Source organism: Microtus oregoni, unplaced genomic scaffold (assembly GCF_018167655.1).
Source record: "Microtus oregoni isolate MIOR12 unplaced genomic scaffold, Mior012 000022F_ref0000154, whole genome shotgun sequence".
Classification (NCBI taxonomy): Eukaryota; Metazoa; Chordata; class Mammalia; order Rodentia; family Cricetidae; genus Microtus; species Microtus oregoni.
The window spans coordinates 35,139,240-35,283,418 of record NW_024543081.1 but is presented as its reverse complement, the minus strand read 5'-3'; the positions used below and the strand labels follow the sequence as shown (position 1 = coordinate 35,283,418).

The following is a 144,179-nucleotide window of genomic DNA, read 5'->3' as shown; positions in this document are numbered from 1 at the left end:
CAATTTAGTGTCCTGGATCCCCCACCATGCGACCCAGTCCTGTTATTCCAAAGGCAGGCAATGCTAATCTCCCTTCCTCACCAAAATGAAAGATACAAAGACAGGTGTGGTGACTTTCTATATCTTCTTTTCGACACATTAACTGGACCTCATCAATCCTTCTGACAGAATCTCTGCAGTCTGTGCTCCCTCACTTTGTCTCCAGCTGAGCTTTTCAATGACCCACCTCTTGGTTGGGGCCAACATCTCTCCTTGATTACATACTACCATTCCTCCTCCAATGTGCCCACCCCTGCCATCATCATAATCACTGTCATCTCCTTCATCATCTTCCTTTTATTTCCTTCAGCCTATTGTCCATTCTGTAGACTTCCCAAGACATAAAGCAGATTAGGGCACTGCTTTGCTTACAACCTTCACTGACTCCCATTTTCCTAACCATCAATTGCATCCCACTCTGCCCCCCTAGCCCAGTGTCCTCATCCTCTACCTCCTTGAATCCTTTCTTTTTGTTTCTTAACTGCTCCCTGGTTCTCAGCCTGTTGAGGGTACATTGGCTTGAAACTGGCTTTCCTCTGTCACCTTCGCCTTGCTTGTCCCTACTCAGCCTTTCAGTTTCAATGTAGACAGATATCAGTTCTATAGTTTACCCTGTCCCATTAAGTCTGGCTTAAATCTTCTTCTTATGTAGTTCCATGGGAACTTCAGTTTCCTCTGTCAAAGTATAACATCAAATTAAAGTCACTTGTTCCTTGCCTAGAACGTCTTTACTTTACAAACTCCATGTGATCTGGTCTGCTTTTACAACACAGCGAATGATACGCGGTGGGTGTTCAAACAGTAATCGCTAATAACTTAATGGGTAGCATTCAAATCGAGGTGCAATGTTCTAAAGATGGAAGGATACAGAGAACAATGACTCTCATCTTCTATGTTTGATACTCTGGCCTTCTTTTCATACAACCTAACTTTAATTTTCAAAGCAACACCTTGCTATTGATTTCGCGGCCAGATTAAATCTCTAAACATTAACTACACGAAGGCACCACTTCTCTCCTGAACTGTTCTTGTCTGTTCCTTTCTCCATCTTGTCACTTGTACATACGTGCCCCTTTATCTTCTCCCCTCCTTAATCCTCCTCTTCTTCCAACCACCCTGTCTTAGTTTTAAGTACAGCACAGTCCACATGGTTTCAAATGCTTCATTTTAGCTAAAATTCTAGCTATCCTTTTCAATGAAATAACCATTCAGAGAGAAAGTTACACAACTAGTGATTGCCAGAGTAGAGACGTGAGCCCAGGTCCTGTGACTCCAAATTCATGGTCATTAGCACACATTACACAGGATTCTCTCTAAACAGAAAACATGCATAATTTGATTATGCTGGCTCCTAACCACCACCTCCTCCCTTCTCCCAAATATCCAGTGAATTAATTAGCCCTTTGATTAAATATATTCTAGTCAGAAGTCCTTAACAACTCAAGGGTATTGAAGGACAGACTTGGATGAACCCCCTAAAAGTTTATGAAAATGCTGTGTGTAGTCTTTTGTGCATTTTTTTTCTAAGAAGACTAATGTGCATCCAAACCTCAAAAGAACCATGGCCTCAGAGAGCTTAAGAACAGCTTAAAGTCTAAATAACTCCCTATAGAATGCAATCACCGCTCACCTCTCAGAGTTTCCAAATGCATAGTTCTCTCTCTGGAAAATCAGAACCATATTTCCTCTCTTGCAGCCTCCCAAAGTCTCCATCATTCTCTAGAGCGCTCTTGGAGTTCTTCCTCCCTGGCCATTCTGAGCCCCAAGGATCATCTCTTTCAATGTCCTTGTCTCCGGCTGATTACAGCCCAAGGAGGAGGATGTCTTTGCTTTCATGGTCAACAGAGGCAAAACTACCGAAGTCTTTCATGCCTACAGATGGATAGGATAGAATCTGGGTAGGAAAAGCCTCCCAATTCAGATGTGGATCACACAGTAGAGACCTCGGATGCCCAGAAATTCTAAACCCTTCTTGTTAAAATAATGGGCTGTGAATCTCTATTCTTTACCCTGTGGTATCTTAGAAAAGCTTCGTATAAGCTGTTGTATCCCTGTCCTCTAATCCAGTGCCTGACCAGAATACCATTCCTAAGCACCGCATAAGCATTCCCAAAATAGTTGCTGGCAAGATGGATCCATGAATAATGGTACTTACAATACAAGCCTGATGCTGGGAGTTCAAGCTCCAGGACCCATGTGAAGATGGAAGGAGAGAACGGACTCCACCAAGTTGTTCTCCTACGTACACAGAAGACAGACAGACAGACAGACAGACAGACAGACACCATGGCATGTGTGGCACAGACACTTCTTTTACTTTTTTCTTTTCTACAAGGAAATCACAAGAATTCTGGGGCTAGTGAATACAGTTGAGCTGACAAAGTCCTTGCCTAGCAAGCATGAAGCCCTGGGTTCCATCTCCAGTGTGGTGATGCACATATGTGACCCCAGCAGTCAGAACATAGTGACTGGAGGACAGAAGTCCATTGTCTTTACTGCAAGTTTGAAGCCAGTCTGGGATACATGAGACCCAGAGAGGGGTAAAGGGAGAGGGGAAGGGAGGGGAGGGGAGAAAAAGAGAGGGTAGAAAAAGGGGGAAGAAGAGAGGATAGGGGAGGGGAGGAGAGGGGAGAAGAAGAAAAGGAGAGGAGGGGGAGGGGAGGGGAAAAGGGAGGAGAGGAGAGGAAAGGAGAGGGGGAGGAAGGAAGAAGAGGAGAGGGGAGGGGAGGGGAAAAGGAAGGACATGCAGGGAAGAAAAATCAATCACAAGAATTCATGAAGCATCCCATTTGAGACACTGGGCACCAGGCTCTAAAGATCCTAGGTCAAAAGTAATACTGAGACAGAAGCAGATGTTCTGTATCCTGTAGGTGTTTATTGCCTACCGAGGGGCAGATGGCTAGAACTCGGCAATAAAGAATGGTAAGGGTTGATCATGGGAGAAGAGGAAGTGTCGGGAGAACATGGCAAGGTTCCTTAACCCATTCTGGAAGAGGAGCAGTTAGACGGTCTGGGAAATTTCCAAGAAAAGGTGGCTATCAGCTGAATCAGTTTTTAAAAATTGAATTAGCTACTGACCTGGGAGGGGATGGTCTAATAAGCCCATTTTGTGTACAGTGTGTGTGAAATGGCTCGTGAAATATGGATAGGGTGTGGGCAATAAGGAAGGAGAGCAGGGAGGAAGGTGAAAGGCAGGTTGTGGAGAACCAGCACATTCTAACATTGTTCTTAGAAAGCAAATACAAAACTTCACTATGGACATCTCAAAAAGCATGCCTATGACCGTATTGCATTTTAGAAACACTTCCTGACACAATATGGTGATAAGGCGGTACGATTAAGTTGATTGAGCTTAGGATCATTGAAAAGACACAGCTATAGATGTCTATGAGTGTGTCTCCAGAGAGGAAGGAAAACCCACACACCCACCCTGAATATGAGTGGCACTAGCCCACAGGCCGTGGTCCCAGACTGAAGAGGGGAAAAGAAAAATCTAGCTGAGTGCTAGTATTTAGCTTTAGCATGACCCCCACCCTCACCAGGCTTCCTAACTACAATATGCAATGCGACCACCCACCCATCACCAGCCTTCCCATTATAATGGACATTATCCCCTCAACAGTGAGCTGAAATAAATCCTCCATCCTTAAGCTGCCAGGTATTTTGTGACAGCAACGAGGAAAGGAACCAGTGCAGGGAATGACACAGATTGGGTGACGCTGTTCCTAAATAAGACTAATGTAAAACCGTGACCAGAATGCTTGAGCTAAAACAATGGAAGGAGAGATGACAGCGCATAGATGAACAGAGAGGTGCGTGTAGGATCTTCATCCAATGGGAAGAAAGGAAGGGAAGGCAGGGAAGACAGTGAATCCCCTAAGGTGATTCTTCTGTGTGGAGCACGAGGGGGACGTCATTAGCATAAGCTGGGAAAAAGAACCGAGAAGACAGATTCAGTTTTCAACGTGTTGTTTTCAAGATGCTTTGTGGACCATCTAACTGAAGATCTTTTAGGAGAAAGGCCTTGCTACTGCCTCATCTGTGTCTGCAGTGGTTGATGCTGTTGCAGTGGGTAAGATGACGTAGGCTACAGGATGGCACGGGAAGACAGTCAAGAAGAGACCACAGGAGCACACACTAACCGGTCTAAAGTGAGACCGGCCCTTTAAGGCACGAAGTAGTGACTTTCAAAAGGGCAGAAGAGAACAAGGACGGTTAGGTATTACAGAATCTAAGAGTCCAAACATAAGAGAGCGAATGGCCGACTACTCAAAATAGTCCCAAGAGCCTGGAGAAGGGACTTTAAAATTCTCTACAGTGTTTGGTGCAAATAGGCCCTTGGGGACCTCAACAAAAGGCAGTCTTCAGAGCGGAGGACCAAAGTCCCTTAGTAGGTATGAAGGGACAGGTAAGAATTAAGGACAGTGAGGTCTTGTCGCCCACTCTTTCAAGAAGAAAATTGGGTAGCGCTGGAGGTGGCCTGAGAAAGGACCATAAATTCAGAAAATACCTAAAGAAGAGCAAAAAACCTCCTAAATCGGTGGACTAGGGTGTGTGCTAAATACGTAAACAAATCCCAGAAGAGGGCTCTTTCTGAGTCCCGCTGATCATTTCGTTTTCATCCCCTTTGTCATTGAGAAAAGGCTCCCTCCCTAACCAGGTGAGATGAAACCAGAGCGAAACCAGCCATCTCTAAACCCTTTAACCACCGCTCCTTGCGGCCCACCTGCTCTGCCCTTGGATACTTCCAAGTCCAGACCCAAAGCACCCGTGATCAGTTGAGAACCCGGCCCTCTATTCTTAACCCAAAGCAGCCAGATCCATCCGAAGGGCTTGTTCAAATAAAAAAGTACAAAAGGGCAGTATGGATGCTGGGATCTGGCTTCAGGGAAGGGGCTTTCCCACTCGGAAAATGGTCTGTCTCCTTGCGGCAATTGTAGGAAGGCGCACAGAGAACGCTACTGAAATAGACGGCTTTAATGTTCCCCAACCTTGCCAAACGCTTGTCCAACAAGTCATAAACAAGAAGGCCAGGAGGCTGGCTGTCTCAGAAGGGCAGAGCTCACAGCCCCCTGCGGCTGGCTCCGGCCAAAGGGGGCTCGCTTCCTTGCCACAGTCGCGAGCCGTGGTGAGCTGAGACTCGTTCCCTAGCCCCTCTTTGCAACTTCCACTGGCTTGTTTTCCAGAAACGAGATACGCATATGCAAAGCCAGACTCTGGCAACGACAACTCAAAATTAGCTCCGCGTTTGTGAGCCTGGAACTCGGTCCAGCTGAGGGCACGGGAAGGCAGCCCAACCCGGGACATTTTTCCGGCTGCTGCGGAGGCCCCTTTGCAAGGTTTGCCCTCACTGCACGGTACAGCCACCGTGCTGCCGCGGTGACCCGGGAGGCCCAGCCATGGAGCACGCGCAGACAGGGGCGCCTACCCTACCCGATCGGTGGTGTGGCGGCTCATGCTGCGGCGTCCGGGTGCCTCGCTCCAGCCAGGGCTCTGCGGACACGGCCTCGGCTGCGGTCCGGGAACCTGGGAGCTGAGCCCGGGACCGCGGCTCCTGACTGCGCTTGTTTGCGCTGGGCCGTTTGCTTTTGGGATGTCTCCAAGGCAGATGGAGTCAGGGGGCCGCTATCCCGGGGGACAGTGATTCCATTGGAAGCTGGCCTTTGACAGGACACACACATGACCTTTGACTAAAATGGCTTTAGGGAAGGAAAAGTGTCCGGACGTTGAAGACCCGGCGTCCAGCACCGCCATTCACTCTTCCACCCCCAACGGCGCCGGGTTAATTTTTCATCTTTCGAGCATAGTCTGTGAAGTTTGGTGTGCATTTCCCCTTCATTCTCTAGGATTCGTTCCTGTTTCCTGAAGATCTTGCGGCAGGACTTTCCTGCTGGGATGTTGGTAGATCCCTAAACCAATCTTTCCGGGTGAACCCAGCGGGGTATGCATTCTAGAAAGTTCCTGCAGCACTCTGGGGAGTATGAGCACCATATTTCTACCCCTTCAACATTTCATAATTTTAAAGGGATTTTCACAATCGTGCTGTCACTTGGCCTCCCGGAGTGTATGGGCGCCTGTCTCTTGCTGCTATTTTACAAACAAAGAAACAGAAGAAGTGCATGCAGTCTTCTAACGAGAGGGGTGAAATCTTGGCCTCTGTTCTGAATGATTCACCTTAGCTTAATGATAAAACTAATATAAAGCACCTGTGTAATTGCTTCAATTTGGTAGTTATAATGCATTAGAATTCGTTTTAATAGAATGGCAGTTGCATCACGGCTAGCCACAGATATGTTGAATTTATTGACCACATTTAAAACTTTGTGGATATTTTGCCCTTTACCAGAGACTGGAAAGATGCTCTGAGAACAAGATCTGGCTTCAGAGGTATAAGCCAGGGTAAAACCAATTTCCATCATCAACACTATCAAAACTCAAAACCATTTTTTTTCTTTTTTTTCTAGATCCCTCGAGATGGTAAGGGCTGGAGATGTAGCTCAATGAAGGCTCACTTGCATCACACTGAGAAGGTTCAATTCCCAGTAATGGGGAAAAAAAAAGCCCAATTTTTCATTTAGCTAGGCATGGAAGATTGCCACAAGTTTGAGGCCAGTCTGGGTTACAGAGTGAGACCTTGTTTCAAAAACAAACAAGAAACCAAGTGGCGAAACACTGAACCAAAGGGACAGGATCTATGGGCTTGGAGAAGGAACCCTGGTCAAGCAGTCCCCAGCTCCCTGGCATTCAGTGCAATAGAACACCATAGAGGTCTGCAAAGATGAGAGCTTGCACTTTCTTATTTTCTTCGGCTTAGAGAAGGACTCAGGTGATAGTGACCCTCCGCTTTGAAGGACTTGAAGGAGTCAGGTTAAAGTGCATGCCACCCCCAGACGGCCTGGTGCACAAAAGCTGGCCAGCTGCATTCAGAGAACGAAAACAGTGGAGGCCAGCAGGAACACATGGTGTGGGAGCCTGTGTCCACAGAGGCGAGTGTGGCTTTGGACTCTGACCCGCCTCGTGAGTCACCGTAGGAAACTTGGACTTCATCCTGCAATGCCCAATGAGTTGACAGAACTAGCCCCGGGTTATCAGCCCACAAGAAAAGGATGCAGGAGTCAAATGTTGTTGTACAACCAGAATAATATTTATATCAGTGTGGGGTTTAAGCTTTATTGGCCAGATGCAGTTTCTTTTTCCTAATTAGAAAGAAATGTAAGCAGTGTGTTTAACCTCAGTCAGTCTCAAGTTTCTCATCAATAAGACAGAGATGCTATGAGCATTAGTTGAAACAGAGTAAATAAAACCCTTAGCGTCGCTTCAAGGAGTGTCTACAATATAAAAGGTAGCTACCGTTAAATTGTAAAGCACTCTGGTTTGCACAAGTGCATAACTACAGGGGAACTAGGAAATCCTCCCTCCCCCACTTGCCATTCTCTCCCCTGCTTCCCAGTCTTCTGGCTCCAGGCTCTTTGGAGATTCATGGCCTTGTTCCCTTGTCTTCTTGTCTGAGCTCCTTCTTGACTTCCATATCAGTTTGCTTCTTGGGCTCCCCATTCCATATCACCTATGAACTACCCACGTGGGATGATAACCCACTAGCCGTGGCTATTGGCACTGCCACGGTTACATGGTGTGCAATCTTGCCTGGGTGTTCAAACATCAGGCAGTCCTTGCAAACTTGAGCCACGTGCACCTGACCTTCTTTCATCAAACGGCCTCCTCTTCCCCAGCCAAGTCCCCAGCTATGAGGAGGGGGCTCTACTTCATCCCTGTTCAGGAAGACTTCTTCCAACTACTCTCTGTACCTCAGCGGTGCCTCTCCTCCTGTGTGCTGTGGATTCCCTTGCTATTCATTGTCTTGGAAACATTCAGCTACCCCTTCCTTCCACTCTCTCTTCTATTGATTCATTCATACCACAAGTGATAAATGCCAATTGGCATCCCTGATCCTGAACATACAAGGATAAATAAAATTATCACTGCACAAAAACTCCTTCAAGTACTTCCTATATAGGGGCTGGAGAGATGGATGGCTCAGAGGTTAAGAGCATCGACTGCTCCTCCAGAGGTCCTGAGTTCAATTCCCAGCAACCACATGGTGGCTCACAGCCATCTGTAATGAGATCTGGTGCCCCCTTCTGGCCTGCAAGCATACAGACAAACAGAAACTCTTAAAAAAAAAAAGTACTTCCTATATAATGAACTCATTTTCTTAATGTGTCATTTCCTATTATTGATTCCTTGTCTTACTAAGGGACTTCTTATTTCTCTTCTATTGTTTACACTATCTCTTCCTTGAAACAACAACAATGCATGTGTATATGCATATATGTGTACATACACACATGCGTGTGCTAATAACATTCTTCTCATAAACTTCCCAAGGCCAGTTCTTATTCAAGTTTCAGGGCTTGTCACCTCCTCAAAGAGACTTTGAGTACACAGCCAGTCTAAGGAACTTCATGACTGGAGGGATATCGGTTCACTTTTTTTAAATTTATTTATTTATTAAAGATTTCTGTCTCTTCCCCGCCACTGCCTCCCATTTCTTTCCCCCTCCCTCATCAGCCCAAAGAGCAATCAGGGTTCCCTGCCCTGTGGGAAGTCCAAGGACCCCCCTCTCCATCCAGGTCTAGTAAGGTGAGCATCCAAACTGCCTAGGCTCCCACAAAGCCAGTACATGCAGTAGGATCAAAAACCCATTGCCATTGTTCTTGAGTTCTCAGTAGTCCTCATTGTCCACTATGTTCAGCAAGTCCGGTTTTATCCCAGGCTTTTTCAGATCCAGGCCAGCTGGCCTTGGTGAGTTCCAGATAGAACATCTCCATTGTCTCAGTGTGTGGGTGCACCCCTCGTGGTCCTGAGTTCATTGCTCGTGCTCTCTCTCCTGCTCCTGATTTGGACCTTGAGATTTCAGTCCGGTGCTCCAATGTGGGTCTCTGTCTCTGTCTCCTTTCATCGCCTGATGAAGGTTAATATTCAGGAGGATGCCTATATGTTTTTCTTTGGGTTCTCCTTATTTAGCTTCTCTAGGATCACTAATTATAGGCTCAATGTCCTTTGTTTATGGCTAGAAACCAAATATGAGTGAGTACATCCCATGTTCCTCTTTTTGGGTCTGGCTTACCTCACTCAGGATAGTGTTTTCTATTTCCATCCATTTGCAGGCAAAATTCAAGAAGTCCTTGTTTTTTACTGCTGAGTAGTACTCTAATATGTATATATTCCATACTTTCTTCATCCATTCTTCCATTGAAGGGCATCTAGGTTGTTTCCAGGTTTTGGCTATTACAAACAATGCTGCTATGAACATAGTTGAGCATATACTTTTGTTATATGATAAGGCCTCTCTTTGCTATATTTCTTTCAGATCATCTGGTTCATGCTGTAATGAGAATCTCACTCTTCTTAGTCCTTGCCCATTTTCTGTGTTTTCTCTAGTCTGAACCTAATGAACCCTGAAACTCTCATCCTACTCAGTACTATACCATATCTTCAGTTCCCAGGATAGTCCCAGTAGGCTTTTTGAAGTCAGGGTCACATGTAAACCTGGCTAACCTCAAATGTAGCCTGTTGTCAAGGATGTTCTTGAACTGCTAGGTCATTACAGCTTGATTCCTCTTGACTACTCTCTCGGCAAGAGAGGCTCCCGTAATGACCCACTGGAATTCCTCTTGACTGTTCTCCCAGCAAGAGAGGCTCCCGTAATGACCCACTGGAATTTGACTGCCTCTCCTCAGATTTCTTCCCTCTCTCTCCCCATTGCTTCTCATGGCTAGCGGACCGCCTAGCCAAAAATGGAATTCATACATTAATAAATCAAAATGCTACCTGAATTCTCAGAGGGATGGTGTGCTTTATTTTCTGAGTTTTTAATTTGCTTGTTTTAACAGCTGTACTGTTAACAGGTGTTAGTCATGAGGTGTAAGTCACTGATCTAAACTGTGCAACCCAGTGACTTGGGAGTGTTCAAAGAGGTGCACAACCAACATCATGATCGATGATGGCACCATTTCACCACACCAAAAAGGAACCCCACACACCTTAGCTGTCATGCCCCATGTCACCCCGCTTCCTAGTCCTGGGTGACCACTGACAGAGACTGCTCTCTCTCTCTGAATTTCCCTACTTTCGCCTTATCCTATGAATGCAGTCATCCAATAGCTCATCTTCTGGGACATATGCATTTGATCATAGGCTTCCATTTTATATGGGATGTGTATGAGAGCATATGGACCCCGGTAGAGATACTGGAAGGCAAATGCAGGCAGTATCCCTTAGACATAATGTACGGCAGGCAGGGAAATTGTCCAAATTCCCAAGCCCCGGGAAGACAGAGAGAATGGGGCAGGAGAGAGAGTCATCCATATCTGTCACCGCAGAAGACGAGGAGGAAGGGGTGGAACCCAGTTCAGGTGCACTGCCTCACTCTGGGGTAGGTAGGCTCTTGAGCAGGATCTCTTAGGTCACCAGGACGCACTCTGAAAACAAAGTTTCTGAGTCACACTTGAACTTCGCCAGGCAGTAGCTGATGCGCATCCTGTGTCGCCTCTCCATCTCTACAAGGAGAATAAAAATAATTCCTACGTTCTAGGCAGTTCACCCGAGAACAGTCATTATATGAAATGAGAGGTTGCAAAGAGAAGTGTACAGTCCAGACCTGGAACACTGCAAACACTTGGTATGGGGACTTGTGTTTCTTGTTGATTGGTCACAGCTCTTTACATATTGCCCTATGTATAATCCATTATGAAAAGGGGATAGTGATGCATTTAAAAACAGCATTGCCAATGATTATTATTGAGAAGGTTTCACTACATTTTAATAGATGCTATAAATCTTGAGTTGATTTATCTAAAGCCTAAAATTGCCTTGCGAGCTGGGTGAGGTGATGTATACCTTTAATTCTAGCCCTCGGGAGAAAGAGCCATTTGAGACCAGCTCCAGGCCAGGCAGGGCTACACAGAGAGACCTTGTCTCAACACCAAACCAAAGCAAACCAAACAAGCAAACTAAATGGAAAGTGGGAGTCAAGATGTGTGCGCTCCGTTTCCAGTACTGAATGCGACGGAGGGAGCCGAATCTCCCCGTGTTTCTCCATCCCATGAGCAGAAAGAGCACATTGGCTTCCTGGACTTTTACCTAATCACCCATATCCCTCTCCCACCAGTTCTTTATTTTCCTGCTTTGCGTCCTAGGCAGCAGACCTGAATACAGTATCCTCTACTTAGCCTTCCTGGAACATCTGCTAAATATGTCAGAAAGCAATGTTTGTATGGCTAGCCCTCTCCAGGCAACCCAAAATTAGAATAAAGCCATCTCTCCTCATCAAGTACAACGGCAAGAGGCCAAAGATGTATGGATTTTATCACCAGTAAACCAGCCAATTACCCAGAACTCTGGGGCGGGGGTAGCTGGTGTCTACTGTTGCATGTAAGCCTCGGTGTCTGCTTCAAGTTACAGAAGGTAATTTAAGTTAGTGGACCTTCACCTAGCTTCTGCTGGATCATCTTTTCTATGCATGGCAAGCAACTGTTCAGGTTCAGCTACCTTCCCCTCTTGCCTTCCCCTCAACAGCAGCCCCCAGAGAGGAACACAAAGCAGGGGCTCTGGTTAGCAGCCCCATGTATGGCCATCACTGATCCTGCACCACAAACAACTCCAGAAAGTGAACCTATCTCCTTTTTCTCTTCTTGCCCTGCATTCAGGATTGAACTGCCCATTAGTCTGTGTGACAGGTATTTATCAAGACGCTAGTGTACACCAACACTTTAAAATTCAAACATTTCACCGAGACTTAGGATTTGAACTCTGAAAGGCATTTTGAGAGGATAAAATGGGTCTCAGAGAAGGAAAAGGTGTACCAAGAGTCCCAGCGCCTGGCCTAGGAACACTCTAGTAACAGATCTTGTTTTACTATGACAAGGATATTTCTTCCAGCTAAAAATAACATGGATTTAGCTAGGTATGATGTCACACACCTTTCGGCCCAGCAGTAGGGGAGGCAGACAGGTAGGTGGATCTCTGTGGATTCAAGGAAAGCCTGGTCTTCATGAGATCCTCTTTCAAAAGCAAACAAAAAATACCAAATAAAAATCACCCACAGTAATTTGAATTTGGCTATGAAATCAGAGAAAATCTAAATGATTGTTTTGTTCATTTTGGGTTTTATCAACTCAAAGATGAACCACGAAGCATCCACGAGTTAGTGGTTGAAGATGCTCAAACCATTCACATTCGCAAAGTGACTAATGCCATGTGTCTCCCTCCCGACACTGCTCCCCCGACCCGACCTGCTCATGTCTCACCCACGGCAGGCTGACCAATGGCTTGTAAAAAATTAACTCAATAGGATTGCACAACTTCGAAAGCTTGAATCGCTCTTTGGTGTCATGAATGAGAGCCTTCAATATCCTCATGAAGATGTTTCCAGTGGGAGGGAGGGAGGTGGGACAAGCTGTCACAAACAGGAATGTCCTCATCAGGTTCAGGTGAGGTTTGCACAAGTCAAAGAAGTAGGGGACACTCACCCCTGGCAGCTTCAGGACAGACATCTCCTTATGTATCTGGTGTCCTTTGTGAAATTTATGTTCTTCAAAGCCTTGCTTCCCTTTTGGAGGTGATGGGACATTTGACTTCTTGACTGAAGCGGCAGCTTCACAGGTGTTTGCGTATCTCCAGAGACATCAAACTGTACATGAAATATGTGTGATTCTGTCTGATGGTTTTTACCTCAGTGAAACCAGTAGGATAAGAAAGAATCTATTTTCTCACTGAGTCAACCCCAACCGGCTAAACACACTGCTGCATGCCTCTCAGGAAGCAGGCTTTTAGCTAGACTGTAACTCTTCCTCTGCAATTCAATGGTTGTTGGTGAGTTTCCCTCAATTATCCATCAGGGCATCCACTTCGCAGGCCACATTCTCTCTCACCTGAACCACTGAGTAGGTCTCCTAATCACTCTCCTCTGAGCCTTGGACAAGCCTTCCTTGCTGGAGTCAGAGAGATCTTCCCAAAAACCCTAACCCATCACCCAGTTTACTGCTTCCTGCCTTGCAGGGTGTCTCATTGTCCTGAAGATAAGGGCTCAGTTTCTCAGAAGAGATTAGCAGTACCCTGCTCAAGGTGACTGCACAGACAAGGGCCTGTAGTTGAAGGGCCTAACCGGAAGCTCAGGGCATCACTCACTTTTGTCTAAGACCCTGTGAGGGCTAGAGTCATTCAACACAAGCGTCCATTATCTCTTGCTGAATTTCCTATCTAGTGACCTTATCCACGGCCTGTATTAAAGTCAGCCTCAGAATACTCCAGGTTAGCCTCACAGAATTCCCTTCTCCATTCCGATGCGCTGCCCACACTTCCTTCTGCTTTCCTTTTGCCAAAGTAAGTTAGATGGTCAGGTCTATACTCTTCTCAATTCCGGCCTTCCTTACCTTCTTCCATTGTCCTAGGCCCTCCCAGGACTTATTCAAAAACCAAGGAGTGCCGTTCAGAGCAGAACTCCTCTTCTGGAGTCTTGTTGTAGCCTCTTATCTGTCTGCTCTTTGCGAGCAGGGCTGGTACTGAGTTACTCTATAAACGTTTTGTCGAGATATTTAATAGATAACCTGGTGATCAAAGAACAAAAGAAATAAATGGAGGGACAAATAAATATCTTTTAAAAGAAAGTAAAACCCATGTTTCTGATTGCCTACTGCTGTGTGCTTCTCTTAGGGAGATTTTATCTGCCTTCCTAGGGTATACTGAAAACCAGATTTCGGCAGTAAGACCAGCATCTATCCCTGGTGCATGAGCTAGCCTGGTGGAGCCCATTCCTTATGGTGAAACACCGTGCACTGCCTCAATGCAGTATGGAGGGTCATGGTCCTGCCCCAACTTAATGTACCAGACTTTGTTGACTCCTCATGGGAACCCTTACCCATTGGAAGGAGTAAATGGGGGTAGACTGAGGGAGAGGGGAGGTGAGATGGAGTGGGAGGAGCAGTGAGAGGGAGAACTATGGTTGGGATGTAAAATGAAATTTAAAAGAGGTTTTAAAAAGGGGAAAAAAAGTCAGGTGATAGTGGCGCACACCTTTAATCCCACCACTCAGGAGGCAGAGGCAAGCAGATCTCTGAGTTCAAGGACAACCTGATCTACAAGAGCTAGTTCCAGGACTGCTAGGGCTATAACACAGAGAAACTCTGTCTCAAAAAAGGTGGGAGGGTGGAGAGAAAGATTTCTAGGAATTGACCATTTGTCATGACAAAAAGAAAGAAAGAAACAAACAAATTCCTCTTCCCTGGTAGCTGTTTTGGGTTTATTTTCTTACCAACACAGACTTTAACACGTTTCTATCAGACCACTTCTGAGACCTCTTGAACTTGGCCATAGCCTCTAATTTGTATTTATTTTGTATTTGCATAAATGCCTACATAGAGAGATTTGCTGTGGGATGTGTGGTAGAAGAACCAGTATAAATAACTAAGATTGTAATAAGAAACCTAGATTTTCCTCAGTCACATCACCAAGTAGCCCTGATTATCTGACAAATTACTGTGATAGAAACAACTGAACTTTGTGAATTTATTGCACTTATTGTTATTTTATAAATTCTGATTATGAAAAGATACAAACATGTTTATATGTTTCTGGCATCGTACATTCATGACACCCATATTCCCAGGGCTACAAGTAAGAAGAAAAGTTTATCATATACACAACTGGGAGAAAGTATGTGTTATGTAAATGACCCATAAAGATTCACCAACTCTCATAACCCAACACAGTTGAACTTCTGGCGTTTCCCAGATCTATTCTCAAGAGTACTATTCTGATTCTTTTTTATTTATATTTATATTTTATTGTTAATGATTACTATTAGAGTTTGCAGGGGTGTATGCATTTCTGTGGTCGTGTGAATCTATGTATGTAGAGAATGACACTGGGTTTCTTGCTCACTTATTGTCCACCTTTTAAAAATAGTTTAGTTACAGAGAAGCCCTAGCTTGAAAAAGAAAGAAAGAATGAAAGAAAGAAAGAAAGAAAGAAAGAAGGAAAAATTAGTTTAGCCGGATAGTGGTGGTGCATGCCTTCAATCCTAGCACATGGGAGGTAAAGGCAAGTGGATCTCTGAGTTTGAGGCCAGCCTGGTCTACAGAGTGAGTTCCAGGACAGCCAGGGCTCAAATCAATCAATCAATGGAAATAGCTTGAAGAATTTTATTTACTATCATTTGTGTAAATGTTATGTATACATGTAGGTACACAAGCCATAGTATGCATGCAGAGGTCAAAAGACAACATTCTTTTCTTCCACGTCTACATGGATTCTGGGGATTGAACTCAAGCTGCTAGGGTTATGCAGCAAGCCCCTACACCCACTGAGTCCTCTTCCTGGCCCTTCCTTTTAGCTTTGAGATAAGGTCTTTCACTGAAGCTGGAGCCTATGAATTCAATTAGTCTGTCCAGCTGATGAGTTCCAGGATCTGCCCCTCTCACCACTACACCCCTCCCCCAAGCCCATAACTAGGTTAGAGAGGTGCACTCCTGCACCTGGCTTTCTGCCTGGGTGCTGGGAGCCCAAACTCAGGTTCTCATGTTTATGCGCCAGGGAGAGTAAGGAATTCTCTTCCTGTTGGCCCTCGATGCATACATGTGGCAGGTATGTCACTGGCTGAGCCATTACCCCAGATCCCCTTTCTCTCTCCTAATACATTGTCATTATGTCTATCACTCCCCACGTGTACCTGCACGAGAACCTGGAAATTCCCGTAGGTACCTCCAGACTCTCCCTGGGCCTGTAACGTTAGTGATTTCTCATTTATACAGTCCAAGGCACAGCCACACCCCAATATACGGCTCTAACATAGCATTTATCCATGTGACAAACTAAGAAATCCAACCCCCTGGAAAGTATGACTAAGAGGTTTTACTACAATAATAATTTTCACCGAGCGGGTGAAGGGACTTAGGAAAAGGGATGGCTACTATAGCAACCGCAGAGTGGTCCAAAGCGACATTTGGCTTTCGATTTCACTAATAATTCAGAGAAACCATAAAAGATTCAAGTGAAATCTGGTTGGTTGATTAGAAACATGTGAGGAACGGCTCTCAGGCACGTGTTTCACATTTGACTTCCATGTGTGCCAAAAACTAATCATCATCTGCCCTGTGATATTCCAGAAGACAGAGTCACCCCAGCTGGCCCTTGGAGGGACAGAGATAGGCTCAGGAAATCACTGTGCCAGTCCAGGACTTCTGGAGAGAGAGAGTGAACATGCAAATTCCGTGGCCAATGGGGATGGCCCCCTCATGGCTGTCCTTGGCTTCCTTCCCTGCTTTCAGAATGTCCCCACCTGCAGACCGGTACCCACCAGCTCTGTTATTAGAAGGAAAGAGAACGCTTCATCTGTTGCTTCATCTTGAACCTCCTTCCTTTCCAGAGATGGAACAGATCCAGGCTTTGGAACCAGGAAGTCACAAAGTGGAGACTAAACCACCATTTATTATGAGGAATTCACATAGCCTTCAGTTTTCTTCATTAACACAATGAGGTTTCAAGGCCTCCTTTGAAGAGCGGTTGCTGACTAAGCGAATCAGTTATGCGAAACGTGTATAAGTCAAGGTTGATAAGAAGTGTTTGCAGCTTTTCTGTCTTCCTTGTGAATGGGGATATTCTCACTCTCAGTACATTGGAGGCCAAACTGTCCCTGAACATAGGACCCCATGCCAGGAGTGCCCAGAGGGTAGCAATATACAATGGACCAGGGACCTGAGATTGCTGTATTTCCTACCTGTATTATGAAAAGCAGACACACAACAGAAAAAACACTCAGACAACAAAAGAGGGTGTAGTAAAATTAAAAGCCCCCTTTTTCTGTTTTTTGAAGGCAGTGTTTCTCTGTTTAGTCCTAGCTGTCTTGGAACTCACTCTGTAGCTGAGACTAGTCTCAAACTAAGAGATTTGCCTGCCTTTGTCTCCCAAGTGCTGGGGTGAAAGGTGTGTGCCACTACAGCCCAGCAAAATCCCCCTCTTCATCCCCAGACTATGGTTTTCCTATAAAGGTAGCGAGCATAAATTCTTTCCTCTTCCACAGATTTCTCAAGTATAAATCTTGTCTTTCTATGATGGGAAACATTTATACCCTTTGCTGCATGTCTTTCTCACATTGCAATGCTTAATTAAATATTCCCGTCTCTATATATAATTCCACCCCATTGTTTTAAATAGTTTGAAGATCTCTCACAGATTAGACTGTTCATCTTCTGCTTTGCTAGTCCCTGGCTGGTAGATTTTGGGGGGTTGTTCTCTTTTGTTTATTATTTTGACTTTGAGGTGTCCCTGTAGGAGAAACTACTAAATTCAGACTTGCTGGATCAAAGACTATGTGCTTTTAAAACCCGAGTGTTATTTTCAGTTTTCCCATTAAAAAGGTATCTATTTGGATTCCAACTCCAGCATGACGGCATGCATTTCCACAGACCCTGCACGTCATTTTGTTATCGTGCTTTTAAGAGTTGGCTGATCTGATGAGTAAACACTGTTCATCTCCTTGCTCTGTCTTGTGTTTCTTTAGCTCTGTGAAGAAGGGGCACTCACATGTTTACCAACCATATGCCCTTTCTCCCCCTCTGAGAATAACGTTTTAAATTGCCAATTCTTCTATCCCTTTGGATCCTTTCTTGAGTATGTTAAGGAAACGAATGTATCGATGACTATTTAGTTTAGGGTCTATGGGTCTGAGGTCATAAAAGTTCCTTCCACACCAACATTTTTATTGTGTTTGTCTGTCTGTCTATGTGTATATGTGTGTGGGGGCGCCCACACACTTATACACATATGGAAGTCAGAGAACACTTTGAGAAGTCGGTTCTCTCGTACCACGTGAGTCAAAGGGTTTGAACATCATGCTTGGCAGCAAAAGCCTTTACCCATAAGCCATCTCACTGGTCCCCACTCCAATGTTCTCACATCGCCTTTCACCCTTTTACAAATTGGGCTATTTAATGTCTATATGTTCAACATATCAAAAATTTCCTTTCCTGTATTGTATGCAACGTAGACTTTAATTTATGATTACTTTTTTCTTTTGAAATATTATTTTATTCCCATTTAATTTTGCTAACATGATATAAATGTTTACTTCAATTCTCTTCTACTTTTATCTTCTTTTAAACTTCCTTTATTTTCTAATTTTTGGCTTATCTGGTGTTTGGTTTTTATTTGTTTGTTTATTTTTGAGCCCTGGCATTCCTGGACTTCACTCTACAAACCGGGCTGACCTCGGACTCAGAGATCCACCTTTCTCTGCCTCCCGAGTGCTGGAATTAAAGGCGTGCACCACCGTTGCCTGGTTTATAATTAGTTTTTATCTCCTTCCATATGTCTGCCTGCTCTTTTTCTTTCACTGAGATCTGTGAGGTGAAAGGCAAAGGCCTACCTGAGGCACAGGAGGCTCATGGCTGAGTATTTATGTGCAGTGCCAGCACGCGTTTCTCAGCAGACTCTGATGGGCGCGGATCACCCTGGTGGACAATGACGCTGACAACTCCTAGACAGAGCACACATGTTCAGGGTTACCTTTCTATTGCATTTTCCCATGATGCCCATGGGAAGTGTGGACAAGGACCATGGATGATCACCTTGCCCACTGCTGACTTGCATGAGCACCATTTTCTCAGTGATGCTTTCTCTCCTACTGAAGACCACTAGGAATATACAGATTCGCTCTCAGTATTTTCCTCGAATTAGATCCACATATTACCATGCTAGCAAATATTCTTCAGTGATTGGGGACACTATGAGTTCTAAAGCTTTTAAAGATACATTTTCTTCTTCTTCTTCTTCTTCTTCTTCTTCTTCTTCTTCTTTTTTGGTTTTGGAAAATAAAGTTGAAGTTGAAATGAGCTTCTTCTAGAATTTCTCTGTCTAAGGGAGTTAAACAGGTGAGAATGGACTGATGAACTAGGATTTTAACTAAAGGCCTGAAGAAGAGAAAGATGGAGGCAGAACAGTCCTAGGAGGCCTGTCTGGCACCAAGGGTAAGGCAGACAGGAAGCAACCTCATGACAGTAAGCTTGGAGATGGCAGAAAGCCAGACAGCAATGTGAACTTCGTGGCTGATTTGAAAAGATGATACTGAAAGAAAAAAGAAGGCAGTAACTCGAGAGCCCGCTACTCGTTAACTGAGTGGTTGCTTTTTTGATTTGTTTGTTTGTTTGTTCTATTTTTGTTTTTTCTGTAGCAAAAGAGGAAAAGAGCTAACTTTCTCAGTATTCTGACGTTCCAAAGACATTCAGTAAATGTGCCACTTGGCTAAATTAACAGAGATCACAATGTCAGTGGCAAAGGAATAATCGTGCAGATCATTTTAGAATTCCCTTGCATGTTATTTTTCGGATGCTTTTTTTATTAGCACGCATTCATTATGCATAACAATGGGCTCCATTATGACCCATAATGTATGTTGTTTAGTAGAAAAGTCCCATGCTAAGTTGCCTATTCATCTGCAACTACATTGGTGTGAGATAAATATATACACTTCTTGGGCTGGCCTGGGCTTATGCCTTTCCTTCATCTGGAATGCCGGGATGACATGCGCCAACATACTAGCCTCGGATGACTCTTCTGTCTGTGTTTCCCTCTCCCATAAGCTACCAGTGCGCCCCTGTGCTTGGTGCTTGCCCACCACAGACGTACAGCAAGTATTTGTTTATTCCAGACTGAAGTCGTTGCAGGCTGCTCCTAAGTAATTTGTCTAGCTAATAAATATACTAAAACCACACCAAGACCAGGGCAACTGATTGCAACTCAGTGATGTCGGTTGAAAGGAATATCAGGGCTATCAGCTTGACCAGAAGAAAAGAGTTAAGTCACTGGGCTCCGTAGTGACTGCAGCCTGCAAGCATGCGTCCTGCAGCACAATTCATCTTTCTGCAGATATGATTTTGTGGGCATAAAACTTTCCAACAGGGGCTGGAGAGATGGCTCAGCAGTTGAGGGCAGCGGTTGCTTTTCCAGAGTACCTGGGGTTCAATTCCCAGCACCCACATGGCCGTTCATGGTTGTTTATAACTCCAGTCTTGGGGATCTGAAATCCTCACACCAATGTACAAAAAAAAAAATGTACAAGAAAGAAAGAAGGAAGGGAGAGAGAAAGAAAGAAAGAGAGAAAAGAAAAGAAAAACTTTCCAACAGGGAAGTTAAGAATGAGAAAAGGAGCCAGGTGGTGGTGATGCAAGCCTTTAATCCCAGCACTCAGAAAGCAGAGGCAGGTGGATCTCTGTGAGTTCAAGGCCAGCCTGGTCTATAGAGTGAGTTCCAGGACAGGCTCCAAAGCTACAAAGAGAAATTCTGTCTTGAAAAAAAAAAAGCATGAGAAAGCTTGTTTTGTGTTTGTCCTTGTTCAGCTTGTTCCTTTTCATTCTATCTCTGCGTAAGAGTGACCAGCAATAATCACATGACCAGAGTCAATACTAGGCTCTCTTGAAATCTTCTCGGTCAGTGCCACAGATCCAAAACTCTTCAATTTACCCTCAGGCAGATTTTTAGGGAAGAGGCTAAACGTAGTTACATTCTTTGCCAAAATATCACAAGAACGGTCTCCAGGCCACTTACTAATATTCTGCTGCCTGAAACGTAGTGATTTTTGCCCCGCCCCCACAGTTCATATCGTCCTCATCACACTTCTAAGCTCCTACTACTATGACCTACTATGCCCTGTTTAAAGCATTCAAATGCTTTCCTCATCCAAAGTCCCAAAGTTTACATTCTACCAACAAGCAGCATGGTCACACCTGTCCCAGCAACACCCAACTCATGGTACCAACGTCTGTCTTAGTCACTGTTCTACTGCTGTGAAGAGACAGTATGACTACGACAAACCTTATAAATGAAAGAATTTAATTGGGGGCTTGCTTACAGCTTCGGGGTTTTAGCCCATTATCATCTTGGCAGGGAGCATGGTGACAGGCAGGAGCGGTGGAGAAGTAGCTAAGCGACATCCTGATCCATAGGCTGAAAGAGAGAGGAGTGAGTGAGAAGAGAGATGGGGGGGGGTGCTGGCACAGGCTTCTGAAACCTCAAAGCCTACCCCCAGTGGCACACTTCCTCTAACAAGGTCACAAAGCCACACCTCCACCAATAAGGTCACACCTCCTATCCCTTCTCAAATAGTGCCACTCCCTGTCGACTAAGCATTCAAATATAGGATCCTATAGGGGGTTGTTTTTACTCAAACCACAACAATGTCCAATGAAAAATTATTTTGGGTGGAAAAGATCGAGTTAGTATTATTAGATTTAAAATATGAGTTTTGCCACTTAAAATAACCCCAATCTAGTATTGCACAGGCAAACCAAAGATACGCTATCACCACCACCATCATCATTGCTATTTTGCAGTGCAAGGGATCTTACCCAGGGCTTCATGCACAAGAGGTAAGTACTTTACCACTGAGCTACATCCCTAACCCTTCCAACCAAGGCTATTTAAAAAAAAAGAAAAAAGACCATTCCATGGTAACGCCAAAATTGGCATATACACGGAAGATAGCTTTCTCTTTCATCATTTCACGAGGGTTTATATTTCATTTCAGAAATGAAAATGTCCTCTATGGAAATATTAAGTGTCTTTAAAAGTCTTGTCATTTCCTGTTGATAAACACAGTCAATAACCTTAAGGTCATGTGGTTCCCCCTGACCCCAAATTACACTGGTTCCTTTTATTCAAGTCCAAGCAATTCATCTATGTTCATTACAAGAAAATTGGTCAGCATTATCCATCCCTTTTTTAATACTCTTGAAATCCTCCCTATAATAAATCTCAGCCTAAGGTCAGTAAAATATTGTGTTCTTTTTTCTTCTTTAAGAGCTTGTACAATGTGTGCACATTTCCAAAGCAAGACATCCTACGTCAGCTGCAGGCTGTAACTAAGGGCTTAGTAATCAAAACAGTCAAGACTGGTTAGCATATAAACGTGCCAAAAAAACAAAAAAATAAGTCACCATCTTTATCAAACAACAAAACCCTGAATGAATAAAAAAATGATTAAAAAATGAATGATTGGATTTTTTAGTTGATTTTCAATTTGTCACATTTCTTTACCTATTAGACCTAGATGGAGGAGGAGGGCATAGCTTTAATAAAGTGCCTGTGAGCACCTCCTGTTTGGGAATGAAGACTAGAAACATGAAGGCTTCCATTACGGACTAAATCCACCTTCTCACTTCACAGGATTCAGATACTGAATTTCTTTGGGACTGTGGATGAGATGTAGGCGCATGCGTGTGGAAGCCTCAGGTTGATGCTGAATGTCTTTGTTCTACCACCTTCCCCCTGATTTTTTGAGACAGGCTCTCTCACTAAACCCAGGGCTCTGATTTGCTGGACTAGCTGCAAGCTCTGTGAATCCTCCTGTCTCCGTCCCCCAAGGCTGAGGCTACAGGGTGCCTGACCATGCCTAGTTTTTACATGAGTGCTGGGGATTGGAACTCAGGTCTTGATGCTTGCCAGGCCCTCGTGGTTGACTGTGTCATCTTTTCAGCCCCTCATGTGTTGAGTATCTAATCAGTGGTACCTCAGAATACATTCAACCTTGAAGATAAATATTTTTTAAAAAGTAGTAGGGGATTGAGAGAGTACTCAGTGCTATAAGAGAACTTGCTGCTCTGGCAGAGGACCCAGATTTAGTCCCTACACCCAAATGATGATTTACAAATACCCAGAACTCCAGAGGGATCCAGCGCCCTCTTCTGGCCTCTGCAGGCACCAGACATGTAGTACACTTAAATAAAAGCAGAGAAAACACACACATGAAATAAAAATAAATCTCAAAAAAGGAAAGGCAACTAAGATGAAGTACAGTCATAAGAATGTGGTCTAGTTTAAGTGCAAAAAAAGACCGGGGGCTGTAGATAAGGCTCAGCGGTTGAGAGCACTGACTGCTCTTCTGGAGGACCTGGGTTCAGTTCCTAGCACTCACACGGCAGCTCACAACCCTCTGTAACTCCAGTTCCAGAGGATCTGATACCCTCACACAGGCATACACCAATGTACACGAGAGAGAGAGAGAGAGAGAGAGAGAGAGAGAGAGAAGAGAGAAGAGAGAGATTAGAACAGAGAAAATGTATGCAAAGACAGGGCTGTAGTAGTGGCACACATCTTTAATCCCAGAATCCCCAGAGACAGAGACAGGTAGATCTCCAAGTTCTAGGCCAGCCTCATCTAAAGAGAGAGTTCCGGGACAACCAGGGATATACAGAGAAATCCTGTCTTGAACAACAAAACAAAGCAAAGTCAGAGAAGGTGAAGCAACAAGCCAGAGAGAGAAGTCTCAAAAGCGAACAACTCAGGTGGCGAGAACGGTAGATAATATGCCACTGTTGTTTAAACTGTGCAGTCGGTGGTCCTTAGTTATGGTGGCTCTAGTAAACATGCACACTTTGCATATTCTTGCTTAGATTTACATAAATAATCAGTCTCTGAGGCATCTGAGAGCTCAGCATAGTGCATTAGATATTGGAAGCTCCTCACTGATATTTGTCAACCAGAAAGAAAGAAACAAGGGAAAGAAGAAAGGTAGAGAGAGAAAGAGAGAGAGAGAGAGAGAGAAAATCCACTAGCATAAAGTCAGAACCATCACACCTAAACTTTACCATGCTTAGTCCTCTGTGAAGTAATAAACAGGAATAAAAAGCACTGGCCAGTTTTCTTCCACTTCAACCTCAGCCAGCATTTCAGTGAGAGTTGTTGTCAGATCTGTGATGTGAACTAATGTTCTCCAACCTCACAAACTTAAACAAACTTTTACCCCCGTAAGTCAAGAAATGATTTGGGACAAGTTCAACAGAACCACCATCTCTGGGACATACATGCATGCTTCAGCATTGCCAGGGCATAAATTTTATTTTATTTCATTTCATACAGCCTTATGGGATACTATAACAATGGGGGAAGACTAAGAGACGTCTAAGGCTCAAGGAAATGGATCCACACTAAGAGCCTGGAGACGTGGTGCCAAATAAACATGTAAACAACCCCTCATGACACATGGAGACTATACTTGTCCATTCTATTTTCCTTCCATGGAGTTGAAAGGCTATTTGAACTCTTTTCCAGTCTCTTCCAGCTTGACAGAGCCTCAATTTAAAACTTTTCTCGAAGCATCCTTCTTCCTTTATATTTAAGATATCCATAAATGGACCAAGTCTGCAATGTAAGGGATAGACTGAGCAACATCACTTTAATCTTTGTATGTGGTACCGGATCTACAAAGAACTCAATTAGAGATGCCCTGTATTCTCTCTAATGAACAATCAAGCAGTTTCAAACCATAGCAAGTATATCCAACCAACTGTTTATTAAGTACATCATCAGTGCAGGCATACTGTTAAATATGAAGGTGTAAATCTTGACCAGGAGCCTCACATCAAAGGAAAGACGATAAATGGATGGTGAGGGTGTGACTTTGTACATGATTTTTGTAAAATCCTAAATAGAAACACAGCAACATGAAAAACACCTCTGTTCTGGGGCTGGGATTACTCTGCGAGCCTTTGCTCTCACCGTTTCTCCTAGCTATCCCACACTCTTGTGATCCCTGATTTAAGGACCTTGGCCAGTAACATATCAAGGAACTTGAGAATTTCCTTCCTGTAGGATCTATTGCTCAGAAGAGAACATTCAATGTACTGCTTTTTTTTTCTTTCCTGGTGGGCAATTAAAACTTCATGGTAAAAGTACCAAAAACTACGTCCATTGTAGCTTCCTTCAGCTCTGTCCAAATGACGCGAAACAAAACAAAACAGGAGGTTGCTACAGAACTTGGAGAATCGTAAACCATGCTTACGAAATTGGAAAGAGGGCTGGAGAGATGGCTTAGTTCTTTAAGGCTGAAACAAAAGCTGGAAGGAGGTTTAAGTGAGTGTTTGTGTCAATGCTTGGGCTGGAGGTCCCATTGCCCTCTACTGATGAACTTGGAGAAGCTGCTGAGTGTCCCCTGGCTCCTCCTTGAAGGCCAAAGAAACTGTGTGGAGGCGTGCACGGTGGAGATCTGACGGTGGAGATCTGAACACTGCTGGGACCAAAGGAGGTGCATGTTTCTGTCGGCCCTTGCCTTTGTGAGGGCAGAAAAGGAAGTGGAAAGGGACTAGGAAAGGGCGCCCCAGCTGTGTTCTGCCTCTCCCTCTCAGGTCGCGGGTGCAGGTGCTCCTTACCTGGTGGTGACAAGGGGTATTAGGATGTCTCTGCTGAAATAAGGAAGTAGAAGCGATGCGCTTTGCCTTCAGAGGCAGCCAGTACGCAAACAAATGCATCAAATGCCCAGGGCTTGAACTGCCCACAACTCACCCCTGAGCCCCGACACTAAGAACTCTCAAGATTACTCCCATACGAACAATAGAAGAGCAAATGCCCAGACACCCTTGCATCTTTGAAGAACTGACTACGCAAGGCAGGGGTAATACCCAGGAACTTGAATATCTAGTGACTGTGTTGTAGGTGCCCCGATCTTGCTTCAGAGGCCCTGGGCATGAGATGGAACCCAGGCCCTGTGCATACTAAGCAGGCGCCCTATGATGAACCACTCTCTCAGCTTGGATGACACTTCCCATGAGAAATAGGTCACGGGCCAGCCCTCTCCTCCTTCAGAGTTTACCAGTCCTCTACTCAGAAGTCACCCTCTACGAGGAACCAGAAACCAGAAATGAAATAAAGGAGGCAGTAACCAGAGAACCTGCATCCCCACCAGAAATGCCTTCATCTTAACCAAGGGGAAAGACGTGGCTTAGTTAGAAAAACCCACACACACGGAGAAGGCGGTTGATGAGGCAATTATGACTTTCAGCAGGGAAAGGAGGCCAGCACAAGCCTGAATTCAGGAGTTAGGAAAGAACCTACCCAGCTACCCCCGGCCCTGGCTCATGTCTGCATATCTTAAGCTCCTGTTTCTTAATCCTCAACATAATTTCCCTAGGGGATTTCAGCCGCGCTGCCGCTGTCTCCCAGCTGACTCTCTCTTGCAGCACTGTGGACCAAGGCTGACTTTTCTGGCATCACCGGTTAGCAATTCCTTTCCAGTAGGTTCCCATTCTGCATTCTTTCAGCAGAGAGTCATACTGGTGCCTGGAAACGCCTCAACAGTTAGAAAGGTAACATCCTCTGCTGCCTGCTGGGTTTTATCCCAGCCCTTCCAGTATTATAGAAACATCCACGAAGATTGCCCCTTCCGAACCAAACTCCTGCATTGCTGATCAGTGTTCACAAGTGTGCTTTGCTACTCTTTGTTTATTGTAGCGTTAGAGAGCGGAGAACAGAAGTTGTTGCGAACACTTGCCGAATCCAGACATTGAGGTCTTTGAAGCTGGCGAGCCAGTGATCACAACCATTGAGCAGATTTGGAGAGATTTGAGTGGACTTACTGAAACTGCACGCCTGAAAAACAGAGCGAGAATTCGTCCCTCTAACTTCGGAGCTCACGTTCCTATCATTGATGACAACATAATGCCGCCCTTCATTGAGCATACCAAAAATCATCCAATTAGAAGAATTAATTGTATGAACCCGCCCTGCAATGCTCTGAATAAACTGAGAAACACTCTGCAAAAGCATATCCGTGTACACACCCAAAGCCCAACCTGTATGAATATGTCGAGAATAATGTTTCCCCAAGATTGCGAATATAACTCAATCCAAACCATATTGCAGGGGACTCTCAGTCAGTAGAATGCTGGCTGTGTGAGTACAGGGACCCAAGAACTCACATAAAAAAGCCAGGCATGGTGATGTATATTTGTAACCCTGGTGATGGGGAGGCAGAGACAGAAGCATCCTTGGTAGGCTGGCCAGGCAGCATAGCCTGATAGGTGAGCCCCGGGTCAATGAGAGACACTGTCCAAAGAACAAGATAAATGACTCCTGAGGGGCAATGCCCGAGGTTGTCTTCTGGCTTCCACGTGAATATGCACATGTGTGTGCACGCATGTATGCACGCACACAAAGATTGAGTGAGAGCAGAGAGAGAACATTCTGTGCCCAAACAGAGAAGGGTGTGCTGCGTTCTAAGTCGTATCCAGGCAACATGCTCTAACCTGCAAAGGAAACTTGTGCTTCCTTTCTAAACAGGATGCCTTTGAATTCCAGCCATTCATCCAAATACGTGCTGGGCTTGAATTGACAGGAAAGTTGTTCCCTCCTGCAGCCATTGGACATCCATGCTCATGCTTGGTAAATCGGGGCTCCCAAGAGGCAGCATGTCCATGCACAAACTGATACCACGAGCCTCTGCTCAACCACATGGCAGAGCGAATGGGGGGGTGGACCTGAAGAAAATAATAGCTTCCTTTAAACATACCCCCTAAAGAAATCCCTGACATAAAGCAAAACAGATGTTCTAAGAAACAGTAACAGGCTAAAGGGGAAGCATGTGCCTTGCTAAAAAACCATCCCCTAAATCAAACCATCCCCTTGACCACTGCTCCATTTTGAATCTGCTTCTTCTTCACGCCTTAGAAACACATCCAGGCACATGCATAAGTTTGGGGACCAGAAGTGCTATGGGAACTTCCTTTTCATAAAATCGCAGGATGACAAGAGTCTGCTGGTTTGCAGCCAATTGTCCGTGCATGACACATCCAACTGAATACTAAATGCACAAACATCTTGGCCAAGTGGTTCTCAGAGGTGCACAGCTGTGGAGATGGAGGACCACTGTTCTGGTTTCTGGTTAAAAAATAATATTTTTTGACCAAATATTACTCAGGCGAGGAAAGGGTTTATTTCTTCTTATACTTCCAAGTGACTGTCCATCAATGAGGAGTCAGGGTAGGAGCTCAAGGCAGGAATGTAGATGGAGGAACTAAAGTAGAGACCATGGAGGAACACTACTTACTGACTTGATCCCTTTCAGCTACCTTTCTTAGATAACCCAGGTCCCCATGTCCAAGGACAGAACCACCCACAGTGGGCTGGGCCCTTCTCCATCAATTAGCAATAAAGAAAATGCCCCCAAAGACATACCCACAGGCCAATCTGATTGAGGTGATCCCACAACAGAGACTCCCTCAGATAATTCTAGACTGTGTCGAGTTGACAACTGAGACTAACCAGGGGAACCACTCAAGTTGGTATGTTCAAGACCAGGCAACTGGTCAACTAGTCAACTGAGGCCAACCAGGGGAACCACTCAAGTTGGTATGTTCAAGACCAGGCAATGGTGGTCCTACGACAAAACTAGGCTGTTGGACTCTAAATTCAAAGTTCTAAATGTCAAACTCAACAACCTCTCTAGTATCGTTTGACCAAAATAGCTAAATTTAGTCTAATGACTGAAACTTGGTAAGTTTCAGGTGTTAAAATACTTGGTTCCCTGGGTGGCTCTCTGGGGAGGACTAGTAGGTGTAGCCTTGTTGGAGGAAGTACGTCACTGGGCATGGGTTTTGAGGTTTAAAAGATTTGCACCACTGCACCTCGTTTCTGCTCACAGTTCAAAATGTGAGCGCTCAGCTGTTCCCGCCAACATGCCTTCTCTTTACGATCATGGTCTCCAGTTCACTAGAACAGTGTTCCTACCTTCCTAACGCTGCAACCCTTTAATACAGTCCCTCATATTGTGGTGGCCCCAACCATAAAATTATTCTGTTGCTACTTCATAACTGTAACTTTGCTACTGTTATGAATCACACTGTAAATATTCGACATGCAGAATATTTGATATGTTGGCCCCTAAAGGGGTTGTGACCCACAGGTGAAGAACCGCTGCTCTAGAATCAAAGTCCAATTAAATGCTTCATTTTATATAAGTTGTCTTGGTTATGATGTTTCAGCACAGCAACAGAAAAGCAACTAATACCACACGAATACTATCATGGCTCCTTTAAGATGCACAGCTGTAATGGGAATGGATGACAAGGTGGAGATTTCAGACGGTCAAGGGAGAGACCACAGCATCATAAAATGTTTATGTATATTCTTGAGTTATGATAATTGTGTGCCGGTTTGGCTGTTGTTTGGGCTTACCTGCCTTTGTCCTCACTGCCTTCCCACTTTAAACCTGCTCTCTTCCCACTCTTCTGTCCACGGGATCTCTGGGGGTGTTTTGGCTCCAACCCTTGAATGCATTGAAAACATTTCTTTCATTGACCTATCATCTCTGCAGTTATGAAAGCAAGGCAGGAATAAAGTAGGAAAATCAAAGGGAGAAATGTGGAAGTTGATTGACAGCTGTGTGAAACCCTACCAGGGGGATTGACATGAAGAATGGCTGTTTATGAGAAGTACCAATTCAGAGCCTTGTTTAGTAGAAGAATGGAGTGGTGTATGGAGAAGGATTCTGAGGCAACATCTTGACCCAGTAGAGGGAAGAAATGAGAATGATTCATGAGCTCAGTGGAAGACCTCGCCTAGCCTGCACAGGGCCCTTGGTTTGCTGCCCAGCAACACAAAATAAAAATGATTGTATAATAATTTCTGATAATTTATAATAATGTTTTAGCCTCTGAACACTTTCTGTGAATCACAATTTATAAAGAGCCCCTGGGCAGGAAGGCGATCGGCAAAGCTGGGTTCCGACAGCATTATAAAGCAAGGGACAGTCATAAGCAGATGGGTAAAGAAGAGAACACAGACAAGCACACTTGTAATATAAACCAGGAAGAAAAAGAAGCAGTTGATAATTTGAGGGTAAAGTTGCTTCTCGCTAGAAATAAACTAGGATTTCCTTTTTTTTCTCTTTTAGTGTGAAATAGTGCAATGTTCATAGCAATAAAATATGATGAATTTTTAAGAACAAGACAAACGTTTTGGAGTTAGTTGCTGTGGTTGAGACAGAGATGATGAAATGCAAACATCACCTGCCACATTGTTCTTTAATCTGCTGTAAACCCTGGCATTCCTCCAGAGAAATCTCTGGCTCCCGAGGAAATAATTTTAAATGATTGTCAAGTCCTTTGATACTTTGATTCTTTGAGAGGACAAAAACCTTTCAGGACAACTAAACCCATCTCAAGGAAAATGAAATCCTTTGCTGAATGTTGTAGAGGGAGGGATGCTTGTTCATCCTGGCTGCCCAGATAGCTTAGCCTTAAAATAACCACACAGAAATTGTATTCATTAAAACACTGCTTGGCCCATTAGCTCTAGTTTCTTATTGGCTAATTCTTACATCTTAATTGAACCCATTTCTATTAATCTGTATATCACCACATAGCAGTGGCTTACCAGAAAGGATTCAGCATGTCTGTCTCTGATGGCTCCATGGTGTCTCTCTTACTTGGCCTTTCTTTCTCCCAGCATTCAGTTCTGTCCTCTCCGCCTACCTAAGTTCTGCCCTATCAACTAGGCCAAGGCAGTTTCTTTATTAACCAATGAAAGCAACACAAAAGACAGAAGGACCTCCTACACCAGCTGAAGTTTATTTAACCATCCTCACACACACTTAACCCACCATAGGTCAAAACAGGCTTCCAGTACCATCATTTCTCTAGGAGCCTGTCCATCAAAACAGAGAGATTTCTCTGCATCCTCTGTGGTCCAAGGTGCCTTCTCATCTCAGCTGATCCCTGCTCCTTCATCCTTTCTTATCCACTCCAAACAGAATGTAGCCCTAATAATGCTAGGTTAACTCCCTTCCCTGGTGCAAATGCAGCTTCCCTTGGAAGGTATTCCATCCTCATCACAGCCTGTAAGTTCTCTTACTTCTATGATGCTCCAAGACAATAATTCTCAAACTACAATTTCTGGTACACCTTCTGAGGTCTGGAAAGCCAAAATTGCTTAATTTCCTATTCATTTTCTCATGGCATGATTGGCTTATTGGCAGGACTTCAGATTCCACATTGTATCTCCCCTCTAAAAGGACACCAGTGGTTGAGATCTGATGGAGGTTTAAAGGGTGACTATAAATATCTGAGAAGTAAATAAATAAATATTTGAAAAGTCTTTTAGAAGGCTGGTCCATTTTTGCAGCCACAGACCTGTATGTGAACAGCTTCTCCTCATATTGATGAGCCTGAGATGGGCAGGCAAGGACATGCACATCTGAGATCGGTACACAGACAATGCAAGAGAAGATCCAAGTCCAGAAGTTTCTAAGCTAGGAATCATGTCTACCAATCTGATTCTACTGATAAATGAAGTAAAATCTTTCTGTAATAAGTGGGAACAAGGCTGGCAAAGGCAAGCAGGTCTATTATAATGTGGGAGACAGCATTTGAGTTCTCTGGATAGAATGGGACTTGTTTACAGCTACCCCACTGTGAACCCTCCTTATCTCATCTTACTGAACCATATTTGAAGTTCAGAGATCCTGTACCATCTCCAGTTTTTTGTTTGTTTTGTTTCCATTTCTGTTGGTGGTGGGGTTGCCCATCCATTTGCTTTTTTGAACCTCAACATTGCCATTTCAACTTCCTGGCCAAAGTGTTTATTATTGGTGCGTTTTCTTCAGAATGTGTTTAGGAGCATATATCATTAGGCAAAAATTAGATTCTGATATGAAAGGAAAGAATACATATACTTCTTTGACTGGAAAAAGCACCTTTGAAGTCTGGGTTACCCTCTTAAAAAGCCCTTTCGCTAATCAATCTCCCCTGTTGCAGAAAATTCCTTTACACTGTGAAGATGTGTCACTGTGACTGGTTTAATAAAAGGCTGAAAGACCAATAGCTAGGCAAGAAGAGGTTGGGCAGGACATTGAGGACAGAGAGATCACGGGGAAGAAGAAAGATGAAGTCGCCAGTCAGACTGGGGGTGGGGAGCATGACCAGCACAGAGAGATGAGGTAACAAGCCACGTGACAAAAATATAAATTAAAATAAATGGGCTAATTTAAATTATAAGAGCTTGTGGGACAAGCTTAAGATATAGGCCAAGCTTTCATAATTAATAATAAGTCTCCTTGTCATTATTTGGGAGTTGGTGTTACAGAGGAGGACTCGTTATATCTCCACTCTTTCTGCCCACTCTGCCTGGTGGACTCCTCCCCTTCCGGAGCACAGAGACTTCCTTCTAGCACACTGCTTGGCATATTGATTTTCAAACATCCTGTTTCTACGACCACCTGTCCTTGTAGATTCCAGTCGTCTTGAGGACTAGGTCGGCACCACCCTTTCGTCTTCGCTGGACCTCTACTGCTCTCACTGGTGCTCAGTGTGTACAATAGTCATGTGAAACTCAGTGAGGCAAATACACCCCCCAAAGGTCTAAGAGGTCCTTCCGTTTCCTTTGGAGCACAACAATCAAATACCAGGTCCCCTCATAGGAACTATAAAACCAAAGGGACAAATCACAGCATGATCACTGTTCAACTGACTAAATTGCATCGAATTCTCAAAAGCAGAATTGCTGAAAGTCTTTTTTTAAGTCAAACCCTACATTAAAATAGCAACCCAATACTGTTAATTTTAAATAAATCTCAGACATGGTCATATTATGTAATATAGTTAGTAGATAAAATTTGATTTATAGCTATAAAATTTCATTATTCTGCATTAAAAGAAGAGCTTTTTTGTAAATATCAGATTCATTTTGCATAAAAATGGTTTTAGGCCAGTAAATTTCCAGTAGTTTCTCTCCTTGAGGTGAAAAGCAAGGCCTGGTGTAATCACCGAGTCCAACAACGAAGGCCTCCAACTGGCTGTGTTTCAGTGTCAAAAAATAAGCTTGCCTTCGGGGACACAAGCAGACAGACAATAAATCAAGGAGGAAATTTTCCACTTAGTGCAGAGGGAAACATGCAATTAAAATCACTGAGACTAGGTGAGAACACTGTGAGCCCTTCATTTTGTGTTCTCAGATCCCCAGCATTTAGAATTCCTCAAGTTATTCTAATCGAGAGCCCTGGATGTTGGGGAATTTCCAATCCCATTCCTTCTCCAGTGACATCCTATACATTACCAACCTTCTTCTAGGTGATAATCTCAGCTGGTGACGATACTCTCTCTGTTTTGAGGCAGGGGTCCAAATTCATTATTTTGCAACAGTTATCCAGTTGTCCCAGTTCCATTTGTTAAATGCCGGGTGATGTTGGTGCATGCCTTTAATCCCAGCACTTGGGAGGCAGAGGCAGGTGGATTTCTGAGTTCAAGGTCAGCCTGTGCTACAAGAGTTACTTCTAGGGGCTGGAGAGATGGCTCAGAGGTTAAGAGCACTGGCTGCTCTTCCAGAGGTCCTGAGTTCAATTCCCAGCAACCACATGGTGGTTCACAACCATCTGTACTGAGATCTGGCACCCTCCTCTGGCGTGTGGGCATACATCGAGGCAGATTGTTGTATACATAATAAATAAATCTTTAAAAAATAAAAAGAGTTACTTCTAAGACAGGCTCCAAAGCTACAGAGAAACTCTGTCTTGAAAAACAAAAAGCAAACAAACAAACAACAAAAAAAGATGACTCTGCTGTCAAATACCAAGTAGTCAGCTCTGAGCTCATATACATACAAGTAACTTCACACAGACCAATTGTTTGTATTTGTATATTTAAGAGTATATACATATGTAACAATAATTAAATAGGGCCATAAATTTGAGAGAGAATAAGGGGGGTGAATGAGGACAGCTGGAGGGAAAGAAGATAGAAAATGATACAATTATATTTCAATTTCAAAAACTAAAAAACTTTCTTAAATGAATATTCTTTTGTTGTAGGATAATCTTTTTGTACACTGTGTAAAGATGTGTCTGTCCTTCCTCACTAAGACACCTTCTGATTGGTTTAATAAAGAGCGGAATGGCCAATAGCTAGGCAGGAGAGGACAGGTGGGACTTCTGGGGAGAGAAAGGAACTCAGGGGTGGTGGGAGGGCAGAGAAGAATCTGAGAGATGGGGATTCACCAAGCTGACACAGAGGAAGTGGGATGCGATGTACTGAAGAGAGATAACAAACCACACGGCAGAGAATAGATTAATATAAACAGTTTAATTTAAGTTACAAGAGCTAGTTGGGAACAAGCCTAAGCTAAGGCCAAGCTTCCATAAATAACAGGAAGTCTCCGTGGCATTATTTGGGAGCTGGCAGTCCAGAGAAAGTCCTGCTACATTCTTTCCCAGTGAATTAATTGTCTTGCCACCCTTGTCAAAACAAACAAACAAACAACAAAAACCAGTTGATTGGAAAGGAAAGGTTTATGTTTGGACTCTTAATTTCATTCCAATGAACAATATGTCTCTGTTTTTGCTTGTATTACAGTGCCTTGGTTTTTTGAGGCTTTGTGGTATGTTTTAAGAAGGGTCCTCTGCTTTGTTTGTTTATGGCATGTCATGTTTGTAAAACCAGTTGGACTCTTGGTGGGGGTTTCTTATACCTGTAGATTAACTTGAAGGATGTGATGGTTTGCGCCAATTGTCAACCTGACAATCTAGAAAAATATGTCTATAGGCACGCCTATGGGGGATTGTCTTGATTACATTAATTGAAGTAGGCAGACACATCAGGATTGTGGGCAGGGCAAGGAATCTTTTGGCTCTGCTTAGTAACTTGTGAATTTCTAAGAACTTGTCCATTTTTACAGGCTCTTTCATTTCCTAGTATGTGGCTATTTGTGGTATCCTCTTACAATCCTTATTATCTGTGGACTGTTGGTAGGGATGTGTCTCTCCACTTTCATGCCTGAGTTTAGAATTTCATTTTTATTGGCTTGGTCAACCTACTGTTGAGTTGAGAATTTTTCTAATTTTCTTGAAGAATTCACTGATTTTTCTCTATTATTTCTCTATTTTTCCATTCCAATAATCTCTACTGTAATCTTCATTTTCTTCTTTATGTTCATTTGGGTTTAGCTTGCTCTTCCTTTTCGGGTGTGGTAAGTTGGAAGAGTAGGCCATTAACCCTTCTTCATCCCTATGTATTTACAGATATAAGTTGTCCTCTAGCCAGTGTCTCACTGTGCCGCACAGGTTTCGGTGAGACTCCCACTGCTTTCAGTCCACAGCATTTCTTCTTTCCCTGGGCCATTGTTCTTTGGTTGTTGGTTATTTTTGGTGTGTGAACCTAAGTGTCACCTATGTGGGAAAGTCCAGACTGCTTTCTGGTGTTGACTTCTGACTTCAGCTCCATTTCCAGAGGACATCTGTGGTACTGTTTAGTCCTTGGAAACTTCCGGTGCCTGTTTTATAGCCTTCCTTGTTGCTTCAAAGGAGTTATGTGTACAGCATCGTTAGATGACACGTTCCAGAGATGTCTGTTAGCTCCAAGCAGTTCATAATTTTTACTGGTCAACTTTTTTTTGGGGGGTGGGGGGACTTTATTGATCTGCCTATTATCAATAAAGACATCAACTGTTTTTGATGTCTCTAAATTGTTTCTCTATTTATTTCCTTCTAAAAAAGATTTATTCTACTCTATGTGTATGAATGTGTTGCCTGCAATTATGCATGCACACCACATCCATGCCTGGTGGCTGAGGAGTTGAGAAAAGGGCACTGGATCCCCTACAACTGGAGTGGTTGTGGGTCGCCATGTGGGTGCTGGGAGTTGAGCCTGGGTCTTCTGCAAGAACAACAAGTACTCGAAATGGCCGAGCCATCTCTCCAGTCCCTCTGTTTTTTTTTTTTTTTTTTTAAATGCTGGGGACTGAACTTAAGACCTCACGAATGCTAGGCCAGCATACCATCACTGAATCACACTCCCAGCCTTCAACCTTGCATGTATTTTGGATTTCTATTGCTGGATATATATGCTTTTATAATTATTGTATCTTTCTTGTAGATTAACTTTTTTACAAAAAATAAGAAGAGTTCTATCACTATAAGAGTAAAATTTGACATTTAGGCCCAATATTGGCCAGATGTGTTACCCATTTTCTATGTACGAGCCACACTGTAGCACCTGTTTGCATATTTACCTCTCTGCTATGTTTTTTCCCCTTTGCCACCCCCTCCCCTTTCTTTTCCTTTTGTAGACAAGATGCTTTAAGTAAATTGGACTGCAAGAGAAATCCTAGACACCAAGCTCTCCTCCCTTTCGCAGCTTTTCCCTCTCCTACCTGTTCACTGACTTGGCTCCGGTCTTAATGTAATCTTATCCTGGCTCTGAGTCCGCTGTGGAAAGCCTTTGGCATGTGCAGCTATCCAGGGACGGCGGTGGCTTCAGCAGAGCTCTCTGCCTCCTCTTCCGACTCTGTGTTATTACATCACAGTCCAGCTGTTGGGCTCCACCAACTGCCTGATGACTGTTCTCTCCTTTCCAACAATTCCCTAGGACATAAATTGCACCACACTTTGACCTAATTCAATTCAAGCAAGGTATTTTTTTGAGGCCAGCCCTGGAGAGGAGATTTTCTTGTCCCACTTCAGGAACGTTCGTTCTTTGTTCATTCTTCGTTGTTATCTTTCCCCAGTTCTGGCTAGTAGCTTAGCTGGCCTGGGGTTTTAACATGTCACTCGCATACAGATGGCCTCTTAATTTCTCACCAAGTCTCCATTGTTTTAGAGAAAGGCGTGAACACAGTGTGTCAAAGAAGTTCATTTTCTAAGAGGAGACCATTGCATCCCCTGTCCCTCCTGACTGCCTTTCCTCACTGACACTGAGGCTGCTGGACGGTGGCCTGTCTCTCTCTTGGAGGGACACCTATGCTTTATGAGTAGAGATCCGAATAGTTCGCTTGCTTATGAGTGGGGACTGGAGCAAGGTGGGAGCCCCGATCTCCTGTCTGTACTAACCAGGGAAATAGTGAGTCTCTGTGAAATGTGATTGGAGGGGATGTGAAATGCCTTCCTTGGGAGATACTGCATCCCTGGACTGGAGCCCAGTGGTCTGGTCACTCTGTGTCTTGGCCATATCTGCCTGTGTGGAGTTTCAACTAAGGACCACTGATGCTTGTTGATCTTCTATACATGGATTTTGTTGAATAAATATTTGTTTGGTTGCTGAATGCTCTCTGAACAATTTTCAGAAAGTTCAAGCGATCTTCCCCTTTCCAGCCGTTGCGGCTGTTTCACTGGGCTTTGGGTCTCCGAGTCTCTAGACTCTAAAAGTTACATCACTACTATTGTCATCGTCATCATCATCATCTCCACCATACAGGGAAAGGTGAGGCATCAGGAGAATAAACCAGCTCCTTAACGTCACACAGTTCAACCAGTGGTGGAGGCTGGGTTTGAACCCAGGCATTTGGGTTTCCACTGAACCTCTGAAACACATAAAATGTCAGCTTTCTCATCCAAAGTGCATAGGGAGCCAGGCGTGACCATACAGGCCTATGATCTCAGTTACATAGGAACCTGAGACAGACATCAAAGACCTATGATGTCACTGAGGGGCAGTGAGATCATCCCTGATGGAAAAAAATTCAAAGGGACTATAATGTAGTTCACTGGTACAGAGCTTGCCTAGCGTGAGTGAGACCCTACCTTCAATCCTCAGGACACACAGAGAAAGACAACAGACAGACAGACAGACACACACACACACATACACACAGAGATTCCTAAGAGTGATACTTATGAAATTTTCCTTTTTTTTAAAAAAAAAAAAGCTAAGGATGGAACCTTGAGTCTTTTAAATTTTCATCTACTTGTTATTATTACTATTAGTGTGTGTGTGTGTGTGTGTGTGTAGTAAGAGTAAATAAATGGCCAACTCTAGCATCCTGCTTAGTCTTCTTGGGCACCACGCATCTACTTATACTGAAGTAAAGACATCGACATTTACAATAGAACTTTGTAGCTGAAGAAAAATAGGCATGCGACTCGATTGTTCAATTAAGTCCAGAAACCAAATACTGACCTTTTAGGATAATAGTTGGCTCCTCTCGGAATGGAAAATAACGGCATGGGAATGAAAACCTGATGTGTGAACTATCCCCTCAAAGGAAGACATTCAAAAGATGCCGGGAGCTTTCGCCGGGCGGGAATAGAGACATCTCTGTTTTCCACTCCCAAGTTGCCATTACTAATGTGAAGCACAACTGTCAGGGAGTGACGCTCTCCTCCATGCCCCCCACTGCACGGAAGGACAGCGTCCATATTTGCAAGGTGGAAGGGGCATGCAAAGTCTGGAAACTCCACACAAAACGACTCTGTGCACAGAAGTATCTGGAGAGCAGGTTTTTAATCAGGGCCAGGACAAGCCTGTGTTGCATTAATAATAATGTAGAACACATGCTTCCACGCCTTTTCGCTCAACCACAAAAATTGAGCAGAGCGTTTGCTTCTGCAAGAGCAGGAAGACATGCTCCAGGAAGAGACAGCTGTTCCTGTAACGCTGTGGCGGCATGGTGGCTAGACCTGGGAAACTCAGATTATCTATCAACTTGCACCTGGCCAAGAAGGAATATTAAAATAACAATTGAAATAACACCAAGCAACCAGCAAACCACCCGTGACCATGATCCCCATTTCACTAGAGGACGCTAATGTAACACGGAACAAGTGGAATGGGCAGATTTATTCTCCAAGTCAGAGACTGTGTTTAGGTGTCAGCAGGACTCCCTTGCCATACATGGATTTCCCTGGGAAGGGGAAATAAATGAGATCTCCTGGGTAAATTGGGGGTGGGTGGGAACATGATGGATTTGGTTGGGTGGGTTGGGGGCAGGATGGAGGGGGGAGAGTAATGAAAGGGATGTGCTGATAGGGGAGGGGGCACTTTGGGGTTAGGGAGAAACCTGGTGCCAGGGAAACGCCCAGGAAACCATAGGATGACCCCAGCTAAGACTCTGAGCAATAGTGGAAAGGGTGCCCGAACTGGCCATCTCCTATAATCAGATTGGTGACTACCCTAATTGTCATCAGAGGGTCTTCAGTCAGTCAGAAACTGATGGAATCAGGTGCAGAGATCCACAGTCAAGCTCTGGAAATCCTACTGAAGAGAGGGAGGAGAGTAGTCGGAGACCGCTTGCTCATTTCCTGGCCGTTCCGACCCGAATAATCAGAGAAACTGTATTAATTACAATGCCAATAACTTAGGCATATTTCTAGCTAACACATCTTAAATTAACCTATTTCCATTCATCTATTTACCTGCATGAGGTTGCGGCTTACTGGTAAGGATCCGGTGTTTCCTTTGGCAGCTGCATGACGTCTCTCTGACTCCGCCTTCTTTTCTCCTCTATCTCTGTTTAGATTTCCTGCCTGGCTATATTCTGCCCTGCCATAGGCCCAAAGCACCTTCTTTTTCATTAACCAATAAAAGCAACACATATACAGAAGGACTCCCTACACCTGAGGAGGGATTGTATGAGCTGGGGGATCCAGGTCATGATTGGTTCAGACACAGGGTCAAGCTCCAGTTATACACACACACACACACACACACACACACACACACAAAGTCATCTACTACTAGGGCAAGGCTTTTTGAAAGCAGGGCCTATGGATGCCCGTTCACCGGCCATGGTTTGATGTCTACCAACTCTGAGTTTTGTTTTTTTGGGTTTTTTTTGGATTTTTTGAGACAGGGTTTCTCCGTAGCTTTTGGTTCCTGTCCTGGAACTAGCTCTTGTAGACCAGGCCGGCCTCGAACTCACAGAGATCCGCCTGCCTCTGCCTCCCGAGTGCTGGGATTAAAGGCATGCGCCACCACCGCCCGGCCCAACTCTGAGTTTTGACAACCGTGAAGACGGAAAAAGATCTAAAACCAACTGACAGTACTGTGAGCTGGTCTTGGCAGCAAGGAGGGGGATAGACATGCTCAAAAAGATAAGAAAACAGTTTACAATAAGTCAAAAACTTACATATCCAACTCAATAATATCTTGTCCAGATGTCCAGAGTGTATGCAGATAGTCTTTCTCTATCTAATGATGTCTTTTTCAAAAATTGAAATAAAATTAATCAAGGCTTTATTTAAAAGCGAAATTAAAGATTTTACAATCCATCTCGACGGAATAGTTCTAGGAGTTTGGCAGCTGCCGAGACACCTTGAAACAATCTTATGATTTTTCCATTTCCCAAAGACTTGGGTCCCACTGAGGTTGGGTGATTTCTTTCAGGCCACAACACAAGACACTCACAGAACTGGGAAATAGAACCCAGGTGCCCCCATTTTACAGGACTCAATCTCTCTACAAGGCTGCTTGCTCTCGCTGGTAAAAAACAAGCTTCTACTTTCATATTCAATTCAATAAATACGGATACCATGCTAAGTGCAGTGACTCGCAGTGGCTAAATGGTTAAGGGAGCTCAAGACTCATAAACAGGGTAGTGGTGTGGTCTGTGCGCTCAGTGACTCATGATCAAATGGGAAGGGCTCTCTACACACCCAAGCAACATGTTTTGGTGTAAAAGTTTATCTTGAGAAATAACAAAAGTTTTTGAAAATGTCTGACTCATCTAACTTGTGGGAAAACATCCCCTTCTCTGCTATGTTCATGTTACTGAACATGTGCAATTACCAGGTTGTCTGGTAAAGAATCACTGGGGGACAAGTGAAACACTAAAAAAAAGCCCTCCATCCAGAGGATGCTTCTCAATGGCTGAAAGTGGAAAAAGGAACCGAAATCTTTTAGGTGGTACTCCTTCATACAAAACCCAGCCCAGGAACGGTACACTGGCATATGAACTTGCAATTATCAAACCAATCATGAAAAACTATCATTTAAGTAAATGCATATCTGTGTTAATTCACCAGTATTTCTCATAATACTACCATAACCAAATGATAGACATATAGAAAAACTAGAGGGGGCATATGCAATTGAAAGAGGAGAATGGAGTTAATGCTGACTAGCACTGCCCTTGAGGATGGGGATCTGTCTTATTGACCACTGGAAAAGAGCAAGTTTTCAAAAATATACAAAGGCTAGAGACATGGCATAGTGGTTAAGAGCACTTACTGCTCTTGCAGAGGACCTGGGTTTCAATCCTAACAGTCACACAGTGGCTCTGAAGGAACAGAAACAATTGAATGAATACATGTATTCAAGGGGGATTTATTGGGCTGACTTACAGGATGTGGTCCAGCTGGTCCAATAAGAGCTTTCTCACACTGCAGAGGCTGAGGATCTAGTAGCTGCTCAGTGAGGCTGGACATGAGGCTGGATGTCCCAGCAGTCCCAGTCCGGCCCCGAAGACCTGGAAGATCCCTGGAGAAAAGCTGGTCTCAGTTTACACCGGAAGCTGGAAGAAGTAACAACAGCAAACAATACTGCAGGAGAGAGGGACTTGCAGTGAGAACGAGGCCAACGAAGCAAAGAGCCAAGTTTCCTTCTTCCATGTCCTCTCATCGGGGCTGCCGCCAGAAGGTGCTATTCACACTGACGGCTGGTCCTCCTGCTTCAAATAATCTGATCAAGAAAATCTCTCCCTCCTAGGAGTGAGTTGAGCTGTAGTTGATTTCATTTCCAAAGATTCCAACATGCTCCTCTGGCCTTTCCGGGGACTGCACACATGCGGTCCACATATCTACATACAGGCGAAGCACTCATACACAAGTAAATAAATGAAAACTCTTTTAAAGACCCTGCATGAATGTGTGGAAGAGAGAAACAGTGGAAGGAGGGAGGAAGAGAGAAGGAAGAAAGGGAAAGGAAGAGGAAGTAATCATGGTTTGTTGAACGCTGGAACGGCCACAGGAAAGCAGGTGTCTGAGGGGAGTCTGCACTTCAGGCCAAGTGCTAGCAAAGAGGAAAGCAGTCCAGCAAGAGCCCGGGTTCCTGCTCCTGTGAGGCCACATAGGCTGTGCACTAGAGCTGATGGTGCCACCGTTAGGGACTAGAGGGCGCTGTGCACATGGGCTCCAGCGGCCCGGAGGAGGAGAAAAACTACACAAGTGATTGCATAGTATGGCTACCTTCAGAACACTCCCACAGTCTGTAAATTAGGATTAATGTAGCTGACTGCATTGTTCTTCCTGATTATAAGCTCTTCAGGAGTAGGAGGCAGTGTGCTCCTCTAGAAATATAGTGTTTGCATTAAAATTATTTAAAATATTTGACTTTTTTTTACTGCCATGCATGTGTAAAGGAAAGAGAGAGACCAAGGACCACAGCTGTGTGTCTGGAAGTCAGAGGACTACTTCTGGGAGTCGGACCCCTCCTTCTCCATCTAGGTGGATTCTAGGGATTAAACTGGTGTCAGCAGGCTTTCACTGAGTCAACAGTCACTGGCTTTTACTTTTTTGACCTTTCTACTTCTTTAGTTATGCAAGCTCAGGTTCCTTGAAGAAAAAAAAAATATTTGTGTCATTCATGAATTTATCTCAGTACCTACACATAGAATGTAACTAATAAATAATGAACGGATTTTAAGTACACATTTTACACTCAATTGCTCATCATCTATAAGATGAAGTCACTCTCCCAGAGTTCACATGATACAACAAGAAAATGCACACATAAAGCATGTAACAGAGAGCCAGGCACACAATGGTTAATGACCAGACGTGATAAGGCTAAGCAGGGCACATGTGGAATCTTAGCCCCTGGAAGGTGGACACAGGAGGATCACCACATGTGAGACCAGTCTGGATTATATAGCTAGCTCAAGGCTAGCCAAGACAACATAACAAGACAATGTCTCAAAAAGAAAAACAAAATAAAACAAAGAATGGAAGGCAGTGAAAGGAGAGGTTGGGAGACTTTTTGTTTGGGGAACAAAAATCTGCTAATTTAAGTTATGAAATATAAGGTCTCATAAAGTGAGAGGCTAATGCCATTCCCATTTAATGTTCATGAGCCCAATGCAGAGACAGATATTTCAGACAGGTTGAGAATTTGCAATTGTTGCAAAGACTTGCATGGCATCCAATGGGCAGAGACCAGAAATAGTCAATGTGCAGTGCAGTGTTGGGCAGTGCTATACCAGATGCACAGCACGTCCCATGCTGCTCTCACTGGGAAGCAGAGCAGTCTTTAAGGGGCAGTCTACGGTGCTAAGATGGCTTGAATAGATATGGCCCCCATAGACTCATGTGTTTGAATGTTTGCCTCATAGGGAGTGGCGCATGGCCCTACTGAATAAGTGCAGCTTGTTAGAGGAAGTGTGTCACTGTGGAGGTGGGTTTTGAGGTCTCATATATGCTCAAGCCACACCCAGTGTGGCAGTTCACTTCCTGTTGCCTGCAGATCAAGATGTAGAACTCTCAGTGGTCTCTCCAGTACCATATCTGCCTGCACACCTTCATGTCCTGCAATGATGATAGTGGAGTAAACCTCTGAACTATAAGCCAGCCCCAATGAAATGTTTTCCTTTATAAGGGATGCCATGGTCAAGGAGTCTCTTCACAGCAACAGAAACCCTAACTAAGACAGATACCTTATCCTTCAAATATGCTTTAAGATACTGCACCCACAGAAGCAAGGCTATTTGAAATTAGTTACAAATGAAATTTCATTTACTTTCTTCTCTTTTTTTCTTTCTTTCTTTCTTTCTTTCTTTCTTTCTTTTTTGGACACAAATACATGGGAAAATAAATACCAGGTTCCCTCACATTACAAAATATGTTCAATTAACATACCAAAACATGGGCTAGTGGGACATCTCAGTGAGTATTTATGACCCACCTCATTAACAGGATGAAAAAGAAACAATATGATCATTGACCATATCGACAGACAGAAAAGAAATTTCATAAAACTGCCACCTTTTCTCTAGGGGCTGAAGAGCTGGAACAGTGGTTAAGAGCACTTCTTGTTCTCCCAGAGGATCCAAATTCAGTTCCCAGAACCCTTGTCGGGTAGCTCAAAATAGACTGTAACTCCAGTTCAAGGAGATCTGCCACCATCCTCTGGCCTTCACAGTGCACATACATGGCACACACACACACAAACACACACACACACACACACACACACACACACACACACACAAATAAAAACACAAAACTCTTAGCAAGAACACTAGACATAGAACGACTATACACTATACTCTAAAGGCCCACAGCTAATGGTGAAATACTAAAAAAATGTTGTTCTAAAGACAAGACAAGAATTCACAGTTTATGCAGGAGGAACCAAGAAAGGGAAAGAAGGCACCAAGTAGGAAAGACAGAAGTGAAATGTCACTGCTGCTCACTAAAGCCTAGGTAGAGAAGGCTCTAATAAATATGTATCCGTGTGCACATGCCTGCACACACACACACATGTATGTACACACATGCATAATTAGAACTAATAAGTGGACATGGTATAAATGGAGGCTACATAACTCAACAATTAGCATTGTTTCTTCACACTAGCCATATGCTACACACATAAGCTATCCGAAAAAAGAAATCAAAAGAAAAGTCTCACTTATAATTATTACAAAAATAAGATCCTCAGCAATAAATTTACCCAAGGAGATAAAAGACCTGGACACAGCAAACTATAAACCATTGATGAAAGAAACCAAAGACACAAATAAATGGTGATATTTCATGTTCACAGATATGAAGAATTAATCACTCAAATATTCACGCTACTAAGATTGCTCTACATATTTAGTACAATGACCATCAAAATTCTAATGCTACTTTTCAAAAAATACTCCCCAATCCTTAAATTTCATATGGAACCAACCACAAAAGAAACCCACCAGTCAAGGCAATCATGAGAAAAAAAAAAACACCACCACAAAGTTGGGCATTTTAAACTATAAAACCTTTAAACTATACTGCAAAGCTATGAAGAATTAGTACATAACTTTGACACATCAACCAACGAGCAGGACAGAGAAACCAGAAATAAACGTGTGCATGTGAGGTCCACAGATTTCCAACAAAGATGCCAAGAACACATAATGACAGTCTCTTCAATACACAGTAGTGAAAACTGGGTATCTACATGCAGAAGAACGAAAGAGGACCTATATACCATCGTATATATCAAATTCAGCTGAAGATTCAGATGGGTCAGAAACTGAAAGACTATCAGAAAGCAGAGTGAGAAAACTCACATGACAAAGGTGTGGGCAATGATTTGTTTTTTAACCAATATTTTATTCAATATAGTACAAGAAACACTAAAACAAAAATAAAGCAAACTCAAATCCAAATAGACAAGAGGTATTAAACTGAAAAGTTTCTTCACAGAAAGAAAATTTAAAGAAAGAACCTATGGACTGGGAGAAAATATTTTTAAGCCAGACATCCGGTTCAGGGGAAATATCCAAGATATATAAAGAATTCAAACAATAATAGCAAGATAACAAACAAAAACAAAACCACCAGGTAACGGACCTCAGTAAATATTTGTCCATGTAAGATATACGAATGGTCAAAAGTTATGTGAAAAGAAATGGTGTCATTAAGCATTAAAAAAAATGCCATTCAAAATCACAGTAAGACATCATCTCACACCTGTTAGGATGTCTTGTTATCAAAAGGACAAAGACAGCCGGGCAGTGGTGGCACACGCCTTTAATCCCTGCACTCGGGAGGCAGAGGCAGGTGGATCTCTGTGAGTTCGAGGCCAACCTGGTCTACAAGAGCTAGTTCCAGGACAGGCTCCAAAGCTACAGAGAAACCCTAGGGAGTAGAGAGGAACCAGGGAAATGACCTAGTGGGAAAAGTGCTCACCATACATACAAATCCCAGGACTCATATAAAAGGGACAGTCAGCATGGCTGTGGGCACCTGCAACACCAGTGTTGATGGGCAGAGACCTGTAGGTCTCGGTTTTCATTGCTCAGGCAGTCTAACTAGGACGGTGAGCACCATGTTCAGTGAGAAACCCTGTTTTAAAAAAGTAAGGTGGAGAGCAATGGTCACCCTCAACCTCTGGTCAAAGTTCCCAAACACACAAGCACACACATACACTGCCCCGCCCCGCCCCTGTGCTGAGCCATCTGCCGGCCCACAACAGTTTTAAGGAGCGGTAACTCTTGTTTTATTTAGGTTTCTGTTGTTACAACAAACATTCTGAGCAGAAGTAATTTGGAGAGGAAAGATTTAGTTCAGCTTACAGTTTACAGTCCACAGAGAAGCCAGGGCAGGAACTCAAGCAGGAACTGAAGTAGAGATCAGGAAAGAACATCATATACCACCTTGTCTTCCACGGCTTGCTCAGCCTGTTTACATAACCCATGACCACCTGCCCAGGAGTAGCACGGCCTAGACGGCCTACAATGGGCCAGGCGCTCCGACACCAGTCATTAATCAAGAAAATGTCTTACAGGCTTGCATATAGGCCGATCTGATGAAGGAATCTTCTCAGCTAATGTTCCCTCTTCCCAGGGGGCATAAGGTTGGGTCAAGTCGACAAAAACTAGCCACAAACTCTTTGACAACTGTATTTCTTCTTTCAAAGTTCTTTTGATTTGCTCCTCACAGTTTCTAGGCTTTAGATCAATATCATTGCTATCTTTGATTTCTCTCCAAATGTTCTTCTGCGAAGAGTAAATATTTCCCATAAAGACCCGATGTGGACAATATAAATTATTGTCACACTTGAAGGACTAGCGAGACGGCTCTGCTGCAGGACATTTGAGCACTCAGTGTGAAGATGTGTCTCTGTCCTTCCTCACCTGCCTAAGGCTTCTAATGGTTTAATAAAGAGCTGAAAGGCCAGCGGCTAGGGAAGAGGTATGTTACGTTACATGGCTCTACGGCTAAAGGTCTGTGCCACTAAGTCTTTGATCCTGAGGACCCACATGGTACGGGAGAAGCTGTAAGGTGGGACTTCTGGACAGAGACAGGAACTCTGGGAAGAATCTGAGGTGGTGGATTTTGCCAGCAAGACTTGAAGGAAATCAGACCTAAGGTACTGAGGAGAGGTAACAAGTCACGAGACAGAACATAGATTAATAGAAATGGGTTAGTTTAAGTTTGGGTTTGTTTTTTTTTGTTTTTTGAAGACAGGGTAACAGTCCTGGCTGTCCTGGAACTCACTCTGTCGACCACACTAGCCTCAAACTCAGAGATCTGCCCACCTGTGCCTCCTGAGTGCTGAGACTAACCACTGCCTGGCTAATTTTAGTTTTAAGAGCTAGTTGTGAATAAGCCTACCTAAGCTGAAGTCAAGCTTTCATACTTAACAAGAAGACTCCGTGTCATTATTTAGGAGCTAGAGGTTCAAAGAAAGACCAGTTATGTTACGTTACATGGCTCTACGGCTAAAGGTCTGTGCCACCAAGTCTTTGATCCTGAGGACCCACATGGTACGGGAGAAGCTGTAAGACATTCTCTAATTTCCACAGTGCATGCCTGTGCACACACACGCACAAACACACTTCTCCCCCCTCGAGACAGGGTTTCTCTGTGTAGTCCTGTCTGTCCTGGAACTCTCTATAGACCAGGCTGTTCCCGAACTCAGAGATACACCCGTCTCTTGTCACGAGAGTGCTGGGATTAAAGACATAAACCATCACACAAGACTTTAAATAACCTTAAACTATTTTCCCCTATTGTTAACATCTTACATTACAACAGTACATTTATCAAACCTAAGGAACAAAATGACTTAGTCTACACAGGTACTACCAGGAGCTGGGTAACTTACAAACAACAACAAAAAAACCCATACTATTTCCCATTGTGGAAACTGGGAGACTCAAGTTCAAGGTGCAGGCAGGATCTTCCTGGCTAATGGCTGGCCCTTCATCCTGCGTCTCCATAATCAAAGACCAGGCTAGCTTTCTGGGGTCTCTTAGGGATAATCTTGCCTGGCCCATACTGCAGCTTGAGATGCCTTGCCTTATTGACAACTGCAGAAGCCTGCCCCTTTCTGAACAGAAGCAGAGTAGTAGATGGGAGAGGAGCAGAGGGGAAGAAGAGGGTGCCTGGGAATGGGAGGAGAAGGGGAAACTTGGGGTCAGGATGTAACATAAATAATAAATGAAATAAATTAAAAGATTCTAAAAGGCTGGGAAAAAAAAGGGTTAACCCCATGGAAATTCAATTCTCATGCCTTAATCACATCTCAAAGTTCCTCCTTTGAAAAACATCATTTGGGAGAAGGCAGCCTATAGTATGCAAATTTTTAAGGGACCCCAGCCCTGGGACCACAGCAGGCACACTGGGACATCAAAGGAACTCCTGAATATACTTGAATTTCAACTATTTTCCCACCAAAGTCTTCTTCCTCTTGCAGGACCACCAGAGACATACCGCATTGCTCTTCTGACCTGAATTTCCTCCTTTCCCCCATGCTCCCTACAACTGTCTCAGCTTTGAGGATTAACCGTTATCTACTTCGGTTTCTGTTTTCCTCATGACGACAGACTCCAGAGAGTGAGAACATGAGTTTTCATCTCAGAGTGTCTCTCACCGACACATTCTGGAAGCCACATTTTTTTTCCCTAAAGATTTAGATATTTTTATATGTACAGGTATTTTGCTTCACACGTGTGCAGTGCCTGAGGAGGCCGGAACTGGAGTTACAGATAGGTGTGAGCCGCCATGTGGGGACACATGTGTAGTATTAGGAGCGGCAGGGCTGCGTCCCCAGCACCCGGCCGCCTGGCTAGCTTATGCCCGAAATAACAACACACAAACTGTATTCATTTAAACACTGCTTGGCCCATTTCTATCTAGCCTCTTCTAGGCTAATTCTCGCACCTGGACTAGCCCATTTCTAATTATCTGTGTAGCCCACGAGGTGGCTTACCAGGGAGATTCTAGCTTACGTCCATCCTGGGTCGGAGCTTCATCGCGTGTGCCTCAGAGAGCAGAGCTATCCCAGTGTCTGCCCAGGAGAGGGGAGCATGGCATCTCTCTGAGGTGTCTGCTCCTGAGAGGAGAGCTGTCGAGTCTGAGCTCACTTCTTCCTCCCAGCATTCCGTTCTGTTTACTCCTCCCACCTATGTTTTAACCTGTGAGGGCCAAGCAGTTTCTTTATTGCTTAACCAATGAAATCAACAGATTGATATATGACACTCCCACATCACACATGGGTACTGGGGACTGCACCAAGGTCCTCAGAGCCATCCCTCCAGCCCCGTGAAAGGCACATCAGCACAGCTTATCACGGCTGTTTACCACGGACAGGCGAGGCAGGATCTGTCAGCAGGCTGGAGGGTAAACTTACGATTTTTCCTTTTCCATATTTTATTCTTTGGAAGCAAGCCACTAAGGCTACACTAAAAGCCGGTGGTGCCAGCACTGGAAAACAGCTCTGTGCTAGAGTACATTTGAGCTGAGGGGATTTCGCTGACCGACAATAAAAACTGAAGACAGAAGGGATGAGGAGTAGGGAGTGGGGAACGAATTTTCCCCAGCAAGGATTTCAGTGTGGATTAGCATGGCCTTTTTAAGCTGTCCGTGAGACTCTGGTGGCAACAACTTGCTTGTCTGCTCTTTGAAGAGTCATCCCCGTAAGATCAAGAAACAGAGCTGCAAATGCCAGTTTCCCCAAAACAAAGGAGAATGTGAAACTCAAAGCCACAGCACACAAGAAAGGGCTGCCAAGGACAGAGAAGGTAAATGGCGGCCCAAAGCCGCGTGGATGGCCAGCTCGGCTGCTCTCATTCAGCAAGAGAAAGAAGTCACACAAAAAAGGAGAAAAGAGAAAATTACAAATATAAAAAGCTGTAAGATTGCCATTATTTATAGAATAGTGGCTTTGAATGCTGTAAATGAGCAATCAGCACAGAAGCCAAGCACAAAATCAGTATAAAGGAAAGAATATTCAAATATTCATACAATAAGAAAGATGATTTATACAGTATAAATGAGTTCCATTAGAATCTTTCTGTTCTGTGGTCTAAAATGTCAGCAAACTTGCTCAGTAACTGAGAGTATCCTTAGGCTTCCTGCCCTACTTCCTAAGTGTGAGCTCACAGGCAAGTACAACCACTGCAGAACTGTAAATGATAAATTACCCTATCGTGACTCCTAAAATAACTGTATTAATAGCAATAGCAACATCCCTAATAAGAATAACCACATTAAGGTATTATAGATTACTGCTGAACATCAGCTACAAAAACAATTTGACCTACGTGAGTGCCAGGTCAGACAGGGCTGCAGTACAGTGGTTCTCAACCCTTGGTCATGGATCCTTTGAGGGTAAAAAAAAAAAAAAAACCTTTCTCGGGGGTCACCTAAGACCACTGAAAAACACAGATATTTGCATTACAATTCATAACAGTAACAAAATCACAGTTATGAAGTAGCAATAAAAGTAGTTTTATGGTTGGGGAGTCACCACAACATGAGCAACTGTATAACTGTATTAAAGGGTTGACAGACAGTGCTATAGTGAGAGTATCTTTTAGAAAAATTATTCAATACTTCCCAGAGAACCTAGAGAATAAAGAGGACCCTAAGAGGGACATACATGGATCTAACCTACATGATGAGTAAAAAAAGACAAGAGCTCCTGAGTAAATTGGGAGCATGGGGATCATGGGACAGGGTAGAACCGGAGGGAGGAGGAAGCAGAGAAAAATATATACCTCAATAAAGACAACAACAAAAATCTAATACATTTTAAAAGGTAGAATTATAGGGTTAGAAAATTAATTAGTGGTAATTTATCAAAAAGTAAAATTTTAAGAACAGGAAATTAATCAGTCATAATTTGAGGTGACATAGGTTTTCCCCCCGCTTCCTTTTGGTTTTTCAAGTCAGGATTTCTCTGTGCAGTCCTGGCTGTCTTGGAAATTGCTGTGCAGATCAGGCTGGCCTCAGACTTACAGAGATTCACCAGCCTTCTCCTCCTGAGTGCTGAGTTAAAGGCATGCACCACCATGCCTGACAGAGTGAAGGGTATTTTGAGGGTGGTGGGGCTGTGATGGTGGAAACGCCATCTAAGTATCTGTTAAAGCTAAAGAGTACATGCCAGGAGGTGGTGGCGCACGCCTTTAATTCCAGCACTCGGGAGGCAGAGGCAAGTGGATCTCTGTGAGTTCAAGGCCAGCTTGGTCTACAGAGCAAGTCAAGATAGCCAAGATTACAAAGAGAAACCCTGTCTCAAAGATCAAACAAACAAATAACCCCCCCAAAAAACAAACCAACAAACAAAAAGCTAAGGAGTACAGACTACAATAAATTTATTCTACATACATAAATTACAAGCTAAAAAGAAATAGAAAAAAACCTATGAAGCCATTCTGAAAAGTAATAAAGATCAGCTCTAGCATATAAAACCCATCACAAAAAAATAAATAAATAAATAAAAAATAAAACCCATCACAGTGGACAGATCCACAAAGTCTAAAAGTAGACCAGAATTTATAAAGAAACTTAGTATGTAATAGTAGTGTTGAATATACTGTGTTGAATAGCATTCGGGAAGCAAAGAAAAACTGGATCGCTATGCACCTTTCACTAGTAAGCTCCAGGGGAATTCTCTCTGGATGAAAGAAAAATCAAAAATATGTAAAAAGTATTCTAAACAACAACAAAAGGAGAATTCTTCTAGAATCAGAATTATAAACCTTCTTACTATGACCAAGTTTTGAAACCATAAAATAAATTAAAAAAATTAAGCAATTTCTGCAAATATGGATCATCTGCTATCATGAGTTTAAAAAGCTACTGTGTGTGCAAGCATGCGCTCAAAAGAACAAAACACTGTTAAAAAATGCCTCTGGGGAAGGAGACAGAAACACTGACGTGTATGTTGACCATGTATAATTAGCAATTCTCAAATCCAGAAACCATTTTACTGTCTATTATGAACCAGCAGCGTAAGTAATTTGGAGTCACCACAAAATGTTCTTTTGGAGAAGCATCCGGCCTGACTATCTGGCTTACGATTTCACGGACAAATCCAAGTCCTAGTTCTGTGCCTTATGGAGATAGCAATTGCCTAGTATTACTCTCTGCAGCCAGGACACAAAAAAATTCTTTTGAAATGTCAAAGTTCCAAAATTTATATTATGGTGTATGCCATGTTATTGTACACCATAATATAAAACTTCCATTTTTCAAAACAAATTGGAGGTGGCTAACATGCAATTAATTTGAATTAGTAAGGGTAATTTAGGTCCTTTAACACCTGATCACAGGCCTAAACATGATTAAACGTCTCTAATCCAGCTCTTGGGAGGCACAGACAAGAATTCTATGAGTTCAAGCCTTCCCTGGTCTATGCAGTGAGTTCCAAGAAGCCAGAGGTGCATGGTAAGACCTCAACTCAAACACACCACTTGACCACACTCAGTCCAGGTCACGCTCACTGCTCTCTAAATCCTGTACACACCTGTTGTGGCAATTCCTTCAGCCCATAGCCTTTAAGATACCAGTCCACTTCGGTGTAGTCTCATATACTATAAATGGAGCCCTAAAGCTTGCAGCTTGCATTCTCCTCCCTCTCCCTCTCTTCCGGCTGCTGGATTCGGTTCCTGTTCCCCGTTCAGGCAGAGAACTGTGATCTGTGAGTCTACCCCTAAATAAATACTTTATTATACTCAGTTCTGAGCTACTGTGGGATTTCTTTTTAGCATCCATCTTCACACACCCTTGTTCTGAAGATACTGTTTCTTCTGCTGAGACCTTACCCTCATCTCCGTCTACTGAAATTACACTGCTACTGGGGACAGTTCGAATCCCTCTCAAAGCTCTTTGCAAATGTGCTCTGGCACATTACGTACACACACTTGCCAGGAAGGTAACAAAATGATAAAGTGATACAAAGGCAGAATATTCAACTTAAAAAAAGTTATTTATTATTTAAAAGTCCAGCATTATTGGATCCCTTTTGAAATATTTATTCTGAGCATAGGAATTTAGTCAAACATTTTAGTAATAAGGTAAACGATAAAAACTAGATACGAAAAAAAATTTACCAGAGAACTTGGTAAATTCAGAAAAACAAAAAAAAATAACAAAAACAAAACACACAACCATACAAACTGTTAAAATAAGAAACCAAAACACTGCACATGTATTTTTAAACTGTTGCTGGTATTCTCCAATATGGGTCAAATTATCTATGTCCAAGCCGATAAATAACAAATAAAACACACCCTCTTAAAGCATCATATTTTGTTATATATAGTAATTTTCATTACTTTGCTTTTTTGATACAGACTTTCATGTATCTCAGGCTGGTCTTGAACAATCCTCCTACCTCTACCCTCCAATGCTCGGTTTAAAGGCATGGAGTACCTGCCTGCCTTATATACAGGGTAATTGTAGAAAAAAGTACAAGTTATGTGTGTAAACTGTTCACATTCAGCAACACACATTTTACATATGAACACATTCCTTTATACTTAATAGAAGACAAAACAAAATGTAATTTAAACATCTTGATTTGAGCATAATGGAGAGTCTGACTGTTCTGTTAAATTACAACATCAAAATCACCAAATGTACTATCAAAAGATAGTTACTTTAAATGCTTTTAAAAATAATTTCTTTCCAAACTTTTTGTAATTTAGGATAAAAGGAAATATACAATTCTTAGCTCATAAATGATGGTACTTATTTTCTATGGCTACACAGAAGAGCAGCCAAGAGGGTTGAGTCCTACAGAAAAGCCTGCCTTTCCAGCAATGCCAAGTGGTGTTATTCAGCACTTCATGGAAATGCTGGGTACCACAGATCTGGCAGTTCCTTCTGCTGATGCTCCTTTGCCCATGACATCCATCAGCAGCTTCCACGCATACCTGACCTTACAGTTCACAGGCGACCACATGTGAATGGGTCTGCAGGAGACATGAAGGCTTTTGTAAAAGAAGTCACTCTGTGTTTTCAGGAAGAAACAAAGGGATGGAACAGTTCATCCAGAACCAAAAAAACCAGTTCCTCCTTAGACCCCAGATATACAAAGAGCAGAAACTGAATGCCCAGAACTCCAGTGCACTCCAGCTTCTCTGTATTTCCCCTTCACCATGCTCCACGGAGGACCAGGCTTTAGTAACACCATCTTCTGTGCGGGACTCGGGAGAGGGCTCTGCAGATGCTTCAGTCTGAGAGGGAAGGCGAGCGCACAGACCTGCCGCTGGCAGGGCTGGAGAAGGCAAAGGGCTCCTTGTCCTTGTCCTTGCTGTCGTGCTTGTGTTTATGCTTATGCTTGTGCTTGTGCTTCTTCTTCTTCTTCTTGTGCTCGTGGTGATGGTGATGATGGTGCTCGCTGTGTCTAGAGGACGTAGACTCCTTAGCAAACACTGAGAGTGGGGCTGCTACCATGGAATGCACGCCCAGCTCCAAAGGCTGCTCTTTACCTTCAAGATTAAAACACCAAATGAATTTCTGTTGATAGTAAAAAGGACAGCTATCCAAGGAGGACGCTGAGGACAGTCTCATGCAGTATCCAAATACAATAGCCAATAAGTTCAACAGAATTGCCAACATCTTGGCCAGAAGTCAACTAATTTAGGTCCATCTAGCCTATAAAAAAATTGCTAGTGTATTAGCAAATCAACCTTTGAATGTAAATATTTTCCAAGTATTATGATTAAACAATAATGAATACCTGTGCACTATATACTAAAATCTATACCGGCCAATGAAAATAAAACTCCTTCAAATACTGTTCTGCCCTAAACTACCATGGGGGAAGGCTGTACTTTACTGAGTCATTCAGACTGAGAAAATTCCTAATGCACAAATATACTATCTCAGTTCCTGATAATGGTATCTTAGTGAAATGAAACACCCATTTAGCTGTTCAGACAGTTTCGGGAATATATAGGTAAGGGAACCTCTTCTGAAGACCCAGGAGAGTAGGCAGGCTGTGAAAGGAAATGTTCTTAAAGACAAGAGTTATGTCAGCACAAAAGACAAGAACTGAAAACCAGGATGCCGTGTTCTAGATGAGACTGTCCTGTTAACCTAAGGATGTGCTGAATCTCATTTAAGAAGCAACTTGATGTCCTCAAATACCTCCTTCAGTTCTAATAATCTGCTGACCCTGGAAACTATTAACAGACATGAGACTGTGCTATGACATGATCTTAATTTCAGTCTTAAAGAATTAAGTATAGTCCTCATGCTACAAGTACAGAAAAACAGACTCAGCTCACAAGACAAAGTCAGGGAATGGGACAACGTTCACGGCACACAAACACCTGGGCTCCCTGCTCGTTGTGTGCCATTCTCCATCAACTGAGTCTGGCAACTGTCTAAACTGTCTGCACTTCAGAGCCTCCGGTCCTGAGCTGCACAGGTTTCATCATCACTCCTAAACAGCGGCCAAGCTGCTTGGAATCAGAAAAGCCAACAGTTACCTTCGAAGTTGGGCTTCCCAGCAGAGGCAAAGGCTAAATGGATGTTTGCGCTTTACTCTTTCCTAGGGAACACCTAAAACCACTTCAAAGGTGAACTCATCTTTACCTGCAGGTCTCATAGCTCACATTAGGGTATCTTGACTACAAATCTTGAATTTTTCTTGACACAGAGAACACAGACGTTAACTAGCTTTAAGACTCTGGGTGACAGGATCGACGGCTCCTGTGACAAAGCACTGGCTCCAGTTTGAGCAGAATACTTATAAGATGAGCCTGGAGCATTAGATCCAACAGCAAGGAACTTCAAGTTCTGCCCAACTAACTCAGGTGTCAACCTTAAAAGACGTCTAAAGATATAGCAATTTCAATACTGATTGTGGATACTAAATATGAACTGAAACTGATCACCATTAAAGGATGCTGGCCAATGCATTTATTGTTTTAAAATTATTAACTGTACACAGAGAGAGGCATTTCCTATATGGCTCACACCACTGAGTAATAATGAAGACAAATTTAGATTTATAGAACTAATCCACCCTATAAATAAAAATGGAAAGATTAATTAGAATAGCATTACTTTGTAATCTTCAATGAGTTAATACATTTAGATCCTGAACATCCACAGTAGTTGACCTTGGAAAAGAGTCAATCAGATAGTGGATATTTCCAAATGGAAATATACACCACTGATAAACCTGAATCTAATTACATGTCTAGGTAGGACTGTAATTTTACAGAAATTACAAAGAACTCCATTATGTTAACTCTACCATAAATAAACAGAAAAATTATATACTTTAAAACTAGATAAAAATACAATTTCTTTACTAAATACACTGCAGGGTGGAGAGAGAAAAAGATGTGGACTAGAATATAAATTTTAAGATATAAATGTTAAGAGGACTGCAATGTGTACTTTCAGTGGGCACTGGCTTAAACAAATGCATTCTGAAAATAAAAATCAGAGCCGTGGAGATGGCTCAGCATGGCTCGGTGGCATTCACTCTAAAACTGACAAAACCCCTAGGTGATGTGAAAAATGCCTTTTCTATTTTAGATATAGTAGAGGAAGAGATAACACATAATTCAAAACACCATAATTTCTCCATTTTGTGTTATACAAAAGATATTCTGAATTATTCTATCCAACGTAAAATCTTCCCTAAGATCAAATTTGAACAAACAAGCAAGCTGTAGTCAACTTAACATTTGTAAAACAAATGAAAGTACTTAATAAAAGCCCAACTTGCGAGCTTTGCAGTATATCTGATACGAATGCCTAAGAAACAGTGAACAATCTACTAATTGTATTGACTTCTTTCCCATTAGGGAGGTATATGATCATATTTAAGACAAAGTCTGTAGTAGTTTCTATTAGGGAAGATAGGAATTCGGCTCTTTGATTCTTTAGATCAAATTTTTAAAAAAGCTGTTGAAATACATCATTGTAATTTATAGATTAAAAAGAAAAAAAAATCAGTCTGTTTTTCATGTTGAGTTACAAAAGAAAAATCTCTAGGGAAAGCATCCAAGCTTTTTAAAACAAATTGTTTTAATTTCAAAGTAAGATTTCAAGTACCAGAATTGTGTTTTCTGAATTATGCAAGAAGGCATTACATAATCCAGCAGCCCGGGAGAGACAGCTGCAGGACTCTCTTCTTCCCCACAGAAATCACTAGGGAATTCCTTCTGCTCCACGTTCACGCCCTTCCCCTCTGCTCTTCATCCCTGCCATCACTAAATAAGCTTAGGAGAAAGTCCTGCTGCCCCCTCTTGCAGTGGAGGAGAGGGAGCTCAGCACTGGGAGGGAGAGGCTCTAGGATGCTCTATCTGTCACTCACAGAACCACACAGCCTTTCCTGCCTGTTCTCTTTCCCTCGGGAAAAGAGGAGGGAAAGATAACAAAGGGAACCATGCTTACACCGCTCCTTTGTTACCCCATGGCTTGCTGGACCTATTGCCTCCACAAAATCAACTCTGAAATGTCTTCTTTACCTGCCCACACCCTGGAAGAGAGAGAGAGAGAGAGACAGAGACAGAGACAGAGAGAGAGGATGTGTGTGTGTGTGTGTGTAAAGGAAGAGGAGGTGGTTAAAAGCATTTTATCACTGTCCTCTACTAACAGAATATGCGTGTCTTCTCCATCTTACTTAAAGCACCACTGTGTTTTGTTTCTATCCCTCCTAGACGAGGTCTGTAAGACATTTCCACTCCTGAGAATCATCTTGCTTCTTGGCTCTAAGTCCTTGAGACGTCGCCTCACCTCATGAGATAAAGAAAGCAAGGGATCTACATCAACAGCTCTCAACCTGGGGAGGCAACATAAAGAAGGAACACCGCTAAAGGGGCCTTTCACTTAGATATTTCGAGAAAAGCTGTAACTCGTTGGATTTTTATATGCTGTCTATTCATTCTTAGGCAACCAGAGCAAAATTTTTCTAAGTTTTAGCAACAATGAATAAAAGAGACCTCAGCTAGATATGGCCCCAAACCCCACATGCGCTCCTCAATCTACAGTCCGTAGACTGAAGGGAGACCGTCCCTTCTCTTTCCACTGTGCTCCTCAATCTACAGTCTGTAGACCAAAGGGAGACCGTCCCTTCTCTTTCCACTGTGCTCTTTCAGGAACCTAACTAATCCTGCAACTACACATTCCCAACTCTGAGAGAAGGCAGAGAGGAACTCCACCTCACAACCAACTTATTTGATGTTTCTTGGTTTAGACTAACACTGACTGTCTGACATCCCAGAAGCCGGATCTGAAAATCCTGCTCCTACAGGACACTGTTACACCAGTCAGCAGAATGGCTCAGCACTTAGTGCTTACCAACAAGCCTGACAACCTGAGTCTCATCCCAGATCACAAGTAACAGCAGGAGAGAACTGAAGCCTGCAAACTCGGCTACATGTGCACTGTAACATAAGAGTATGCACGCACACACAAATAAATGTACAAATGAGAAAGGAAGTAGGTCGATACTTCTATTGCTTGTCATCTGTTAATAAAAGAGCTTTTGTTGTGTTTAGAAAAGCTACTTCATCCAATGTAACGATGTGTTAGGAAAAAGCTATATTTGAAATTCAAAATGCACACGTACACACACACACACACACACACACACACACACAAAGACCCCATTAGAATACTACCATTTGTAAAACACACTCTTCTAAATTAATATTGCCAGTGTACTCTTGCTTCCTCACATTGTTAACAGCTAAACCTCAACTTCCAGGCTTCCTTATTTCCCAGCTCTAGTCCTGTATTTAGCTTCCTCTGATCTTCCCAAATGATGAGACTGGACAATACCATAAAGAAACTACAAAATAAAACTGAAAATGTATTTTTCAAAGTAATACTAGAACAATGATATAAAACCTCACACAGTAAATGTTAAATATTTGCTTTTTATACCATTGATATGCCGCATCACTAAAACATTCAAACACATGTATTCAAACTCGTTTTGGAACAGAAACTGACTTGACTCTAGGAACGCAGAGCTGACTTTTACACAGCTAAGGAGAAGGTCAAAGAATCATTTTCAGACTAATGTTAAGAAATCTGAAACTCCTTCAGCTATAACTTAGTTGAATAGACAACTCCCCATTTGTAGTAAACATTTAATAGATATAATGAATCAGTGAAATCATACCAAACCAAAGTCACATGCACACAGAGGTTAAGGATGGAGTTTAGAACAGCATGTAGAAGCCCTGTGTTCAGTCTCCAGAGACACACACACAGTTTAGAACACACACACACACACATACACACGCATGAGAAGGAGAGAAGGAAAAGATCAAAATGAGAGATGAGAGAAGTGAGGAAGGAGGAAGTGAGAGGAGGAGCCAAAAAAACAATCGTCAATCCCTTCATTCCTGAAAATGCAAGCCAAAGTCCCAGCTGGATTCCCTCTGAAACACATTGTGTGAATCTATTACATAAATGTACACACCTCACAAAAGGCTGTAGTCTGTGGTCTTAACACTAAAGCATTTTGAGCTGTTGCTTTTGGCTGAAGCCTACTATTAATCACAGTTGGTCCCCAAGTTCCTTCCTCAGATCAATAAACATTACTCTTCTGTTTATATCATACAAAAACATACATTATACAAGCAAAATCCACCCACTGAAACATAAGCAGAAATTCATAGATGTTTAAGGTTTACTAATGACTTTTGGAAAGTCTTCAGAAGTGACTTGCTTATGTGGCTTTTTTTCTTACTCCTTTTCCTTCAACACTCAAATACTTAATCCTTCCTCCTGGTAGTTCACAGCATCTGACAGCTGCTGTTTATTTAGAGTATACTCTTTGCTTAGGAAGCAACAATGGACACAAGAAGCTGAAGACATGTAAAGGAGTAAACACATAATAAGTACAACTGAGCTGACCTTTCTTAGGAAAGTCCAATTATTAGGGGATAATTTAAACCTGTGTGTGTGTGTGTGTGTGTGTGTGTGTGTGTGGTGTGTGTTTATGTGTGACTCAGAGAACAACTTTACTTCTCTCCTTCTATCATGTGGGTTCTGGGGATCAAGCTCAGGATATCAGGCTTGGCAGCAGCCACCTTTACTACAGAGCCATCTTGCCAGTCCTGTATGGAATAACTTTAAATGTAAGTTGTGTATGTCTGCACTGCGTTTTCATGAATGAAACAGCAATCCTGAGCATTGGGTGAAAAAATAAGGGGCTAATCTGTGGGTTTTATAAAGGCAATAATGACAGCAATTCTAAGGGTTGTGTTGAAATTGACGTCTGACTGTAAGGCAAGAGCAAACAGTCACAGGTATTACAATGTGTGTGGAAAAGCATAATGAATCTATTTTTCTTCTTGCTGTTTCTTACAAATTTTCTATAACAGAAACACAACTTTTGAAACAGATAAACACTATCCTGAAACAGTCTTTAGAGTTACAAAATATAAAACCAATGTATTGCAAGAAAACTAAGTTTCCTATCTTTTCAGTATTTTTTAAATTGATAAATTAACTCTGAATTTAAATTTGCTTGAGACAAAACAACATAAAACAAAAAACAAGTAACTGTACCTATTCCCTTTCGGGACAGTTCCATACTCCACGGGGGTTTTGTGGGTGGTATGATGTCACAGCCTAATGAATGCTGGGGCATTAAGGAAGATCTGGAGCTGGATGGTCGATATTTAGAAAGCCCTAAAAGATCAAGTGAAAGGGAAAATATATTTAGCAGAAAAAAAGCTTGACAGGTTTCACGTGTGAGCTTTAAAACCAGAAATAGTTTAATCCTAGCAAAACTCTAATCATAAATGAATACAATATTAAGGTTATTAAAGATCACAAGTAACACTTTGTTCAATTGCCTCCATCTGAGGAAATTCATAGTCGAGTGGCAATAAACTCGAAAGACTTGCCGAACACATAAACTAGACCCCATACTCTGTTGCAGAAGCCATTTCCTATATTTTATTGCTTTTTGGCATTTGCATATAGTTTGTAAAATTTTCTAAAAACATTTCAATTATCAAACTTACTGAATATATCAAAATAACGTAGGGATTACAAATGCATTTAAAGAATTAGCTTAGCGTTATAACATGAACAGGATTGTAATAGAATTCAGTCCCAAACTTATCAAATAAATCAGAAATATGTTCTACAAGGGACCTTGGGACTGTTATATAAGATGGAGACTAAAGGCTGCCTACCGATGACCTGAGAAAAGGAAAGTCAATAATAACAAAATCTAAATCAGGCCTGGTGGCTCATACCCTTAATCCCAGCACTTGGGAGGCAGAGGCAGGTGGATTTCTATGAGTTCAAGGCCAGCCTGGTCTACAAAGTGAAATCCAGGACAGCCAGCGAACACAGAGAAACTATCTTGAAAAAAACAACAGAAAAAAAAAAGGGAGAGGGTTCTTTCTACAAGGCGTGGGGCAGGAGGGATGGGAAATACAAAGGTGGTAACAATAATACAAAAGTTTCCTATTTTCATTTCCAAGGTCATCAGTGATATCAGCAGGATTTAACAGATTTTACCTGTGCTCCTGTGGTTTTTACAGTTTTTTTCTTTTTTAATTTATTTACTTAATGTGCATTGGTATTTTTGCCTGCAGGTATGTATGAGGGTGTCAGGTCTTGGGAGTTACAGACAGCTGTGAGCTGTCATGTGGGTGCTGGGAATTGAACCCAGGTCCTCTGGATGAGGAGCTCTTAACCACTGACCCGTCTCACCGGTCTGCATCTTTTACAGTTTGATGTTGACAGTTCAGCAGTTTGTCTTCTCTTCTGAGTAGCAATAGAGACTGAACCCTCAAGACTAGGCTGATGAATAATAAAACCAGAAGTGTCCAGACCAAAAGAGGTATAAATTGCAACACAGAAATTCAAGAATAATGAAAAGCAAGACAACACGACTCCTCCAAAAGATCCTAAGTCCTCAACTACTGAATTCAAGACACCGAAATACTTAAAATTTTAACTAACAAAAATGAATGGCTTCAAATATATCATGAAAAGTAGATGAAGAAACTCAACAACACAAAGAAAGAAAACAGGAACTGAGTGATACGGATAAAAAAGTGTCTCTTCTACAGCACTGTAAAAGATTAATTCAGGTAGAAAATTAAGATTTGAGAAAATAATGTTAGAAATGAAAAAAAAAATGAATTAAGTACAAACTACACTGAAGCCACTAACAACAGAAGAGTGAGTGTCAGGATGGAAGACTAGGTTGACGGAGGAAAAGGACCCTACTGCACAGCCTAAAACCCTGACTCTAATTCCTGAGACCCATATGATGGAAGGGAGAGAACTGACTTCTTCAAATTCTCATACAACTTTCACGTGTGTACTGTGGAATGTATACACACACACGCACACATGCATGCACTCACACATATACCAAAAGAAATGCTGAATTCAAATACCAATAAGTAAGAATGGGAAAAAATCCAAACAGTATAACTGCAATCTCAAAGAACTCTGCATATGATCAAGAGATAAAACCTAAGAAAAATATCCACAGACTAAAAGGAAGAACTGAGATAAAATACTAAAGACAGAAACTATTCAATAACATTACAACAGAAAATACCTCAAATCTGGAGAAACAGACATCCAAACACAAGAGGTATTTACAACCCCAACTAGACATGAGTGGAGAAGAAATCTTTCCACGATATGTAACAGTGAAAATTTAAAAAATACTGAGCAAAGAAAGAACACTGAAAGCTGCAAAAACTGACTTCTACAAAGTAGATGTTTGGCAGCATGTTTGCTTAGTATGTATAGAGCCCTGGATTAAGTCCCCACCTAGTACAAAACCAGACATGGAAGCTGGGCATGGCAGTGCAGGCCTTTAATCCCAGCACTCAGGAGGCAGAGCCCAGACAGATCTTTGTGAGTTTGAGGCCGCCCTGGTTTACAAAGTGAGTTCCAGGACAGCCAGAGCTGTTACACAGAGAAACCCTGTCTTGAAGAACAATATAAATAATCAAACATGGGTAGTCAACATCTATAATTCTAGTACTTAAGAGGTAGAGGAAGGAGGATAAGAAATTCATCATTGTCTACACAGCAAGTTCAAGGCCAGTCAGTGATATGAAAGATCTAGCATTTAAAGAAAAAAAGTAATACATATATTAAAAGCGACAAGGGAGATAGTAACACATTTACAAAGAAAAACACATCAGACTCTCATCAGCAACCCGAAGAGCCAGGCAAACACGGAAAGACACACTAAGCCCTGAAATCAGACAGCTGCTAACTATGACTGCTAAAGTCAACAAGGATTTTTTTTAATTGCTAAGAGAAATAGACACTTCAGAGCATGCCAAACTAAGATAATTCATAATGACCAAACAACCACTACACAGATCCTTAAAGGAAGAGCATATACAGAATTTTCATGGAAAGATAATGCTCTCCTAGAAGTCATGGGCAAAGGAGAACCCCAATGCCAGGTGCAGTGCATCCCCCATGAGTTGTTTGTCACAGAGGCTGCAAATACCCCCGAAAGAGTAAAGGCTATGGGAATGGAGGATGGCTCAGCAGTTAAAAGCATTTGCTGTGCTTCTGAAGGATGCGAGTTCAGTTACAAGCACCCGTGTCAAGAGGCTTACAGCTTTTCTAACTCCAACTCAGGGGAATCAAACATGCTCTTCTGGCTTCGGAGGGTACTTGCATAAACACACACATACATAAACCTAAAAAAAAAGAATGCAGGCTTTGTCGCTGTTCTAGGTGGCCAGCCAAACCTTTTTACTGATGACCCCATATGCTTTGGTTGCAGGAGACAAAGAAATGTAGAAGTGAATTGGAAGCTCCCTCTCTGCTTACAGAGTTTGTGGTGCAGGAAGGTACAATGTAGGCTGCTGGGGAGGGAACTCACTCCTAGTCTCACCCAGCTGTAGACCATGTGGGCTACAAAACTGACCTGTCAGGAAAGCATGTCTACTGGAGAAACAAAAGCATGACTATTTGTGGCATAACCAACTGTTCTGCGATAATAATACATACCTGGTACTATAAACCTGGTCATAACCTATGACTGGGAGGACATGGGCTCAAGCAGGGAACACATGGCCACTGTTGAACATGTCAAACTGTCTTCTAAATATTTATGTTTAGTCGAAGACTTCTGTGGCTCTTAGCCGGTGAAGGTAAGTGTAGATTTATAACTGGCCAAAGTGCTAAGAATAAATGGCAGAAAAAGGCTCATCTTAAAATAAAGTGTCTATATCCCTTCCCTCTCCAGAGACTCACAGAACATGACAGAAAAGATGGCAGAAAGAATTTAAGATCAAGAGTAACCATGGCACACAGCAGCAACAAATATCAACACATTCCCATCATAAAGGAAGTAAAGCCCCATCTCTTTCTGTGGTAATTATTGCTAACAGCTGCTTGAGGAGGGGTATCATCAGCTAATGGCACAGCCACCAAAAAACCAGGTAGGAAAAAATAAAAGGTTCAGAGGGAAAGGAAATGGTGTGCGTGTGTGTGTGTGTGTGTGTGTGTGTGTGTGTGAGAGAGAGAGAGAGAGAGAGAGAGAGAGAGAGAGAGAGAGAGAGAATATAAAAAACTTTAAAGAGGAAGGCTAGATAACTGGACTAGAAAAACTTAGAGTCAACAATTGTCTCCAAAAAGATAACTCACTATCGGACAATCCCAGACTGAAAATCCCGGTGCAGAAGTCAGCCTATTAAGCACAAGCTGAGAACAAGCTGCTACAGCTCTTGTGACATCTGATGATGCACACCTCCAACCAAAACACATTAAGACACAGGGGGTCAGTTTAACATAATAATAAAGGAAACATAAAGACCATTACAAAAGTACAGACCAGGACTAGAGTTGACTTTTCTGTTTGTTTTTCTCAAGACAGAGTGTCTCTGTGTAGCCCTAGCTGTCCTGGAACTTGTTCTGTAGACCAGGCTGGTCTCGAACTCAAGAGATCAGCCTACATCTGCCTCCCAAATGTTGGGATTAAAAGCGTGTACAACTACCAGCTGGCTTAGGATTTTAAATAATCAGAAAAAAGAGAAAAAGTATTCAAGGGGGTAAAAAAGAAATCAAAGTCATAATAGAAAAAAAAATGTTAAAAAAAATAAATCTAAGCTGAGGAGATGGCTCAATCAGTAATATACTAGTTTCATAGGCATGAGGACCCGAGTGTGGACCACCAAGACCCACCGTTATAATACAACAAACTAAAAGAAGCAGCACTTGTAAGTTTATTATTGTGTGCATGTATGTACACATGCATTCACATATGTAAGTTTATTATTGTGTGCAGGTATGTACACATGCATTCACATATGTAAGTTTATTATTGTGTGTGAAGGTATGTAAACATGCATTCACATATGCAAGCACAAACGCATGCCATAATCGCAGATGGAAGGCAGAGATTTATGAGTTCAGTTCTCTCCTTCCACCTTCACAGGGTTCCAAGGACTGAACTCAGGGAACCCAGCTTGCATATCAAGTGCCTTTAGCCACTGTGCCATCTGGTCAGACCTCCAAAAAGTACTTTCTACAATTTATTATTTTGTCAGTGTAAATTATACTGATATAATCTGAGAATTTTATATTGCCTTCCCATTTTTATTCTGCTCATTTAAAATAAATGAACAGGTCTTAGAATGGATATATGTCAACAGTCTCCACCTCCCCTGGGACCATGGTACATTATCCTTACCTGGAGTAGATGGCCTTTCAAGCATGTTCAGATGATGGGAAATGAAGGCCTGACTATCATGAACAGTATCCATATCAACCTCCTCCTCATCTTGAGAACCTGAAAACTAGAGCACACACAACAAAAGAACAGAGAGCCATGGCATCACTTTATGTACAGTCGTGATCTTTCAGGACAGCGGAAGAAAGGCCGAAGAACAGACCCATTATAACCTTAAGAAAAATAGTCTCTTTTCTTCAAAAGGCACTGAAACAAATATTGGGGGACCAGCCCCCAAAGTGGCTGGTAAGATATTACTGTGAATAGCAACTAAGGCCCATGCCTGTATTGTGAGAAGAACTGGTAAGCTAGGGTGGAATGCGCTTTCCCAAATGTCAAGAAATATGCAGTAAGTTAAATACCCGGATGGAATCTTTAGGAGACCTGGATTCTTTTATGATTTGGTATTTCTGACATGCTCCTGCTTAGGAAATCCTACAGACAGTCCTACATAGCTAACACAGTACTGCCATCTCTTACTCGGATGGCAAGCTTAACCTCACTGCTAGCCCCCTCTTTTTCTCCAGCATCTCACCAGGCTCAAGTGGGACCCCCCGGGGGCCAGCCTGCTCTTCATTCTTGCTCACAATATTGTTGCACACTTAGTACATCGTGATCCTGTGGCAATACTTAAAATCAAAAATAGGTTTCTGGAAACAAGGAGCTTGTAGTACAGCCAAAAGCTGAACAGCTCTGACAACCACAGAGTAGAGCATGCCCAGTGACCAAAAGTGAACAGGAACCGATGTAAAATGTTTAGCCCTTTACTGTCTTTTATGGGGGCAGAAGTGTTTGTCAACTTTTAAAGATTTTCCCCCCATCTCATGTTTTTTTTAAAGATGTATTTTTATCCTTTTTAATCACAATTACGTGTTTGTACCTGTGTGTTTATGAGGGATATTCATGTGTGTGCAGGAACGGGAGGTCAAAAGAGGGTACTGATTCCGTGGGGCTGCAGTCAGAGGCTGCTGTGAGCCACCCGAGTCATTTGGAAGAGCAGTAAACACTTTTAGTGGCTTAGCCATGGGTCCAGCCCTAAAAGGCTGCATCCTCTGATGTCATTTTCTCCGTGTGCTCATGGATATATCCATGTACGTGGGAAAGGACTCCTACCCGAGAGCTCTTTAGAAGGGGACTTCCTTCCTTTGCCTAGGATTTGTCTTAGTACTCCCCAACCCAAACCTTAAACACACTTTATATTCCAGATAACATGGTGTCAAGTGTCAAGACACCAGGAAGCAGGGAACGGCCAAGAGAATAGTCTGGTCTGAGTACTGCTGAAAACGGAAGGCTGGAGCATGGCAGAAACTGTCATCTGTATGAAAATCATTTCTGGAAAAACCCTTTTATGGAGAAATGATTCACACACTCCTTGTCAATTTACAAGGCAGAGTTACGTTTTCTAAAGGCAAAACCACAATTTTTAAATATTATAAAATGTAATGTACCATCTCCTCCCAAATCATCAGATTATCCATTCATTCAATATTTATTTTCTTTTCAAAACCATTTGCCAGGAACTTGTCCTGTTTAGAACTGCCCCACAGCTCTAACTGCGCAGAAACAACAACTTACAGGCAGGATCTCAAATTCAACAGTTTGCCATTGATACAAACAGACAAGGCTGAAGTATAACAGCTCTATGAGCTGACTATATGCAGTTTATGCTGTACTATGCAGAGGAGAAATCCTACGGTCCACAAGACCTTGACATCACCACACAAGCAGACCAGAGCACATCTCTTACGGTTAGTCACATGATGACAGTGACATTTTAGGAATTGTAAAATGCTAAGCAAACACAAGCTGGGGGTTAAAAAGGCAGTGACCCGAGGCTAGAGAACTGACTGGTTCAAAGAAGACACTGTCCTCCTCAGGTGGCGCTACATAGTGAGGCTCTGTCTTCTGTACTACCGTGACACTCACAGGGTTCTGGAATCCAGCAAGCTGAGCATGACAGCCGGCATTACTCGCAGATTCCTGGGCGCCTGCTCCGGTTTCTGGAATTATGGTAGGATTCAAGACAGCTTTTTTCTCCTTGAGATTAAGAACAAGCCCGAGCTCTGGCAAGGGTAAACAGGAAGGTCTACTGAGGCCAAACAAAGTGAAGTACAAATCCACAGCACCACACCGTAACCTCCAGTCATGGGCAGTACCTAAGAGGAGACAGAGAAAACTTTGTTACCACACCGTTCACCTTACCATCAATTAACTGAGTGAGTGTGTTTTGAGCACATATGCAGGCGCGGTGGTGAAGTGAGTGTGTTTTGAGCACGTGTGTGTGCAGGCGCGGTGGTGAAGTGAGTGTGTTTTGAGCACGTGTGTGTGCAAGCGCGGTGGTGAAGTGAGTGTGTTTTGAGCACATATGTGTGCAGGTGCGGTGGTGAAGTGAGTGTGTTTTGAGCACGTGTGTGTGCAGGCGCGGTGGTGAAGTGAGTGTGTTTTGAGCACGTGTGTGTGCAGGCGCGGTGGTGAAGTGAGTGTGTTTTGAGCACGTGTGTGTGCAGGCGCGGTGGTGAAGTGTGGAAGTCAGAGTCAATTCCTTCTCTCCAGCACGTGGATTCCAGAGGTCTAACTCAAACCATCGGACTTGGTGGCGAGTGCCTTTAACTGCCATGCCATCCGGCCAGCACAAGTGGAAATCTGCTATACAATAAGCTGTTCTGACTTTAAATATTTCTTTCCATCCTTCTTCTTCAACAATTATTCTACATGTATTCATTCTCTGCCCACTTGCTAGAACAACAGTATTCAATTACTAAGATATATATCTACCTGTAAATTCACAAATTTGAGGTTTTAAGTATGATAAGGAAATGGACTGGAAGGTGGTTAATAAGCAGGCAAAAGTGCTTGCCACCAAGCCTGAGCACTGGAGGTTGATCCCTGGGCACTACAGAGCGGAAAAGGAGAAATTGACTCCCACAAGTTGTCCTCTGAATTCTACACATGCACACCACACACTCATATGCAAAATCACAAATTAAATGTAGTATAAAAAATTAAGTATGGCACAAAAAATGTATAACTTCTTGATATAACGTAATTCTAAATGAGGTTTATTATGGAGGAAGAAAACATTTTGTTCAACATTTTCATATTGTTTCTGAAGTCAATTAAGCAAATCTTCCTACACTTAGTTATTTTTTCTCAATGGCTATAATGTTCTCCTCTACATACTTTAAATGAAACCAATTTTAAAAGTCTCCACACTCAAACCATTGCCAGCTGGGTTTTTTGTTGTTGTTGTTTTGGGTTTTCGAGACAAGGTTTCTCTGTATAACAGCCCTAGATAATCTGAAACTCACTTTGTAGACCAGGCTGGCCTCAAACTCACAGAGATCCCGAGTACTGGGATTAGAGACATGTGCCACCACACCTGGCTGCCAGCTGCTATGTTTTTGACAATCTCATGCTGCCCAGGCTAGTCTGAGCTTGCTAAGTACTGAGGGATTATTTTGATTATGATACAGCTTCTGAGTCCTAGGATTAGAGATGTACCAAACTTATATGGTGTCAGAGATAAAAATCAGGGCTGTGTGGCTATGTGCATGCTGGGCAAACTTCTATCAAATGAGTCACATTCCCAGTCCAGCGTATTTGTTCTTGATATGAATTTATATACTGCCCCCCAGATAATCCAGGAGACCCAACAAGGCACACAGGATTCAGCAAGACTTTGTGACATCAATAATGATTAAACTTTTTTGCTTATATCCCCTTTCTTAAAAGAACAACCATTAAGACGATGATAGATAGAGTAGGAAAATCCTTGATGTTGTCCTTGAGGTAATAATTCTTTTTTTTTTAATTTATTTATTTATTATGTATACAGCATTCTGCCTCCATTTTTGCCCACACGCCAGAAAAGGGCGATGGTTGTGAGCCACCATGTGGTTGCTGGGAATTGAACTCAGGACCTCTAGAAGAGCAGCCAGTGCTCTTAACCACTGAGCCATCTCTCCAGCCCCAATAAGAGAATTCTTTATAACTTGCTATGCCTTCCTCAATTTTTTAAGCTATTATAGTTAGTCACATACTCTTACTAATATTTGAGGGGGCACATTTTGTACAAAAGATTTACTGCTGCATAATTCTTTAAAAGTTTCTGAAGTTTGTGCTCATTCCCTAGATCTAAACAAGAGACAATGATAGCTTCACAGTAACAAGTAAAGTAGTAAACTCTGTGCATATATGACAGCCTTTCATGAGGAGGGAACACTAATCAAAACCACCTAACCGTATCCTAGCTCAGACTAGTTTACAAACCATTTTCTGATATTCGTTTTTTTTTTTTGATTTTTCGAGTTTTTAAAAACAAAGTCCCTCCACTTTCATTTTATCATTTCTTCAAGAAAGCTCTACTGGTATACTTCCCATGGCTACTGCCCTATGCAAGAGTGCAGAAGTTATACAGTGCTTAGCATTTCAGAAAGAGTAAGATAGTAAAGAGTAAATTTGGAAAATTGAAATATTGGAATTTAGCATTTGTGAGTCAACAAGTTATCAATGGCTAGCATGGCAAGCTATTTTACATATTCTAGACAGAAAAAAAGCAAACTCAAAAATTTTAAGTATTAGAAAATAAAAAAATTAAATTACAATAAATACCCACTCATCTTGTAAAAACCATTTAAACAAAAATAATTTCAGCCTAGCTTTTGATTTAGCCTTTAATCAAACAGTATTACAATTTCAGCCTATTAAGAGTTATAACAAAAACTGTTTATAGAGTTATTGTTGTCTGAGGTTTCTCTCCTGCCCAGTTCCCGCAGTTTTTAAGTCCCAAAGAAACACAAAGAGGTCTACATTAATTATAAACTGATTGGCCAGTAGCCAGGCAGGAAGTATAGGTGGGGCAACCAGGCAGGAAGTAGAGGTGGGATGGCAAGAACAGGAGAATTCTGGAAAAAGGAAAGCTTATTCTACAGTTGTGACCCAGACACAGAGGAAACAAGATGTGACTGTCTCGCCGAATAAGGTACTGAGCCACATGGCTAACATAGACAAGAATAATGGGCTAAAATAAGTTATAAGAGTTAATAAAAAGCCTGAGCTAATGGGCCAATCAGTTTATAATTAATAGAGACCTCTGTGTGTTTCTTTGGGACTTAACGACTTGGGGAACTGGGCAGGACAGAAATCTCAGACAACAGAATGGCGCCACGTTGGGCACTAAATTGTAGGAGGAGGGCCCGCTTGTTTGTCCCGGTGGTCTGGCTAGCTTAGCCTTGAAATAACCACAAAGAAACTGTATTCATTAAATCACTGTTTGGCCCATTAGCTCTAGCTTATTATTGGCTAACTCTTATATCTCAATTTAACACATTTCTATTAATCTGTGTATCACCACAAGGTCGTGGCCTACCAGCAAAGTTTCAGCACACCTATCTTTGGCGGCGGATCAGGGAGTCTCTCTGGCTCCACCCTTCTTTCTCTCAGCATTCAGTTCTGTCTTCCCTGCCTATCTAAGTTCTGCCCTATCAATGGGCTAAGGCAGTTTCCTTATTCACTAAAGGTAACGACAGCACACAGAGGGGACTTCCACATCAAGTTATGAGATTTATAAATTCATAGATTTAATAACCCAATTAAATAAAAATGACTTACAAACTACCAAGGCTGCTTGCTAAAAGTATAGCCAACTAACCAAGATCCCGAGTTTGATTCCCCAACACACTAGGAGAGAAACACACAAAGCTCAAATATATGAGAAGCACAGCACCCAGTATTTAATGTGAGGTAGACACCATGCTTTACAAAGACCAAGTTGTTTATTTCTCAGTTTTCAGAAACAGGTTTCACTACCTGCATTATGTAAACATCAGAGATTAAACCAGTTATACAGAGTAACAACTGAGCTGAGGTTTAACCTCAGCAAACCGATTCCAGCACTAGCGCTCCTATGCATCATGCCCTTCCATTCCTTGATCTCACTCAAAAGGATGGAAACTCATACTACAATAAGATGGCATGCTCTCTGAGATTGAGAACAGGGAACAGTAGCATGCAGTCTTTAAAACTACACATTTTCTCTTATTCTACATTCACTCACTGTCCTGGAAAAATAAAAATGAAATTAGTTATCTCTGATCAAGGCTTCTAGGGGGCTAAAGAAAAGAGGTGGAAAGACTATGAAGGTTTGTGTTTAATAGCCCTTTAACTACTTAAAAGACATGCAAAGTCTGCAGTTTTCATTTCTGCAACCACAGTATGGAACAAAGTAAACACATTCTAACAGATGTTCTAACTTTAATGTAAAGGTGAGACATCTTATTTTAAAGGGTGGAGAGGGGAGGAGCTGGAGAGTATGTCACAGAGTGAAGTACAGGCAACTGTGCAGGATGCCCTGAGTGTGATCCCAGTACCCACGTAAAAGCCAGGAATGGTGACACGCCCCTGGAATTCCTGCACACTAGGGAGTCAGAAACAGAAGTCATTGGGCTCTCTGGCCAGTCAAAACCGGTTACACACACATACACACACACACACACACACACACACACGAGTCTCTCTCTCTCTCTCTCTCTCTCTCTCTCTCTCATCTTTAAAAATCTGATGTAAAATGAAAACAAGTGACAATTTTGAAAGTCACTGCTCTCTTACCAGAATTCATTAATTTCCAGAGCTGGTCTACTAGGGCTTCATTACATAAGGGAGACTCCATGTTCTTTGTAAATGGTGGATTCTTAGTCAACATGTTTAGAATCTTATGCCTACAAGAATAAAAATTTTAAAAAACAGGATTATTAAATGGCCATCTGTTGACTCGTGCTATGAATAAGAAACACTATAGAAGATATAAAAACTATTTTTCTAGCCGGGTGTTATAGGCGCACACCTTGAATCCCAGCACTCAGGAGGCAGAGGCTGGTGGATCTCTGTGAGTTCAAGGTCAGTCTAGTCTACAGAGCAAGTTCCAGGACAGCCAGGACTACACAGAAAAAACCCTGTCTCTAAACCCCATCCCCCAAAAAACCACAAAAAAATATACAATTTTTCTCCTTTCCTATTAGATCTAATTTTGTATTTAGTTCCATTTCTAAGTGCTTTATGTCAAACTTATATCTATCATGTTTTCTCACCAAAATATCTTGTGGATTTGCTTTCAAAGATTATCAGAACTTTTAAAGACTGCACAAAACAAGACTATTTTATTTTTAAAAGGGCAATATGTAGCTTTAGATATAATTGAAAATAGTTATATGAAAAGGAACATAAACTTTATAAATAATTCATATACCCATTTTCATCTTTGGATAAACACAATCCTTCAAGATCTCTTCCTCTATGAGTAGATCAGGATTATGGGCAAATGGCATAAAGTATGGGTGAGTTTCTAGGCAGTCTTACTGTGATGCCCAGCCTAGTCTTCAACTCCTAAACTTAAGTGATCCTCCTGCCTCAGTCTTTGGAATGTTAGGGAGTTTGTCCTGTAGAGCATATTAACGTATGCTTTTAATTTGCAGTAAGTTAAAAAGTAAAGTTTCTATCCAGCTACTTTAGACATATCCAAAATGAACCATAGAGACCAACCATTAAGGCTTTTGGATACTACAAATGTTTTCTAACCTGTCTAAGATTTGTAAACAGCACTCTGGCACATCTCTGAAATTACCAAACTTTGAACATTTTTTGGTCTTTAAAGTTCACATGCTAGGGACTGGAAACCATGGCTCGGTCGTTAAGAGTGCTTGTTCTTACAGAAAATGGGAGCTTGGTTCCCAGAACCTGTCAGCTGGCTTACAACTGCCTGTGTCTCCAGTTCCAGAGGATCTCTTGTCCTCCTCTGTCCTCCTTAGGTGCCTGAGGACTCACCGTGCACATAACAGATAGCATGCACACAGATATACACTTAAAATACCCAAGGATAAAAACACTAAAACTTACATGTATGTACTCATACACAAGCACACACATCATTAAAAAATAATGACAATAAAGTTTCCTTGCTAGAAAAGTTTTTTAAACAGGAAAATATAAATGGCTAAATATACAAAATGTTGAAAGGAAGGAAGAGACGTAGCCCAGGCTTAATTTATCAGAGATTAAATGTCAAAGTGTTTAGATATCTGACACAGACTTCAAACCAGTCTCAGTCACAGGTTCACAGAGCCACAGCAGCCAAAGCTTCACACTATGTCTGCCTTCACGAGGCAGTCTAATCCCAATGCTGACCACTATAAAAAGGCAATAAATCAAAACCACCACAATCCAAACAAAAACAGCAAACCAGCCAACCAATAAAACAAACAAAAGTTGAAAGTCTGTCAAGAGAAAAAGCAGTGACCATAAATGACCTCAAAGAACTGGTACAGTCAGGTCATGATCATGCTTGCTTCCAAAACAGGAGAGCTTCAAGCTATCTTTATATTAACCTTACATAATCTAAACCAAAAGTAACTATACACATACATTAAACAAATCAAAATGGATAAGAACTATCATTTCTTGTTATACTAACTATAATATAGAGCATATTTTTCTCTTGGTGGGGTGTTGCTATTTTCCAAACTTTGTATGACTATTTTATTTTATTGTAACAAGGTTGTATTATCTAGCCCAGGCTGGTTTTGAACGTGCAATTCTCCTGTTGCAGCCTTCTAACACTGAAATTATAAGCATGTACCAGCCTGGCATTTGTATGCGTAGTTTAGCACCCCAAAGCCCTTTTTTTGAAACAGAATTTTACTATGTCGCCCTGGCTGGCCTAGGACTTCCTATGGAAACCAAACTATCATTGAACTCACACAGACCCCACTGCCTCTGCCTCCTGAGTTCAGGGATTAAAGGCGTGTGTGACTACTCCTAGCAGGGGTCATTTTTATTGAAAGAAAGCTTCAATTTTGAGAATTTAGAATTTTAGTTTTAAAACAACACATATAAATTAAAAGATTTATTTAAGCCTATGCATTTAAATTCCTTTTTTATTCTAACAGACACATAAAATTGACAAAACACATAAACTTTAGAGCAAAAAAGATATTAGTATGCCAAGAGATACAGACGTTAATCAAAATGAATTTGCTTAGTTAAGTTCATAAACTATCTTAATGGCGAACAGACTTCAATCTGAAAACGCTCTGCTGAGAGAAGACAATACAAGCAAAGAAAGTCTCTGATCAGCTCACAAGACACTGAGCTCCTAACATTCAAAGCTTCTTCCCAAGCATCTCAATTACATCTTGAAATACTTTCTCTACCTACAATTGTCACAGGAGAAATAAAATCATTTTAATCTATTTAGTGATATTTCATTTTTATTTTAATAAATAAAGCTTGCCTGAAGATCAGAGAGCAAAACAGCCTCACTGGTCAGCCTTACAGATCAGGAAGTGGTAACACACACCTTTAATCCCAGTAGCCACACTAGTTTGCCACAGAAACTGGGCAGTGCAGGCCTTTAATCCCAGCCTTAGATAGGAATATAAAGCAGGAGACAGCTCACAGACACTGTCTCTCATTCTGAGATTCCTGCAGGCAGGATCGCCATTTCAGACTGAGGTCGAGGTAAGAGCGAGTGGTTGGTTGTTTTGCTTTTCTTACCTTCAGGCTGAACCCCAAATTCTATCTCTGGGTTTTTATTAATCATGCCACAAATCTATGAACTACATTAAATATATTCATATACATATGAGTGGAGGAAAAAGGAAAAATCCATTTAGCCATTTGTTTCGTATACACTTAGCTAACTTTTCTGAAATGCCATGGACTAGGCAATGGCAAAAGATCTGATCCTGGACCATCTAGGGCTACAGAGCAGTAGAGGAAACAGAAATGGCCAAGTAGTCAAACTATGACATTGATATTTATGCAAGTATTTATGTATTTAGTCACAATAGGACTGTGGCAGACTATGGGAGATTACGACTTGAGGGAATTGCACTAGTCCAGGGAAGCAAGGGATAGCTCTGTAGAGGTCACATTCAATTCTAAAGGGGAAGAATGAGTCCTGTGAGTTTTCCTTGCATCTGACTTCTGAGTAACCTTCACATCTTTACGCAAGCAAATTTTGAAGTATCCTGTAACAAAGACAGGAATGGAAAATCTACAACCTTCAGAAGTTTCCATTCTCAATGAGGGCCATTTTACCACAAGTTTTGAAACCCACAAAGCTCATAAAAACAAAATGCTTATGTTTGGAACAGGACAGGAAAACGCCAATGATGGAAACAGAAATAGACAGCTGAGTATCTAGGTCTTACCATGAGTTCTACAAGGCACGGCAGTCATGTGATGCTTACTCAAGTAAGTTTTCTAAAGTGTGATAGCAATGAGAATGAGAAAGAAGACATACTACACAAAATAAAAATAAGAAACTAAAAACAATGTTTGCAAGGCATCATGTTACACACATGTAGTTCCAGTGCTCATGAGGACAAGGCAGGGCCAGCATGGACTACATAGTAAGACTGACTCAAGCAAAGCAAAACAAAATAAAAATGAATGAAATTAATTAAAACACAAAGAAGAGTGGTGTACCGGGAAGTCAGAGTCAGGTAGATCTCTGTGAGTTCAAGGCCAGTGTGGTCTACATAGTAAGATCTGGGACAATCAAGACTATATCATGAGACCCTATCTAAACACTGCTGAAAGAGCAATCACTGTGTAGAAACACTTTTATCCTGTGACCACTCATTGCCATAATGATTTTCTACAAAATATTTACTGAAAAACAAAACAAAACAAAAACCCCCAAACAACAACAAAGAAACCTTTGGTATTGATTTTGTGTGGTAGTGGGGGTGTGCGCACCACGGCATGTGTAGAGATGTTAGAAGACAACTGGCAGAAGGCAGTTCTCATCTCTACCTCGGGGTTCTGCCGTGACCTGCTGAGTCTTTTCACCAACCCTTAACTGCACTCTTGTGCAACTCTGTATGTTTTAATATAACCTATATGCTAGGGTGAGATTAAAGGAGAAGTTTCTCTAAATGGGACATAAAGAAAGTATGTCAACTAGGAAGAAAACATGCTAAACTTAACTACAAACATCCCACCTCTAAATGGGTTTTCAGTCCAGACTGTAAATAGTGCTCTTGACATTTGAATCAATGAAAACAGCCCCCAAAACCACAATTCAAAAGCACTGAGTGCAGATACAGTGTGTAATACAGTAACTTCAAATACCACAAACCCATGACAATCTACCTCAAGTACTTTCTGAAAAATATCTAGTCTTTAAAACAAGTTCTCAGAAATAGATGGTAATTTTTTAATTATGCAAACTGAAAATAAATGAATACATGTTCAGCTTTGTTTACATTGCATTTATAGTCTCTCTTCCCAGTTGCTACCAAAGACTTACGAGCATGCAGCACTTCAGACAAAGGAATGAGGCTGTATTCCGTGCTCTAAAATTTCATACTTTAAAATGGAAGCTATCAGACTTTTTCTCTGCATTTCAACTCTGTATCACGCACAAGTACAGATTATTCAAAATAAAATATAGATCACAAATCATATAATCTTATAGAAAAATCTGTGTAACAAGCATTACTTAAAACATTGAAATTGAGAGTTACTAACCAAGAAGTCACTGCTATAGAATGCCCGGGCTCTTGAGCAGACTGCTCACCCCAGAGGCACTGCCGAGATGAGAAAGCAGAGTTATGTCATCTAAAAAAACACCATCTGCTAAGTGACGCAGAAAGCTGAACAATGCATTCGGGGCTCTGGGTCTAAGTCCCTGTCCCTAGCTAAATGGTTGTGACTTACTTCGGCTCTAAAATTCTGTTCTATGAAGTCCTAACATTAAATCAAATAAAACCTAAGTATCTACTACATGCAAAGAAAGGAAGACAGAAATGGTAAATTTAATTCTTAAATAAAAACCCCATTGTGTAAAAGAAAACAGCAGGAAAAATGCAGCTACTAGAGGTAAGCACAAATACAAAGGTAGATACCACATCAAGCCTGCAATTCTTTTAGTTTCTTAAGATTTTAAAAGAATATTAACTCTAATAAAAATCACGGCTTTGAAAGAAATGAAACAAAGAACTGGGAGCTGGTGATGTGGCTCCATGAGGAAAGACTTGATCTCTGGTCTCCACATACTGCTGTGGTACGTGTGCATGCAGACATAGACAAAATAAATAAATGTAATAAAACAATTTTAAATGAACAAAAAGCAGGATGGCCTGAAATTAGCTCCCAAATGACATTATAAGCTGGGACACACAAGGCATCATCATCTCCACTTATTACAAACTATTAACAATGTATTTTGAAAATCTTTTTCTAAGATCAAATAAGAAAAAGTCTTTAAACTTGCTTTGTTGATACCCATGGGAGGCCTACCCCTTTCTGAAGAAAAACAGAGGAGTGGATTGGGGGATGAGGGGGGAAATGGGAGAAGAGGAGGGAAGGGAAACTGCGGTAGGGATGTAAAAGAAATAAATTAATTTAATTTAATAAAAGGGGGGAGGAGCAGGGCGGTGGTGGCGCACGCCTTTAATCCCAGCACTCAGGAGGCAGAGGCAGGCGGATCTCTGTGAGTTCGAGACCAGCCTGGTCTACAAGAGCTAGTTCCAGGACAGGCTCCAAAACCACAGAGAAACCCTGTTTCGAAAAAATAAATAAATAAATAAATAAATAAATAAATAAAATAAAAGGGGGGAGGGCAGGCAGTGGTGGCACTGACTGTTAATACCAGCACTTGGGAAGCAGAGGCAGTCAGATCTCTGAGTTCAAGGTCAGCTTGGTCTACAGGGTGAGTTCCAGGACAGTCAGGGCTACACAGAGAAACCTTGTCTCGAAAAAAGAATACAAATAAAAAAAATGCTTTAAAAATGCACATAACACATTCCCAAATTTTAAAAAAAATCATAAACATCTTTCCCATGTATAATCTTCAGAAATGGTTCATGACTCATATTCAAGATATTAAATATATACACTAACCTTACATAAGGTACAGGATCAGTCTGAATCATATTAAGTAGCCACTGAAGTTCTTCATAACTCCGGTCCACTGAAAATAAAAATGAGTAAATATATGTAGGGTTAATTATAACAAATAAAATAGTAAGTGATAAGCAGGGACATTAAAATAGTGCCCAGTATGTAGTTCACACTAAAATTCAACCAAACACCAATACAAGTTATAATTCATTAAAAGCCATAAACTAGACAAAAATCTGTTGGACAAAATCTGCCTAACTTTGTAGATGCTTAAGTCCTAGAGAGGCCTGACATACAAAAGTATCATAAATATAAACATGTTTCTGTCTACATGGTTCCTTCCACTAAGACCCAAGCCAGTCAGAAAGGCAATTACAAATACGTGTTATGACTGTAACTTACATAAAATGACACACTAACTATTGCCAATTACCTTCTCAAGACATTTTTAAGAATTGGAAAACTTGCCAGGCGGTGGTGACGTACACGCCTTTAATCCCAGCACTCAAGAGGCAGAGGCAGGAGGATCTCTGTGAGTTTGAGACCAGCCTGGTCTACAAGAGCTAGTGCCAGGACAGGCACCAAAGCTACACAGAGAAACCCTATCTCAAAAAACAAAAACAACAACAACAGCAAAAAAGAACTGGAAAGCTTTATTTACAAAACTTTATGCATAAAAGTTTTCCTTCTTTCCTCTTCTAATATGAGCACCAATATTTTAAGCTACAGAATTTATGGTTATTACCTAAGCACCATTGAATATTTCAAATTATACTTATTAGTTTTGTATTTTTTTAATATTTATTTATTATGTATACAGTGTTCTGCCTACATGTGCAGGCCAGAACAGGACAGCAGATCGCATTACAGGTGGTGGTGAGTAACCGTGTGGTTGCTGGGAAATGAACTCAAAACCTTTGGAAGAGCAGTCAGTGCTCTTAACTGCTGAGCCATCTCTCCAACCCCAGTTGTTTTTTTTTTTTGTTGTTGTTGTTTTTGTTTTTAACATTTTAGTATTCTATTTCATTTTAGGTGGTATTAACTCATGAATCCTTCAAATTTCTGAGACACATACCCTTCGTCTATCTTAGGAAAGAAGGTTAGGCACACTAACAAATTACATGATTTCAACAAGTCTAGATTTTAAGTTGGCAAAATATCAAAACATATACAGACACAGAATTATATATGTTCATTGCTTGTCAAATGTTTCATTTAAGAATAGCAAATCACATTTATATCATCTCTTAAATGAAATGATATTAAAATGACAGTTCTTTCTGAATCAAAGCAAACATATGTAAACACAATATGGTTACTACTCTGTTTCTTGACTGTAGGCATTTCTGCGGAAATTTATAAGAATTAAATAAAAAGTCTTAATTATACATGTTTCTGGTTTACACACGACCTGTGACTCCCTATGAAACTTCCCCTCTCCTTTTATTCTAAGCAGAGCTCGGTTTATGTCAGCTTCTTTGTTCTTTCATTATTTCTATTACAAGGTTAACTTCTGGACAAATATTATGCCTGTGCATTTCCTTTACTTGCATATAACTATTAAACAATTATTTCTGAAATAAACACTGAATTTTACCACAAGTTTAGCAAACATTTAAGCTTAATGCTATTTTATAGAAATGACTGGTTTTCACCAGCTTCTTCATTTTACACATTCATCTATCTTAATTATTATTTTGGTTTAGATATATATTCCATCTGAAAATTTCTTTTGCAAGTTTTGTCATTAAGAATGCTACACATCGGGACTGGAGAGATGGCTCAGTAGCTAAGAGCACTTACTGTTCTTGTAGAGAACTACAGGTCAGCTCCCAGCACCCTTATTGGGCGGCTCTCAATAACCTTTAACTCCAACTCCAGGGAATCTGAAAACATCTTTTGGCCTTTGAGGAAATATGTATGTGTGTGTGTATGTGAACCACACACAAACAAACCAAAACCAAAACCAAAAGGATAAAACTTTTTTTTTTCTGAGATAGAACCTCACTATACAATCCTCATTGGCCTGGAACTTGTTATGTAGACCAGGCTGGACTCTAACTCCCAGAGATCCTCCTGCCTCTACCTCCCAAGAGTGAGGACTAAATCATGTGCAACCATTCCTGGCCCAAAATAAAATCTTGGGGAAAAAAGAATGTTACTCAACAACTGTGTGGATGTCTAATTCCCAATGTAAATGAGAACCTGGCAACCTATAGGAGAGAATCTAAAACTCACGCAGCTGTGTGGTTTACTGTCTTCTGGCTTCCTACTCTGAAGCTGGTGGCCACACTATGTTATAAAGAATGCTGCTGCTCCTCCAGATGGACAGGGAGGTCTGAGTTAACTCAAAAGAGACTCTGCTTTTGCATCAGATTCGGTCTCATGGTGATAACTTTGGGTGTAACAGAACAAGTACCACCTGGATAGCATTACCTTTAGTGTAATCAACAACAGCTTCCAAAGCTGCTATCCTGATGTCCACAAAATGGCCATACTCAGCATAGGATTTGAAAAGAGATGAATCACTTGGCACATGTCCATTCTTCTGAAGCACCCTTATGGCTCTCAAACAGCTAGTGAGAAAAAAGTTAATTACAACCTTTGAAGTATCATGAACTAAATTTATTACTATTACCTAGGTATTAGAGATTCATTTGTCAGTCAGTTAAAAATCTTTATTTCGGGGGCTGCAGACATGGCTCGGTAGTTAGGAGCACTGGCTGCTGTTCCAGAGGACTAGGATTCCATTCCCAGCCAGCACCTACAGGTGTGAGCTACCAAATCTGATGCCCACATGCACAGACATATGAGCAGGCAAAACCCTCACACACATAAAACCAAATAGAAACAATTTTTAAAAATACTCATGATTTGCTGGACAGTGGTTGTTGAAAATATACTAAGCTTGGCAGTGGTAGTATGCACCTTTAATCCCAGTACTCAGGAGGCAGAGGAAGGCAGATATGAGTTTGAGTTCAGTCTGGTCTACAGAGTTGCAGAACAACTATGATTACAAAGAGAAAACCTGCCTCAAAAAAACAAAACAAAAGACTTCAGGATTTGATTGCACATTGAATTCTGTAATGTTCAATGTTTGGATAAAATTTTAATATTAATACTTAAATACCATAAAAACTAATTTCAACATGTTTGGAATCTTAGATCCACACATATGTCAACAAAGCACACTTCAGAAAAAAAGTACTTAGCAATAAAAATATAATAATTTTAAATAGAGTATGTTCTTCAGAAATCTATTATTTATTCACTATAAAAATGGAAAGCTAGCTGGGTGTTGTGCACACACTTTGGTCCCAGCATTTGCTCAAGTGGGGGTCGGGGGTAAGATTGGTGTGGGTCAGAGGCAAGCAAATCTCTGAGTTCAAGGCCAGCCTGGTGGTCTACAGGTCAGTCTGACAGGCATAGTGAGATCTCAAAAAAAATAAATAACTGAAATAAAATAAGGGAGCTAACTTTTTTTTTATAATCAGTAATCAACTTTTAGCAAACTCAAACGAAAGCATACAGAGACCCACAGTTCTGAAAAGAAGGCTGACGAGCTAGGTCTGGTCGCACACCAGCACTGAAAGGTGAAGGCAGGAGGATCAGGAGTCACCAAGGTAATCCGTGGCTAAATAGGCTGGGCTGCACGAGACCTGTCTCAAAGACCCAAGTGGGGCTCTTTACACAACAGTGACTATTGTAAAACATGACCCCAAGAAAATAATTTCTTATGACGAATTTCTAGGGTTGGTCAGACAGCTCAGCAGGTGAAGGCACTTGACATGTGTAAGCGTGGGAACCTGAGTTCCATCCCTAGTCCACGTAAAGGTGGAAAGAGAAAATCAAATCCACAAAGATGCTCTCTGACCATGACAAAAGCATCATAGCACGAGTGCCCCACAAACCATGTGCTTGCATGTGTGTATATGTGCATATGCACAAAAGGACAAAAGAACATATACTTTAGAAAATTAGAGAATACAAATAATGGAGATTATATTAGATAAATTTAAAACTAAATTACAAAGATTAAAACTTTAAAGGCTACTTTCCAAATATTATCAATTTATCTGGAGATGACAACAACAAAAAATTTAAATTTAAAAATTTCTTACTTTTACTTTCCCCAATTTAATAGAATAGGAATAATGGTATAGTTGTGGAAATATAAGACACATTTAAAGAAGCAGCAAAGAACAGCACCTGACGGTGATAGTGTGTCTGTAACTTGGGAGAAGTTTTTCCATGTTCAGAAATCGAGTTATTTCCTCAAGAATTAGCCGAACATCAGGATTTAAGTTATCCAAAGTTCTAACTTCATTATTCACACTGACAGCAGGTGTAACAGAATTAGCCAGAGCATCAATCATTTCTGCACGATAATAGTTATCTGAAAACTAAGCCAAAGAATAATTAAGAACAAATACAATTAAGCCTTTTCATGAGATATTAAAACAACACATATAACTTTAAGTCGTGTCAGGTCAGAAGTAAGCAGAGCACATCTCTTATATGCACAAAGCCCTGACTTCATCACCAGCAACACACACACAGTGAAAACATAATGCATCTATCACCAAGTTTTCTAGTAAATACCAACCTATCCTTTGTATAGACTTGTGATTTGGAAAAAAAGGGAAAATGCTACACTCATCAGTGAACTATTAGTATATTAAACACTATGTCTAAGCTCCTCCTACAATCTCCTAACCAGACCACAGATTGTCCAAAAGAGAAAAACAAAGATTGGTGGTCTACTAGCATCTGGTAAGATGGTTCAGTGGATAAGGAGCTCATACTTTGCTAACATGAAAACTTGGTTGCATCCTCCCAATTCCTTTATCAAGTATGAGGACTAGAGTTCAAGTCCCCAGTATCTACATAAACCCAGGCAGGATGGGAACCCACCTGAAAGCCCTGCACTCAGGAGGTAGAGCAGAATCCCTAAAGCAAGCTGACCAGCTCAATTAGCCAAACTGACAAGCTCTGGATCCCAGGGAGAGACAGCAATCGAGAAGTCACCTGAGATGAATCCCAGTGTTTGGCTGCAGGGGCACACACAGAAACATGCAACCCCACACACAAACGTTCTTACACACACAGACCCATGTGCACACCACCAACAGACACACCTACAAATGAATAAAGCATTAGTCTACAAGTCCTGTTACCAATATGACCTTCCAATCACCTAGCATTCCACCTTAAAGTATAAGCATACCACATGTAAAGATCACCATATAACTGAGAAAATTATCAACAAAAGGAACAGGCGGATGCACTCAGGGGTCTGGAGAGGTGGCTTACTTAGCTCAGTGTTTAAGAGCACTTACTGCTCTAACAGAGGACTGCGATTTGGTTCCCAGCACTTACGTGGAGGCTCACAACTCCCTCTAACTCCAGGTCCAGGGGCTCTGTTACCCTCTTCTGGCCTCTATGAGCTCCTGCACACAGTGCATACACAGACAAGCTGAACATATGTATACATACACACTTTAAAAAAAGAAAAGACAAAGAAACACACACATAAACATATACACACATGCATGCACACACAATAAATGACTCACAAATGACTCTACAAACAAGTATTCTTCCTTCCTTTTATTGCAGTTCTGGAGACGAAGGCACCCACATAACACCCTAAAACAAGTATCACTAGTCATTGAGGAAAATGCCATACCTTATTTTTTCTGTTGTCATTGTACTTGATTAAGTCTAAAATAAATGTTAAAACTTCTTTGGGACAAAGATTATGTACATCTCTTAACAAAGCCATGGCAACTGGCATAGTCTACAAAAAAAAAAAAGAAAGAAAAATGAGTTTTACGCACACAACTCAACTTCATTACTATGGCAATTCGGGCTATGAAGAGCATTACTCTGGGAATAAAACAGATATCCAGATGGAGCCTAATACCCCATCTCCCACTACACACCCATCTAAAAGCATCACTGCTGAAATGAGTAAGAAATCCAGGGATTATTTTCATGACTGGACATATTCTACAGGCTATGTGCCTTAGCCCTCACTTGCTGGAAGGAAGTATATATAATATAAATGGTCTTAATCCATTTCTAAGTGATACAGTGGAATGGGTATACAATTTTAGCACTGGTTTATTCTAACTGCCATCTTCACTATCCACTACTCTGCATATCTTTGGCTAGTTGCTTCCTCGTGATCATTTTTAAGGCTCAATGACACATAGGCAAGAGGGATTAAACAAACTGCAGCTTAGCAGCCCTTGAACTAAGGGCAGATAGTAACCTAAAATTCAGCAAACCTTTCTTCTTTCTAAAATTTTATAAGCAACTTTCTGTTAGTGGAAACATGAGACACAAAATAGCAAGTTCTGCTGGTGAAATAAAGCTATTTAAACCCTAGATAGAAGAGTAGATGCACAGAAATCTTGGTCCTCCTTAGACCATGGAAGAGATAAAGACTTTCCCTTGTAAACTGGACAATAAAAAATAAATGACTCATTTTCTCGTTTAAAAGAGCAGCAACAAGAATGGTGGTACATTCTTGTTAATGCCAGCACACTGGAGGTAGAGGAAGGAAGATTAGGAATTCCAGGCCAGCCTGAGCTACAGAGCAAGAAAACCTGTCTCAAGTAAAAAGGGGGAAGATACAGAGGTAATAAATAGAATCAACTGTAGTGTGACAGTTAATCTTCACCACCAGTGTGACTGATCTAGAGTCACCTAGGAGACACACGTGTCTGAGGGCATTTCCAGAGCTTTAGCTGGAAGGTAGGAAGATCCATCTTGTGGTGGCACTATTCCACAGACTGGGATTCCAGAACAAATAAGGAGAAAGTAAGCTAAGAACCAGCGTTGATATTTCAATGCTTCCTGACTGTAGGTGCACTGTGACCAGCCGTGGCAGGCTGTCTCATGTTTCTCTTGCCAGACGGACAACTCTCCAACTGTGCGCCACAACAAACCGGGCCTTCCTTGGGCTGCCTTTGTCACAGCAATGAGAACAGGTACTAACGCAGGGAAAGTTCCTTTTGCATACAGGAAAATCTGTTCTCTGCCTACTCTGTACCTTAACAAGGGAAATATAAGTGTTTGAGTTAGGCACTCTTTTCTTCTGCCAACTACAAGAGTTACATTAAAACGCATTATCTTTCCAAGTTTCCTACTTCAACCCACAATAAGAAATAAACTTTACACTGCAACCTAAACACTTTTAATCTCAGCACTCGGGAGGCAGGGCAGGCAAATCTCTGCGAGTTCAAGGCCAGCAAAGCTACAGAGAGAAACCCTGTCTCAAAAAAAAAAAAAAAAAAAAGGCCTTATAATTATCTTTATGACACACATATGTCCTTATCCTGTCCAGTCAATCTTTTATTAGAAAAAAAGCCAGACCAGTAGTGGTTGTGCATGCCTTTAATTCCAGCACTGTGGAGACAGAGGCAGGCAGATCTCCATGAGTTTAAAGTCAGCCTAGGGATACACAGATAAATCCTGCCTCCTGAACACCCCTCCAAAATAAGCAAACAAAATCTCTAACCTCCATATTACTTTTCTTTCATGTTTTTACCCCTCTAACCAGAGCCCCACCACCAGCTCCTGCTAATCCTACTTCTCTCTCCAGTCAGGACTGCCCCTCCAGTATCTTGTCTGTTTTTCTTTCTTTACTACTTTATTTCTGGGTGGCCCACTGAGTTTAATTAGGGTCGCTTATGGGAACATGGCGCCTTTCCAGTTGCTACACCACTGAAGAAAGCAACTTTCCCACTCTCGATCGTCAGCAGCCTTGATACCCTAAGGGCGGGTGGGGGTCTACTGAGTCCCCCTCCTTTGACAGAACCTTGAAGGTGCCATCTTGAGAAGGTCTTGTGCTGATAATCTCCGATGCTAAAAGGTCAAGAATGTAACAGCCCTGCCCCCGCCCTGCCCTAAAAGTGTCCCACAACAATCTCTGGGCTCTTTTATTGCTTCCACAATTGTCTGAGCTACAGAAACAGTTTCACTTCAAAGAAAATTTCCTTTCTAAAGGCTTGAGGAAAAAAATTGTGTTCATACCTTTTCTTCCATTTACCTCTTATGTCCTCCCTTCTGTTCAAAGCCTGGCCTGTGTTTTATATTAACTTTATCCTCTGGCTTCCGTTACATCAAATACACCTGGAGGTTCCTAATCTTCCACGTGGAGCAAAACAAATCCCAGTGATTCTTTTCTCTGCTTTGTCCTCAGCAGTTGCCCACCTCTTCAACTAAGATCGAGACATCACTTTCATTTCTTTTCTCTTCTTTAACTCCACACCATTACCAGTTTGAGTTAGTTAATCTAACCTTAGTCTCCATTCTTCGGACTAACTGTTTAAATGATTTCCAAACCACTCAACAACTAGTCACCTTCCCACGCTTCCACTCTCCCTCTGACTTCCTGCAAGTTTAACATTAAACACGCTCTGTACACTTAGTCTAATTTCTTAATTCTAAAAAAATGAAAGTGGCATCTAGCAGAGCTGTGGCTAGCACTGCCCTCGCTGTGCAGCACCTTGTAGGCGGCCAAGGCAACATGACACCTGTCTCCAAGCAAGCAAGCAAAGCCTTGGTACTCTGAGCTGGGCTGCTTCTGATTCAGAATGTACTGTCCCCATTCTAGGAGGCCATCTATCAGGTGTGCACATACTCCATACCTCAGCTCCACAGGTTACCAACCAAAGGGCATTCATTTCTCTTCATGTTACAAGTGATGTAGATATGATTTGTATAAAGTTGAAAAAAATTAGCAACCACTTAAAATTTTAGGAAACTTCAGAGCAGAGGTAGACTTGTAAGAAATACACACCTATCATATGAATAATCTCCAAGTTAAATACATATACAAGAGTTTGTGGATCAAAAAATCATACTAGGTGAGCATCACTACAATTCGCTTATTATAAAAACAGCACTAGGAACAAAGAGAAGCAAGGAGTACCTTCTGTAGAAAATAACTCTGAAAACTCATGAAGTTGTTTGTTTTCACGATGTTTGGACAAGTTTTACAACAAAACATTCGAGTAAAGAGAGACTTCATGGCTGGTGGTCCTGTCCATGTGCTCACCATTGAGTTTGCAATCTGTAAAGAGTCAGAGGATGCAGTGCTTCCATCACCATTATAAATACACTTTGAAGACAAAATGGCTTTCTAAAAGCCAACACTACAGTTCTTGGAAATTAATAGAAGTTGGTCTTTTATTACCTGTTCCCAGGAAAATACACAAACTCCCCCACCAAAAAACCCAAGCAAACAAACAAACCAACCCAAGATAAACCAAAAGCCCCACTCCTATGTGCACTTACAGCCCCTGTGCACAAGTTAATGTCTAAATGCCAGCATCCTCTTGTGTTTAAGGAATGCATACTTGCAAAGGCTTCTCTGACTGGTTTGTCCCTATCCACTTAGGTAGATGTAATTCTGTTGTTTTAAGCTCATAAGATAAAAATATTACTGTGAGTTTTAAATGTTTTTCAGTCTACTCAAGGTAAAATGAAGCTAAATATGATGCATTATTTATTTGAAGATGAATACTGATGAATATAAGTTCCAGGCCAGTCTAGGGGACATTCTCCTACCCCTAGTTCATGTACAAGGCCTTTAAGTGCTCCCATGTTGGTATCTGTCCCCTACCCAAGAGCAGAAGCTAATGTTGAATGAATGGCTGTTTTCTCTTACTCAAGCCATGCACCCTACTCTTGCTGGTGAAAATCCCTGGCACTCTGTTGGCGACCACTAACTCAGAACTAGTACACAGGCTTGAGTGTCCAGTGTCTCTCACTCCGAAGCTGATGAGGCCACAAGAGTTCTGCAAGCCCGCCATGCTGTAGCAGCTGGCCAGAAAGCAGTGCCACTGCAATTCTAGCTGTTTAAAACTGATCTGGGCACATGAAAAGAAGCCCAGGCTTCACAGATAAAAAATATCTAAATATCCCAAGATTACAAAAGACAAAATAAAGGAAAAGAAACACTGAACTTCATGTACCAAGCAAATGCTATGTTTAAGTAAGCAAGGCTAGTACTAGATTACTTGATGCAAAACAACAAATTCATAAATTATTAAATATTATTAAAATATTAAAACAAATTAATATAGGAGACCCCGAGAAAAGGGCTTTCAGAAAAGTTCAAAATTTAAAACTTTAAAGCCATTTCCTTCCCTTAACTATTAAAGTGCAGGACAGTGGTGCACACCTTTAATACCAGCACTCAGGAGGCAGAGGCAGGCAGACCTCTGTGAGTTCAAGAAAACAAAAAACACAAAAAACTCTTCCTATTGAAATTTTAGGGCCTATAAAAAGTATCTGAAATAAAAGAAATTATGATTAAATATTTTATCCTATAGTTTTATGGCTCTGCTCAGAATTTAACAAAAATCACAACTCTTCAGAGCACCAATGAAATATATTCCTAGCAAATAATCCCATTTTCTCTCGAACATCTGAGAGTCAGTGAGATGGAGCAAGACTGTCCACGGATGTGTTAAGCAGTTAATAGACAGCACCGCTCAGCTTTCTGTCTGTATTCTTCTGGGTTCAGATTTTATTTTTAAAGACTGTTCATTGATAGATTAACTTTTTGAGAATGTTAAATCATAGACAGTTATTATAGATTATTTACCACTAATTTAAATTCCTAAACCAAAATAAAAACTACCACAACAGAACAATAAAATGTGCCGGTTTTATGTACTCTCATGTGAAAACATAAGTCACTACAATCACAGACTCTCTTTTCTATTTTTTTTTAAGATTTATTTATTTATGGTTATGAATGCTCTGTCCGCATGTATGTCAGCATGCCTGAAGACAACACTGGATCACACTATAGATGGTTGTTAGACACCATGGGGTGGCTAGAAATTGAACTCAGAAACTCTGGAAGAGCAGCCAGTTCCCTTAACTGCTGAGCCATATCTCTAAGCCTCAGTTACAAAACTTAATTTTTTTTTTAAGATTTATGTATACGGGGCACTGCTTGCATGTATAATTGCATGCCAGAAGATAGCATCAGACCTCATTACAGATGGTTGTGAGCCACCATGTAGGAATTGAACTCAGGACCTCTGGAAAAACAGCCAATACTCTTAACCACTGAGCCATCTCCCCAGTCCCAGTCATCAAATTTTTCTTACTCTTAAAAATACGGTTGGCAATTTAAAAAGGAAAAAATTCTCCTTGGTTTTCAGTTTAACAATTATACCATTTTTGTACATATCTATTTTATATCAAAGATTTTTTTTTTTTTTTTTTTTTTTAGCCAGGCAGTGGTGGCGCATGCCTTTAATCACAGTATTCAGGAGGCAGAGGCAGGTGAGTTCAAGGCCAGCCTGGTCTACAGAGAAACCCTGTCTCAAAAAAACCAAAAATAAAAAAAAAAAAATTTTTTAAAACAATGCTGTTAGAAGCATTTGGTACAAGCTTTCCAAAGTACAGTTACCAAGAAAAAGTTAAAGACTCAGGTGAGTTTGAGTTCATTCTCAGAGCCTCTGTAAAGTGCACAACAGTCAGAGGCAGTCTCCTGTGTAACCCCACCTTCGCAAGACAGAAGCACGCCGCCATTCGGACTCGGTAGAAGCACTGCTCTTGCTCTAGGATGTCGGTGAGCGCCAGGCGCGATGCCGGGGTGGGGAACTTTTCCAGAGCCAGGATGGATTCCTGCTGAGCCACGACGTCTCTCTCGTAGCGGAGTTCATACTGCCACATGAAATCAGCCTGCTCAAACTCCACCTTCCTCAGGACCGACATATCTGGGTCTATTCTTATCCACAGCAAAGGGGAATCAGCGCTAGAGAAAACACAAGTTTACAACTTTAAAACTTACCTACGGAAGCAAAAACAAAGCAGTCACGACTCAGCCTCTCCTCTAGACACAGTATTCTCAGGCTACTCAAAGTTTTATTATACTCATATTTTAAAATTTCAACCAACTTTTCACTGTGTTAAGCTAACTTTCTCACAATCTTACTAACAAGATCTCTAAAGATAAGAAGAGTTGCCACATAGGATACCAAATTTCAAATTTTCCGCTGAAAATATTACTCTGGGAATTTTTATCTGCAATTATAAGATGTCAAAATGTAAATGATACAAACTTTAACTTCCTATACCTGACTATAGCTATAAACATTACCCCTTATTAGAAATAAAAAAGGGAGCATTTATTTTATTTAATTAATTTTAGTTGACATTAGTATCTTTTAAAATGCTAGGCTCTCCCAACAGTGGTGGTACTTGCCTTTAATCCTAGCACACAGGAGGCAGAGGTGGGCGGATCTCTGTGAATTTGAGGCCAACCTGGTCTACAAAATGTGTTCCACGACAGTCAGGACTGCATTGAAAAATGAACAAACAAACCAAAAAAAAAACCCCAAAGCTAGGCTCATAACTATCTTTCTCAAGAAAGTTCTGAAATCATAATTTGAAGGCCCATCACTTTATTCTTATCTATTTCTCAGGTAATATGCAAAGTAAAAATAAGGTCTATGTCAATAGTTTAATAAAAGAATGCCACTTTGTAATACTAATTCAGTTCAGTACTGGGTGCTCATGACATACTCAGTATAAAATTATACTTAAGAAATATTAATCAATATCACAATCAGCTATAATCCTAGCAAGTGGGGAGTTAGAAATAGGAGTATCAAGAATTCAAGTCCGGGGACTGGAGAGATGGCTCGGTGGTTAAGAATACTTGTTGTTTTTACAAAAGACCCAAGTTCAAGTCCCAGTCCCCACACAGTAGCTCGCGGCTGTCTACAACTCCAGTTCCAGGGGATCTGGCACCCTCTTTTGACTTCCACAGGCACCAGACATGCATGTCATCCATAGACATACATTTAAGCACAACACACTTGTACATGTAAAATAAAGTTAAAACATAAACAAAAAGGCCAGGCTCAGTAAGAACCACCGGGGCTACCACAGACTAACAGTAAACTTAAATGTAGAAGAGTGGTACTCGCACAGCTTGCAAGCACAGAGGCGGCTCTCCATGCTCTGGAGCACTGCCCCAAACAGTCAGTATCACCCTGGGCTCACTGGAAATCTAAACCTCGGCCCACAAGGAACATACTGAGTAGGAACTGGCACTTTAAGATCTCTGCAGTGAGTCACATGCACATGGGTTTGAGAGCACTGAGTAGGGAAGCACCAGCAAGAGAGGCCAGAGGCTGTGCAGTGAGGTTGTGCCCGTGCGTACACTACCGCATCGCTTCTTATCTGAGCATGTTCTTTCTTCAATGAGTTAATGGGACTGAATTTCTTTCTAACCGTTTTGCTTGACTTTAAATGGTTTTAAAAACTCGCCTTTCAAAGATAATTACATACTTTTAGGTAACTTACTCCATTGCAGAAAGGTCCATGTCAACTTCTTCCCCATTCATCAGTGGGATTTTTTTCTTCTTATTCCTATATTTAAGGAAAAGAACAATTGAAAACCGTGGAATTTCCAAATCAGAATGGAGCTATCGAGCAGCCAAAGTTCAAATAAAGGACTTTATGAATCGCTAAAAGATATGTCAAACAAGAGTAAATATACTACGAAACGAAGTATAAAAACCAGAAAATCTACCTCGAAGTTGGAGAAAGTGGGTGTTGAAAGCAAATCAGTCTGGAATACATAAGACCCCCGCCCCGCCCCCCATGAACAACAACAAAAAAAGCAAATAAAAAATTTATTTAAGGCCAGACGTGATAGCAGAAGTCTATAATGCCAGCACTTGGGCAGCCGAGGAACAAGAATTGCATTAGTATAGTGTACCTAGTGAGTTCTAGGCCAGTCTGAACTATAGAGTGATACTATGTCCTAAAAATAAAATAAATATATATATTAAAAAAATCATTCCAAAGATAGAAATGTTTCCACAACAGAAAGCAAGAGCTGGGTGTGTAGGGTGCATGCCTGCGATTCTAATATTTGGGAGGTAGAAATAAGACAAAGGCCAGTAGGACTACATGAGCTCCTGTCTCAAAAGCACCAAAATCAGATGCAAACAAAGTATGTGTGGTAATGCTAACATGAGGGACCACAGCTAGCAGGTAAGACGCTCTTCCTGTAAACAGGTGCTGTACAACTAGAATTTTAGTCAGGCACTTTCACATGGGGGATTTTCAGTTTCATCTCCAGCTTATAGGTCTGACTCACTACCTACCTTCTGCTTTTAGAGTGGCAGGGTATATCATGCTTGAGACTGTTTTCTTCGATTTGCAAGGTATGGTTGAAGGATCCATCTAACTCTTGCACTGTCACTTTAAGTGGTCCCTTTAAAAGAACAACAGCAACAACATACCATTAAGTATAATGATGTTTTATTTATGTTTTAATAAATAAAGCTTGCCTAAAAGCCAGAAGGGTAAAGCTAAGCCACTAGAAGTCAGGTAGTGGTGGCACACAGCTTCAATCTCTGGATTTGGAAGACAGAGGCAGGTGGATCTCTGTGAGTTCAAGGCCACCCAGGGCTACACAAGATCAGATCAATGCAGAAACAAATCCAGATGGTAGTTAGAGACTCACCTTTAATGCCAGCACCAAAGGGAATATAAAATGGGAGAAAGACAGTCTGCTTAGTTGCGGTCGCCCAGCCTTGGTAGAGGTAAGACTTCACCAGTGGCCGGCTGTTTTGCTTTTCTGGTTTTCGGGTTGAACCCCAATATCTGTCTCAGGGTTTTTATTATTCGTGCTACAATTAAAACTGCTAGAAAATGGCCAATGCACATCCTTACATTTAAAGGCAAGCCATTCACGATATAAAATTCTGCTCTATGAAGTACATAGTGATGGAGAGGGACAGCAGTTGGTGCCAAGGACGGGAAGCTGAGGAGCATGCTCTGAAATCTCTGCAGCCTCTTCCCTTCAAGGACTCACTGCAAACTCATCATTCACCCCAGCCTGAAAGCCCTTCCTCTACTGGAACCGCAATCAATGGGCACCACACTCTTCTAGGAAAACACTTACCACGTACTTCTGAGTTCCAGGAGATGTGTAATCTTGTTTTATTTCTAGTTCTAAAACGTTTCGCTTTCTATTAAATGCAAAACTTCCGTAAAATTTTACTACTCCACTCTGGTCTCTGAAGAATTGTAAAGGAATTTTTACATACTAAAATGAAAATGTTCTTTTTTTAAAAAAGCTTATTATATTAACAATTTTCAAACGCATTCCTACTAGATCAAAGTACACTTCATTATATCCCAGGTGGCAAACTATTCAAAATTCTTGTGAAAAATGTTTCCCAGATTAAATAAAATCTCTGAAACATTGACAAACCCGTGTTTTTAAAGTAATGTCACTCCACTGAATTATTAATAGCACCTTGAAGAGAAAATTGCAAAAACTGTCAAGTTCCAAGATACCATTCAAGTTGAGCCAAGCTCCAAGCACATGTAAAAGTCGCCAGACCATTTCATCTTACAAGTACTGCTATAGGCTGCCTGCTAGAGTATTTACCGAATCACCATGCAACCTACCTCTCCATTCATATGGAATAGCACAAACTAAGCCAAATTTTATAAATATAAACATCCATGTTTATATATATGAATCCAACTCAGTTTTGGAAGGAACTTTAGAAGATCCGAGTCGTAGGCCAGTGATTTCTAATTTTAAATAGCAATGGATCACCTCCCTCTTTTCCATCTTTCACACAGCGTATTCCCTTCCCTGCTTTGCTGAGCCCCTACTAAAAAGGATACACCCACTGTTTTATTAAGGGCTGGATGTCTTTGCCAGAGACGTTGGAAATTGATTTCAAAAATCCATAGGTGGAAACCAGCATCTGGCTCCACATGTGTGACTGGAACTTCTGAGACGAAGCAGTGCTAGCCAGACTTAGTAGTTTATTGAAAACCTGCAAGGACAGAAGGCCACATAGTCCAGTTTCCAACTGGATACTGTACCTAGTCTGCACTGGATCTTTGTGGGATCATTTACAGAAGAAAGCAATTATGTAACATGCATATTTTTTTTTTGAGTTAAATACTAAAAGCAAAAGAAACATACAAATATTTAAACAGGACATAATACTGTTCATAGAAACATTACTGAATGCTAAAAATTTGCACACAAAATGTAATTTATCAAGAATTAGAAGCACAATATATAATACCTGTCAAATTTTATAAAGGAATTCAAGCCAGGCAGTGGTGGCGCACGCCTTTAATCCCTGCACTTGGGATCTCTGTGAGTTCGAGACCACCCTGGTCTACAAGAGCTAGGTCCAGGACAGGCTCCAAAACCACAGAGAAACCCTGTCTCGAAAAAGCAAAAAAAAAAAAAAAGGAATTCAAAACTAGGAATATTCATTAGGAGCCTAGTACTCTTATGTTAGGCATGTCATAAATCATCTTGTGTGTTATTCTGTTTTAAAAAACAGAATATAGCCAGGCAGTGGTGGCACATACCTTTAATCATAGTACTCAAGAGGCAGAGGCAGGTGGGTGTCTGTGAGTTCGAGGCCAGCCTGATCTACAGAGTGAGTTCCAGGACAGCCAGGAATGTTTCACAGAGAAACCCTGTTTTGAGGAACATAATAAATAAATAAATAAGTAAGTAAGTAAAATAATTAACTTAAATTAAAAAAAAAGAAATGTGGAAGAGGAGTGGAGCTATGGCTCAGTGGGATGGCATTTTCCTAGCACATGTGAGGGTATCACAGTACAAAGGAAATTCATAAATGAGAATACTAATTAATATCTAATTCTAAAAAGAATAAATGTCCTTTTTTATGGCACACTTTTCTTCAACCTTTAGAGAAAATGTATGTTTCCATTTTTATGATACCGGGAGTTAAACCCAGGGCTCCATTCACATGAAGCAGGCACTCCACTGTACTACATTCTCAGCAAAAATGATTTTTTAAAAGTTTTTCTTTTAAGCCTGCCTTTAAGAATTTTATCAATCGGGGAAAGTTAGCTGTTATTATTTAATGCATCTACCTGTTTTGAGAATGTACCTCAGTGGGACCTATTGGCCTAGTATGTGCAAAACCATGTATTTGATCCTCAGTATTTCACAGAAAAAAAGAAAATTAAAGAAAAAGAAAAAAGAATGGAATGGGGAATGAGAGAAAAGGAGGAAAAACCAAAAGCACATATATTTACACAAGTGATCCGCTATCTTGTCTCTACTATTTCATCTCCTATATTGTAACCACTTGTACTAAAACTTTAAAACATGGCAAAACCTAATGATACCAACAAAGTAACTAGTTGTGGAATTTTTCTCTGGTGGTAAGGAGAATACCTAAGGTTAGGTATGTGGCCTTCAGAGGCCACTGCATGAAGCTAAAAATGTGAAACCTGAGTTGTGCTTGAGACCTCAAAAATTTGTAGATGCTAGAGCCATGGATATCTGCCAAGGAGAGCTACAAACAGGTACAGAAGTGTGCTGCAGGCAGCAAAGCAGGAAGGGTGGAGCCACCTAAACCCCTTACATTCCTCCTTTGTGGAATGGGAATGTCTATTACATACCATTATCTGTTAGAATTATGCAATTCTATGTGACAGGGTTTCTCTGTGTAGCTGTGGCTGTCCTGGAAATTTGTTCTTTGGCCAGGTTTGCCTCAGAGATCCCCCTGCCTCTGCCCCTCAAATGCTGGGATTAAAGGCATGTGTCACCACTGTCCAGTGTAGTTTGCTCTTGATTTTACAGAGAATTATAATGGAGAGAGTGTCTGGAGTCTCTGAAGAAATCTGGACTTTAAAACAGTGTCTTGACTATGAGAGACTGTGGGGACTTCTGAAGTTGGACTAGATGTACTTTGCATGATGATATGGCCACAAAACTATGAGAGACAAGGAGAAGAATGTGGTGATTTAAATGAAATGTCCTCCACGCGTCTCAGGCACCTGAATACTTGGTCACTAGTTGGTAGCTGTCTGAAGACTAGGAAGTTTGGCGTTTCTGGAGGAGGTGTGTCATGTGAGCAGGCTTTAAGGGTTCAAAGTCTCCGTTCTCAGTGTGCTCTCTGCCTCCTGTTTTTAGATGAATACATGAGTCTTCACTACTGTTCCAGTTGCTTGTCCCCTTGTCTTCACTCCAGCGCCACAGACTCTAATTCCCTGGAACTTTAATCTCAAATGCTTTTTTAATAAGTTGCCTTGGTCACCAGGTGGCGGCACACATGCCTTTAATCCCAGCACTTGGAAGGCAAAGGCAGGTGGATCTCTGAGTTCAAGAACGGCCAGGACTACACAGAGAAACCCTATCTCAAAATAGAAGTAATAAATAAATAAGTAAGTTGTCTTAGTCATGGTGTTTTATCTCAGCAATAGAACAGTAACTAACAGATGCACACACACAGATACTGCTTTAATGTTAGGACTTACTTGGAGCATAAACTCCATGCTGATTCTGTTTTCAATCAGTCTCATCACGAGGTGGGCTTTGCACTGAAACATGGTGTAGTATTCCCAGGACAGGGTATGTGGATGCTTTATTGAAAAATGAAGGTGGGAAGATGGGCTGGAAAAAAACATAAATTTACTCAATATAACAAATCTGAGTACTAAAGAAAACAAATAAGTTTACATTTAACATAAACAATTTAAGCTGTTCAAAATTTTCCATTATTCTAAAATGTTACAGTAAATTTTTATGCAAATACTTTTTCACAGCAAATATCTACAAGCAGAATTTTTTATGATCCTATACACAGAGCAGAATTGCTATCATCTTAACACAACCCACTCTGAAACTGATGGGCTCTAACTAATTACCTTTCAAAGATGTGTCAAATTATATCTCACAATCAATGTCTGTGTGGTGTTCCCTCCAAAAAACTTCACTCATATACATAAATTGAAATAATAACTTTTAAAAAAGAAAAATCCAAGGGCAAGGCTGTAGAGCAGCTCAGCTGGTAATGCTTTTGAGAATCCTTGGGTCTGACACTGAGTTCCAACAATATATTTGAGAAGTATGTGGATTTATGACTTTCTTTGCTCTGTTAACAAAACTGCTGCCACACAGGAATTTGGGGTTCGGGGAAACCTGCATCCACTTGTGTCCATCCATGCTCATCCTTACCTAGCTCTGGAATAAACTATCTCTTTTATTCCCTTTTGAGGTCAGAGATGTGTTTCTGTGTCAACACCCTTAGGATACAATGGCTGAACAAACATTCTTATTCCTTCGCAGAGGCTCAGGAGAACAGAAGGACAGGACCAAAGTAAACCAGAGCACAGCAGGGCAAAGCTTAAGACACTAGAGTTCCGCGTCCAGCATCTAGGACTTATTGTAGGATCCAGGTTCGGATCCCAAGGTTCTGCTGCTCCCTGGCACTTGCTGCCTCACTTTGATAGCACATGGCCTCCATCTGGGCTGTTTTAGCTGCTTGAAGCTGTTCCTTGCAGGTTCTCACAACTCCAGCTTCCTGGAGTATTGGCTCCATCTCTGGCTTCATTCTCCTATCTCTATGCACTGCCATCTCAGAGGCTACCCAAGTGATCCTGACCTCAGCCTCCCAGGTCTTCCACTGAAATCTGGGTTCAGGCCTCTATAACCTCGTAACTTGTGTTCCATGTACCACAAAGCCATCACCCAGCTGATATCAAGGTCTGCTACCTGCTCAACCAGCAGTCAGACCTTCCTGGATGTCACCTGTTCAGCCTGTCAGTAACCCTATGGCTGAACTCAGGAAATCACGTCCCTGGAAAGCCAGACATTCAGGGAGCTCAGGCAGAGCTTTCTTCTCATCTTTTTCCTTACACCATGACAAGTGAAGTTTAGGCAGTTCCTGAGACGGCCTCAAGGGGCCTTGTCTATTGTTCCAGTGCAAACTACTTTGCTTCTTCTAATCATCTTAATCTTTTCAGCTGTCAGCTCCCATGGCCCTGGGTTTATGTGTTTCCTTTCTGGGCAAACAAAGTTTCCTGCTCACAATTTTCACAGTAAATCTGTCGAAAAGCAGCCAACAAAATCTACACAAAAGCGACCTTGAAATCTCAGGGTTCACAAACATTGACCTGTTCTTTGCTGTCATTTGGCATACATGGCCTCTAGCCCAGCTCCTCATAGAGTTCTTAGTCCTAGCATAAAGTTCTCACATTGGCCTTTACTGTCCATATTTCTCTTGGCATTTGGTCTTCTGAGCTCCAAACAGAATTGTCTACTAAACAGAAAGCAGTCTTAGGGATACCAAAACCCATGCCTCCAAACTGTTCCAAATTTCCTTTCAAAACTCAGCTACAAAGGCTTAAGAACCACAGTTAGTTTAGAGAGAGTACAAACTTCCTGTGCTAATAAACTTGTCTGTAACAAAAACCTGAACAAAACGGCTGAAAAGTAAAAGGATTTACTGCAGCACAGATTTAATACACTTGGTGGGAAGGACATGATGGAGCACAGCTACTGTCTCTTGGAAGCTAGGAAGCAGAGAGAAAAGGCTTGCAGGGTTCATCCACTGTCCCTTTCATTTCATCTGGGTATGGACCTCCTAAGGCTACAGGATAGTGCACCCACATTAAAGTAGCTTTTTGTCTGCTTAATCCTCCCTGGAAACAGCCTCACACACACTTAGAAGTGTGCTTTACTAACAATCTTCTGGGCATTTCTCAACTGAATCAGGTTGACAATTAAGATTAACCATCAAATTAAGCAAAATAACTATTTTCACAGATTTTAAGTTTCAACAAGAGTAGTATGATGAAGTTGAATTAGAAACGCTAGCATGTTGAATTCACTTGCAGTCATCTCATAGGACACAACAATAAAGAGGGGGCCATGACCACACGACCAGTCTGTGGTATCACACCATCATTATGGTTCTGGCCTTCCTAGGCCTCAAGAAACACACAAGTGATCGTAAGAGGCAGCCTACGAAACAAGGTTCATAATATCATCTCAGAACAAAAACATACTTATCCTTTTCTTTCCCACCACCAAATATGGGATGTAATAAAACTCCTCCAGTTTTCAGTTCATATGCCACTATTTTATCCAGCTCCTAAAAAAGATAAAAATTAAGAGTCAGTGAAAACTTCTCCACACAACAACCTTTAGTACTAGACCACAAATTTCCTTTTGTGGAATCAGATGTAAATGTAACAGAAGCAAACTATAGCTAGAGACTACTTCTTGTTTTTATAAATAGAGCAAGCTACTCAAGCTAGCTGGATAGTAAGATCCAAAAATTTCTCTGTATTTTGTGACTTCAGGGCTCAACAGCAGGTCAGCAACTTTTCCTTACAGCTCTTCTGCTCCTCTGAATTGTCTTCTAAACTGACTTAGTCCCTCTCAGTATTTTGAATCTGAGGACTAAAGCAGTTAAGAAGTGAGACTGAATAATGTTGGTAATCTATCAATTTAAAACTCCTCTGTTCTTTTCTAACATATAATACCCATTTTAAAAAAAATAAGAAAAAAAAAGCTTGAAAAAGACAACATCATAACTATGCTGGATATTCGTGAATGGTTTAAATAATATAAGACAGCAGAGAAGTGGTAAACGGCATCATAAGATGATTAGAAGCCAACTGGATCCTGGCAATACAGCTGATTAGCCATGCACTTTACTAAATAATTTAACCTCTATGTGTCTTAGTTTCCTCATACGTAAAGTGTGGAGAGTAAGAGAATTAAGATAGACTTTTTATCCAAGTACTATTTTTATTATAATACTATCTTATTATGCACTGTTAAGTGATGTTATTCCTTCCACATGAAGAATGGGGCTCCCAGTGCTAAGTGTGTCATCCCTCCAACAAGTTTTTTAATAGAACGTTAATTTAAAGAGGATATTAATTAATTAATTAATGAGGATATTAAAATGGGGATTTTTCTACCTAAAAATAATGAATTTAAGGATCTAATCAAATCTAATGAAACCAATGAAGTATCTATGTACTTAAGAAAAGATATATAAATACTCTTTTCATTTTTCCTTCATCTTTAAATACCAGGAAGCTATGTGGTGATGACAGAGCATGTGAAGGTGGGTACTGAAGACTGCACCACGCACACTGCAGGAGTCATGAGCCTCTACCCCGAGTGGAGCAGGCACTGCCACTATACCATCCTTGCTCAGTTAGGACTTGGAAACAAATGTAGGAAGCAGCTATAATCTTTTTTTGGTAATTTAATTTTATTTGAAAAGCACTATTTTTCAAATGACATTTAGAAGCATTTCACAATCACTGGAGGACAAGAGGGCTGGCAAGAAGGCCCAGTGGGTAAAAGAGTTTGCAAAAAGCCTGAGCACCTGAGCTTGAGCCCAGGACTCACAGCAGAAGGAGAGAAACAATTCTAGTAAATATCTTCTGACCACACATGTGCCCAACACACAAAATAAATAAATAGAAAATAAAGGACAGGAGACTAGGAAATCAGGAAAACACTGACATACATTACTGACTTACAAGTAGAAAACAAATCTAGCTCCTGTTTACCTCTTTAATCCAATGGCGATATTCGTTAACACCGAAAGTTTTTTTCATCCAGAGTCCATAAATATAGCCTGAAATTCCTTTCAGAACCCATTCATCAGACCTAAGGAAAAGTCAATAAAATTTAATCATTAAAACCTGTTAAAGCAAGGTCAAAGAGAGTAATGGAATAAGTGGCCATCCAACCTTCTTCACATCTGTCTGTCTCTTTAAGTTTAAGACTGCTTAGAATCAAATGCTTACTTATTACACAGCCTGACACACTAAAAAGGGCACCTGTCTTCTTCGGAACTCAAGAATGGGCTCTACTAGTACTAAGTGTATGAATCCCTTAACCAGATGTTTTCTGGACAGTTTGTGTCTGTAGGGCTGGAACAGCGTAGCTCAGTAGTAGCGATTTCCCAGCAGTCTTGCAGTTCTGGGTTTGATCTTTAGTACAGAAGAAAATCAAAAGCCCAGTGCTTTACTGTCTACTCTAAAGTTGAATTTAGCAAAGTCCCTCTGTTAGTGGGACTTTCTCTCGAACACTGTTCAGAATGTCTGCCACTAAAGAAGTCCTCATCCAAAGTCAGGACTGCTTAAGTCTAAAGTTCACATTGCTAGGTGTGAGAGCACATTCTCCACACTTAGAGGTTGGGGCAGAATGGTCAAGAGTTCAAGGATTTTTTTTTTTAATTTATTTATTTATTAAGGATTTCTGCCTCCTCCCCTCAACCGCTTCCCATTTCCCTCCCCCTCCCCCGATCAAGTCCCCCTCCCTCATCTGCTCAAAGAGCAATCAGGGTTCCTTGACCTGTGGGAAGCCCAAGGACCGCCCACCTCCTTCCAGGTCTAGTTAGGTGAGCATCCAAACTGCCTAGGCTCCCCCAAAGCCAGTACGTGCAGTAGGATCAAAAATCCACTGTGATTGTTCTTGAGTTCTCAGTATTCCTCATTGTCCACTATGTTCAAAAAAAATAAAAAATAAAAAAAAAATAAAATAAAATAACTACTGCAAAAAAAAAAAAGAGTTCAAGGATACCATCAGGTACAAAGTTGAGTTCAAGGACATCTTAGGCTAGTTAAGATGCTATCTCAAAAGATCAAAGCAAAATCCAAATTCTTGGACTGAGACTATGTGACAGAGTACTTACCTAGAATGTACAACGCCCTGAATTTAAATTCTCATACAGGAAACTACAATCCTATGTTGTTTTTTGGGGTGGGAGGGGTGGTTTCGAGACAGGGTTCCTCTGTAGCTTTGGAGTCTGTCCTGGAACTAACTCTTGTAGACCAGGCTGGCCTCAAATTTACAAAGATCCGCCTGCCTCTGCCTCCCGAGTGCTGGGATTAAAGGCGTGCACCACCACCACCCGGCTAATCTTACTACATTCTTTATTGTAACACACAGACATAATTTTTACCACCCAGGTTTTACAATATCCTTAAACTGTTTAATATTTGTACTCTCTCTAGAGAAAAGGCAGTTGGCCCCAACCTTACTCATCTGCTCACATATATCCATCAACCACATACAACAGTAACATTATATTTGTAAAAAATAAGACAGAAGTGGAATCCTACATTACTAAAATAGAAAAGAAATTAGATGGCGACTTCTGTCTGTAATCCTAGCACTCAGAAGGCAGAGTCTGAGGCCAACCTGGTCTACATTCTGGTTCTAAGCCAACAGGAGCCTCAGTGCTAAGAATTCTCCCTCCCCCCCCCAACAAAAAATACAAAATTCATCTCAAGATGAAGAAAAGAAAGATTATCTCGTTTTTTTCAGTGTTGGGGCTCAAACTGAGGGTCCAGCACTACAGAGAGCCCTCCACCTCTGGGCTGTACCCAAGCTACAAAAGTGTTTCTCCTTCCCCTCTTTCAAGAAAACTAGCAAAAATCTAAAAACTAAAAGGCAAATTCTCTACACCATTATCACTACTGTTGAAGATAATTACTTTGTTTTAAAAATCATCTCAAATACATTTTCCAACTGATCTGAACATTGACATTTGAATTCTAATTAGTTTTCTATACATTCAAATCAGCATTTTATACATCTATTATTTTTCAGAATTCTTATTTTATGGTAAATTATGTAAGCAACTCTACTGCTTATTTTTTTTCTTTTTTGAAACACGGTCTCAGCACATAGTGGGTGCTTGTCTGAACTTGCTACATAGATCAGACTGGCCTCAAACACACAAAGATCCACCTGCCTGTTGAGTGCTCAAGTTAAAAGCTTGTGACATCATGCCCCATTAATTAAAGTCTGATTCATAAAGCTGATTTTAAATAGTTAAGATAAAATTTTACTAATTGTTTTCTTTTTTGAGACAATCTCTCAAAATAACTCCCCATTTGTAGATTATGGGCAATAGCCAGTCTACAACACAGGAGAAGAAGGAACGTGGAGTGAAGCTCAGCTGCACATACCCGTCGTCCCCTTCAGAGGTAGACGCAGGTGCATCACTGTCAGTTCAAGGCCAGACTCAGCTACATAGTAAGTTTGGGGGTAACATGGACCACACGAAAGTCTGTCAGAGAACAAGAGGGAAGAGGAGGGAGGTCAGCTTTCCTGACCCTCAGCTGAGCCTGCAGTTCCGACACACTCACCAGGACATCCTGGATATGAAGCAGCCGAAGAACTGCTGTGCTAAGGACTGCGCTAGGCACCGTCTGGTCAGTGGGGTCTCGTCGATAATCATGGCGCTGTGCAGAAGGTTTGTGCTGGAAGCCAAGGACACAGAAGGGGCTTAGAGCCAAGGACGCACAGTCAGTCAGTCAAAATACAGCACCTGTGCTCCTAAAGCAATTTAGTTTTAGGTTCAAGCTCAAAAAAAAAAAAAAAAAGGCAAGAATATTCACCCCAGGGTTTTTCTATCTTTTCAGAGTTTATCTGAAATTCACAATCTGTCTAAAGCAAGGAACACAATGACAATGTTTTCTATTGATTTTACAAAAAATATAATTCACTATTTTGGGGAGTTAAGAAGAAACTAGTGTGTTAATCAGATATGAATACAAATAAAATGGGGTTACTTAATTTCAAAAATCCTTGCACAGGCTGGATGTAGAGGCACACTCCAGTGAACCAGCATTCTGTCCAGTGCACGGACAGCCTGAACACATAGTGTGGAGATACTTCTCCCCAAACCAGAAAACCAATAACAAAAATGAAACCCTTCTTCTAGTGTCTAGTAAATTTTGGTCCTCTGTTGTTTACTTCTAAGTACATTGCTCCATTCAATTTTTCCAACTGTGTTCTGGAGAATACATAGGACTGACTAGTATCTCACATGACACATGAGAACTTTTAGGGACAGGAAAGTAAAACAACTTCCCTGACACATAAAACTTACAAATTTTGAACCCTGCATCCTCCCCTAAAAAAAAAGGGGGGGGGGACAGAAAAGAAGAGCTAAAACAAAGAAAAAAAATCTGTTATGTTTTTTTAACAACAAATTGAGGATGCCAGTACATTTGTACAGTGCTACCAAAAAGACACACTAATGATGCATAAATGTGTAAGCTAAAATTTATAAACATTCAGAAATAAGCCAGGAATGGAAATGTGAATGATCATTCTGCAGGCAGGCACTGGGATGTGCCACTTCCTTATGGAGGAAGCTACACTGTAACATTTTCAAAGACACCTGGTTACCTACAAACTCGGTGACACCAGAAGTTCAAAAACCCAGTTACCTACAAACTCAGTCACACCAGAAGTTCAAAGCCAATCTGAAAACTGATCATACAGTCAATAGTTTTTTTTTTTTAAATCACTACCCTAATTTAGATAGTCCCCACCTGAAGAGACACTAACCTAAAAATACTCATAGAAGCATAAGCGGCCACTTCAACGTAAGCCTCATCAATGAAGACAGTCTTAAAACAGGAGTACGGATAGCGACAAGTCAAAATTTCTTCATAAAATTCAAAAACTTCATGAAGGTACGACGTGGTATGTTTAAGCAACGGAAGAAGTTGGGGTAAACAAAAATGTGTAACCTGAAAATAAAAGGACAATCATCTCAAAAAAGGACATAGTTAGTTTTTAATACATTTCATAATGTTGAAAATAGCTGTTGCAAAATTATTCAGCTTTTCAGGTCGGGTTTATAAAATGTTCATTGTACTAAAAATTAAATTTAAAATGGATTATAAAGTTTATTAAAAGCTTAAACACAATGAGAATAAAACTGGTTACAAACAAGAAAAATTTAAATTTAAGGCTTAGTATAATCTCTTATTCATGTGTCTAAACTTAGGAAATACTGCATATTTTATATTAATATTTTAGTAAGTGTGTGTGTGTATGTGTAAAATGTTGAAGATTGAACCCAATACTTTCCACATGCCTGGCAAGTATCACCAAATCTCAGTGCCTGAATCTAAGAATTAATCGTCTGTTGCCGCCTGGTGTGGTGGCTCATAACAGTAATTCTAACTCTTGTGAGGCTGAAGCCAGTCTGGGCTACACATGAGGCCTAGTAGAAAGGAGTTCATGCTCATCAGAACTGCCTGCATCCCAGGATCAGCCACTCCAGCCATGCTGGTCCTCCAGTGTGCCAGCTACACACTGAACACCGGGGAGACACACTGGCAATAAGATATCCACAGCAGAAATAATAGTCATGCTTTTCATATTCGCTAAATACAAAACCATTATCATAGACTGTCTCATGAAACAATTCTATGCCAAATGAATGAAGACGCCAGGAACAGTGGCACAAATCAGTAATCCCAGCTCTAGAGAGTGTCTGTCCATGTTCCAAGAATGGAGCTGTGTGAGGAGAATACTGAGTGCTGGTGAGAAAACCTCAAGAAGCCAAGGCAAGAGGCTTATGATCTCACTCTCTTCAAAAACGTGGAAGTGTTCTTGGAATGTGCTTCCGTGCCCCTGCCCAGTCCAGCAGACAGGAGTTTCCTTCAGATCACTCTTTACAACTGCTACTGCTGTCTATGTCTCTACGGAAAAATGTGCTGTGCCCTGTGCAGCCACACACAGCTTGTCCTTGCACATGTACACTTTACTCACATGACTCCACTTAACCAGGGTATAAACTGTCTGGTGCTCTGAATAAAGTTGGTTGTTATGAGACTAGTCAGCTTCATTCATCAGCTCTGTTCTCCCAGGTTCCATCACCTCCAGAAGAGTAAAAAGGGCATCGCATGCTAGCATAGTGAGACTGTCTCAAAACAAACAAAAACCCAGGAAGGTTTCATCTAGAAGATGGTATCGTGCTGAGTGGTGGTGGCACACGCCTTTAATCCCAGCACTTGGGAGGCAGAGGTAGGCAGATCTCTGAGTTCTAGGCCAGCCTGGTAAACAAGAGCTAGTTCTAGGACAGGATCCAAAGCTACAGTTAAGCCCTGTCTTGAAAAACCAAAATAAATAAGTAAATAAATAAAATAAAATAAAAATGTGGTATCATAGACAATTATTTCATGGTAGACAAAGTTTGACAGATGAAAGTCAGATGTTGTGGTGCATACCTCAGTACTCAGGAAGTTGAGGCAGGAAGATATTGTCATAAGTTTGAGGAAAACCTTGACTATGTAGTAAGACTGTCTCAGAAAAACAAACAAACAATAAAACAAACCTCAAACCAAAACAAAACAAAAAAAACCTGAAATAGTCTGAAAGGTCAAGATTAAAAAAGTAGACACCCCAAATAGAGTCAACACTATTTTATTAGTGCCTTCTTTTCATGAGGAGTGAAAGTGCAGAGGAGAAGAAGATATGTGAAATGCCTTACCTCATGCATATATGGATCTACGAGGATTTCAAAAGGCCCAATGGCCAAGGAGATATTGGATGCTGCTGTCGGAATAGTAAGCATATAGTGGAAGGTCTTCTTCCTCATATCATGCGTGTACACCGTCTCCACCAAATCCCCATTGGACACGGCGACCATTGCAGCGTCTACTGTAAATTCTAACTTCCATGTGCACAGCTCAGAGTATGAATCAACACATGGGAACCAAAATCTACAAACACATTAACAGTACAGAAGATACTTTACACTTAGAATCTCAGGTCAGGTCTTACTATATGATAGAATCAGTATAAGATACCAAAATACAAATAACTCTAGAACACAATCTTTGACTTAAAAGAATTAATCATCTGAGAAAAACGCTTCAGTAACATGTAGTGAACTACAGGCCAAGAGAATGAATGGATTATGATTTCATATAAAGATGTAGGTAAACCTATTATCATTAAACAACAAAAAAGCTAGCTATAAAGAACAAAAAGCATGAATGAGTCCATTTACATAAAATTCAAAAGCAAGCACAACCAACGGTATTTCAGAAACACAGTAACTAGACAGAATGCCAAGTGGGAATGCTGAATGGAAGCAGAGGAAACTCCGCCACGTGCTGATGCTGTTTGTGTTGATCTGAGTGTGAGCTCAATAGGTTTGTTTGTTGGTGAAGTGATGTTTTTACATTTAAATGTATACAGTTTTCTGCATGTATGCTGAACTTCACTATACGGTAAAAGAATCAAGCTGACAGATTATTTCAGGATTATTCCCTAAAGGAAAACATAATGAAAGAAATAATAAGACTGAGGAAGAATAATCAGTACAGCATGATTCAGAGGCAGTTTGGGGGGAATCAAGCTTACACTTGTCACTCTAAATGAATAAACACACAGCATATTGAATACACAAAAGTACAGTTACAAAAATAAAGTTAATTAAAATATATGAATTTATAACCTACCTTGTAGAATTTTGATACCCACAAGAGAAGACATGAGCACCTCTCTCTGCCATACTGCCCTCTACACTGGGTACCACAAAATGAAGACCTCCTTTTGGCTGATCCAAAGAGAAGTTAATATGTATCTTCAGAACCTTTAACTCTGCAACAAATAAATACATACATTCACTGACATACAAATAAGCAACAGTAACCTATACAGTGAAGATACTACAATGAAAACCACAGTCTGAGCATTCTATTAAGAATCTAGGAGCTGCTTGGGATGTAGCTCCACTGGTGGGACACTTGCACAGATGCTAGAGGCCTGGGGTCAAATCCCACTACATAAAAACAAAGAAGCCACAGCACTTGCCACAGTGCAGGCTTTATAGTGTTTCCACTTACACCGGCTGACAGTGTGCCTCCAATCAATCTAACTGCCGCTTGAGGTTTCTAACACAGCACAACACCAGGCGTATCATATTTTCTTCTCAACATTTTTGACATGTAATGTTTTCAGAAAAAAATTCACAAACCCTAATGTGGATGCTTTAAAGCCTTTCAAATCCAACTGCAATTCTACTTCTCAAGATTTCCCCCTTTTGTATTTTCTCCCAAACTGTTAACTGTATTTTTGGCTTTGGAGAATAAAGAGCAGAGGGTAGATGGAGGATATTGATTACTCATGAAACTGCATCATTTATATGTTTCCAAATTATATTTTATTTCTGTGTAGTAAAAAAGCCTTGTTAGCATTAGGCTAAAAGTAAATTTAATTCCCCCCCTGTGAATAGTAAAAAGCTTCTACATGAGCCCTACACCTGCTCCCAAGCACAATGAAAACAAAGTGCTTTTTTTCTTCTTTCCTTGACTTTTGAGACTAAATAAAGGTAGAAAGAAGTTTTCAGACAATAATCACAATGGCTAAATTTTAAAGGAACGAAAATGAAACTTTAAAGGAGACAAACTTAGAGTACACAGGACATGTGGCAAGAGCCTGAGTCCCAGCTTCTGCTCATCCACAGATCAGCTCAGTGAACTTACGTTGTGGGAGCTGAGAATGCTTTTCAGTAATAAGAAGAAATTGAACCAGAAGATTTTTAGGACCATTAGAGCTGCAAAAATGATATTCCAAATGGATCTCACACATGCTCTACCCATACGATTTCTAAAGTACTTTTCATTAAAAAACAAAACAAACAAAGAACAATGAAAGGAGCCGGTGGCACAACCTAGTAACATGCCTAGCATCTACAAAGCCCTGGTTTCCCAACACTATAGGAAACAGAGAGACCAGCTACTTTTGTAAGAGCCTGTACTTAACACACTCCTATCAACCCATGACCCTAAAGAAGGAGACACTTTTCTAACCCCTTTGTGCATTTCCAGCAGTAGTTAGTTTACAGGTTAGGCATCACTAACTCTCTGGCCTCTACACCCAATAGGCTTCACTTCGCTGTGCAGTAATGCATTCCTGGTGTTTTACCATCGACATGCTTCCAGAGCTCTGAGGGAACCTTAATGCAGAGCTCTCCATTCCCCGCATCAGGATCCACAGCACTAACCGCAGCTGCATACGCATTGGAAAAATAGTTGAGATTTCTCCTGGGGAGAGAAAAAGCCAACTTGTAATAACAATAAGCCACATAGTTCATCAACATCTTTCTAAATATCAAAGGACATCTATTATTTGTAAGTACTATGTCTTCTTACACAATTCACTAAGAATTCTTTTTAGCCAAGCTAACTACTACTAATGCTGTTCCCCATGTTAAGAACTAATAATGTGATGGACACAGTGGAGCATGCCTTTGACCCCAGCGCACAGGAAGCAGAGGCAGGAGGATTCTATGAAGGTCAAGGACAGCCTGTGCTCACAACAAAAAGGAAGGGAGGGGTGGGGGAGGGAGATAAAGGGAGAAGGGAGAAAGGGAGGGAGAAGAAAAAAGAGAAAAACAAAAAATTCAACAGCCAAAAAGAACCATTAAAGTGATCATTGTGTTCACATCCCTTCATGAACTCTGGAATGCCAAAATCACTACTTTTCTAATGTTAGTTTTTCTAATATAAATGTAAAGACTGTACAGGGTATGTACCTGCATGCATGTGTATACAGATATTTGCATTTATAAAAGACCAATATTTCAAAATACTGATATATTTAAAGCATTTTATAATTATGAATAAAATTTTATTTTTATAAAAAATTTAATTTTTATAAAAAATAATTCCATAAAAATTAAAGTAATTTTCATGTAAGTAAAATAGTTTCTTTGGAATAACTGAGGTTTCTGTGCTCTGAGCCTACAAACTACAGTGTTGCCAGGCACACAGGAGTATTAGCTAGGGCACAGCTGGAGCTGCTTCAGCACCAGGTAGGTAAGAAGGCCAGAAGTTCAAAGTCACCCTTAGCTACAAAGTGAGTCTGAAGCCATCTAGGGCTACATAAGACCCTTTTCAACACCAAAATATATAAACAAACATCTTCCTCTGCTATGAGAACCAGGAATACCAGAAGCAAGTCCTCTAAAGAACTGGACAGTAACTAAGTAACAATGTATAAAATGCATCTCTTTACCCTCTGCACCAACTAATCAGCTACTTTTAGAGCCTTTTCTCTCTAAAGCCAACTGCAATCCCATTTTGAACAAATCAGAGAATAAAGACAAGGAAAAACAACAACAAATACAGGCTATCTGTGAAGGCTTAAGGCTATAATTCTAGTAGTTGAGAGATTGAGACCGGGAATTACCTCAAATTCAAGGCCAGCCTAGTCAACACAGTGAGTTCCAGAACAGCCTGGTATATACTAAGTATATTCTGTATCTACCAACTGCCTAAAGGTTGAAAAGATTTTCCATTATAACTCCTTTCCTCACACTGAAAGGGATGATTCCTTGTCCACCGGAGAAAACATTAAGGTTATCTTAGTACTTTAGGCTGCACATATGCTAAAAGATGAGGTTATCTTCAAATACAGAGCAAAGCAAAGCTGTCTTCCTTAACAGCCCAGGATGCCCACAGCTCCTGCGGTACACTATTCCAGATCCTAGGCCATTCTCTTTTGAGTGCTGGGTACTCCCAACAAATTATTGGCTAAAAACAGATGTATTCTGTGATTAGCCTCTTACTCTATCTTGAATGCAGAGTTCAAGGCTGAACAGGGTAGGTACTCTATCCTCTAGCAGACAGTGGGTTTTTACAGGCCTGTCTTCCATTCACTAGTGATAATATAGTTGACTACTCTGAGCAGATTTTATTTTCTTCAGCAGAACAGGATCTGCAGATAGTTTTGTAATGAGTCTTATTCTGTCGGTATAAGCACTGTGATTTTAGCAACTCACCTTCATGGAAAGGAAACTTAAAGGAATTATTCAGAGGTCCCTGAATTTTTCCAACACCATTTTTCTATCTCCTTCCTGAGCTTGAAAGATTCTAAACCAATGATTATTGGCATCACAATTGTGTCTAAGGATAAGACCCAGGTCCCCAAGTCTTCTAACCCCTGGCTGAAGTAGTCTCAAGTTTTAGACCTTATCAGAATTACCCAGAAGCTTTGCTTAGCACAACTTGAAGAACTCTATGCTGTCTGACTCAGTGTGTTTGGGCAATACCTGAGATTTGACAGATCTTAAAAGTTCATAGGTGATGATGTACTGCTTTTCTGAGAATACCTTTGAGAACTGCTGTTTTTAAGGCAATATGACACAATCCTAGGCCAGTTAAAATACAATCTTGACTAAAAATTTAAAGCTGAGTTTGGCATCCCACTACAGCACACTGAAAATCACAGAAAGAATATGACCTAGGGCTACCAAGACTTTTCAAAAATGCTCTCAAATTCAGCTGACAGTGGATACAGCATCTCCTAAGATACTCTAAAATAGTGCAAACACTTAATAGACTATTCTAAAATGTCTCTGGTCTGAAGATGACGGTGACTATCCAAGTCATTGAAACAATTTTTTGGTATTTATGAAGTAAACACTTACATAACATTAAAACAGAAAACTGGTTAAGACAATTTCTCAAAAATAAATGTACTGAAACTTTTCAGATAATGCTTCTTTAAAGCTGCAGTATGAGGAAGAGAAATTTAATAACTTACTACGCTGGGCAAAGTGGGAAAATCCTTAAGACAAATGTTCAGTGCAGTAAAAGCAACAGAAATTATATAACACATAGATCTATTATATATAGTGGAAAATTTACTGAAAAACATTAACCCGGCAATCACTAAAAACAACTGATAGAATGTCTTAGAAACATAAACTTGAGACGCACAGAGGCGCAGCAGCGGCGGCAGCGGCACCAGACGCACAGAGGCGCAGCGGAGGCAGCGGCGCCAGATGCGGCTGAGCGGCGGCCAGACCCAAGCAGCTGGGACAGGCGTGCAATAAGGAGAGCAGATCGCCCTACTACAATTGAATCAAAGAGGTAGGCCTTTGGTTGGCCAGGTCACTGGCACAAGGGGAGCCTGGTCCTGTCCTGAAGATCCTTCCGAGGGGTGAGAGGGTTCTTGGCCTGCAGCAGGAACCACAAAAGAGAGTGAGGGCATTTTGTAAGCGGAGCCCTTGGCCAGCAGGGAAACCTGATCCGGTTTCTAAAGGATCCATTGGATAGGATCAATAGGAGGAGATGGGCAGGCGCCAAGGCAAGAACTCACCCAATAATCCGAAAAACAACATGAAAACATCAGAACCCAATGATCTTACAACAGAAGTATTTGAACAACCTAACACAGAAGAAGTGGAAAAAATCGACTTTATGAAGATAATAGAGTCCCTTAAACAACATGTAAAAAATGCCCTTATAGAAATGGATGAGAAGTATAACAAAAAGTTTGAAGAAATGAGTAAATACGTACATGATACCCTGGGAAACCAAGAAAAAACCATCAAACAGGTAATGGAAACAGTTCAAGAATTGAAAACTGAAATGAAGGAAAAGAAGAAAATACAAACTGAGGACCAACTGGATATGGAAAATCTAGGCCAACGAGCAGAGTCTTCAGAAACAAGCATAATCAATAGAATACAAGAGCTAGAAGAAAGACTCTCAGATGCTGAGGACACCATAGAGAAAATAAACGAACAGATCAAAGAAAACAGCAAAGCCAACAAATTCTCAACACAAAACATTCAGGAACTATGGGACACAATAAAAAAACCAAACCTAAGAATAATAGGAATAGAAGAAGGAGAAGAGTCACAGCTCAAAGGCTCAGAAAATATTTTCAACAAAATTATGGAAGAAAACTTTCCCAACTTAAAGAAAGATATTCATTTAAATATTCAAGAAGCATACAGAACACCAAACAGACTGGATCAAAGAAAAACATCTCCTCGCCATATAATAATCAAAACACAAAATATACAGGTTAAAGAAAGAATATTAAGAGCTGCAAAAGAAAAAGGGCAAGTAACTTATAAAGGTAAACCGATCAGACTTACACCTGACTTCTCGATGGAAACTATGAAAGCCAGAAGGTCCTGGATAGAGGTTCTGCAGAAGCTAAGAGACCATGGATGCAAACCCAAACTACTATACCCAGCCAAGCTATCGTTCACTATCAACGGAGAAAACAAGACATTCCAGGATAAGAACAAATTTAAACAATACGTAGCCACAAATCCAGCCCTACAGAAAGTAATAGAAGGAAAATCGCAACCCAAGGAATCCAACACTGCCAACACTGCCTACAATAACCCAGGCATCTAATGACCCTTCACGAGCACATCTCAAAGAAAGGAGACACACAATCTCTACTACCAAAAGCAATAAGAATAACCGGAGTAAACAACCACTGGTCATTAATATCACTTAATATTAATGGGCTCAATTCACCTATAAAAAGGCACAGGCTAAAAGATTGGATACGAAAACAGGATCCAACATTCTGCTGTTTGCAAGAAACACATCTCAACCACAAAGACAGGCACCTACTCAGAGTAAAGGGTTGGGAAAAGGTGTTTCAAGCAAATGGTCCTAAGAAAAAAGCAGGTGTGGCCATACTAATTTCTAACAAAACTGACTTCAAACTAAAATCAATCAGAAGAGACCGAGACGGTCACTTTATACTCATAACAGGAACAATTCATCAGGAGGACGTCTCAATCCTGAATATATACGCCCCCAATATAAAAGCACCTACTTATGTAAAAGAAATATTACTAGAACTCAAGGCAGACATCAAACCACACACACTAGTAGTAGGAGACTTCAACACACCTCTCTCTCCAAGGGACAGGTCAATCAGACAGAAACCTAATAGAGAATTAAGAGAATTATTGGAGGTAATGAAGCAAATGGACTTAACAGACATCTATAGAACATTCCACCCAAATAGGAAAGAATATACCTTCTTCTCTGCAGCTCATGGAACCTTCTCAAAAATTGACCACATACTCGGAAACAAAGGAAACCTCCACAGATACAAAAAAATATCAGTGTCCACCTGTGTCTTATCAGATCATCACGGATTAAAGTTAGAAGGCAACAACCACGCTGCCCCCAAAAAACCGACAAACTCATGGAAACTGAACAGTCGACTACTGAACCACACCTGGGTCAAGGAAGAAATCAAGAAAGAAATTAAAGTCTTCCTTGAATTTAATGAAAATAAAGGGACAACATACTCAAACCTATGGGACACAATGAAAGCAGTGCTAAGAGGAAAGTTCATAGCACTAAGTGCCCACTTAAAGAAAACGGAGAATGCATACATTGGGGACTTAAAAACACACCTGAAAGCTCTAGAAAAAAAAGAAGCAGACGCGCCCAGGAGAAGTAGAAGACTGGAAATAATAAAACTGAGGGCTGAAATCAACAAAATAGAAACACAGAAAACAGTCCAAAGAATCAATGAAACAAAAAGCTGGTTCTTGGAGAAAATCAACAAGATCGACAAACCCCTATCCAAACTAATTAAACGACAGAGAGAGAACACGCAAATAAATAAGATCAGAAATGAAAAGGGGGACATAACCACAGACACAGAGGAAATTCAGAGAATCATTAGATCTTACTACAAAAGCCTGTATGCCACAAAACTGGAAAATACAAAAGAAATGGACATTTTTTTAAATAAGTATCATATACCAAAGCTAAACCAAGACCAGGTGAATGATCTAAATAGACCGGTTTCTCGCGAAGAATTAGAAATGGTTATCAAAAATCTCCCTTCGAAAAAAAGCCCAGGACCAGATGGTTTCAATGCAGAATTCTACCAGAACTTCCAAGAAGAATTAATACCTATACTCCTTAAGGTATTTCACAATATAGAATCAGAAGAGTCATTGCCAAATTCCTTTTATGAAGCTACAGTTACCCTGATACCAAAACCACAAAAAGACCCAACCAAGAAAGAGAATTACAGACCGATCTCACTCATGAACATCGACGCAAAAATCTTCAATAAAATACTGGCAAACTGAATCCAAGAACACATAAGAAAAATTATCCATTATGATCAAGTAGGCTTCATCCCAGAGATGCAGGGCTGGTTCAACATACGCAAATCTATCAATGTAATCCACCATATAAATAAACTGAAAGAAAAAAACCATATGATCATTTCACTAGATGCGGAAAAAGCATTCGACAAAATTCAACACCCCTTTATGATAAAGGTCTTGGAGAGAATAGGGATACAAGGGTCCTACCTAAATATAATAAAAGCTATTTACAGCAAGCCAACAGCTAACATTAAATTAAACGGAGAAAAACTCAAAGCCATCCCACTAAAATCAGGAACACGACAAGGATGTCCACTCTCGCCATACCTCTTCAATATAGTGCTTGAAATTCTAGCAATAGGTATAAGACAACATAAGGAGATCAAGGGGATTCGTATTGGAAAGGAAGAAGTTAAACTTTCGTTATTTGCAGATGATATGATAGTGTACATAAGCGACCCCAAAAATTCTACCAAAGAACTCCTACAGCTGATAAACAGCTTTAGTAACGTGGCAGGATACAAGATCAACTCCAAAAAATCAGTTGCCTTCCTATACACCAAGGATAAGGAAGCAGAGAGGGAAATCAGAGAAGCATCACCTTTCACGATAGCCACAAATAGCATAAAATACCTTGGGGTAACCCTGACCAAGGAAGTGAAAGATCTACTTGACAAGAACTATAAGTCTTTGAAGAAAGAAATTGAAGAAGACACCAGAAAATGGAAAGACCTCCCTTGCTCTTGGATTGGGAGGACCAACATAGTAAAAATGGCAATTCTACCAAAAGCAATCTATAGATTCAATGCAATCCCCATCAAAATCCCATCAAAATTCTTCACAGATCTGGAGAAGACAATAATCAACTTTATATGGAAAAACAAAAAACCCAGGATAGTCAAAACAATCTTATACAATAAAGGTTTGTCTGGAGGCATTACCATCCCTGACTTCAAACTCTATTACAGAGCTACAGTATTGAAAACAGCTTGGTATTGGCATAAAAACAGAGAAGTCGACCAATGGAATCGAATAGAAGACCCTGACATTAACCCACAAACCTATGAACACCTGATCTTCGATAAAGGAGCTAAAAGTATACAATGGAAAAAAGAGAGCATCTTCAACAAATGGTGCTGGCAAAACTGGATGTCAATCTGTAGAAGAATGAAAATAGATCCATATCTATCACCATGCACAAAACTCAAATCCAAATGGATTAAAGACCTCAATATCAGTCCGAACACACTGAACCTGATAGAAGAGAAAGTGGGAAGTACTCTACAGCACATGGGCACAGGAGACCACTTCCTATGTATAACCCCAGCAGCACAGACACTAAGGGCATCATTGAATAAATGGGACTTCCTGAGGCTGAGAAGCTTCTGTAAAGCAAAGGACACTGTCACTAAGACAAAAAGACAACCCACTGACTGGGAGAAGATCTTCACCAACCCTGCAACTGACAAAGGTTTGATCTCCAAAATATATAAAGAACTCAAGAAACTAGACCGTAAAAGGCTAATCAACCCAATTATAAAATGGGGCACTGATCTGAACAGAGAATTCTCAACAGAAGAACTTCAAATGGCCAATAGACACTTAAGGTCATGCTCAACTTCCTTAGCGATCAGGGAAATGCAAATCAAGACAACTTTAAGATACCACCTTACACCTGTCAGAATGGCGAAAATAAAAAACACCAATGATAGCCTTTGCTGGAGAGGTTGTGGAGAAAGGGGTACACTCACCCATTGCTGGTGGGAATGCAAACTTGTGCAACCACTCTGGAAAGCAGTGTTTCGGTTTCTCAGGAAATTCGGGATCAACCTACCCCTGGATCCAGCAATACCACTCTTGGGAATATACCCAAGAGAGGCCCTATCATACAACAAAAGTATATGCTCAACTATGTTCATGGCAGCATTGTTTGTAATAGCCAGAACCTGGAAACAACCTAGATGCCCTTCAACGGAAGAATGGATGAAGAAAGTATGGAATATATACATATTAGAGTATTACTCAGCAGTAAAAAACAAGGACTTCTTGAATTTTGCATACAAATGGATGGAAATAGAAAACACTATCCTGAGTGAGGTAAGCCAGACCCAAAAAGAGGAACATGGGATGTACTCACTCATATTTGGTTTCTAGCCATAAATAAAGGACATTGAGCCTATAATTCATGTTCCTAGAGAAGCTAAATAAGGTGAATCCAAAGACAAACACATAGGCATCCTCAGGAATATTAACCTTCATCAGGCGATGAAAGGAGACAGAGACAGAGACCCACACGGGAGCACCAGACAGAAATCTCAAGGTCCAAATCAGGAGCAGAAGGAGACGGAGCACGAGCAAGGAACTCAGGACCACGAGGGGTGCACCCACACACTAAGACAATGGGGATGTTCTATTGGGATCTCACCAAGGCCAGCTGGCCTAGGTCTGAAAAAGCATGGGATAAATCCGGACTAGCTGAACATAGCGGACAATGAGGAATACTGAGAACTCAAGAACAATTGCAGTGGGTTTTTGATCCTACTGCACGTACTGGCTTTGTGGGAGCCTAGGCAGTTTGAATGCTCACCTTACGAGACCTGGATAGAGGTGGGCAGTCCTTGGGCTTCCCACAGGTCAGGGAACCTTGATTGCTCTTCGAGCAGATGAGGGGGGGGGACTTGATCGGGGGAGGGGGAGGGAAATGGGAAGCGGTTGTGGGGACGAGGCAGAAATCCTTAATAAATAAATAAATTAATAAAAAAAAAAACATAAACTTAAGGTGTACAACTTACTGTTTTGATTCACTGTGACAAACTTCTAAAGTTGGATCATTATAAATAAAAGCAGCCTCCAAGTCATTGATCCTGACTCGGTATATTCTACACTGTTTACTGTTCAATTTGATTCTATTCAAGTTTGCAACTGTAGGAAATATAGTCAACTCCACGAATCCCTGTAAAGATAAAGAACAGCTATTACAAATGCAGGAAAGTTTACAGCACATTCCCCCACCCCAGCATATTTCTTTAGCATATTTCTTTATGCCTCCTCCAAAGATAAAATCCCAAATAGCCACATACACACGATTGCACCCCAAGAATCTGTTTCAAACATTAATTGTACCAGTAGATGAATGAGTATAATTTATCTAGATTTTCCCACCCTGGTGCTTCCTTCATCTGTTTAACTTGTGATAAGTAAGCCACTGACTAGAAAAGTAAAAATACTCTCTAGTCTGAAACACAAGAAGTTCTAGGCAGACTGTAACCAAAATAGGCTAAAGGAACAGAAACGGTAAAAATGGTCACAACCAGGAGGCTGATGTAAAAGAATCTGATGGCACAAAGAATGTGGGCTTAAAAATCTACACTACTGAAGCCACAAGTGTGAGTCTCTTCACGGGAGATAAATGAGGAGATATATATCTGCAAGTATTGCCAGAGGAAGCAAAAGCAGGTAGAAGCAGCAGTACTTCCAAATGCTGACCGATTTCCTGCCAAGCAGTCCCATGTGCTGTACACTTCTGCCGTGTTACCTGAGGGATGTGCAGGTCATCTAGAGAAACCACCTATAATACAACCAACTGTTAAAGATTCTTACCAACATTCTTCATTGACTCAATGGAAAAGGCTGGTTGAAATATGGACTGCATGGCCAATGCTTTTCATATTCCCGAATGGAAACTGTTAGGATTACACATGAACTATGGCATCTTTCAGAGGTAGTAAGTATAAAAACTTCAGAGGTTCCAACAGGAGTGTCTACGAGCAATCAAGCCATCAGCACAGAGGACTGGATCTAATGGCCAGAACTACATGTCAGATGCCACACTACCTTCTGAGGTGTCCTCTAATTCTGATACCAGCTCTGAGGGAAAGAGTGCTACTTGAAACATTTACACTGACGCCCTAAGAAGTATGTACTAGTGGAAAGTATTTTAACTGTTAACTTTTATACATAAACAGAAAGAGAGAGAGAGAGAGAGAGAGAGAGAGAGAGAAAGAAAGAAAGAAAGAAAGAAAATGTTAGCTAGATCTAGACCTGTCTGTTCCTACTAGTCTATAATGCTCTGGGTACAAGGGATTTAAATAAAGTTCATGAATATTTTCTGTATATCCTTTAGACCAATTCCTCAAGCTCCCAGATCTCAAATAAGAGTCGCCACTCTTAAATCAGACCATCAGCATGATCAACGGTTGACATCAGAAAGAGGAAAGGCCAAAATATTGTGAAGAAAGCTTTAAACTTTTTAAAAGTTAAAAGTACAAACTAAACTGGTAATAACACATGCTTCTAGCATTTGGGCTTGAGAAGTGGAGACAGGATGACCAGTTTGAAGCTAGCCTGATCTACCAATCCTGTGTTGGAAAAAGAAAATGTATAACTCATGAGCCAGTGTAGCAGGAATCCCAAAATACATAGACTCCCTTCCCTCCATGTAGTTTTAGCTGGGCTAGAATTCTCCTTAGAGATCCAGTTGACTTCAAACTCAAAGAGATCTTTCTGCCTCTGCCTCTGCCTCTGCCTCTAGTGTTAGAAATAAAGTTATGTGACACCATGCCTAGCCCAAAATTGTCTTAAATTGCCCTGTCAATCATTAGATGTCCACTCTAAATGAATGAACTTAAGATTAAGTGAAAATCAGCAAGCAGAACCAAATGAATCTGGAGCTGGCAGTAGTGGCACACACCTTTAATCCCAGCACTCGGGAAACAGAGGCAGGCAGATCTCTGTGAGTTCAAAGATCAGCCTGATCTACAGTCAGTTTCAGGACACCTAGGGTTGCTCAATGAGACTGTCTCAAAAATAAAAAAAAGTAAATTAAAAAAAGGCTAATGAGGGCTGGAGAGATGGCTCAGCAGTTAAGAGCATTGCCTGCTCTTCCAAAGGTCCTGAGTTCAATTCCCAGCAACCACATGGTGGCTCACAACCATCTGTAATGAGGTCTATTGCCCTCTCTGGCTTGCAGGGATACAGGCAGGCAGAGTTCTATAGACATAATAAATAAATAAAATTAAACAAAAAAAAAAAGGCTGATGATAAGATACAAACTAATGCTAATAATATACAAATGAAGGGAGTATATTTTAGAAAAACAGTTCCCTAATATGACATGGGGCCCCAACTTGCATACAACAATCAGACCCATTAATCTTCACGAGCATCGAAACCGGCATCCTTAGCCACTGACACAATTCAAAACCCCAGATCCTCTAACATCTCAAATCAACTCAAATCAACATTAGGGTTTTCTCTACCACTCACAACTTTTTTTGAAAGTTTTTTGATCATTTTGAAAACACTTTACCTACTGTATTTAAATGAAATGCCTCCTGAATGTCCCAAGTTCCTCAGCTTTCTCTCTCTCCTCTGCAGGGCAGCACTACGACAGCTCAGAGATCCTGCTCTACATATCACCCTCTTCTGTGACTTAATCATTCTTCTCTGTACCATTTTCCTGTGCCCAGAGTATGTTCAAAATTTACTTATGAATGAGCACAGTCATCAAAATAAATCCCAGAAGAAGACTGCATAAACATGAGTGGTTCTGTTTCTCCCTTTTCGTTTTGAAACAGCATCACCTAAGCAGTCCAGGCTCCATCAAACTCCCAGCATCACCTAAGTAGTCCAGGCTCCATCAAACTCCCAGCATCACCTAAGTAGCCTAGGCTCTATCAAACTCCCAGCATCACCTAAGAAGTCCAGGCTCCATCAAACTCCCAGTCTTCTTGCCGCAGCCTGAGGTGTCACAGGTGTGTGCCACCATGCTCAGTTGTTTTTTTTAAGAGGAAGTCTCTCCATTTTATTCAGGCTGGTCTAAATTTCCTAAGCCCAACTGATCTTCCCACCTCAGCCTACTAAGTGTGAGGATTACAGGAGCTACCACTGTGCTCATCTTAAACACAGTATTCTGATCCACAGAACTAACATAATAGCTCACCGATTAGCAGGTGCTGAAGAAAGATGTAAGTAGGTGTCTTATGATGGTGTTGCCTGATAAACAGCAAGTTTCTAAGCATACTGGGAAGAAAACTGATTCAAAGTGCAGTAGTAGAGATTATTTATCTAATTTACTGACCTAAGCCAGTTCACAATCCTAGAACAGAGCCCTCTGAGTAAATGAGAAGCCAGTCTCTACTGTATAGCCTCCTGAATCTATTTTCCGAGACTAGCCAGAAGGTTTGCAGTCTGACTGCCAGGTCACTATCCATTCTGAAAACAAAAACAAAACAGAACACCTGAACCTTCTTGGGGTCATCATAGCTTGGTTCTTCTAAACTGGCAGAATATCTGAACTCTCAAAACATCACCACAGTGCAGTAATCAGAAAGGAAGTCTTTGGAGGTCATGTCAATAAATGACATCATAGATCAAGTATATTAAAATAGGACTAAGTTTACTACTATAGCCCTATAATATAATATACATATATAGGAATAATAGGTCCCTGTCCAGTGAAGTAAGAGCAATTATGATGGAACAGGTTAACGGGTAGCTCTGGAGTCCTCATTTCTCTATTCCAGGAGAGTAAATCCAAGCAACCAGGTATCCCCCATGGTAACAGAAAGTAATGACACATAAATCTGAACAGTGACCACTAGAGGTTCTTCTGCCAGACTACATGCAGGCATTTGCCTTGTTCTTCTATTAATTCTTCATTTACCTACCTTCCTTTTAACATCAATATTCTCAGCTCCCTCGTTTATAAAGCTAGGATTGAAATCTTACCTACTTCAAGAGGTTACGGTGAAGGTTCAATGAGTTAATATATACACACCTTAAGCAATGTCTTACATACAGTAAGGATTCACCTAACATTCACTATGATTCGGTCATACTGACTCTACTCCTCTTTAATAGTGCTAAGCTTGAGAGCTCAGTCCTATCTTCCCTATACTGCTGGAGTAACATCTTAAAAACACTCCCTAATTCTTCTGTGTTCTCTACATAATCCGCCTAACGTGTCCTACCCCCAAAACTCAAGATAAACAGCAATCTGTGGCAAACACGACAAGAGACCTTCCATAAGTGAGCAGCTGCCTCTAATGACAGTTTTTCTTTTCTTTTTGGTTTTTTCGAGACAGGGTTTCTCTGTAGCTTTGGAGCCTGTCCTGGGACTCCCTTTGTCTAATGACATTTTTGAGGATCTTTACAAATCTAAAATTCTAAGACTGCTTTGAAAGTTACATTTCCCTATCTTTACAGCTAATCCTAAACTTTCACTTATAGAAACATAAGTCAAGTCTAACAGGGAAGCTGATATAATCTTTCAAAGCAAAGCAACTCTAAGATCTAGTCCATTTAATTCACATTGGTTTTTCGAGACAGGGTTTCTCTGTGGCTTTGGAGCCTGTCCTGGAACTAGCTCTGTAGACCAGGCTGGTCTCGAACTCACAGAGATCCGCCTGCCTCTGCCTCCCAAGTGCTGGGATTAAAGGCATGTGCCACCATCGCCTGGCAGTACTTAGGTTTTCAATGATTTCCCCCCTGTATTAATTTTTACCAGTTAACCATAAACCAAAAAAAAAAAAAAAGCGCTATTCAAAATCTCACCACAAAGCGGTACTACCTAAACCATATCAGTGAAGAATGAGAAAGAGCAGGTCCTTTAGACGCCAAGTCAAGTCAACGTGTGTACATTTTAATTTGTTCATGGGATAAATCTTGCTAGAGGTTTATTGTTGTCTAACGCAGGCAATGTAAGAGTTGACTAAAACGACTTTGTACAAAATGACATACTTAATAAGCATTAAACATTTTAATCTGGAAAGGAGGTGGGGAGAACTGAGGCAATACAATTAGCAAAAGGATATGATAATCAAACAGACTTGAATTCTAGTTTCTCATTCTTGAGGCACCATCATCTGGAAGATTACAGAATCTCTAGGAACCGCTAAAGGCTGATTTATACTGTTTACGGGGACTGAAAATGAGCTTACCACAACAGATTTTCTCTGGAAGTTTATGTTGTTGATACAGACGACCTGATGGGTTGTATACCAAAAAAAGAAAGAAAACGACTATTATTAAATAAAAGCATAACTGTATCCATGTACAAATAAGATCTATGTTCCAAACAGCTAACTTGCTAAGTTTCTATCTTCAAAGCCTACTAGGTGAGTAATCTTCTATTTTATATCTAGCAAGAGCCATGGAAAGGTTTGTATTGATAAAAATATAGCGGTGATTTAAAAAGGGTTTATGAGCCTGCAGGGGGGCTAAGCTGAATATTATTATACAGTCATTCAAAACATTTTCACGCTGCAGATACCAGGTCCACGAGAGTGAACTCTTAGTTCCCCACTAGTCTCCCAGACCCATCAAACCTTTCACAGAAAAAATGGAAACAAAAATCAAAGAAGGGCGAGAAACAGGGGTGGGAAGGTGTACTTATAATTTGTACGGCCGTGGGCTCTCGAAGCCCTTGTCTCCTTTCTTCCTGTTCATCCTGGAGGTCTCTATGCCGGTGGGTGGCATGAAGCGCTCCCGCGCGGCTCGCCTTCCCGGCTGCTCGGGGGACTGTGGCGCATTCCGGGGAGCCACCCGTGCACCCTCAGTGCCGGGTCCCCGGACCTCGACCTCGCGTCCCCTCCTCGACCACTCCCAACCGCCTCCGCCCGGCTCCTGTCACACAAATGAGCCGCTCTACAGACGCTCAGGGCTGCCGACTGCCGACATCTTGCCGGTCACCTCTGACCCGCTACGTCAGAGGAAGTGGGACCGGACGAAGGCGGGATTCGGAAGTCTGGTGCTGGTGTCTGTAGGCGGGGCTTGTGCGGCGGAAGATTTGACTGTTTTCTCGCTCGTGTCTAAAAGCTCTAAAATTTAGGAGAGCAGAGGAAAGGTTTGCTGGATGAGAAGAGAAGAGTGGGAAGAGAGGGAGAGGACGTTAAGTGTGGAGGTCAAGGATCCAGGTATAACCGAGGTGAGGGGCTAGGAGCTAGAAATGTTCCCCAAACCAAGATGTTGTGCTGTCTCAATAGCAAACTCAACCCATTTGTACCCTGTAATTTAATGTAGTTAGAACGCAGGGGACTCTCAAGTCCCGAAGTCCCCAAACCTCAGCATTTCTTATGCACCTACAGATATAAATCAAATCACACCCACAAATACAGAAAATATTATTTAAAGACATCTTGAAAACCACTGTATTTGCATTTCATGTTCTTGAGGATCACAGTAGCAAATGAGCGTCTGTTAATTGTCTGTTAATTGTGGATTGTCCAATAACAGTTTTTGCCACCTTCATGGAGTTAACTTCTCTTTCCCTTGCTAATGGTCCTGTGGACAAGTTCATTAGCTGATTTTGAATTATTTGAACTTTGGTCTAAACCAAAACTAATTAGGAAAATAAAGCCATAGCTTTAACATACGTTCCAAAACTAGAAATTATTTGTCCCCAATGAGCATTTATTAAACCCACACATGGTAAAGGCAGAGCTCATAAATGCCTGCCACAGAGAGCCTCATGCAGGAGCACTTCCTTGCTCTTTCTCAATTTGCTGGGAGCATCCTCGGACTTAGATTATTTTCTAAAAGTATATGAGACCCAGAAGATAAATGCTGGGCTTGTTCCCAGTTAGCGTCTTCTTGGAAAGTGGAAGAGAGTGCAGTGCTAATGGAAACTTTTGCTGTTTTAAAGATACACTTGAGGGTGAACTCACTATTTTCTATGGAGGTACCAGTCCGCTAAATATCTTTGCTCAGAAAGCTGCCTGGCAAGTCATACAAGCATCTGTGGGCTCCCTGGCTTCCGGAAAGCTGGAGGCAACTGTCTCAACGTTTGTACAGGAAACAAAAGTCTGTGTTTTTGTAACACACATACACGTAGTTGAAATGAGGTCTGTGCTCTGGTCAAGGTCAGCGGTTGAGTCCATGTTGCTGTCAACCACTACACCAGTGGTTCTCAACCTTCCTAATGCTCCGACCTTTTAATACAATCCCTCATGTTGTAGTAACCCCAACCATCAAAAATGTTGCTACTTCATAACTAATTTTTCTACTGTTATGAATCCATATTGATATACAACCACCAAAAGGGTCGTGACCCACAGGTTGAGAACCACTGCTCTAGACCAACAGTTAACACTACCTCATTTGATTTCAATTGGTCACTGGTTGAGTTTAGTAGGTCAGTGGTTGAATCTAGTAGGCCTTCACTGATTGGGAATAGTAGGTATATTAGTCAGGGTTCTCTATAGTCACTGAACTTAAGGAATAAATCTCTTTCCATAAATATGTATTTATACACACACATATATATGTATATACACATATGTGTGTGTGTATATATATATATATATATATATATATATATATGAACTTAATGGAATGACTTGCAGGCTGCAGGTCCGGTAATGGCTAGCTGTGAATGTAAAGTCCAAGAATCTAGCCACGAGGCTGGGTGTCTTAGCTGGTCTTCTGCATATGCTGGAATCCTGAAGAAGTGGGCACCAGTGCCAGTGAGGGAGTGGATGTGCTGGCAAGGCCAGGGCAAGCAGATGAAGAACAAACCCTTCCTTCTTCCATTGTCCTTAATCCGGCTTCCAGCAGAAGGCGTGGCCCAAATTAAAGGTGTGCCTTCCAGCCTCAAAGTCTGGATTAAAGGCAGATGCCTTCAGGCCTCAAGATCCAGATGACAAATGTGCCCTCCATTTCAGGAGTTCACTCCATTCCAGATACAGTCCAGCTGACAAAGAACAGCCACCACAGGAGCTCATAGCTGAACCTCGTAGGTCTTCACTGGTCAGGTCTAGTAAGTCATCACTGATGGCTTCTATGTGCAGACTGTGGGAAACCACAGCCAGAGCACACAAGACAGAGAGTGCTGAGATTTTACAGAGCATGGGGCCTCGATGAGAGTGGGCGCAACCAGGGAAAAAAGGAAGGGCTGACCAAAACCAGAAGTGATTTACAGTTCTCTGGTGAATAAACCTGTGGGGGTGGGGGACTGGACTGTTCCTCTGGTGTCCTTCACAGAAGATGCAGGATTAAGCACTTTGTCCACAGTGCACAGTGAAGTAGAGGCCAGTGTCACACCAATGTCAACAACTAATCCAAAGGCTGACGGCTGTTCTTGTTAGTCAACCTGACCACATGTGAAATTGACTACAATCCAAGCAAATTGGTACACCCTTGAGAGATTTTCCTTAGTTAAATGTCTAAAGTCAGAAGACCCAATTTTAATCTGGATCTTTTGAGGTGGGAGGATCCACCTTTAGTGTGGGCCACACCTGGTGGCAGCCAGTATAAGGGCACGAAAGAAGGAAGCTTTTGTTCTTTGTCTGCCTGCTTTTGCTGGCAAGTTCTTTCCTTCACTGGCATTAGAACCTACTTCTTTCAGATTCTGAAGGCTATTGAAGACCAGTTGTGACATCCAACCTCACATACTGAACAACTACTGGATTCTTAGACTTTTCATTGGTACACAGCCATTGTTGGACTAACTGAACTGTGAGCCTGTGAGCCAGTTGAATCCTGACTAATGTATAAATATACCACTTAATTTAGAAATACCTTTTAGCAGACTAAAACTTTGTATGAGACTATTACTGATAGTTATTTAGAAAACTTTTAAAGTATATTAATAACTAGAACACCAAATCTTAATTAAAGATATGGAATTCATATGTGAAAAGCAGAACTTTCTACATATAGAATCGTACAGACTTCAAGATATAAAGTACAAGCCGGGCGATGGTGGCACACGCCTTTAATCCCAGCACTCGGGAGGCAGAGGCAGGCGGATCTCTGTGAGTTCGAGACCAACCTGGTCTACAGAGCTAGTTCCAGGACAGGCTCCAAAGCCACAGAGAAACCCTGTCTCGAAAAACCAATATATATATATATATATATTACAGATTTTTTTTTCCCCCGAGACAGGGTTTCTCTATGTAACCCTAGCTGTCTTGGACTTCTTCTGTAGACCAGGCTGACCTGAAATTCAGAGATTCACTTGCCTCTGCCTCCTGAGTGCTGGGATTAAAAGCATGTGCCACCACCATGAAGTTTTTATTTTTCATCCTTGTATTTAGTGAGTATTATAAAAATGTAGCCTGAAGTATATGGAAATATATTATTGCACCAGAGAAATAAGAAAGGATAGTAAATTACAAAATGGCAAAGGGGAAAAAAGGTATTCAAAGAGTTGGTTTTAAAAACCAAGAATAGGGCAAGTAGTAGGGGAGGTAAAGGTGCTTGCTGAGCAAGCCTGGAAACCGGCATTTGATCCCTGAACTGGAAAGGTGGGAGGAGAGACAAAAGACTACAAGAAAGCCCTCTGATCTCTACACGCATGTTGTGGTATATGTGCCCATGCACACATCATATACATATACAAGAAAGCCCTCTGATCTCTACACGCATGTTGTGGTATATGTGCCCATGCACACATCATATACATATACAAGAAAGCCCTCTGATCTCTACACGCATGTTGTGGTGTATGTACCCATGCACACATCATCTACATATACAAGAAAGTCCTCTGATCTCTACACGCATGTTGTGGTGTATGTACCCATGCACACATCATCTACATATACAAGAAAGTCCTCTGATCTCTACACACATGTTGTGGTGTATGTACCCATGCACACATCATATACATATACAAGAAAGCCCTCTGATCTCTACACACATGTTGTGGTGTATGTACCCATACACACATCATATACATATACAAGAAAGCCCTCTGATCTCTACACGCATGTTGTGGTATATGTGCCCATGCACACATCATATACATATACAAGAAAGCCCTCTGATCTCTACACGCATGTTGTGGTATATGTGCCCATGCACACATCATATGCATATATAATAATCATAAGTAAAATTTAATCTTTAAAAAAGTCAGGAATAAAAATAGGCAAGGGAATCTTCTTTTATTATATCCAGCAACTTTATGAAGCAATTTAGTCCTTCCAAAAAGTGCCCCGTTCTTTTTTTGTTTCTTGAGACAGGGTTTCTCTGTAGCTTTGGAGCCTGTCCTGGAGCTCACTCTGTAGACCAAGCTGGCACCAAACGGGTATGTGCCATTCTTTTAAGAAATGAGTCTTCTAGAATTATAAACTTTCACACCATTTTGCATTGAAGAACGAGAATATTTAGTAAGTAACGCACCAACAGTTTGCTTCTCTCCGCACAAATCTCTGTGGGAATAAAAATAAATAAATTCCATGAATATTTTAGGGAACATAAAATGATAACAGTACTGCTTAGTTTATCTCTATCTCCTAAGGCAATTTTCTTTTTGTTTTTTGGGTGTTTTTTTTTTTGTTGTTGTTGTTGTTTGAGACAGGGTTTCTCTGTGTATCCCTAGCTGTCTTGGAACTCTCTTTGTAGGGCCAGCAAGATGGTTCAGCAGATAAAGGTGCTTGCTGAACAAACTTGGCAATCTGTGTTTGATCCCTGAACTTGCAAGGTGGGAGGAGAAAAAAAAGGCTACAAGAATGCCCTCTGATCTGTACATGCATGTTGTGGCATATGTGCTCATTCACACATCATGTACATATACAATAATCATAAGTAAAATTTAATCTTAGGCTGGCCTTGAATTCAGAGATGCACCTACTTCTGCCTCCCAAGTGCTGGGACTAAAGGTGGGTGCTACCACACCTGGCTTAAAACCATTATTCTAATAGCCCTGTGAGAAGAACAGTGAAAACTCTGTTGTGGGATAGTTGTACACTATGAAGACGTATTTGCTGTGATTGGTGGATTAAAAAGCTGAATGACCAATAGCTAGGCAGGAGGTATAGGCGAGACTTCCAGGCAGAGAAAGAGGAAGGAGATGAAGCTAGGCCCAGAGTTGGAAGCCATGGAAGAAGTTGGACATACAGAATGAAAGAAAGGTAAAAAGCCACAAGGCAATACATAGATTAATATTAATGAGTTCTTTTAAGTTATAAGAGCTAGTGGGACAAGCCTAAGCTAAAGCCAAGCTTTCATAATTAATAAGTCTCCATGTCATTATTTGTGAGCTGGTGGACGACAACAAAGCTTGCTGCACCATTGCTATGTCTTAATTGAACTAGCTAGATTACATATATCATTTCTTTTAACCCTTACAATAGACTTTATGAGTTATTCAACTCTGTTAGATATTAGGAAACAAACTGAGGAGAAAGTTAATAAGGGTCAAATTTTGCCATCATGTGTGTATGACTTCAAATTCCCATGCTATTTCTATTATATCATGTAACCTTTAAATTAGAAATAGAAGCAATGGGATATGGAGGCATCTAGAGTCAAAGAACCTGTATCATAGGCTTGCCAAGTATGGGCTTGTCTAGACTGCCTGCCCTTCTTGGACTTTAGTTGATGTACCTCAAGAAGAACACTGCCTGAAGCCTAATGAGGAGAGAGGATATAACATGACGGGAGAGGGAGCTGGATCACAGAGGGCCATAAAGTACACTGTTGTAGGAGCTGTGGGCTGCATTCCTGCTACCCAGCTCGGCCGCCCCAGCTCCTGGTCGCCTGGCTAGCTTATGCCCCAAAATAACAACACACAAACTGTATTCATTTAAACACTGCTTGGCCCATTATATCTAGCCTCTTCTCGGCTAACTCTCGCACCTGGACTAGCCCATTTCTAATAATGTGTGTAGCACCCCTAGGTGCGCTTACCGGGAATATTCTAGCCTACGTCCATCATGGGTCAGAGCTTCATCGATTGCATCTGCCCGGGAGAGAAGAGCATGGCCTCTCTGAGCTCACTTCCTCTTCCTCCCAGCATTCTGTTCTGTTTACTCCACCCACCTATGTTCTAACCAATAAAATGGGCCAAGGCAGTTTCTTTATTAGCCAATGACCTTCCTCCATCAGTACACAAAAGGGCTTGCAATTTAATTGTAAATACAAATTTACAATTAAACTATTAGCAAAGGCTAATAGTATTTTTAAACAGTAGAAAAAGCCTAATATGATCTGAGGTTTAAATGATGGAGGAAATGAGTTGATAATGGAATCTTGGCAGCAAGAATATGGAAGACTCATTATATTGATACTTTTCAATGTTTAACAATCAGTAGGTCATGGTAAACATCAACACTGAAAATAGAATAAGGAAGTCACTGTATTTATTCAGGCCTGGATGAAGGTATCCACAGAACATGAGCAAAAAAAGAAAGTGTAGCTGAGCCTATTGGCACGTGTTTGTAATCTTGTAATCTTAGCCTCTGGAGGGTAGAACAATCACAGACTGAGGTCCTAACTGAAATATGAGTGAGTTCCAGGCCTATCCAAGCAACCTAGTAAGAACCTATCTCAAAAACGGAGAAGGAGGATGAGGAGAAGAAGAAGGAGAAGAACAAAGAAAGAAAGAAAGAAAGAAAGAAAGAAAGAAAGAAAGAAAGAAAATTTGAAAAGGATGAGGGTCAATGAGGTTCAGCAGATGAAGGAATTTACTAGCTGATGGCCTGAGTTCAATCCCTGGGACTGAACATCATAGAGAAAAACCAACTCTTAAAAGTTGTCTGATTTCCACATATGAGCCACGACACACGCTCCTCCCTCTCCCTCATACAAATAAATGACTAAATAGGGCTGAAGATACAGCTCAGTGGTAGCTCACGTGGCTAGTTCAATCAGGCAGTTTCTTATGAAGGAGAGAAAAGGACATGGGGTTAACAGGTTGCTTTGTAGTCTGGTGACACTATAGGACATGTGTGATGGGGATGACCTAGTGAGGGAGGAAAGATAACTCAAGAAGCCAGGTCTTGGAAAGGACCAGAAGAGATGGCTCAGGTGCAGAGGGAGGACTGGCCTCAATAGGAGGAACAGTGAGTGGAACTAGAGAGATTTCTCAGTGGTTAGGAGCACTTGCTCCACAATCATTAGGGCTGGAATTTAGATCCCAGCACTAATGGTAACAAATCTGGCTGTTATGTGTGGGGGTAGAACACCTGCCCTCACCCAACACATACACACACAAGAATGTGCATGTGCACACTCCCACATACACAAAGATTAAATAGATAAATATAACTATAAAAGAAGAACAATGCTACGAGCAATGACATAAGCAGCAGGGAAGACAGGAGTTGGCAATCAAAATTCTACCTTTGGGATACGGGTATATTTACTCCCCCCCCCCCCCCCGGAGAACTGTGGTCTTGTAGGGAGGAGAGCAGAGAAATGATCCAGAAGGAATGCTAAGGAAGAAAGCGCATATTCCACCTTCAGGATGAGTAATCAGACGATGAGAGGATGCCGTCTGAGGGAGTTTCAAGGGACAGTATCCTCAGGGACTACACAGCAATGTCGTGCTCAGGTCATAACTCTGAAGCCCCATGCCACATTTTAAAGAACACCGTAACCCATAGCGAATGAATTACTTACTGGATATAGGGAGCGATGTCTTCTTCCGTCCACTTTTCTCTGAGAGAGAATAGACTATTGAAGCGCTCCTGTGTTCCCTCAGGCAAATCATCCACTTTGAGCAAGAATATGATTTCCGGTCTTGAGTTTCTATCCACCAGTGCTAAACCCTACAAGAGACAAGAAGGAAAAAGGCAGTTAAAGTAAAGACCTCATATTTAAATATGACTCATTTCTTTTGCCATTGGATTTAGCCCAAGGAATTTAAAATACCAGGGACATGAAACTTCACAGAAAGTCTATCCAGAGCCTTACAAGTTGCCATTTCATAATAGCGGTCCTTTAAGCTGTGATTTCTTTGCCCTCTGCAACCTGGCTGCCACAGCCGTCACTTTACCACGAGAGCTTTAGTGACAACTGTCGCCAGTGATCAGTCACTGCCAAATGCCCCTTCCTCGGCTTCTTCACTTCACCTCTCCAGCCCCATCCCCTTGTTAACGCCCAGCACACTTTCCCTCTCCTCTCTCTCCTGCTCTGACATCACTGCCTTCTTCGATGCCGATGTCAATGCCCAGACCTCCACCCCATCCCATTACCTCTTTCTCGGCCTGTCCCAGGGACCTCATCCTACCCCACAGCCTGCAGCGCCCTTGCTCATGACTGTAACGTTTGCATCCTCTACTCAGATTCCTCTTCTGAGCTCGAGAGCCACACGTCCAGAGGACACCTGCTCCACTCCCACTGCCTTGGGAAAACAGGAAGTCTAGGGAACCTAAATTCTGGTATCCAAGTCCCAAACCTGAGTGGTCAGGAGTCGCTGTAAGATTTCTCTATCCGTCACCCAGTGTCTATTTCTGTTTGTTTCTTACATTTTTAAAGTGTGCATGTGTGTGCAGTACAATACAGAGGAAAGGTGTGTCCTCAAAAGCCACATGTGGAAATCAGAGGACACATTAAGAGTCATTTCTCTTGCCATCACGTGGATCCTAAAGATTAAACTTGGCCTGTCGGGTTTGGTGGCAAGCACTCTCACCTACTGAGGGCCATTTCTTGCTTCCCACTGTTACCTATTTGGCCAGCATTTTTTAGGGGAGGGAGTTATTTGTTTGCTTGTTTCCCCTCCCCCTGTTTTTGAAGCAGGGTCTTCTCTAGCCCAGAATAACATAACCTCAGTGTGTAGCTAGGGTGATCTTGAACTCCTGATTCTCTAGCCTCTACCCTAAATGCTGGGGATTAAAGGCATATACCACCATACTTGATTCTTTGTGGGGTGCTGGGGATTGAACTCAGGGCTTTGTGGGTACTAGGCAAGTGTTCTACCAACTATGTCACACCTGCAGCCCCAACAGCTGTCTATAAGCACTAGGGGAGTTAAAGGACTTTGCGATGGGGCAGACGAAGACTGTACTCTGTACCCTAATGGGTGTCCAGGAAAATAAAGTATCTCCCAGTTGAGCTCCAGGACACGAGTGACATCACCTAGTCAGATGCCACTTGGGGAATCCCAGGCACAGCCCCCATCAGCCTAACCTTGAGCTGATCAAGCCGGGTTGTCATTCCCTCGGGGACACTCTGCTGCCACACTTCCTGAAACTCAGCGAGGTTAAACTTCACGGCATTCTGTAGGAGCATCTCCGCTGTCACTCGGCATATTTTGTCAGCATTCAGTTCAAAATAAACTTCATCTAAGGAAACGGTATCAGATAGGTTCACAACCTTGTTTACAAAATGGCATTTGTTAATTTACTTTCTTTGTGTGTGTGTGTGCCACCACATGAACATGGGGATCAGGTGACAACTTTCAGGGAGTCTGTTCTCACCCTGTGCTGGGGATAAAAGCCTGGCTCGGCCATCTCATTGACACCGTACTCTCTTATTATTCAATACAATATTAGCACCTCCTTCACCTCAGCAGAGTGGCTTGAAGGGACCCTGTACCTCTGTCCACCTCCCACAGCCCCACGGTTCTTATTAACACCAACACCCCTATTTATCACACAAGTTAAAGTCTCAATTAGAATACTTTCCAGTCTTTACCTTCATCCACATATTTCTTTCCGTAGCATTTAAGACAGTGTTCAATCATTTCCCTGGAAGTTTAAAACACACAAGAAAACTTCTCAGCATTTTAAAACACTTTAGACCCAGTTGCTAACGATAAACTCAGATATCAATTAAGGATTTGAGATAATAAATTAGTTGGATGATAAATAATACTTAAGAACTAATTTGAATATTCTGGGAAATGCCACATGCCAGGCCTGTGCTCCACAATTTGCATAAATTATGTAGTCTACTTTCATTGTGATACAGTAGCTCTAATATAATCATTGATATTTTTTTGACCAAAATAAAAAGTAAAAAAGATGAAGCAGATCTATTCACCCCAGTGACCCAAAGTCTCAAATCCTTTCTGGTTGTCTGTTTTAATTTTCTCCCCGCTCTGGGCTACAGAGCAGCTCAGAGGTTAAGAGCACTTGCTGTTGTTACATAGGACCCAGGTTCACTTTTAAGCACCCAACTGGTGGCTCAGAACCACCCGGTTAACTCCTGTTCCAGGGAACTGGTGCCCTCATCTGACCTCTGTAGGCAGCAGCCTTGTACCTGATGCACATACAGAAATGCAGGCAAAAACTCATATGCATAAAATAAAATTAAAATATTTTTTCCATGTCAGAATGTAAATGCTATGTCCCACTTCCCATCTCATCTGGAAAAGAATTTTCATTGTCTTAAAGAAACCTGCAAGTGGCAAGAAGAGAAATACTCACTCTGGCTCCAAAGGCCCAAGTTCCTGCAGGCACACAGCCAAGGGGACTTTACTAAAAGACCAGGATTCGGAATCCACAAGCTGAGTTACATGATTCAGAAGTCTGATCTCATAATCAAATTCAAGAATTCTCCAATAACCTACAAATTCCAAATGGCAAACTTACCAAAGAACATTTTAAGTGAAGTGATTAGATAATCAATAAATAAAGCAGGAACACCCTCTTACCCATAAGGCATTGTGGTGGCTACTGTTAATTGTCAACTAGACACACAGTCGAGGGTGGCCTGGGAAGAGACCGTCAGAGAGGGGATAGCCTGGGGTAATCTGTGCTGTGTGATGCTGCTGATCATGTCTGAAAATGTGTTTTCACAACACAAAGAAGCCCAGCTCACTGGATGACAGATTCTGGGAGGGAGTGGAAGAGAAAAATAACCACTGGGGGATCAAGATGCCTTTCTCTATTTCTACAGATACTGCCTACATACATACACAATGGAATCTCCTTCAGCAGTAAAGAATTAAATGAAGACATCTGAAGGAAAATGGATGGACATGGAGAACATTATGCTAAGAGAAATGAACTAGACTGAGAAAGGCAAATACCATGCTTTCTCAAATACATAGAATTTAGATTTAAATTTGTGTGCGTGTGTGTGTGTGTGTGTGTGTGTGTGTGTGAGAGAGAGAGAGAGAGAGAGAGAGAGAGAGAGAGAGAGACTTATATGTATGGTATGAAGGAAGAAACAGGATTATAAGGAAGACTTTTAATGAGAGAGGGGAAGGAAGAAAAATTAAGCGAATATCCATGTCATTAAGCCAAAAGGGGACCTATTTGCTGGGAAGAATGTCATTACCAGAGAAGGCAGACAGGTGATGGAGGGGTCGTGGGAGGGTGGCTAAGAACAAAGCAGAAAGATACATACATGAAAATGTCACAGTGGGCCAGGTGGTGGTGGGGTGGTGGTACACACCTTTAATCCCAGCACTCAGGAAGCAGGAAGCACAGACAGGCAAATCTCTAAATTCAAGGGCAGCTTGGTCTACAGAGTTCTAGGCAGCCAGGGTTACAGAGAGAAACCCTGCCTTTTTTCTTTTTTGGTTTTTCGAGACAGGATTTCTCTGTGTATCTCTAGTTGTCCAGAACTCACTTTGTAAGACCAGGGTGGCCTTAAACTTACAGAGATCCGCCTGCTTCTGCCTCCCTAAATGCTGCGATTAAAGGCTTGTGCTACCACTGCCCAGATGAGAAACCCTGTCTTGATAAAAAAACAACAAATGTCACCATGCAATATGTCTCTTCATATGCTAACCATAAAATTAATTTGAAAGGCACCTACCTGTCCCTATTTCTGTGAAAGGATTTGACATGCCCCTGGATGCGGTAGTATATCCCTATGACCCTAGCTCTCTGGAAGCTGAGGCAGAAGAACCTCAAAAGCTCACTGCAGCTGGCTGCATAGCACGTTCCAGTTCTAGGCCAGCTGGGGCTACAGAGCGACACCCTCCAAGGATTTAATATGCCATTTTAAAACTGATGGCACAGATACCACTTGCAAGCTCATAGCTATCATTTTGCAAGGAAAATAATTCAGTCCATATTCTGGGAAGTTCAAAGTATCATTAGGCACCAGGAGGTGGTGGAGGCACATGCCTTTAATCTCAGCACTTGGAGACAGAGACAGGCAGATCTGAGTTCGAGGCCAGCCAGGATGGCCAAGGCCTGACAGAGAAACCCTATCTAAATAAAGGGGGGGGGGGGGTGGAGTAGGGGTGTTTCACTTTTTAAAGAATTTTCCATATTTAAGGGACAAGGCACACAAAAGCTAACCTTGTTTGGAAGATTATGAGCAAAATGAATAGAATATCCACAAAACCATACTAATTTCTTTCTTCCTAATAGGTAAACAATCAAGTTGTTTCTCTAGGCAAGCTAAGAGTGGGTTCTTAGCCAGGCATAGTGGCACATGCCTCTAGCACCAGTACTCGGGAAGCAGACAGGAGGATTTTCGTAAGTTCTAAACTAGCCTGATCTATCTAGTGCAGTGGTCCTCAGCCTTCCTACTTTTTTAAACACAGTTCCTCATGTTGTGGTGACCCCCAACTATAAGTATTTTTGTTGCCACTTCATAATCATAATTTTGCTACTATAATGAATTGTGATATAAAAATCTGATATGTAGGATATATGGTAGCCGATCCCTGTGAAGTGAAAGGGTCATTTGACTCCCAAAGGGGTTGAGAACTGTTGATTTAGTGAATTCCAGGCCAGCCAGGGCTATGTAGTAAGACCCTGCCTCAGACAGATGGATGGATGGACGGACGGACGGACGGACAGACAGACAGACAGACAGGTGTTTCACAGATGCATACAAACATGGACTCAGTGACAACTCTAGATCCAGATGCTGACAAAAATGCTATACTCCAAAGCAGAAATCAATCAAACCCTTAGAGGAGACAGCACAGAACTTGTTCGCCATCAACCTCGGAGCTCAACATACCTGGATCACATGTGCTTAAATTATAAATAATGTATGGTCATCATCGAACTGGCAACAGCAGATGAAGAAGCACAGCACACATTCTGAGCTATCTGAAAACTTAATGAAGCTGTTGAACTCATTCTGATCCAGAGATCTAGCACTGATGCCACGACTGTCACTGACACAATCCCAGACCCTTGCTAGACCTTTATATTTTACCTATTTAAAAGTTGATTTAAGCCAGGCGGTGTTGGCCCGTGCCTTTAATCCAGGAGGATCTCTGTGAGTTCAAGGCCAGCCTGGTCTACAAGAGCTAGTTCCAGGACAGGCTCCAACTCTACAGAGAAACCCTGTCTCGAAAAAAAAAAAAAATTGAAAAACAAAACAAAAAAAATTTTATGGTGGCGCACTCGAGAAGTAGAGGCAGGTAGATCTCTGAGTTGAGGCCAACATGGTCTATAGAGTGAGTTCTAGGACAGCAGGGACTACAAAGAGAAACCCTGTCTCGAAAAACCAAAATAAATAAATAAAATAAAAATTGATATAAATGAAAATATCTACTTGGTATTTAAGGACATTTAAAGGGAAATATCTGCAGCGAGTAATTAAAATGTCACTGTTCACAGAGTGACAGATTGACCTCATGTAAAGATCATCTTATAGGCTAGACCAAGACAAACATCAGCATCGTGTGTGTGTGTGTGTGTGTGTGTGTGTGTGTGTGTGGTCTCACACATATTCAAGAAATACTCTTCCACTTCTGATATCATTACCTTTGAAGTTAAAAGGAAATTAAATAAGCATGCAACATGGTTAAGGTGCCCCAAAGCTTCTTGCTTGCTTATGATACAATTTCACCATCATGAACGGGAAGAGTTACACTACCTCCAATCTCACAGGCATTTAGGACTTGCAACTGGGCCATTAGTTCTTCCTCACTTGCCTGAATTTGATCAAGCAAATCTTCAGTGGTATACTGAAACAAACAAGCAAAATAGATACATATCTAAATGGTTTGAGAAATATTACCTCCTTAGTTTTCTTATTGAGTTCGAGAGTCAGTAAATACAGCTGGTTGAAACACTATTAATAGGGGGCTGGAGAGATGGCTCAGCAGTTAAGAGCATTGCCTGCTCTTCCAAAGGTCCTGAGTTCAATTCCCAGCAACCACATGGTGGCTCACAACCATCTGTAATGAGGTCTGGTGCCCTCTTCTGGCCTTCAGACATACACGCAAAAAGAATATTGTATACATAATAAATAAATAAATAAATATTAAAAAAAGAAACACTATTAATAGTTTCCCTTATTAATACATAAATGAATACAAAATCAAAATATGTCTGAAAACAGGAGCAAATCTTGATGTCATTGCACTTGGCAATGGTTTGTTGAATAGGACACTAAAAACACAAATGACAAAAAAAACAAAAGACATAGCCAGGTGTGATGGCACATACCTGTAATCCTACCATGTGGCAAACTGAAGGAAAAAAAAAATTGAGTTAGCCTAGTGCGATTCTATCTAAAAAGAAAAACAAAAACAAAGAACAAGAAAAGGAGGTGGGGGCTGGAGAGATGGCTCAGTGGTTAAGAGCATTGCCTGCTCTTCCAAAGGTCCTGAGTTCAATTCCCAGCAACCACATGGTGGCTCACAACCATCTGTAATGAGTTCTGGTGCCTTCTTCTGGTCTGCAGACATACTCACAGACAGAATAATATATACATAATAAATAAATAAATATTTTTAAAAAAAAGAAAAGGAGGTGGAAGAGGAGGAGAAAAAAAGGAGGAGGAGGGTGACTAGAGTCATCATCAACCAGACTTTATAGAAAGGATTAAATTTTATACTTCAGAACACTATTTGCTGGTCATGGTGCTGGACATGCCTGTGATCGGCGTCCTCTGGAGGTGGAGGCAGGGGGTCTCAAGATCTGGTCTAAGAGCTGGGAAGATGTCTCAACAGCTAATGGTTTTAATAGGTAAAATGCTTGCAGTTGCAAGCCTGATACCTGAGTTTCATTCCTGGAACCCACATAAAAGTAAGAGAGAATTGACACCATAAAGCTGTCCTCTGACCTCCACATTCATGTCATAGGATGTATACCCACCTCTCACGTACTTATTCAACAGACGCCAATCTCAAAAAGAAAAAAAAAAACAGGGCTGCTGAAACGGCTCTGTAGGAAAAGGTGGTTCCCACCAAAGTCTGATGACTTAAGTTCAACGCCCAGAGTCCACAAGGTGGGAGAGAGAACCTGATCCTGCAAATTGATCTCTGACCTCCATACTCACCACCACCACCACCACCTACATACCACACATACCAAATAAATAAATAAATGCAAAACACCTATCTATACAAAGGACAAATAAATATATGTTTGTACTTTCATGCTGTGTTATTAATAGTAAAAGTCATAAAGACAAGAAGTAGTGAGTTGTTGCCATTTCCGGGGGGGGAGGGGGAGTTATTAATTATTTAATTAGTAGGGAGTTTATAAAGATAAAATATTGTAAAGATGGATGGTGTTGATGATGACATATCACCATGAACACACTAAATGCTACTGAACTTATCAAAATGGTAAATGCTGTGTGATGTGTGCTTTTTTTTTTAAAAGATTTATTTATTATGTATACAATATTCCTCCTGCATGTACACCTCTACGCCAGAAGAGGGCACCAGATCTCATTACAGATGGTTATTGAGCCTTTATGTGGTTGCTGGGGATTGAACTCAGGACCTCTGGAAGAACAGTCAGTGTTCTTAACCTCTGAGCCATCTCTCCAGCCCTGATGTGTACTTTTTTAAAGATTTATTTATTTATTGTATATAGAATATTCTGCCTGCATGTAACCCTGTGGGACAGAAGAGGGCACCAGATCTCATTACTGATGATTGTGAGCCATCATGTGGTTGCTAAGAATGGAACTCAGGACCTCTGTAAGATCAGCCAGTTATGAGAAAATGGACACCACAATAGAATATCAGTTTACATCCTTAACTAAAGCCCGAAGCACACACCGGTCCCATGTCGTCTCCTGTGTAGTCTCCCATCCAAGTACTAACTCAACCCAATCCTGCTTTTCCTCTTGTTTTGATTCAGCAAATTCTAACCCAACCAAGGCAATATTGGGAGTCTGGGATGACAAGGGCCCATGACACCAGGCCAGGCTCCTTGCTTGGTTTCCTAGGTCACGTGAAATCAAGCACATTTAGATGGCAGAGTCCTTGACAACATGCCACTCTGTGTCTACCCAGATTGCTTTATGTATGAAACTTTTTGTGTTTGCTTGCTTGCTTATTTTTGAGACAATATTTGGAACTACTAGCTCTGTAGACCAGGCTGTCCTCGAACTCACAGAGATCTGCCAGCCTCTATCTCCGGGATTAAAAGTGTGCGCCATCACTGACTGACTAATGTTTGAAACTTTTATAAAAATGCAAATTTAAAAAATAAGACTATCACCAGGAATAGGTGTTCACACACACACACACACACACACACACACACACACAACCCCAGTATGTGAGGAAATACAGGCAGGGAGGTAGCTGCAAGTTCCAGGCCAGCTAAAACAATTTTTTTAAATAAACATTACATTTTAAAATGTCAAATAAAACCAGGAAATAATATTCTTACTTTTGAGCGGCTTGGATCGTCTTCTTTTTGAGTGCCAGGGCCTTCATAGGTATTTTCCATCAGAAGTCTCTTTAGCTTTTTTAATTTAGGTCTGCATCTTCTTAACTCCCAATAATTATTAGAGAAACCAAAGATCTAGAAATCACAATGCAGCAATAAGTTTTTGTGGCCTTTCTAAAAGATAAAACATTCCCACAAAGCCACCTTTGCTCCGTGGTACCTTTCCAGTCATCTCAACTACTTTGCAAAGTCCATTAAGAAAAGCACTCCTGGGACTAGGACCTATCCTGGAGCCCATTCCCCATGGTGGGATACTTTGCTCAGTCTTGATGCAGGGAAAATGGGCTTGATCCTGCCTCAACTTGGTATGCCTGACTTTGTTGACTCCCCAAGGACGCCTTAACCCCTCTGAGAAGTGAATGAGGGGGGTAGAATGGGGGGTAAGTAGAAGGGCAGGAGAAGGGGAAGGAGGGGGAACTGGGGTTGGTATGTAAAATGAAAACATTTTAAAAAAGAAAAGAAAGAAGAAGGAAGCACTACCACCGAGCAGTGGTGGAGCATACCTTTGATCCCAGCACTCAGTAGGCAGAGGCAAGTAGATCTCATGAGTTCAAGGCCAGCCTGGTCTACACAAAGGAACCCTGTCTCAGAAAAAATAAAAAAACAAACAAATTAACAAAAAAAGGGAAAACTCCGCCAATAAAATGATCATCCATACTTGAGTATCCCATCTCAGGAATACTCTAGAAACACTCTGGAAGGAGTGAATTGTTGGCAATTCTACCAACCAGATAAAAGCAACTGAAAATAGAAAATAAAAAAACTGCCAAGCATGGTGGTACATAGAATACATGCAGGCCAAACACCCATATATACAAAATAAAAATAAATAAAACATTCAAAACAAAACACAGGGTCTGGCATGGTAGCACATGCTTTAATCACAGCACTCAGGAATCAGAGGGAGGTGAATCTATGAGTTCCAGACCCCCCCTCTCTCTATAGATAGATAGATAGATAGATAGATAGATAGATAGATAGATAGATCACATACATGGCAGCTGACAACTGTCTGGAACTCCAATTCCAGGGCTATCTGATGCCCTCTTCTGGCCTCAAAGGATACTGCATGCACATGGTTTAGATATAAACATGCAGGCAAGACACCCACACATAAAACGTTTACAAAATAAATACATAAAAAGAATTTTTAAAAAAACAGAACCAGTTGTCTAACAGCATACAGACCACATGAAAAGAAATATTGAATGTGTCTGAGGCAAAAAGGAAACTAAAGAGAATTCACAAATTCAAAAAGAACTAAAATAATATAGAAAAATTTCAAACTTCAATAAAGAATTTTTTAGACTCCCTATGATAGCATGTATCTTACACCAAAACAAGTTTTTAACCAAAGGCAAACTTAGAACACAGACTGCCTTCTCAAACATGCGCATAGGACAAAGCAGTACCTCACTGTGAACGATGTTACTCTGGGCTTCCTCCCCCTTCAGCTGCTCTGGAGTTTTGCAGCCGGGGATGACGAGCAGCATATTGGACGTGTCCGCTATCTTCAGGTCATAGGTTTTGTCCTGACTGCACAGCACGGCTTGTTCATCTTTGTCCCCTCGAATCACAAAACTACAGGAACGTGGTGGGTGGGTGGGGGGGGGGCAGAAAGACATGACCCTCTTGAGACATTAGCGGATAGCTCGTTTCAAATACTGCCCAAATCCTCTGACTTCCAGATTTCAAATTAAGCCCTGGGGCTGTGCCTGTGGTACTTCGAAAAACAAATCCACCCCCTCACCCTATCCCCAGGTTCAGGCATTTGAACACTTGGTCCCCAGCTGGTACACTATTTGAGGAGATTTAGGAGGTACAGTGAAGCCACAGAAACAAGACCTTCTACCTCCCTCAAAGGGAGGAGAGAGCTAACTCCTGACACACACAGAGAAAGAGAGAGCTGGGGGCTGTAGCTCACTCCACTAGCAGAAGGCTTGCCTAGTGTGCACTGCACAAAGCCCCGAGCTCACTCTCCAGCACTGCCTAAGGCCAGTGGTAGTGCACACCTATAATCCCAGCGCTGCAGAGTCGGGAAGGCAAGAAGATTAGAAGTTAAAGGCCATCCTTGGCTACAGAATGAGTTTACAGCCTCTACCTGGAGCAGGAGGTTAAAAGACATGTTTAGCTTTGCCAACTAAATGAAATAATTATTATAAATGAACTGAACAAAGAAAAGATCCTTCACACCTTACGTCCTTAGTCTCCAATTCAGCCGGATGGAAACAGCTAAATGGAGTTTTTGGACAGTTCTCTTAAGGATACTTTGTGAAAGTCAAAGAGAACCTAAATGGTCCGACTAACATGAATCTAGCAGAGGAAACAATGCTTAGTAAATACAAGGGGGAATTGACTTGGAGGAGTCAGGTCTGCACAAAATAAACGGAGCCCAAACAAGTTGAAAAGAATGACAGGTCGGCTCATTTGGTAAAGGGGCTTGCCTCTGGAAGAGCCGCAAATATCCTTAACCACGCCCCATCTCCAGCCAGCCCCTAATTTTCATCTGCCCCCCCCCCCCCCCCCCCGGCTCCGAAACCAGACTGGGGATCCATCTATGGCCTGAAATCTATAACATAAGCACTTTACCACTAAGCCAAAACCAGTCCCAGCCAGGGCTTCTAGGTTTTAAAATCCAGGTCTTGGCAGCAAACTTATAGTTGACCTGGAATTAAAAACGGCTCCAGATCTTCTGTCAGTGACCCCCAACCATACCTACATTTGGCTTTAAACTTTTGCCTTATCTGTCCCACCTACAGTCCAAGTAAAAGAAGCCCAAGTGAAAGGCTCTATATAGATTCTGATGCTATGGTTTGCGACAAAACAACTGTGTTCTGTAGAGTCCTTAGCATCACTGGTGAAGCCTTCAAAACTCGCTGGAGCTCTCTTCCTGACATTCTCCGCTGGCATCTGAATAAATTCAGCTGAGTCCAGCTAAGACATCAGCCTAGCAGAGGCAGGGATTCCTCCAGGCAGATGACAGCAAGCTGGGGATCCGCCCACCAGCCTGTATTGGTCCAATCAACGCAACCCTCTGGACCAGTTCCTCATTCGGAATTCCCGCACGACAAAACGCGGCAGGTGGGCTAGGGTAGCGTGCCCGTGGTCCCCATCCCGGCTCACCTGTGGCCGGCCTCCAGCTGCTGGCACAGTGCGGGATCCAGCTCCAGCAGGCAGAAGTCGCCGGCAGCCGCACCGCTGGTGCCGGGGCCGAAGCTCAGGCAGTGCACGGTGGGCAGCAGCTCGGCGGTGTTCAGCTTGGCGACCTGCAGCGTCGCGTCCACCTCCTCGCGGGTCCTCCGCGAAGCGGGCGGCTGAGGCATGTCGCGGCACCGAGAGGGGCGTGTCGCCGACCGTGGAGATCCTCCGAGCCGCCCCAGACTTCAAAAGCGCGCCAAATCCTCCGGAGAGGGCTTCCGGGGAGGAGCGGGGCGTGTCCGGGGAAAGTCGGAAAGAGTCCTGGCGCGCAAGTCACAGGGCCGCGGGTCACCTCGTGCAAGTCCGGGATTGCTGAATGGAAGCACGCGTTTCCCCTGAGGACTCCTGGAAGGATATAGTCGTTCTGCTTCCCGGCGGGGCCAAGCACAGAGCTTGCACCCACCCCTTCCGCCGCCCTGTGCCCGCCCCTTTCTTTCCCGCCAAAGCTTCCTTTTCTCTCTTGCTGTCCTGGTGACGAGCTACTTGGGTGCAAAATTTCTTTAACAGGTTACCACGACCCAGTAAGGCAGGATCCTGGTGATCCCTTCATGAAAACGGAAGCAGGATGCCTGGATCCAGCCGGCTCTATGGTGGCTCCAAAATCGCCCTCGCCAGATTTGTGTAGACAGTCCAGGACCAAGAACTAGAACCTGGAAGAATCAGATGAGGCATCTCACTTGTTTGGGATTGGAGAGCATCGTTGATGGAACTTAACACTTCCCGTTCGTTAAATACTTCGTTTGTGCTAAGTGTCTCATGAGACTTCTCTCCGCGGAAACCAGCAGGCTCCAGGGAGAGTACAGCTAAAATTCAGCATTTGCAGGGTGCCATGTTTTCTTGACCAAAGTTCGCAATGACCTCAGACTGTTTTAAGATGAAAAGCATGAACTTGTAACCGCTTGATTGTGATGGATGCCAGCAACTCCCACAGATCTGGCTGCCCATGAAAGTTGAAATACCCTAAGAGGAATAATTCTTTTGAGGGGGAGGGGGGGGCTGTCCTCCTACTTGTTCCTGTAAGTTAAACTTCA

The 144,179-nt window shown here is 41.6% G+C and overlaps 2 protein-coding genes across 2 annotated transcripts; both read right to left on the bottom strand.

Annotated features, from left to right (window-relative positions):
• Positions 1 to 52,463: 52,463 nt before the first annotated feature.
• Taf2 (TATA-box binding protein associated factor 2) lies at positions 52,464 to 123,345 on the bottom strand. Its single transcript, XM_041672505.1, has 26 exons — positions 123,057 to 123,345; positions 122,602 to 122,656; positions 117,454 to 117,614; positions 108,691 to 108,809; positions 107,223 to 107,364; positions 106,247 to 106,478; positions 104,311 to 104,495; positions 103,101 to 103,214; positions 100,509 to 100,608; positions 98,982 to 99,067; positions 96,450 to 96,585; positions 93,816 to 93,970; positions 93,079 to 93,193; positions 92,276 to 92,385; positions 91,467 to 91,532; positions 89,658 to 89,910; positions 87,064 to 87,204; positions 83,809 to 83,919; positions 82,329 to 82,522; positions 80,556 to 80,695; positions 78,120 to 78,189; positions 71,823 to 71,932; positions 67,143 to 67,372; positions 65,178 to 65,283; positions 60,047 to 60,169; positions 52,464 to 53,985 (listed from the first exon to the last, which is right to left on the bottom strand). Exons 1-26 carry the CDS (start codon positions 123,137 to 123,139, stop codon positions 53,726 to 53,728), a joined length of 3,597 nt encoding a protein of 1,198 aa, XP_041528439.1. The 5' UTR covers positions 123,140 to 123,345; the 3' UTR covers positions 52,464 to 53,725.
• A 4,191-nt stretch (positions 123,346 to 127,536) lies between these two features.
• On the bottom strand, positions 127,537 to 143,457 carry Dscc1 (DNA replication and sister chromatid cohesion 1). The gene is made up of 9 exons (XM_041672532.1): positions 143,074 to 143,457; positions 141,363 to 141,531; positions 139,891 to 140,025; positions 137,129 to 137,219; positions 133,759 to 133,897; positions 133,025 to 133,077; positions 132,518 to 132,672; positions 131,009 to 131,157; positions 127,537 to 127,815 (listed from the first exon to the last, which is right to left on the bottom strand). Exons 1-9 carry the CDS (start codon positions 143,271 to 143,273, stop codon positions 127,707 to 127,709), a joined length of 1,200 nt encoding a protein of 399 aa, XP_041528466.1. The 5' UTR covers positions 143,274 to 143,457; the 3' UTR covers positions 127,537 to 127,706.
• Positions 143,458 to 144,179: the final 722 nt, after the last annotated feature.

Excerpts from the sequence above, each read along its gene's own strand:
- Taf2 (XM_041672505.1), bottom strand. The coding sequence starts at position 123,139 with ATGCCACCCACCGGCATAGAGACCTCCAGGATGAACAGGAAGAAAGGA. Across the intron at positions 117,615-122,601 it reads TCCAGAGAAAATCTGTTGTG|GGATTCGTGGAGTTGACTAT; the intron begins GTAAGCTCATTT and ends TTATCTTTACAG. Across the intron at positions 96,586-98,981 it reads GGTGGGAAAGAAAAGGATAA|CCCATCTTCCCACCTTCATT; the intron begins GTATGTTTTTGT and ends GTTTTTTTCCAG.
- Dscc1 (XM_041672532.1), bottom strand. The coding sequence starts at position 143,273 with ATGCCTCAGCCGCCCGCTTCGCGGAGGACCCGCGAGGAGGTGGACGCG. Across the intron at positions 141,532-143,073 it reads CAGCTGGAGGCCGGCCACAG|TTTTGTGATTCGAGGGGACA; the intron begins GTGAGCCGGGAT and ends ACGTTCCTGTAG. Across the intron at positions 131,158-132,517 it reads CCCGGCTTGATCAGCTCAAG|GGTTTAGCACTGGTGGATAG; the intron begins GTTAGGCTGATG and ends TGTCTCTTGTAG.